Here is a 122,312-nt window from a genome sequence, read left to right as displayed (position 1 = left end):
GATTGCTTCTCTGCCCTATTGTTTATGTAAAAACAATGTACACATTCACTGACCCAGGCTAAATCATGTATTCACTGGAAAGCTGATTAAGGACTCAAAAGAATGCAACCTTTTCCTTTGATCTCTTATCTACTTCTAACCTGGAAGTGCCCACACAGAGTTGTCCTGTTGTATCTGACAGAACAAATGTATATCTTACATACACATATTAATTGATGTCTCATGTCTCCCTAAAATGTATAAAATCAAGGTGTGCTCTGACCACCTTGGACACATGTCGTCAGGACCTACTCAGGCTGTGTCCCAGTGAGTCTTTAACCTTGGTAAAATAAACTTTCTAAGTGGACTGAAACCTGTCTCAGATGTTCTAGGTTCACAGACTGCAACATACTCTTGTAACAAGCAGCCAGGTCTCAGCCAGTCACAGCAGCCATATTCCAACCACTCACACATGGCCAACTGTTCGAACCACCTTCAAATAAGGCAAATGCTGAGCTGTAACCAATCCAGCTGTTCTTGTACCTCGCATTTTGTGTAAGCCACTTTCCTTTTTCTGTCCTTAAATCCTCTCCAACCATCTGGCAGCACTGGAGTCTTTCTGGACCTATTCTGCTCTTGGTAGATACAGAATAGGTACATGGGTATTCCATTATTAAACAATAAAGTTACCCTTAAGGAAAAGGCTATATTGGAAAAACACATGGCTTTTGTCATACTCACCAAAGCCCAGGGAGGAACCCTCATCATCAAAACTGTATTGTATGTCTGTAACCCAGATAAATCAGATAACATCACTATATTAATGGACAATAATGAAACCTTTTGGATCCAACACCTCTTTAAATGATTGGCTAAGCAGCTAGTTTGGATCTTGAGGACTTGGTGGCAAAAGCTGTTGCTTATTCTTAATCATTTGTTGTTTCGCCTTGTTTTTGTCTGCACTGCTGTTATGCTGCCACTGCGCCTGGCTATTAATCACATTTTAAAATAAAGTTAAAACTTTTTTTCTTTACAAATGTACACATGAAAAGCAAGTACAGTGGTTCTTGAACATGATTGTGTGACAGACTGTAGCTTGCCAGAAATAGGTTCCTCTCATGAAAATTCACTGCCCTCCACACACAGCCACCCACTTTCTTCTTCAGTAGGGACTGACACCAGGGCTACTGTATTTTCCTAAATATCTTAGGAAGGTAGTTCAAAACCTAGATATATCTTGGTGAGAACAAAACTTGGCAAAGACTCATGATAAATCCTTAAACAGTTTTGTAATATAAGAATTTATATATAAATCCTTAAACATAGAGTTTTGTAATATAAGAGAATCCATCTTTGTCTGTGGAATTATTACTAATGAAATACGTTGTTAGAGACCCAAAGACTGAAGTTACACCACTTCTTCTTAATCTTTTAATTATTTATAGGCCAGGCATGGGGACACACCCTTATAGTCCCAGCTACTCAGGAGGCTAAGGCAGGAGCATCATTTTAGCCCGGGAGTGCAAGCTTGTAGTGTGCTGACAGCACTTGTGAATAACCACTGCACTCAGCCTGGGCAACACAGCGAGACCCCATCACCAGTAAAAAAAAAATGAGATCAACATTATTTATTCTGTTTCTCAGGCATAAAATAAATATTAAGCACTTATTACATGCCAGAGTTTATTATGTCTGCTGCAGATATTGGCTGTCATAGAGTTATAACTAACAGGAAACCAAATAATTATGTAGTATGATTTTAAGCGGTGGTAAGCACAATTGTTTCCCCCAAGCCACACCCTTAATTTATAACTCTTCAGACAATGTTTCTTTAAAAAAATTATTAATTTAAACAACTTTTGTTTTGAGGCAAGGTCTCCCTCTGTTGCCTACGCTGGAGTGCAGTGGTGAGGTCTCAGCTCACTGCAGCTTCCATCTCCTGGGTTCAAGCGATCCTCCCACCTCAGCCTCCCGAGTAGCTGGGACCATAGGTCAGCGCCACCACGCCGGGCTTTTGTTTCAAGAGCAAGCTGTAAGCCCCCAGATCTCCGGTCTCTCTGCAGGACTCTCATGCTAAGGTTCAAGGATCCATTAATTTCCTTTTCCTTGATTGCTTTCGTCTCTGCAGTTTTATTTCCTTCTCCATTTTTTTTCTTTTTTTAAACGGAATCTCACTCTGTCGTCCATGCTGGAGTGCAGTGGCGTGAACTTGGCTCACTGCGTCCTCTGCCTCTTGGGTTCAAGCGATCCTCCTGCCTCAGCCTCCCGAGCAGCAGGGACTACAGGCCCGTGCCCCCACACCCACCTAATTTTTGTATGTTTAGTAGAGGCAGTGTTTCACAAGAGATCGCTTGACCTCGTGATCCGCCGCCCTTGGCCTCCCAAAGTGCGGAATTACAGGGGTGAGCCACCGCGCGCGGCCTCCTCCCCTTTTAAAACAAAGGCAGGTCTTAAAAGGCAGGGAATAGGCCAGGCGCGGTGGCTCATGCCTGTAATCCCAGCCCTCTGGGAGGCCCAGGTAGACCAGCCTGGCCAACAGGGTGAAACCTCATCTTTTTTTTTTTTTTTTTTTTTTTTTGAGACGGAGTTTCGCTCTCTGTTACCCAGGCTGGAGTGCAATGGCGCCATCTCGGCTCACCGCAACCTCCGCCTCCTGGGTTCAGGCAATTCTCCTGCCTCGGCCTCCTGAGTAGCTGGGATTACAGGCACGCGCCACCATGCCCAGCTAATTTTTTGTATTTTTTAGTAGAGACGAGGTTTCACCATGTTGACCAGGATGGTCTCGATCTCTTGACCTCGTGATCCACCCGCCTCGGCCTCCCAAAGTGCTGGGATTACAGGCCACCGCGCCCGGCCTTTTTTTTTTTTTTTAATATAAAAAAAGAAAAAAGAAAAAAAAAAAAAAAAAAAGCAGGGAATCAACTCCCCCCACTGCCGGTTCAGGAACTGCTGCTTCGCTCCCGCGGCGGGCCACGCCTCTTGCAGGCCCGGAAGTTCGCCCCCTCCCACCGCAGGATTCCCGGGAAGCGCTTCCGGGAGGCAGAGCTCCGCGCCTGCCCAGTGTTGCTACGTCAGACGTGCGTAGAGGGGAGCCCGCAGTGCCTTCTGGGAAAGTCGCCGGGCCGGCGCTTTCCTTTCCAGCCTGAGCGCTGCGTTCGGTTCCCCGAGGGTCTTCTGTGTCAGCGCGGCTCCGGGGTTTGGGTTCCCAGGCCTCCACAGAAGGCCTCTTCCTACCTCTTTTTCTGCCTGGCGCGCGGGTCCTCCCACCGCTGGGCGACGCCGCCAGCATGTCCGGGGTGCGCGCGGTGCGGATCAGCATCGAGTCGGCCTGCGAGAAGCAGGTCCAGGAGGTGGGACTGGATGGCACCGAGACGTACCTGCAGCCGCTGTCCATGTCGCAGAATCTGGCGCGTCTGGCCCAGCGGATCGACTTCAGCCAGGGTTCGGGCTCCGAGGAGGAGGAGGCCGCGGGGGCCGAGGGCGACGCACAGGACTGGGCGGGCGCCGGATCGAGCGCAGACCAGGACGACGAGGAAGGTGAGGCCCGCGTCTATTGCCCGAGTCCGCCGGGCGGGGTCCCGGCACTCGCCGGGGTGGCGGCCCTTGGCCTGTCCCGCGAGGGGCGATCCCGTGCGTGCGAGAACTTCCAGTGTCCCTCAAGCGGAAGGGTCATGTTTTTGTTACTGCCAGACAAGTTAGGTCACAACTTGACGCAATACTCCCGCGAGTCCCCTTGAGTAGGAGCGTTTGCGACACTGTCACACGGTGAAACGTTTAAATGAATACTTCTCTGTAGAGCGCCTTTAATGTGGCACACAAGAGCCCTAGATCGGGAGCCTGCCCCTTGCCGGCGCTGTGACCTTGGGCGAGTTACTTTGCATCCTTGTGCAGTGTGGATGATGATAGTAGCACCTACCGAAAAGAGGCCTGTGTTGACTGGAATGTGTATCGAGGTTCCAGAGATAGGCGAGGCCAGATCCCGTAGAGCCCAGTAGGCCAGGATAAGCATTTGGCTTGTGTTAGGACAGCTGAAAGCTTTTGCAGGATAGATAGAGACATGATTTTGTTAAAGGTTTCTGTAGATGCTTTGCGGTAAATGAACTATAGGGAAAGCAAAACTGGAAGAGGAGGGGGAGGCTGGTTAGGAGGGAAGTGAAGAAACAATTAGTGGGTTCTCATTATTGTCAAGGATTTTTGAAAAATCACAATTCTTAGTTTAGTTACGCAGCAGACCCGGTGTAAATGGGAATTTAAAGATGTTATCTCAGGCCAGTGGTGTTAGGATAATTAGGAGTCCATTTGCGAAAAAAGGTAAATACTGCTTTATACCTCACACAAAAATTATTTCCACAATAATTTTTGAGGATTGAGATGCCAAATGAAGAAAGTAAAACAAAGTGTTAGAAGAAATAATGTAAGAATAGTTGTATTATTCTGGGAATAGATCTTCTTAATTTAGGAAATAACAGGACAGGCCTGGTGGCTCACACCTGTAGTCCCAACACTGGGAGACCAAGGTGGAAGCATCGCTTGAGCCCAGGAGTTCAAGACCAACCTGGGCAACATAGAGAGCTCCTGTCTCTACAAATTAAAAAAATTTAGCTGGGCGTGGTGCTGCACATTTGTGGTACTAGCTACTAGGGAGGCTGAGGGAGGAGGGTGGATTGAGCCGGTGAGATCGAGGCTCCAGTGAACTATATGATTATGATTGTGCCACTGCACTCCAGCCTGGGTAACAGAACAAGAGCCTAACACACAGACACCTGTACCTTACAAAGGATAGTTATATTAATTACATAAAAATTAAAAATAATGGGAAAAAATGCCATAAACAAAGTAAGAAGATAAATGACAGACTGGGAGAAGTTCTACACATAGAACACAAATTTAGTTGATCTCCTCCATATTCAAAAAGTTTCCTCATACTAAAAAAAAAATGATGATAGGTTGGAAAACTAGGCCAAAGTTATAAACAGCTTATAGAGGAGAAACTTCAGATACCAAGAAACAAAATATAGACTCCATCTCATTAGTAGGGACTGGGAAATTAAAACATTATTAAGATACTCTTTCCATGTACAAAATTGACAGAAATTGAAAAGATAATATATTAATATTCAGGGTTAGGAATGTGAACTGGTACTGTTTTTGAAAGACAATTTGGCAGTTTAGTATCTGCCAAAATTTAATTTTAACTTTTTGTTTGTTTGTTTTTTGAGACGGAGTCTCACTCTGTCACCCAGGCTGGAATGCAGTGGTGTGATCTCGGCTTCTGGATTCAAGCGATTCTTCCACCTCAGCGTCCCTAGTATCTGGGACTATAGGCGTTTACCACCATGACTGGCTAATTTTTGTATTTTTAGTAGAGATAGGATTTCGCCACATTGGCCAGGCTGGTCTTGAACACCTGATCTCAGGTGATGCACCTGGCATCAGCCTCCCAAAGTGCTGAGATTATGGTTCTGAGCCACTGTGCCCAGTGGAAACTTTTAAATGTATGTTTCCTTTGATTCACTATTACCCCAGCAAAAAATTTAACCTGCAGAAAAAGGTGCACATATATAGGGTATATGTTCAAGGTGTTTACCACTGCTGGCATTGTTAGAAGTAATCTACACATCCATTAAATACAGAGGGTTAATTGTATCGTATATCTTATGTTCCAGAATGTCATACAGTATTAAAAGAATTAAGTAGATATATAAGTGCTAACATGGAAGTGTCTCTAGGGCGTGTTAAGTGGAGGCGGGGGAAAAGCAAGTAATAGAAAATCAGAAATAGGTGTATGTAAGTGCACAGAAAAATCCTTTGAAAGGGCACACTCCATCCCTTAATAGTGATTACCTCTCAGGAGGGGAGAGAATAGTGGGGAATGAAAGAAAACTTTCACTTTTTACACTGTAATTTTTTTTTTTTTTTTTGAGACGTAGTTTCGCTCTTGTTACCCAGGCTAGAGTGCAATGGCGTGATCTCGGCTCACCACAACCTCCGCCTCCTGGGTTCAGGCAATTCTCCTGCCTCAGCCTCCCAAGTAGCTGGGATTACAGGCACGCGCCACCATGCCCAGCTAATTTTTTGTATTTTTAGTAGAGACCGGGTTTCACCATGTTGACCAGGATGGTCTCGATCTCTTGACCTCGTGATCCACCCGCCTTGGCCTCCCAAAGTGCTGGGATTACAGGCTTGAGCCACCGTGTCCGACCCTACACTGTAATTCTTTATCATGTGAACTCTTTATAATGAATGTTCATGTATTTAATAACAATACTTTTTTTTCAATGGTTAAAAGGAAGATATGCTAATAGTGGCTGGCATTACAGGTCATTTTTGTTTTGATTTTTCTGTATTTTGGAAATTGTGTACAATTGTAAATTCAAGTTCTAAAAACTGTAAGAAGAAAATTATTAAAAAGGTTTACATAAATTTAAAAAGAGATTTGAGCCGGGCGCAGTGGCTCAAGCCTGTAGTCCCACCACTTTGGGAGGCCAGGACGGGTGGATCACAAGGTCAAGAGATCGAGATCATCCTGGTCAACATGGTGAAACCCCGTCTCTACTAAAAATACAAAAAATTAGCTGGGCATGGTGGCGCGTGCCTGTAATCCCAGCTACTCGGGAGGCTGAGGCAGGAGAATTGCCTGAACCTAGGAGGCAGAGGTTGCAGTGAGCCGAGATTGCGCCACTGCACTCCAGCATGGGTAACAAGAGTGAAACTCCATCTCAAAAAAATAAATAAATAGGCCAGGCGCGGTGGCTCACGCCTGTAATCCCAGCACTTTGGGAGGCCGAGGCGGGTGGATCACAAGGTCAAGAGATCGAGACCATCCTGGTCATCCTGGTGAAACCCCGTCTCTACTAAAAATACAAAAAATTAGCTGGGCATGGTGGCGCGTGCCTGTAGTCCCAGCTACTCAGGAGGCTGAGGCAGGAGAATTGCCTGAACCCAGGAGGTGGAGGTTGCGTTGAGCCGAGATCGCGCCATTGCACTCCAGCCTGGGTAACAAGAGCGAAACTCCGTCTCAAAAAATAAATAAATAAATAAATAAATAAATAAATAAATTTTAAAAAAATTAAAATAAAAAGATATTTGAGTCTATAACCTTGTAATGATTAATTTAACCTGTGGAAATAGATGCCAGATTCTTTTTGTGATTGTAGGAATGCTAATGTGAAGGTTAACAGATTCAAGAAAGGGTGGACAGGATGGGATAAACAAGAGAACAATTTAAAATTTAAATTCATTATTTTTCCTTTTAGTACTTTTTAAACTTAAGTGAGCTGTCTTCCATTCAGTGTAATGAATACTTCTGGTTTTTTTGGTTTGTTTCTCTCTTTAGGATTGGTAAAATTTCAACCTTCTCTTTGGCCCTGGGACTCCGTGAGGAACAATTTGAGAAGCGCCCTGACAGAGATGTGTGTTCTCTATGACGTTCTCAGTATTGTTAGGGATAAAAAATTTATGACTCTTGATCCTGTCTCTCAGGATGCACTTCCTCCAAAACAGGTATTTGTGGACTTTAATTGAATAATAACATTTTACTTATTAAGTTCCACGACCCTTTTTAGGCTTTGTGCCTATTGTTCTGTTTTTCTTTCTTGCAAAATTAAGTCCAGATGAAGATTTAAAGACTAGCTGATCTAAAACAAAGCCATACAACTGCATCTCCTTTATTTTTTTTTAATTATGTATCTTTGGCCCTTGGAAGAGTTAAGTTTCATTAAGAATCTGATACTGCCGGGCGCGGTGGCTCAAGCCTGTAATCCCAGCACTTTGGGAGGCTGAGGCGGGTGGATCACGAGGTCAAGAGATCGAGACCATCCTGGTCAACATGGTGAAACCCCGTCTCTACTAAAAATACAAAAAATTAGCTGGGCATGGTGGTACGTGCCTGTAATCCCACCTACTTGGGAGGCTGAGGCAGGATTGCCTGAACCCAGGAGGCGGAGGCTGCGGTGAGCCGAGATGGCGCCATTGCACTCCAGCCTGGGTAACAGCGAAACTCCGTTTCAAATAAATAAATAAATAAAATAAAATAAAATAAAAAAAAGAATCTGATACTTTAAAGGTTGCCAAATCTTGGCTGGGTATGGTGGCTCACCCCTGTAATCCCAGCACTTTGGGAGGCCGAGGCGGTCAGATCACGAGGTCAGGAGATCAAGACCAGCCTGGCCAACACAGTGAAACCCCGTCTCTACTAAAAGATACAAAAAAATTAGCTGGACATGGTGGCATGTGCCTGTAGTCCCAGCTACACGGGAGGCTGAGGCAGGAGAATTGCTTCCACACGGGAGGTGGAGGTTGCAGTGAGCCGAGATTGCGCCATTGCTCTCCAGCTTGGGCAACAGAGTGAGACTTCATCTCAAAAAAAAAAAAAAAAAAAAAAATGGTTACCAAATCTTAACAAATTCTTACAGCCTGGGTCCTTGGTCTGTGATATATTACACAAAAATGTGATGATTTAATGGCTTTGGAATCAGATAGACCTGGATTCAAATCCTGCTTCTGCCTTCGTTATGTGAATCTTAACTGTGTGACCTTAAATTTAGCAAGCAAGTTATTTTCTGTAAGTTCTTGTTTTTTCATCTAATCCTTCCTTCCTTTTTTTTTTTTAAGGGGATGGATTAGAAAAATTAGGCCAAATTATGGAGAATATTGAGAGCTGGGAAAAATTGCTGATATTTCATAAACAATATATTCAGTTTTTGAATATTTGAAGATGAAAGAGAAGCTGCAGAAAGATGAGTTGGTGAATAAAGAGTCTGAAAACATTGAGGCTACTTGGGTCCTTAAGGAAAAAAGTAAGACCATGACCAAATTTGTCATGGAGAGGAAGTAATGACTGTTAGAATCCATTTGTAAATAAAATTAATTGAATAGAATTATATAGTAATAGTTTCAGAATCGAGAAAATTAAGGCCTAAAGAGGTTTGTAATATGTTCAGATAGCCGTCAAAGGAGTAGTTAGAGCCAAGACTAGAACTCCAGCACCTGACTTATGGTCTCAGTGCTTTTTCTACTGTTCTGTGCTTTTCCCAGAAAGGAGTCTCCAGGAATTTCTTAAGATCTCCAGGAACTCTTTGATTTATGTTCCCTAATACGATCAAAAGATTATTTTGATGTTTTTATGAAGCTTTGTGATTTTTGACTCATACAGCCAGAAAACTTTCATTTATTAAACTGGTTGGTAAAATACACAAATTATGGTGATGTGGGTATTTATGTGTGCATATATGATACATATATTTTGATTTCTGATCAGTTTTCTAAAGTAGGATTCAGTTAAATACATTTAATATTAATAATGGCATGGCGCAGTGGCTGACACCTGTAATTCCAACATTTTGGGGAGCTGAAGCAGGGGGCCAGGAGTTTGAGACTATCCTAGGCAACATAGCAAGACCCTGTCTCTACAAAAAAAAAAAAAAAAAAAAAAAAAAAAGCCAGGTTTGGTGGTGTGAATCTGGAGTCCCAGCTTCTCAGGAGGCTGAAGCCAGAGGATTGCTTGAGCCAGGAGATCAAGGATATGGTGAGCCAAGATGATTCTACCGCAGTCCAGCTTGGGCGACAAAACAAGATTGCATCTCAAAAGAAAAACAGTTAATGCTGGGTGATTTCATTCTTAATTCCAAAAGCACTTTAATAGCTATGGTAAGATACAAAATATGGTAAGCTACAAAATACAGGATAATTTTACAGTTGGACTCAGTGGAGTCATTCATTCATTAAGTCAAATTAAATCAATGTGCCAGACGTTGTTCTAGAGTTTGTCGATATAGTGGTTTCTGCCATCATGCAGATTACATTGCAGCAGAGATTATAGATGTTAATCAGAAGTATAATGAGTGCCAAAAAGGTGATTTATATATAAAACCGTATGTGTGTATGTACAGGATAGGGGGTGGCAATATATAAGGAGAGGAGTGGCAGTGCATCAAGAGGGGACCTTAACAGGCTGGACAGAGTTGATGCAATTGCAAGTTCTGACTAGAGGCCATTGTAGTGTTTTTGGTTTAACATAAGTTAAGCTTTGAGTGAGGTGAACAAAGAAATAGGCTAAGGTTATTATTTTATAAAAAAAATTTTATGTGTACTTTCCCCTCCTTTTTGCTTTTCTTTCACTTCTACATTTTATTATTGATAAAATGTGTAATTTTAGAGTCATTTGAAAATCATGCAGAACGGCATGTTTGGATTGTTTTTGATAGAATCCTCAGACGTTGCAGCTGATGTCCAAAAAGAAGTCACTTGCCGGAGCAGCACAAATCCTATTGAAGGGAGCAGAAAGACTGACTAAATCAGTTACTGAAAACCAAGAAAACAAGCTACAAAGAGACTTCAATTCTGAGCTTTTGCGATTACGGCAGCACTGGAAACTTCGAAAAGTTGGAGATAAAATTCTTGGAGATCTGAGCTACAGAAGTGCAGGTATAAATAATTATTAAAAACGATGCTTTGTGACCAGGTGTGGTGGCTCATGCCTATAATTCCAGCACTTTGGGAGGCTGAGGCAGGTGGATCACTTGAGGCCAGGAGTTCAAAACGAGCCTGGGCAACATGGTGAAACTGCATCTGTACCAGAAATACAAAAAATTGGCTAGACGTGGTAATGTGCACCTGTAATCCCAACTACTTGGGAGGCTGAGGCACGAGAATTGCTTGAACCCAGGAGGTGGAGGTTGCAGTAAGCCAAATTGCACCATTGCACTCCAGCCTGGGGAACAGAGCGAGCCTCCATCTCAAAAATAAACAAAAAACTATGCTTTCTCTATAAGTATAATGTTAAACATATCCTTCTGTAATATGTTATTTCTCAACTACATGTTAACGTTTGGAAATTTTAATTTCTGTTCATATAAGCCAAAACCATTTTTATCAGAGCCTTACAATAAATAGCCTGGTTTCTATTTCCAAACCTTTTTAGATACCCTTAACAGAAAGTTCAAAGATTCGGTTTATGTGCTGGCACACCTTGAAGCATAACTTGATTTTTTAGTTAGAAATGAGGTAGAGCTAGACTCCTCAATCAAGGCCTTACCTGTAACCCTTAAAAACTGAACATGGCTATGCGCAGTGGCTCACACCTGTAATCCTAGCACTTTGGGAGGCTGAGGTGGACAGATTGCTTGAACTCAGGAATTCGATAGCAGCCTGGGCAACATGGCAAAACCCCATCTCTACATAAAATACAAAAATTAGCTTGGCGTGGTGGTGCATGCCTGTTAGTACCAGCTACTCAGGAGGATTCCTTGAGTCCAGGAGGTTGAGGCTTCAGTGAGCCTAGATTGCACCATTGCACACCAGCCTGGGCAATAGAGCCAGACCTTGTCTCCAAAAAAAAAAAAGAAAAACCTGGACATGATGCAAGTGTTATTCTGAGAATTTAAACACTCTCTCTCTCTCTCTCTCTCTCTCTCTCTCTCTCTCTCTCTCTCTCTCTCTCTCTCTCTCTCTCCTCCCTGTCCACCTCTCCACCCCAACCACCCACCCCAAAGAAACAAACACAGAAAGCCTGGACATGAAAGAAGGAAAGAAACTTTTTATTCTTACTCTTTCTTTTGCCATTAATCTGCTAAGCTGTTTTTATGTCCTGAATGAAGAGAAAGGGTGGCAAAAAGGTTTGCTTTCCTTTTTCCCACTAAACCAGGGCTACAGCACTAACTTAGGGAATGCAACTTTTGGAGGCAGAGTAAGGTTTGATGCTGTTGACTTCATATTTTTTGGTATAAATTCTTAGTTGCAGGTTTTACAAGGTAATAATGGCAGTGTTTTATAAGCTGCTGAGGCAGTCAGAGGGACTGCCTATATGGAAAAACTTAGAAAGTTCATAGCTCCGTGGGGTAAAGGCTGTGAATATCAGGGGAGGAGGCAAAGAGTCTTGGTTTTGATCGTTGAGATAATGGTACAGTAATATTTGAAAGGTTCATTTGCCAGAGTAAGCTATCATTATCCTAAAATTTTAAAAAGGTAAGTTAAGGTGGTTCAGTCAAATACTGGAGGACCGACATGCTTCAGTATTAATATTAATTGGAATATTTTGATCCCTGAAGGTTCTATCTCATAACGATGAGTTAAAGCTGACAAGACCATTTAAAATTTTTAATAGGTAGTCTGTAGAAGCAGCACTTTCTGGTTTTGGATATTTTTTTTTCCACAAATAATTTGTGTACAGGAACTTTACCTAATTCTTTATTTGGCATAGTCACTTATGATTATGAAAGTATTTGATCACATTGTTTTTAATTGCATGAGGATCTTTAGCATCTTCCCTTGTTATAAAACCAGTTTCATTTATTTATTTATTTTATTTATTTATTTTTGGGACGAGGTTTCACCATATTGGTCAGGCTGATCTTGAACTCCTCGCCTCATTATCCACCCGCTTCAGCCTCCCAAAGTGCTGGGATTACAGGCATGAGCCACCGCGCCCAGTCCAAAACCAGTTACATTTAACCACCTATTCCTTACGTAATTCAGTGTCCCAAAACAACTTACCCATACTTCTGAACTACACAAAAAGACATTACATAAAAACTCAGAACTGGGCCGAGCGGCTCACGCCTGTAATCGCAGCAGTTTGGGAGGCCAAGGTGGGAGAATTGCCTGAGCCCAGGAGTTCAAGATAAGACTGGACAACATAGACCCTATTTTAAAAATAGAACATTACAAATTAACTGGGTGTGACGGCGTGTACCTGCAGTCCTAGTTACCTGGGAGTCTGAAGTGGGAGGACTGCTAAATCCTAGGAGTTTGAGGCTGCAGTGAGCTGTGATTGTACCACCATACTCCAGCCTGGGAGACAGAGGGAGACCATCTCCAAAAAGATAATAAAAAATGAAATAAAAAATCTAGGAACTGGGTGAAAAAAGAGTATTATATGCACTATCGTCTCTCTTCCTGTTGTTGAGTGTGGAGTGCTTACTTGAAAACTTAGTAGAGGGGCCGAGCTCCAGAAGAGTTTCATCCTCAAGGTCTCAGTCTGAGGAATTGTTTTCTAGGAGTACACCCATTTTTATCAATACTCAATTGGAATACAACAATTTGAATTTTCTGTGGAATTTCTTTCTTTCTTTTTTTTTTAAAGACGGGATTTCACCATGATGTTGGTCAGGCTGGTCTTGAACTCCTGACCTCAGGTGATCTACCCGCCTTGGCCTCCAAAGTGCTTGGATTACAGGCGTGAGCCACCACACGTGGCCTGAATTTTTATTATAATGATGTCATTAGATTAAGAAGTGTTTTTTTTTTTAAAGGTAAATAACTTCCCCTCCTCCATTTTCTTTCTTTCATTTGCTCACCACTCCTCACCCTTTCCCCGAAAACATACGGTTTTTAGTGGGAACTTACTTTATGATTCAGTGATGTGGATGTGAATTATTATATATTTAATAATGTGTGTCAGAATATTTTGTTAAAATTTTTTTTATTTTCCTATTTTTAATACCACATTAGGATCTCTCTTTCCTCATCATGGTACTTTTGAAGTAATAAAGAATACTGATCTTGATCTGGATAAAAAGATACCTGAAGATTACTGTCCCCTTGATGTCCAAATTCCTAGTGATTTAGAGGGGTCTGCATATATCAAGGTATTTGTCAAAATATTTTTCATGTAATTCTTATGAATAGCCCTGAAGCTAATTTGTTAACTTTTTTTTGTTTTGTTGTCATATAGGTTTCAATTCAAAAACAATCTCCAGATATAGGTGATCTTGGCACAGTTAACCTCTTCAAAAGACCTTTGCCCAAATCCAAACCAGGTGTGGTTATATTTTGTCCTCTAATTTCTGGTCTTATTTGAGCTGGCATTTTAAAATAAACTGAAGATAAATATAGCTTAGGAATAATAGATATTTTGAAATAAGAACAATTCAAAATATACTTCTAAAATTTGTCAATAAACCATTAGTGAATTGGTGTGCAACCTTTTTTTTGAGCTGGAGTTTGCCCAGGCTGGAGTTCAGTGGCTCTATCTCACCTCACTGTAACCTCCATCTCCCGGGTTCAAACAGTTCTTCTGCCTCAGCCTCCTAAGTGACTGGGGCTACAGGCATGCGCCACCATGCCCAGCTAATTTTATATTTGTAGTAAAAACATGGCTTCTCCATGTTGGTCAGGCTGGTCTCAAACTCCCTTCTTCAGGTGATTTGCCAGCCTTGGCCTCCCAAACTGCTGGGATTATAGGCGTGAGCCACTGACAATGTTTTTTTAAGACTAGACTGACTTCCTGGTTTTCTCTGTTAAAGAAGTGAGGTATTTATATTTTGGAAAGAATGTATCTTTACACAGTGACAGTATCATAGCCATTGAGGTTTATCTGTGGCATGATCATTGCTAACTGATACTTCCCTCTTTAGGAATTGAAACGTCCCTCTTTCAGAATGAAAGCTTGGGGGAATAAAAACAAAAACCTTCCCAATACCCTGCCGGGTTGATTTGTAACACAGTTGGCATTGGCAGTAGAAAATTTCTATTCACAAAAAAAGTGAATAGAAAAAAAGGAATATACTGTAATACAGTATTTTTCTGAACATTTGTCATATGTACTCAGATCGCCATGTAAGCTAATTAATGCATAATATTATTAGATAATTGATACATACATTTCTTGTCTTTCAGGTTCCCCACATTGGCAGACAAAATTAGAAGCAGCACAGAATGTTCTCTTGTGTAAAGAAATTTTTGCGCAGCTCTCTCGAGAAGCTGTTCAGATTAAATCACAGATCCCTCACATTGTGGTGAAAAACCAGATTATCTCTCAGCCTTTTCCGAGTAAGCGCAGCCCTGTTTTGACTCTATGAACAGGACTTCGTGTTTTGAGGAATAGGACAGAGAAGGTAGATGTTAGGGTGTGTTGGGAGAATAATAAGAGCAAAGAAATAGTGTGCTATCCAGCGTGACAGCCAGGAAAGCATGTAACACAAACTATACTCTGGATTCAGTTCTGTGTCCTATATAGTGTGACCTTTGGATTTTTAAGCTACGTATCAAAAATTTGCACTTATGTAGTCATTATTATTGTCAAGAGAAAAGATTTGCACTAGCATAGCTACATTTATTTAGCAACAGTTGCTTTGAAGGGAGATTGTCTAAATGAGAGGCCAGTTTAAAAATGTTGACTCTCACGCTTGTCATCCCAGCACTATGGGAAGCCAAGGTTGGAGTATCACTTCAGGTTGGGAGTTCGAAACGAACATGGCCAACATGGTGAAATTCATTCTTTACTAAAACAAACAAACAAAAATTTTTTTTGAAGTTTACTCATAATATTTTCAAATATGTAGAAACTGGATTTTAATTATATTGATCAAAAGCAGGTAGACTTGTCTGGGGATGAGTTTGTATTTAGCTTTGCACTTGTTTTTTATGTAAATTCTAAGGGCGGTCGTCTTAGGATGAAATAGGTTTTAGTGGTGAGAAATTCCATCCTACTTCTTATGGGAGCAGGGAAGATCGACTGTCTTCTACTCAGTAAGACTGGATACCAACTCTTATTTTAAAGGAAAAAGCAATATATAGCATTTTTCACCGGTCTTTAGCCACAGCTCAAGGGCAGCAGCCATATTACATGTCAACAGAATTTGAATTACTAAAATACATGGTAGTTTATTATATTCGTGAATAGTCATCTTGATATACAAATGTTTAATCATGAGGCCTGATCTTTAAGTTTAGAATATATCTTTTGAAAATGAACTATGATTATACTTTATGAAGACAGTTTGTACCTTCCCATGTTTTATTTATATCTGTCCTCCTCCTTTTTATAAATAGACTTGCAGTTATCTATTTCTTTGTGCCATTCCTCAAATGATAAGAAATCCCAAAAATTTGCTACTGAGAAGCAAAGTCCGGAGGACCACCTTTATGTCTTAGAGCATAATTTACACCTACTGATTAGAGAGGTAAGGAAATCAATGTTTTCTTGCATTGTGGTGAGCCCGTGCAGGGCAGTGAGTATGGGCAAACCCCCCCCTCCTCTGCTGAGTCTTGATTATTGACAGAGCCACAGCATCACTGTCTAATATGAAAGATCCTTGCTGTGTGCTAGGGGAATACAGAGATAATCAGAATACTGTCCCTGTTCCCAAGCATACCTTCTAGTGGTAGAGAGATGCAAGTTTTAAAGTAGAGGTGTAAGAAACCTGATGTTCAAGTTCAGAGGGAAGGGTGATTCTGACGGGGGGAGATAATGGAAAATGTCTTGCCAGAGTCTGTGAAGAGACTAGTTTTATTTTAGGACATCTTCTACTTATAGATTATCCACAACTGTTTCCAGGGTTCTGGTTCACAGGCCAGGGTAATTTTAAAGGAATATCCTGTGAAATTTCATAGAAGTATGTATTACAGCCTCGCCTGCTCCATCCAAAATCTGATCCAATTGATTGTGATGATGCAAGAATTGGTTTTAAAAAGCTCCTCAGGAGGTTCAGATAGGCAGCCAGGTTTGGGAACCTCTAATCTAGGGTATAGTGAAAGAAGTATTTACTGATTGCTTGTGTTCTATTTATGAGAGTCAATGAAGAGGATTGTTTTACATCGTAAAACTTTTAAAATAAAAATTAAAGCTTGAGATCCTTTTGCTGTTCAAAAGCATGATTGGGTTTTCGTGCTCATGTGTGAGTTGTGGCTCCCTCAAACCGTATTAGGATGTCAGCACATTACCCATTTGATGTGAGAAAAGGAAAAAAATTACAACTTGAGAAGGACCCTTCGCTTTACATACTTGCATTATGTGTGACCTATTAGATGCTTGCATTTTTCTCCATGTCAGGATTCTTTTCATATGTGGTTCAAATCCATTCCTTTCAGTGTTTCTAAGATGTGACCCATGTTTTGATTAAATATTATGTAGCTTTTACTATGTGGGTGTTGGTTATTTAAAATGGCTGTTTTTGTTAGTTTCATAAACAGACCTTGAGTTCCATCATGATGCCTCATCCAGCAAGTGCACCTTTTGGCCACAAGAGAATGAGACTTTCGGGTCCTCAAGCTTTTGATAAAAATGAAATTAATTCATTACAGTCCAGTGAAGGGCTTCTGGAAAAAATAATTAAACAAGCAAAGCATATTTTTCTAAGGAGTAGGTAAGGTTGAACAAAGTTACTGTTTTCTGTTTTTTCTTTGAAATTGCATTCTGTTTTCTTCTATTATTTCATATACTTTTTTGGAATGCTTTAACTTTTTTTTTTTTTTTTTTTTTTTAGGGAGAGGAAGTGTTTAAGAGTTTATTTCCTATCATAGACTGGGTCCTGTCAAGTCTGGGGAGGACTTAGATCCACGTCTGATCTAACAGTGTATTCTTTCTAACACTGTCACTTTTTTGCAAAGACAACTGACTAGGAGAAATGTGCTTTATAATAGCATATTTTCTTCAGTAACCCAGCCATGAGATACTTACTTCTGAACTGATTTAAATCTTTTTGTTGAGGGTTGCTGTATTTTTTATTTTTTGCACAATTTAGAGTTTGGAGGATACTCTCCTTTATGTTGACTTACTTAATCTTTGTTCTTTGGGATAGGCAGTATTAACCTTGTTTTTACTGATAAGATTGAGGCTTAAAGAACATATGCACCTTGTTCAAGGTTACACAGCTAAAAAGTTGCAGGACCAGGATTCATGCCCAGGTCTATGTAACTCCCAAAGCTGTTTTTTTTTTTTTTCTTTTATATACATTGCTTATAAAACAACATGGCATGAGTACATATAAATGTATCTTTTTCCATGCTAAAGGGTGCTTTTCTATTTTATTACTGGTACTTAGTGAAAAGGCCTGTTTTCACTTCATTTGTAATTATGCATTGGTAGTACTCCAGAAGTTCAGGCGTGGGCATTGTCGTTCAATAGACGATATTTTATTTTTGGTTTCCAGCATTTTTCTTATTAAAACAGTCTTTTTAGTATATTAGTTTGTAGTCTTAGAGTAGAAATTTAGGTCCTTCAGCTTTTAATAAAAGGAATTTTTACTAAAAAGGGAGACACTTTAGAGAAGACAACATGAGGCAGTGAAAAGAGTAGCGGACTTGGGTGAAAGGTGTGTAAGCCAAGGCTCAACCACTTGCTAGGTGACTAAGCAAAACATTTAGTGTCTATGGCCCCCCATTTATTCCCCTGTCAGTATTAGGTATAGGATTGGGGTCTTAGGATCATAGTAAACAATGTATGTAGACGTATCTTATAAGTAATAAGGTATCATATGATAGGTCACTGTTACCATTAATAACAGTTCAATTTAAAAAGCTGATAATTTGAGTAGATTGTTAATCTTGCAAATTTCTGATTGACCATAAATTTAAATAATCCCCAAAATAAATGATCACATGAAAATAGCTATCTTCAGAACCGTTATAAATTTCAGAGTAGTAAGTATAGCCTTGGAAGCAGCAAAGCTTTAAAACATTACTTCTTTCTGGTGTACAAAAAGCTTAGTGAAGAAAAAAAGACCATGACAGGGCATGGTGGCTCACGCCTATAGTCCCTACACTTTAGGAGGTCGAGATGGAAGGCTTGCTTGAACCCAAGAGTTTGAGACCAGCCTGGGCAACACAGTGAGACCTTGTCTCTACAAGAAGTTTTTTTGAGTTGAAGTCTTGCTGTATCACCCAGATTGGAGTGCAGTGGCATAGCTCACTGCATCCTCCACCTCCCGGGTTCAAGTGATCATCCCGCCTCAGCCTCCCACGTAGCTGGGATTATAAGCGTGCACCACCATGCCTGGCTAATTTTTGTATTTTTAGTAGAGACGAGGTTTCACCGTGTTGGCCAGGCTGGTCTCAAACTTCTGACCTCAAGTGATCCACCCACCTTGGCCTCCCAAAGTCCTGGGATTATAGGCATGAACCACTGCCTGGCCAGGAAATCTTTTAAAAATTAGCTGCTCTTGATGTGGTGCCTTATGCCTGTAATCTCAGCACTCTGGGAGGTCAGGCATATCCCTTGAGTCCAGGAATTTGAGACCAGCCTGGCCAACATGGCCCATCTCTACAAAAAAATTTTTAAAAGTAGCCAGGTGTGGTGGCATGCACCTGTAGTCACAGCTCTTTGGGAGGCCGAGTCTGGAAGATCGCATGAGCCTGGGATGTCGAGGCTGCAGTGAGCTGTGGTCACACCACTGCGCTCTAGTTGGGGTGACGGAGTGAAACCATGTCCAAAAAAAGAGAAAAGACGGATGTGTATGATACTATGCACAGTGAGATCTCTTGACATGCTAATATGTTTTTATGCATAATATATTTTTAGGTATTTATGCTTTGGTTCTAAGCTTTGGCTGTTGATTAGTTTGTGTAAGTTTACTGGCTTTGGAATTAATTCCCAGGTTTTTGGCTCTGGATTTAGACTGCTAGATTTTGTATCCCAATTTACAGCTATGTGGCCGTGGGCAAATTGCTGAACATTGCTAAACTTTTTTCTCTTCTAAAAATGGAAATAATAGTTCCTACCTAAGAAACAAAGTTGTTAGTAAGATTAAATAATACAATTAAAAAAAAAAATAATAATAATAATACAATTCATGAAAGCACTTATTATAATGCTGGCTGTATAACGAACACGTGATGAATCTTCTCATTTGTATTGATATTTTTCTTTTTTGGAGTATAAGGTTTTAATTTTGCAAAAAATCTCTAGCTTCTCTTCAATATGATTGTAATTTCAATACAGTAATGGGTCTACATGTGGGTATGCCACAAGTCATTTATTACCAGGGATCAAATACTGACATTTATGAATGATTTATATTACTGGGTTTGTACCCTAGAGTATCCTTCTCACTCTTTTCCTGATAAGCTTTCCTTAGTGGAAGAAAACGAATGAGTTAAAGGGAATAAACCCATCATGAATCGTGATAATCAGGAGTGTGCGATGAGTGTGTATCGTAGTGTGAAGCTGAGAACCCACACATTCAAGCAGTGTGAAAGGGTTCTTAGAACTGCCTCTACCTTTATTTAAAGTCTGCTTTACACTTAGTGTTAGTTCTAAAAAGTAGTTACCTAGTTTTAAAATTTTCATAAAACTGATGAGTCATTTATATTCCTATCATTTTGTGTGATAACTTAAAGTTTTTTAACCTCTTGTGTTTAAAAGAACTGCAGCAACCATTGACAGCTTAGCAAGCCGAATTGAGGATCCTCAGATACAGGCTCATTGGTCAAATATCAATGATGTTTACGAATCTAGTGTGAAAGTTTTAATCACATCACAAGGCTATGAGCAGATATGCAAGTAAGTGGCCAAAATAAAAGTTTTGTATTTAATATGTTAACTTGCTTTTAATGTATTGATGTTTGCTGACTAATTATATTAAGTATTTGGTTTTTATTTGCTAGGATGGCATAACATTTCTGTAAATCATATCAACTGTGGAGTTTTTTTTTAATAAGTGGAGTCTCACTCTTTTACCCAGGTTGTACAGTGGTGATCATAGCTGACTGCAGCCTCGAACTCCTGGGTTTAAGGAATTATTCTGCCTCAGTCTCCTGAGTAGCTGGGACTATAGGCGTGTACCTAAGAAACAGGTCTGTGTTGCCCATGCTGGTCTTGAACTTCTGGATTCAAGCAATCCTCCCGTTTTGGCCTCCCAAAATGCTGGGATTACAGGCATGAGCCACCACTCCCAGCCCATTTTTTTGATGGCAGTTAGTTCTTAGGAGAAAATCAAAAAGTCTGTTTTTAAACATTGTAAGAATTAGAGGTAAGAATGTCTAAAAAATAGTCTCTATTAGGTAAATGTCACGTATTTGAGCTGGGGTAAACAGTGAACCCCAGCACTGAGCAGAAAGCTGCCTTACCTCTTGAGACTCCAGGTCTGCTTCAGTTCTTGCCTAATGGCTATACGGTAAGTCTAGTATATTTGAAGTGAATAGGGTCATTTGTATTCTAGCCTATACTCTCCATGTTATGCCTAAAACAGCTGAAGTTTTACAGCTCTCATGACCTGGTGTCGATCCTGGGTCTAATCCACATCATGATTATGCCGTAAAAACTGGGTTGATAACTGTGTGTCTGTGAAAGAGATAAGATGGTTTTTGTCCCCAGCCTTCGTAGGGATGCAGTCTACTTGATATACATTCACAAATCACAAGTTAATACAATTGGCTAGTAAGCCATCGAAGAACTTTTTAGGCTACCTTTTGAGCGTCTGTGAAATTTAACACCTGACGTTTATCAAGGTCTGTGACGACTTTTAATTTTTAAAGTGTTCGTTGCTTTATTTCCTTTTTGTCTCAATTTTGTGTTTTTGAGATGGTGTCTCACAATGCTGTTGTCCAGGCTGGTCTCGAACTCCTGGGCTCAAGCAGTCCTCCCACCTTATCCTCCTGTGTAGCTGGGACTGCAGGTGTGCACTACCATACCCTTCTTAGTTGCTTTATTTCAGATAGACTTAACTAGCCACAGTAAAGCAAAACATACTGTGAAACACAAAATAGCCACTCTTGGCAGTAGGGGCAGAAAATACATTTCTAATCCTTTTTCTTTTTTAAGAGGCAAACTTGCTCTGTTGCCCGAGCTAGAGTACAATGGCACAGTCTTGGCCCACTGCAGCCTCCACCTCCTGGGTTCAAGCAATTCTCCCCCCTCAGCCTCCTGAGTAGTTGGGACTACAGGTGCATGCCACCACACCTGGCTAATTTCTGTATTTTTAATAGAAACGGGGCTTCACTGTATTGGCCAGGCTGGTCTTGAACTCCTGACCTCATGATCCACCCTCTTCAGCCTTCCAAAGTACTGGGATTACAGGCATGAACCACCGCACGCAGCCTTATAATGCTATTTTTTTCCTTTTTCTTTTTGATTTTTCCTGTGTACCGTCATTCCTAATATAATGCTGTTTTTTAATGCAGAGGTTTTAATTCACTTAAAAAATGAAAAATAGGTAAGTGTGAGTTTAGATGTAGAATATGAAAGAATACACAATGGAAAGGAAATTAATTAGCCTTGAAACTTTCAGTGAAAGATGATGGAGTAAAGCAGAATCATAGAGTTTCCTTCCCCTATATCTAAAGAAATAATAAAATAATTGGGGTGATTGGGGGTGGGGTGGGAGAAAGTAGGCATCAAACATAGATGAAAAAAGTTTGGATTGCATTTTTAACCATTAAGACTGGGTGATGGAATTATAGGCTTTCGTTATACTTCTGTTGGTGTTTATTTATTTGCCAATAAGCCTTTTGCACTCCTACTGTTGTGTTTAAAATTTTCATAATAGTAAGAGAGAGTGAGTGGAATGGAAAAGAAAAGAGAAAGTTATTATCATTGAATTGTTTCTACTAGAGCTAAGACTAGAACTGTGGGATTATGGTTACAGGCCCCAATGTAAACGTTCTAAACTTCCATGAAGAAAGATTCATGATAATGTAGCCTTGACAGAATCAGGAATGAAGGAGAAGTAGGAGGCAGTAGTATAATGCTCTTTTTCTCATCTTCTACAGCTGGTGTTTTAGGATTCTCTAGAGGGACAGAACTAATGGAATAGATACATATATGTAAAGGGGAGTTCATTAAGTATTAACTCACAGGATCACAAAGTCCCACAATAGGCAGTCTGCAGGCTGAGGAGCAAGGAGAGCCAGTCTGAGTTCCGAAACTGAGGAACTTAAAGTCCGATGTTCGAGAGCAGGAAGCATCTAGCACGGGAGAAGGATGTAGGCTGGAAGGCTAGGCCAGTCTCCCTTTTCACATTTTTCTGCCTGTTCATATTCTGGCTATGCTGGCAGCTGATTAGATTGTGACTACCCAGATTAAGTAAGGGCAAGTCTGCCTTTCTCAGCCCACTGACTCAAATCTTAATCTCCTTTGGCAACACCCTCACAGACAGCCCAGGATCAATAGTTTGTATTCTTTAATCCAATCAAGTTGACACTCTTAACTATCACAGCTGGGCTCAACTTAGCCTATTGAAAGTTGAAAATAATTCTCAGAACTTGTTTGGATGAATCATTTAAAACAATTTCTTATACATCTTTCTAGGAAAGTCTGTGTATTTACGAGCATACATATCCTATCTGTACCTGTACCCTACCTCTCTTTAAAAAAATTTTTTTTTACATATACATGTAGAAGACATGTAACCCTACCTCTCATGCAGTTTTGTTTGCTTCTTAAAAAACATAATACATATAACAAAATTCACCATTTTAAAGTGAACACAGTTCAGTGGTTTTTAGTATATTCCCTGTTTTGTAACTGTCATCATTATCTAATTATGGAACATTTCCATCTCCCCAAAAGGAAACTGTACGTATTAGCAATCATTTGGAATTTACCTGCCTTTTAAACTCAATAGTATTTTTTTTTTTAGTAGTTCAACTTATACAGGTAGGCTTAATGATCAGAAGAAAATGGGATCAATTAGGAAAAACTGTATATAGGAAATGCTTTACAGAGTAGGAGATTCTTTTTATGTGGACTATTTTAACAAGGTTTAAAATATGTGATTGTTCTGCATTCTTCTGAGTTAAAATTAGTCATGTGGCCATAAGGTCCAGAAATGCAGACAAGTACGTGTAATAAAAAATTTATTGCTCAGTAGTATTATATTAGTGAATAAACATTATTTTGTTAGCACATAGATCTACCTCATTTTTTCACAGCATTATTGTATTTCATTATATGTCCCAAACTTTTAATCAGTCTTCTGTTGTTGAACATTTTTGTTGAGCACGAGCAAAATAATTTGCACATGTACAGGTATATCTATCTATAGGGTAAAGTCCTACAAGTATAATTGCTGGGTTAAAAGAGAAGGACATTTGGCGGGCCTGGTGGCTCATGCCTGTAATCCCAACATTTTGGGAGGCTGAGCTGGGGACATCACTTGAGGCCAGGTGTTCAAGGCCAGTGTGGCCAACATGGGGAAACCCTGTCCCTACTAAAAATAGAAAGATGAGCTGGGCATGGTGGTACGTGCCTATAGTCCTAGCTACTTAGGAGGCTGAAGTGGAAGAATTATTTGAACCTGGGAGACAAGTTGCAGTGAGCTGAGGTTGTGCAACTGCACTACAGCCTGGGTGATAAAGTGCGATTCTGTCTCAAAAAAAGATAAGGGCATTTACATTTTAATTGGTAGTATCAAATTATTCCTCAAAGTGGTTGCCAAAAGTATGCAGTCACCAATGGTGAGTGATAAGAGTCGCTGTTCCTTCACACCTTGTTTTGAGAAAAGAATTTTAAAATGTGGGTTAGATTTATATGTCTTTAAGCCTTTTGAGTTTTGTGTTTTTCTTTGAGAAAACAATGTAAACTTTAGTACATCAAAATTACAAACTTAAGCCAGGCATTGTTGGAAACACCTGAAGTCCCAGCTTCTCTGGAGGTTGAAGATTTCAAGGATGCAATGTGCTGTGATTTCTTAAATTTTTAGCAGTTGTTTTGGGAGGATTACAGTGATCTACTTGTTATTTACTGGCTTTTATATGAGTTTTTTTTATTTGACTTAAGCCAAATTAATGGAGTATATGTATTCTGACTTGTTTGCTGGTTATTTCAGTAGGAAAAGGTAAAGAATTAACAAAACCATTTCTCTTTCTGTATGATAATTTGCTCTTTGGTTAACACTGGCTCTAATCCCTTGGAAACCTGATAAGGAAAGATGTCATCTGTATTAAGAGTAAATATGATCTCAGATTGGTAAAATGCATCTGGACTGGGAGAAATTTTAAATAACTGATGGGAATGCCTTTGGACTTCACTGGCTGGTGGTGACTTTTAAAGCTGATCTTGGCTTGTGGAAACCATGCCTTGGTTTGTGGAAACCAAGTTGTTACAAGAGCTTATGGCTCCTGTTAGGGCAGGTCCCACGTATACCCAGTGTGGATCTCATCTTGCAGCAGTGATATTTTGCTGCTATATAGACAGTTGCATGGCCTGCTGGCAAGCTGTGGTCTCTCCAAATCCTCTGGGTAGACTGGTACTCAGTGTGGTCTGTTGTATTCTGGAGTAAGTCTGCTTAGTTGAACCAAAGAAGACTCCTATATTTCCTTCATGGATGTTTGTGTGGGTTATTAAAACAGTTTTTTTTTTTTTGGCTGGGTGCGGCGGCTCACGTCTGTAATCTCAGCACTTTGGGAGACCGAGGCCGGTAGATCACTTGAGGTCAAGAGTTTGAGACCAGCCTGGCCAACATGGGGAAACCCCATCTTTACTAAAAATACAAAAATTAGCCGGGCGTGGTGGCGGGCGCCAGTCATCCCACCTACTTGGGAGGCTGAGGCAGGAAAATCCCTTGAACCCGGGAGGTGGAGGTTTCAGTGAGCTGAGATCATACCACTGCACTCCAGCCTGGGCAACAGACTGAGACTCTGTCTCAAAACAAACAAACAAATACTTTTTAATTTGATGTTGAGGTTTATTGTTTATAATACTGCATAATTTTGAACATCTCTGAATTTTAGTATATGTGTCTATAAAGGTCCATCCAGCTGCAATTGAATATTGGAGTCGAGCAGATTCGAGTTGTGCACAGAGATGGAAGAGTAATTACACTGTCTTACCAAGAGCAGGAGCTACAGGATTTCCTTCTGTCTCAGGTGCAGTTGCAGACTGTGTCTTACGCCTCCTTCTTTTCATAGCTACTTAAATAACAGATTGGTGAAGAAGTAGTTAAAATGTAATAAATTAAGAAGAAAATTTTTTTACAGTAGAAATTAAATTCTGTTTAATTTTGAATGCACATTTTACAACCTATTGGTTAATTGAAAGTGCTGATAAACTGCCCTAGGTTTTCACGTTGTTTATGTTAAGATGAAGGACCAGTTCTGAGACTAGCAAGTTTTTTCCCCGATGTCATATATGTGAAGATTTACAACATCTGTAGGGTTTACAACATCTCCAGAGTAGAGAATTACTAACTTGAAGAAAACTAGAGAAAGGGAGATCATATATAAAACTATAATGACCAGCTTTACGCAGTGGCAGTATCGTAGCCAATGAGGTTTATCCGAGGTGCGATTATTGCTAATTGAAAACTTTTCCCAATACCCCACCATGACGACTTGAAATATAGTCGGCATTGGCAATTTTTGGAGACTGAATTATATATTTAAAAACAAAACAAGGCCGGGCGCGGTGGCTCAAGCCTGTAATCCCAGCACTTTGGGAGGCCGAGGTGGGTGGATCACGAGGTCGAGAGATCGAGACCATCCCGGTCAACATAGTGAAACCCCGTCTCTACTAAAAATACAAAAAATTAGCTGGGCATGGTGGCACGTGCCTGTAATCCCAGCTACTCGGGAGGCTGAGGCAGGAGAATTGCCTGAACCCAGGAGGCGGAGGTTGCGGTGAGCCGAGATCGCGCCATTGCACTCCAGCCTGGGTAACAAGAGCGAAACTCTGTCTCAAAAAAAAAAAAACAAAAAAAACCTATAATGACCATTATCCTTAATAAATGAAGTGGTTTAATCATAAGTCCAAGGGGCAGTATAGAAAGTGATGGGTTTGAGGCGGGTTATGGTGATTTGCACCTGTAATCCCAGCACTTTGGGAGGGTGAAGCAAGAGGATTGCTTCAGGTCAGGAGTTCAAAACCAGCATGGGCAACATAGCAACATCCTTGTCTCTACAAAACTAGAAAATTGGGTGGGTGTGTTGGTATGTACCTATAGATATAGCTATTAAGGAGGCTGAGGCAGGAGAGTTGCCTGAGTCCAGGTATTCTAGGTTACAGTGAGCTGTGATTGGTCCCACTGTATTCAGCCCAGGGTGACAGCGAGATATCATTAAAAAAAAAATAAAAGTAATGGGTTCTAGTCCCAGATCTACCATAAACTTGCTTTGTGATGTCAGACAAATTTCTAGCCCATTCTTTTTATATCTAACAGCAATTTTCCTAATTTCTTCATGGATTTTTTTAATGACCCAGTGAAATACTAAATTGTGAGATAAAGCGTAGGTTTTTGAAATGCTGATGCAAGATACTTTCCACCCTAGAAGCAATCATCTTATATACTGATTTGCTGCTTTGGTGCCAAGTAAATAAAATTCATTTGTTAGGTGTGGCAGCTCTTGCTAACTACATCCAAATTGGCTTTGGTCACCTTAAGCACACACACAAAAATATATTAGAACACTACTGAATAGGTACCAGAATCAGTGGAAGGTCTAGAGAACAAGGCTTGCAAATGGGTAGGGATTATGTCTAGATACAAGAATCATGGCTAGGAGAATGGCACTAAGGCTGTCCCAGCACTACTGCCTTCAGCACGGGTGACGGAATGCATTCTAAATTGCCCTTAATGTATCAGTCAGAGTCTTAACAAGAAATAGGTGGCACACTCAAGAGGATAATTTTAGGAGGGCCCAGTTACTAAAGATCTATTTACAAAGGGTAAATAGGTATAGGAGAACCAACAGGGATAGCGTGGTAACCTGCTGCCAGTAGTAGTAACCAGGTAACCAGACCCCAGGGGCTTAGTGGTCACCATTCCTAGGCCAAAGTTAAGAGGAAGGACAGATTACAGGAACTGTAAGGGGGGCAGTCATGTAGAGCAATCCATCTTGAGAAGACCAGCAGCCAGTCAAGAGATACAGCCAGCCTAGACAACCTCACAGGGAGGGTGCCAGGAGGATAAATAGGCTGACTTCACTCTTCCTTGCCATCCTGCTGCCTCCCGGGTGGCTCCCATTATCTGAATCCAGCCCAAAGCCAGAGGACATAAGAAGCTATTAATGTAACCACGTGTTTCAGCTTCCCGGGGCAGAAAATAAGGTAGACTGGATTTGAAGGGGCAAGTGTTGTACCATATTCAGTGATCTAGACAGGAGTCTTCAGTTGGCCAAATTTATGTCATGTGTCTGTGCTTAAGTTGCCAGTGGGTAGAAGAAGCAAGTGTCAGGCAACTTCAGTGACAGGTGGGTTCCTATTCCCTCTCGCTAAGTTGTACACAGGAGGATACCTCAGACCTAAGATAGTGTTGCTGTACTAGTCAATGAGCACCCCAACAAAAGTTTACTTTATGGTCATGATGTCAAGTCACTGCAAATATCTCTGCTTATTGTCAGTCAAGTGTCCTTTTTCGTTCACAGATGTCACAGCATCAGGTACATGCAGTTCAGCAGCTCGCCAAGGTTATGGGCTGGCAGGTACTGAGCTTCAGTAATCATGTGGGACTTGGGCCCATAGAGAGCATTGGCAATGCGTCTGCCATCACGGTGGCCTCTCCGAATGGTGACTATGCTATTTCAGGTACTTTCTGCTGCTTTGAATGAGAAGGGACCATTGGGAGTTTGGCTTTAACGTTTAGCTTTAATAATTAAATATAGGTGAGAGTAGTTTATCTCTGTAATAAATTGGTTAATGTTGTATTTACACTGAGTATTTATTTGATCATGGCTATTATTCAGAGCAAGAGATTATTATTTCTCTTTCTAGAATTTGTAAAAAATGTTTAAATTGGCAGCGCATTTTTCTCAGATAGTCTGAAAAGTGTCATCAGCATTGTACCCCTGCAGTTCCAAACTTTAATGGATAAAAACTTTAAAAAAATGTACTGCTGCAAACACAGAAAGAAAAATGTCTGATCCTAAAAAGAGTAAAGGGATGGAGCAGAGAGAAGAAGTATTTTAATTAATTAATTAATTTGTTTTTGTTACGGAGTTTCACTCTTGCTCAGGCTGGAGTGCAGTGGTGTTATCTCTGCTCACTGCAACCTCCACCTCCCATGGTCAAGCAATTCTCCCACCCTGAGTAGCTGGGACTAGAGGCGCCCACCATCACACCTGACTAATTTTTGTATTTTATGTAGAGACGGAGTTTTGCCATGTTGGCCAGGCTGGTCTTGAACTCCTAACCTCAGGTGATCTGCCTGCCTTGGCCTCCCGAAGTGCTGGGATTACAAGCGTGAGCCAATGCGCCCAGCTGAGGAAAAGTATTTTATTAAGTACCTACTGTGAGAAGGTGCTTTATAGACCCACTTGCATGAATATTATTACATAACTTAAATTTATATTTGAAACACTTATGATTTTAGCATGATCTTCGTTTCTAATATCTGCTCTGACTACTTTAAAGATACAGTCATGTGTTGCATAACGACAGGGACAGGTTCTGAGCAATGTGGTGTTAGAGGATTTCATCGCGTGATAATAGAGTGCACTTACACAGCCCTAGGTGGTACAGCCTACTACATACACATCTGGGCTACATAGCATAGCCTGTTGCTCTTAGGCTACAAACTTGTACAGCATGTTGCTGTACTGAATGCTATAGACAGTTGTAACAAAATGGTGTTTGTGTATCTAAACATAGAAAAAGTACAGTAGGCTGGGCACAGTGGCTCACACCTGTAATCTCAGCACTTTGGGAGGCTAAGGTGGGTGGATCACAAGGTCAGGAGAATGAGACCAGCCTGACCAACATGGAGAAACCCCATCTATTCTAAAAATACAAAATTAGCCAGGCATGGTGACGCATGCCTGAATCCCAACTACTTGGGAGGCTGAGGCAGGAGAATCACTTGAATTCAGGAGGCGGAGGTTATAGTGAGCTGAGATAGTGCCATTGCACTCCAGCCTGGGCAACAAGAGCAAAACTCTGTCTCAAAGAAAGAGAGAGAGAGAGAGAGAGGAGAGAGACAAGAAAGAAAGAAAGGGAAGGAAAGAAAAGGTACAGTAAAAATATGATATAATTTATGGGACTACCATTATACATGCCATCTGTCATAGACTGAAATGTTGCTGCTTATGACTGTGTTTGAAAGAGTGGGTAGTTAGAAATATTTCCCCACAGGATCACAGCTTGTGAATCTGCAAGCTTGGTTATTACTGGATCTTTATTGCTAGGAATTTCAAAATACTCTTTCTTTTTCCCAAGTAATAGTTAAAAACCTCATTAAAACCTAAAGTTATTAATTCAAAATAATCTTTCCTTCATCCCTTTCAGTCCTGATTTTAAGTGGTTGAGATTTCATTACATATTAAGCATGTATTAACCAATTCATTGAATGACCTGTATTATCAAATGAATGTATTGAAAAAAATAGGTGGAAGTGCCAGGTGTGGTGGCTCATGCCTATAATCCCAGCCCTTTGGGAGGCTAAGGTGGAAGGATTGCTTGAGCCCAGGAGTTTGAGACCAGCCCTGGCAACACAGTGAGACCTTGTCTTTAACTGCCACCCCCAAAAAAGCTTTGTATGTTCTTCAGTGCTGCATGTGGAAACAAAAGAGATGATTTCCTGAAAATAGGACATTTGACATTCCTAGGTCAAAACTCATATTTGTGTACAAATAATAATTCATGAGTATTTATATCAGCCTCTTATATAGAAGTTAGAATTTTTTTTCTTGCATCTTGAAACTGAAAAAGCACTTTTTAACAAGAATGTTTTAAGTTGATAGACAAAGTTTTTGTATTTACAGTAGAATGAAGTTGTGGGATTTACCTTTGTTATTTCAAGTTTGGTAAACTAGAGTGTATTGCTATTTTTGTTTTTCTCCACAGTTCGTAATGGACCTGAAAGTGGCAGCAAAATTATGGTTCAGTTTCCCCGTAATCAGTGTAAAGACCTTCCAAAAAGTGATGTTTTACAAGACACTAAATGGAGTCATCTTCGTGGGCCATTCAAAGAAGTTCATTGGAATAAAATGGAAGGTCGAAACTTTGTTTATAAAATGGAGCTGCTTATGTCTGCACTTAGTCCTTGTCTACTGTGATTTTTTCCAGAAGTTTCCAGAAACTTTGACATGAAATGTCTGCAGATCAACTATAAGCACAAAGAATAAATAACTTCCAAAGGAGTATTGTTTTTAAAAATAATAATTAGGAAATGTGTATTTAGCACATTGAGTGCTTTCACTCTATAAATGACAAGAGCTTTGAAATGCAGAAGTTTATCTACGGTTGTGTATGCAGTAATGGCAAGATGTAAAATAATACATTTTTCATGCAGTTGAAAATATTACTAACTTAAGGGTTTGGATTTGCTTTTTTAAATATTCCTGCTTTGATGTTGACATCAAATAAAGTGTGTGTTTAAAAAAATCTTCAAATACTTTTTTTTCCCCAAAATACTTTTTTTTGAGATGACGTCTCACTCTGTAGTCCAGGCTGGAGTGCAGTGGTGTGGTAATGGCTCACTGCAGCCTCCACCTCCCGGGCTTAGGTGATCCTCCTGTCTCAGCCTTCTGAGTCTCCTACTCTCCAAACTCTTGATTACCTCTTTCTCCAGTTGTCCCCTTTAAGCTTGCCTGGGTCTAACCTACATAGGTAATTTAAGAACATCCTTAGAAAGGACAACTGAAGGCATAGGAGGTAGATTATCTCTTTAGGGCATCCTTCAGTCTTTTTGGTCTGTTCTCCCACTTGAATGACCTCACCAGTTGAGACACTTAGTGCATGACTCATGCCGAGCCTTCCATCTGGGATCCTTCAGCCTCCACCCAGCAGCCCTGGATTGCTTTCTCCAATTAAGGTGACTTTCCGTTAGCTCTCCGCTTTTTCAAAGAGAAAAAACTAATGGATTAATGGATTATTTTTTCCAAGGAACTTGTTTGCACTTCTTGGAAATAGTGCCTAAAGTGTGCCCATTAGTAAGAGATAGATTTAGCTTTATGAGCCCTTTGCTACCACTCAAAGAAGTACCATATAGGTGAGGTCTCCTTATAAGTAAGGCTTTCAATTTTTAAAACAGACATTCTGCTTTAACAATTTGTAAGATAACTGTGTGTGCAGTAATAAAAGTTCTTTGTATTTCTCCACCATTTTTTCATTAAAGAAAAATGAAGGCCAGGCACAGTGGCTAATGCCTTTAATCCCAGCACTTTGGGAGGCCGAGACAGGCAGATCACAAGGTCAGGAGATGGAGACCATCCTGGCCAACATGGTGAAACCCTGTCTCAACTAAAATACAAAAAATACTAGCTGGGCGTGGTGGCGCATGCATGTAGTCCCAGCTGCTTGGAAGGCTGAGGCAGGAGAATTGCTTGAACCTGGGAGGTAGAGGTTGCAGTGAGCCGAGATCACGCCACTGCACTCCAGCCTGGCTACAGAGCCAGACTTCATCTCAAAAAAAAAAAAAAAGTAGGAACTAAAGCAAATGTGTAGGAAAATGGTAGCTTAGTTGCTGTGGTAGCAATTCTTGTGCCTTGTGTTTGTTTATATTTTCTAGTTTAGTGTTTTAACCTGAATTTCCTGGAGTTTGAAGGATGTGCTATGGAAACCTGGGAGACAGTTTGAAGAAAACCAATTAGTCCCTCAACAAGTGAGGAGCTGTGTTTGAATCTTGGCTCTACTACTGGCTTGCTGTATGAACTTGGCAAGGCTTTCCTCTGAACCTGTTTCCTTATATATAAATGAGGATAGCGATGCCTCCTCTGCTAACCTCAGTGGTGGTTGAGAGGCTTCAATAAGGTTGGTAATGAATGTTAAATTCTAAAATGGTACATAAATATAAAGCATTATGTAAGTGTGCTTCTAAGAGTCAAGCCAATTAGAAAGAATGGTTAAGACACCAGCTGTATTTATTAGGAGAAAATATTTCAGAATGTCCTGCATTCATAGCTGTGTGATGTTTTATATACAGTGAAGATATAGAGTGCTTTTCATTGAATTTCTTTGCTGGAATACCATCAAATCAAAATGATACCCTGATTATCTCATGTTGATCAGGAGTTGTAATTGGCCCTTAAATGCTGGGATTACAGGTATGAGCCACTGCACCCGGGTTCCTTAGGTGTTGTTGAATAAAAACAGAGACAAGTGAACTATTTAGTAAGTTCACTTTGTTTAGTTGGGGAAAAAAAAATCTGATCAGAACATGAGGTACCTGAGGGAAAAATATTTTTAGGACAGAACTACCGGACAAGCACTCGCCGGTAACATCAAAGGAATTTAACCTACCTATGTGTGTGAGATAGAGCAGGTGTGTTATTATTAACAAAAATAATAGATATTTTTGTTAAGGCCTGTGGCCGCCCCGAGCATGAAAATAAAGGAAAAACCTTGAATTCCTTTGAGGGAATTCTGGGGTAGTCCTGAGAAGCAAGCAAGCAACTTGATAAGCAAGAAGATGATGGTAGCTTAAAACAACTGCCAAGGAAGTTAAGAGGTGAGATGCTTGGTTCCCTGTAGAAGCTGAAGATAACATCTTAAAATATGTCCCTGAGTTGTTTTCAGAAACTCAGATCCCCACCAAGTGTATTTGCTTGCACGTAGACTGATAAGCTGGGACTCAGGACAACTTGGGACTGCTGTTCTTTGTGCTAAATTTCTTCTTAAGGGGCCTGGAGGAGGTCATGCCCATGAGCTGGAGCTAACATTCTAACTCAGAGTTTTAGACAAAGCTCCTTCTTAGCCAGTTGCAAATCAGAAAATTTTTGAATGCACCGATGGCCTCTAGGTCCCTGCTTCAAGATGTCCCATCTTTGAGATCAAATCAATGTATAGCCACCATGTATTGATTTATGACTTTGGCTGTAACCTCTGCCTCTCCACCTTTGTGGTTTTTTTGGGGGGTTTTCTTGTTTTTGTTTTTTGAGACAGGGTCTTGTTACCCAAGCTGGAGTGCAGTAGTGCAATCAGCTGCTCATGGCAGCCTCAACCTCCTGGGTTCAAGTAATCTTTCTGCCTCATCTTCTCAAATAGCTGGGACTATAGGTATACCCCCTACATCTGTCTAATTTAAAAAATTTTTTTGTAGAGTCAGGGTTTCACTATGTTGGCCAGGCTGGTCTCAAACCAGCTCAAGGGATACTCTCACCTTGGCCTTCCAAAGTGCAAGAATTACAGGTGGGAACCACTGTACCTGGCCTTGCCTCCTCACCTTTAAAACCCTTACCTGTAAGCCACTGGGGAATTGGAGTTCTTGCTGGATGCCCTGCAGTGAATGCCTCACTTTCTCTTGGTACAATCCCAGTGTCAGTGCTTGGCCTTGCTGTGCGAGGTGAGGAGACCCCAGTTTGGTTTGATAGTGTGTACTTTGGAAGACCAAATATAACATTAGAACTTTAGATTTATTTTATGTTACCAATATTCTCTCTTCCACCAGTACTCAATCTCTGATAAATTTTATGTAAAACCCACCAAAATCGTGGAACATTGACTCTGAATTCCCTAAAAGACTAAGAGATTCACAGGAGATAGAGTTGAATGCATTACTTAACAGGAGGAAGCCATCTTGGTTAAAGAAACTAGTCTGATAAAATAGAAAGTTTGCCTAAGATGATTTTTGTATATATCATTTGAAATAAAAATTAATTTTTCAGTGAACAATTAAACAGTGTATTCAGACAAACCCGTCCGAGCACAGTGGCTTATGCCGGTAATTCCAACACTTTGAGAGCTTGAGGCAGGCGTATTACCTGAGGTCAGGAGTTCGAGACCAGCCTGGCCAACATGGTAAAATCCTGTCTCTACTAAAATACAAAAATTAGCCAGGTGTGGTGGCATACACCCATAACCCCAGCTTCTTGGGAGGCTGAGGCAGGAGAATTGCTTGAACCCGGGTGGCAGTGATTGCAGTGAGCTGAGATTGCGCCACTGCACTCCAGCCTGGATGAAAAGAGTAAAACTCTGTTAAAAAAAAAAAAAAATTATAGTGTATTCATACCATGGATTGCACTGTGCAGGCAAGAAGAATGAAGTTTTGGAATAGGTAGACCTGAAATAATGCCGAAGACACATTAAGGAAAGACTGGTGAGTTGTAGGGTAATTATGATAGAATCTCATTTGATTAAAAAGAAAATAGGTTACATATGTGTATTTGGCACATATATACACACAGATATGCTCATACATGCGTGAACAAGTCCAGAAGGATACACACCAAATTTGACTTTCTTTTGAATTGAGGGAAGGAGAGAACTTTTACTTTGTTTTTTATTAATTAACTGTAGCCAAAGATAACTTTTACTTTAATATATACACACTTTAGTGCCATTTGAATTTTAAAGAAAAATTTACCACCTCTGTAATTAAGCCAAACCAAAAATACCCACTTAATTTGAAAGGGTAGTGGAAATAGTGACCTCAGCAACCATGTTGTCCTTGAGAACTGGAAAAGCTGATAGCCAGGTTGGGCGGATTCAGGGGTGCAAAGAGGCACAAGAGCTGGCAACTCATGCTGTTCAATAGTGGGAATTAAGTTGGGGATCACAAGGATTTGAGGATTTGTTCTGCTTTTTGTAAACTATGGATGTGTCTCATGTTTCATGGAAACTGGGCGGAAGAAACCTATGTTGGGTATGTAAAAGCTGATGCCGGTGAGAGGGTTTCCACTTCCCCCAGTATCCTCTCCAGTGATGTCAAGGAGGCAGCATCTGAATCACATCCCTGGGGTTTCACCCTCTCATATTCGGCTCCTTGGTCCTGGTTACATCTCCAGCATTCTATTCTGCCATCTCTTCTCAATCCTTGTTGCACTCACCCAGCTCTTTGGAATTGTAGGGTTTGTCTTTGTCTTCTTGCCTGGGGCAAGATATCTCGATAACCTTCTCTCTCCCTGCTTTTGCTTCTCACCTTTGTAAGGTATTGCTTCAAATCAGAGTAAGCCCGAAGCCCTCTCAGGTATTTACCATCTTATGTGGGCTTCAGAGGACATGAGCTCTCCCTGACTACCTGGAACACCGTGAAACGAGAAAGTACAATAAATACGCTTTGGGATTCTAGGATCATAATCTTTGAGAGGACAGTCTGCTGAGAAAGCATGTGTGTTCTGTACAGTGTCTTACCCACTGCTGAATGAGTGGTACAGTTGTCAAATCCTACTTTCACCCCATTCCAGAAGCAGGAAGAATGTTACTGAATTACAGTTAATATTCTTGGTCTTCTGGCAACAATTGGGAATGGTGGTGCTGATAAGGTGTAGTTTTTCTGAATTGCTAAGTATTGTTTACTGTTAGAACCAGTGTACTTAGTTGCATTGTCACTTAAAATATGTGCCAGACCCGGCTGCTGGCGATTGAGGGTTTCGTTTATGCTCACCCTGACTGGACATAGCATCCAGAGCCTCCCGAGTTCTCAGCAGGACTGGGTGCACACACAGAGGACCACGGCTTTGTTTTCAGGTTTTATTTCATTCATTCTTTAAAATACTTTTTTTTTAAAGTTGGAACATAATTTATAGCTTAACATTTACACTGGCTAATCTCTATTTTTATTTTTTGAAAAATAAAAACCTCAGGCTCTGGATTACTATTATTTGAGACAGAGTCTTGCTCTGTCACCCAGGCTGGAGTGCAGTGGTGTGATCTCGGCTCACCATAACCTCTGCCTCCCAGGTTCAAAGGATTCTCCTGCCTCAGCCTCCTGAGTAACTGGGATTACAGTTGTGCACCACCACGCCCCACACCCAGCTAATTTTTGCATTTTTAGTAGAGACAGGTTTCACCATGTTGATCAGTCTGGTCTCAAAACTCCTGACCTCGTGATCTGCCCTCCTCAGCCTCCCAAAGTGCTGGGATTACAGGTGTGAGCTACCACGCCCGGCCGAGGCTCTGGATTTTAAAACTTTCCACGGGAATGTTCAGGATGGCAGAGCTTTAAAAATGCAAAAGAAGCCCTTTTTTCAAAGAAATGGAAAGCAAGGAAAGAGGCTTTTAAAAAAAATGTAACTTCTCAGACTACACTGACGTGAATAAACTGTCATGAGATTTGGGGGGAATTTAATTGACATCTGCCATGGAAGCCTCTCAGTGGGTATTCTTTTCCTTTGATTATGAAGATTGCCAGCCCTGACTTTGGACAAGCGGAAAGGCAGAGTTCTGAAAGGCAGGTAGTGTGGAAGACGACATGCTGGCTCCAGCAACTACCCAACTCCAGCTGCTTTCCTGCTGGCGGTCTTTCTGTGTGAAAGATGAGAAGGAGATCAGCAGATTATCCTTGAGACCCTTGGGTACTCCTCACCTCATTTCTTCACAGCACTGGAAACTGTCCTGCCCAGTACCTGGTTCCTCCAACTGCTGCATGAGGAAAGGGCACAGTGTGTGAGTTTATGTGTATGGCGACAGGAGGGGCCTTGAGGGTATATTGTACCCTTCAGGTGCTAGAGCTACACATCAGTTGGATAGACTAACTGCTCGCGCCTTTTGAATTCAGCAGTGCCTTGGGAGCCCTTCTTTAGATACTGACAGTTCTGTCTGAATATTTCGAGAGATCCTTTTCCATAACTCTGGATTCAATATTGAGGGAAAGTGCTGTCACTTATCCAAGCAACACCTTCTCTGCCACACAGGAAATAGAGAAGATATGGACATTGGAGAACCGAAAGGAGGGAGAAGAGAAAGGAATGTTGTCATCTTTGCATGGGTAAATTTGCAGCTGAGGACTGGGAACATCACCATCATCAGGTGGTACACTTTGGTCTGTAGCTATGAATATTGGAGAGAGAAGATAATGGAAAATAAACCCATGCCTGCTCTTAGAGCTTGTCAAATGGAAGTTGGGATGGAGAAACTTAAGGTGAACACAGTGACCAACAACCTGAAAGAATAATGGCCAAGGCTAGTGGTGGTCTCCAGTCCCCAGTCTCACGGGGAGCCCCAAGAGCTCAGGGGATTTTATCAACTTCTAATACTCAGAATAGCATTTTCCAGTATGGCTTTCCAGATCCTTGAATCCTCATGCTTTTCTTAAGTTGCTCAGAGAACTCTGTGCATACTGTGAGCTTCTCTTAATACCTGTGAGGTAGGTGAGGGCCAAGCATTCCTCAGCCCAGGTAGGAGAAGGCAAGGGCCTGACTTGGGATGTGAAGTGTTAGTGACTGAGGGGGGCAGATCCAAAACCTGAAATCATTGATTTTCCAGCTGCATGACCCACTGTGCAAGCTCAGCGTTCACACAGGTGGCACCTACCTCGTCAGGAGGCCAGGTGCTGACCATAGCACAGATGAGCTGTTGTTTTACACAATGGCCTAAGTTTGAGCCATAGGAGGGAAAATCCAATTAACATTGGAATGAGGGAGGAAGAGAAAGGTAATTTTCTCTCTCTTCCTTGTATTCCAAAGCTGGCCTCTGAGGAGAGTGTTGAACTCCTCTGCCGTAAAGCTCCCAGCCACAGGGCCTCACCTCCAAGCAACTCATTGCAGCACAACAGCACCAATCTCCACCTCATCTCTTTCCACCTCTGCTCTGAGGCAGCAGATAGTCTAAAATTCTCAGGTTTTCTCACAACAGCTCCCACAGTAGTGCTTGTGGGATACCAGATGGTGGCCTGGTGGGCACGGCCATTGCAGAGCAGACAGGAGCACAGAAAGCATGTTCTAATGCTGGCTGCACATCCATCTGGAGATGCTCTGGCCTGTGATACAGGAACTCTGACAACAGGCCATCCTGTCTGCCAGAGTGAGTGTTGTGAGGAAGTAGCCAACACGTGTACTCTGCCATTGGTTATGGGTAAGCATTGCCCTGATGCTGCAGCCAAGCAAAGCCCCTGGTTCAAAGCCTCATTCTTCTGCTTGACCTTAGCACGAGTCCTAAAACTGGCATTGTCCCATCCACAGTCCTCAACTCCATGCAGTCAATGTTAACTTCTTGCTGTCCTGTCAGAATGGGCTGCAACAGGACCACACAATGGGTATAGAGCTGTGCTTGCTCTTTTTGTTGAAGAATGGTTTCCTTTTGAGGTAGGAATGCAGTTGGGTCCAGCTTTGGCTAACTAACACTCAACATCTTGCAGCTCAATATCCTCAGTTGTGCTTTCTGTAAAGCAAAGACAAATCAGTGAGTTGGAAATCAAGCCACATAGTGCTGTCTTGATGAGAACAAGATAAAACATGCCACCTCTGGCCTCAAAACCACGCACGGATTATCACAAGACTCAGGAAGTTACCTTTGAGTTTGTGTCTTCTCTTCCTCTGAAATTTATACGCACACTTATTACAAACCCACATGAGGCTGATTAATACTGCGGCCACAGCAACGAGAAAAGCAAGGAAGACAGCGACAAAGTGCAGGTCTTCATAGAGGATCTCTACGGAGCGGGGGTGAGGGGAAGCGGAAGACAACGTCTCTTAATATGGTGAAATCGGCCTCCCATACACTCACAGTTCGGAGGGGTACCTGGGCCCTGGGGATGTCTTACCAGAGACATGCAGCACGATGGTGCCTAACTGGCTGCTCCCCAAGTGCTCGGTCACAGTGATGACATAGTAGCCGGAATCCCTCACTCCCACACTGAAGAGCTGGATGGAGCCGTTGTCAAAGGTGCAGACTCTGTCCTTGTGGCTTTGGGAGATGTTGGCCTGAGTCCCTGGTTTCCACTCCACGATCTTCTGTGTTCCCCAGTTGGACGAATATGTCCATTCGATGGTGGGCACCCCATGACAGGAGTAGTCAACTGAGAGCAGGATGTCTTCTTCGACAGTGGCATTGATGGTGGCCTGCGGAATGTACAGGGATACGCCCTGACCTGCAGGATAATATGCTAGATGTTGGGCACATATACATGGCTTTATACTGAAGAGAACTTAGGTAATTTGTTAATCTATTTCACAAATATTTATTGCACGCCTGTTATCTGACAGGCACTGTTCTAGGTTCTGGTGCTGAAGCGATAATGCTGAACAAGACACAAGGCTCCCTAGAGCTTGCATTTTATAAAGGAGAAATACAAGGGATAAATAAGCAAATAAGATAATTTTAGGTAATGTCAAGTGCTTTAAAGATAATAAAAGTGATTGGTGGGGTCGGAAGTGTTACACAACATCAGAAAGGATGGCCAGAGAAGACCTCGCAGAGGAAATGACATCTGAACTGTGATCTAAAATAGGAGGAGGGGGAGGAGGAGGATATCTGCTGAGACACAGGAGGACAGCATTTCAGGCAAAGGAAACAAATGCAAAGCCTGTGTGGGCAGAATGAGCGTGGAGGTGTCTGAGGAACAGAAAGGCGGCTAGCACGCTAGATGGCAGAGAACAACGGAGGTTGGACCAGGTTGGACAGCTGGCTGGGAGCCAAGTCATAATGACAGGTACTGAAGGGGGTTGGGAAGCCATGGGAGGGCTTAGACAGGAGGGTGGTGTTCCCCATTAATCTGACAGTGTCTGCTGGAGTAAGGGAGGTGCTATAGTTTAAATGTGCCTCCCAAAATTCACGTGTTGGAAACTTATTTATGTAGGTATGTATTATTACATTTTTTTGAGATGGAGTCTCACTCTGTCACCCAGGCTGGAGTGCAATGGTGCGATCTCGGCTTATTGCAACCTCCTCCTCCCGGGTTCAAGTGATTCTTCTGTCTCAGCCTCCCGAATAACTGGGATTACAGGTGCCTGCCACCACACCTGGCTAATTTTTGTATTTTTAGTAGAGACGAGATTTCACCATGTTGGTCAGGCTGGTCACGAACTGCTGACCTCAAGTGATCCACCCACCTCAGCCTCCCAAAGTGCTGGGATTATGGGCATGAGCAACCGTGCCGGCCATTTATTTATTTATTTTTATCACGCAGCTTCCCAAGCCAGAGCAGGCTCAGAGAACCCCTCCATGTGTTGGAAATTTCATCCCCAATGTAACAAACACTGTTGAGAGTGGGGACCTTTAAGAGGTGATTAGGGACTAGGTACAGTGGCTCACACCTGCAATCCCAGCACTTTGGAATGCTGAGGTGGGTGGATCACTTGAGGTCAGGAGTTTGAGACCAGCCTGGACAACATGGTGAAACTCTGTCTCTACTAAAATACAAAAATTAGCCGGGTGTGGTGTTGGGCACCTGTAATCCCAGCTACTTGGGAGGCTGAGGCAGGAGAATCACTTGAACCCAGGAGGTGGAGTTTGTAGTGAGCCCAGTTCACACCATTGCACTCCAGTGTGGGTGACAGAGTAACTCCATGTCAAAAAAAAAAAAAGGTGATTAGGTCATGAAGGCACTATCCTCCTGAATGGATTAATACAATTATCATGGGAGTAGGTTCTTGATAAAAGGATGAGTTCAGCCCCCTTCCCTCTCTCTCTCAAACATGCTCTCTTGCCCTTCCACCTTCTGCCATGGGATGATGCAGCAAGAAGGCCCTTGCCAGTTGCTGGCCCTTGATCTTGCACTTCCCAACCTCCAGAACCATGAGGCAAATAGACTTCTGTTCCTTTAGGTTACCCAGTGTCAAGTATTCTGTTGTAGCAATACAAAACAGACTAAGACAGAGGCAAGAGTGGAAGCAAGAGGCGCAGTCAGGTGGCTGCTGCAGGAGGCTAGATAAGAGACGGTCTGGCGGCCTTGGTGATTAATGTCAAGCAGTCTGATTTAGGGGACACATGTGGAAGTACAGAGGACAGAACATGCAGACCAACTGGACGTGGAGGTAGGTGAGGCAAAGCGGCATCACACAGGGATGTGTATCCTAAATCAGACAGCTCTGCAGTAATCCCTAGGCCTTTCTTCATGCAGTGATTTCTGCTGAGTACATGGATGAATAATAGTGACATTCACTGAGATTATATATGTATGTTGTTGTACATGTGCTGAGTAGGTCCCAGGCCTTGTGCTACCTGCTTTATCTTAATCATCTCATGAAAGCCTCACACAACCCATGGTTATTCTATCAAGGATTTACATATAAGAAACCTCAGGCTCAACAGGTATGAAAGGCTTGTCCAGGTTCACTCTGCAGGACTGAGATTCACACAAGGGCTGCTGATTCCAAAGCGCAGACATTTAAACTATATGCTCAAAGCAAAGGTCAGTGGCTGCCAGTGAAGGGCACAGGATGTCACAAATTCCCCCATACACTGAAAGGGGAGGTCAGGGCTGGCTGGAGACTAGGTAGCAAATAGGGCAGGATATGAGCTTGGAACCCATCCCTTGATTTCCACCTAAACTTCTGGTTTAGCTCTTTGGTTCTTTGGATGCCCAGTTTCCCTGGGTTCTCTGTTGGGTGGCTCCAGGTAGCCACACCAGTCATTTTTCCAGGCCTTTTTCACTGTCCTTTCCCATACCATTTGTGTTTCTTTTCTAAGGCCTGGCTAGGTGACAAGATAATCTAGGAAAAGAAAAGTTGAGAAGTCATAATGGTTTTCAAGAGTTATAGCTGCTAAGAAATATAGTTTTTTTCTCTGTAAACTTTGCATTTTTAAAAATGTTAAAGAAAAATTAAAAGTCAAGTACAATTAACATCTGTATACCTTTTCCTACATTCACCATTGTTTTTTTTTTTTTTTTTGAGACGGAGTTTCGCTCTTGTTACCCAGGCTGGAGTGCAATGGCGCGATCTTGGCTCACCGCAACCTCCGCCTCCTGGGTTCAGGCAATTCTCCTGCCTCAGCCTCCTGAGTAGCTGGGATTACAGGCACGCGCCACCACGCCCAGCTAATTTTTTGTATTTTTAGTAGGGACGGGGTCTCACCATGTTGACCAGGATGGTCTCGATCTCTTGACCTCGTGATCCACCCGCCTCGGCCTCCCAAAGTGCTGGGATTACAGGCGTGAGCCACCACGCCTGGCCCACATTCACCATTGTTAATGATTTCCCACATTTGCTTTCTTTCTCTCTCTCCCCCACCCTCTACACACAAGTACTTATTTAGCAAAATATTTTTAGGCTGGGTGCAGTGGCTCACTCCTGTAATCCCAGCACTTTGGGAGGTGGGAGAATTTCTTGAGTCCCAGAGTGAGCCAGGTATTGTGGCACGTGCCTGTAGTCCCAACTACTTGGGAGGCTGAGATGGGAGGATCACTTGATCCCAGGAGGGTGAATCTGCAGTAAGCCATGATCATGCCACTGCACTTGAGCCTGTGAGTGAGATCCTGTCTCAAAAAATAAAAACCTTTAAACTAAAAAAAATTTGTTTTCCTTCCTTCCTTCTCCTTCCTTCCCTTTTCTCCTCTCCTCTCCTCCTCTCTTCTCCTCCTCCTTCCCCTCCTTTTCCCTCCCCTTCCCTCCCCTTCCCTCCACTTCCCTCCCCTTCCCTCCACTTCCCTCCCCTTCCCTCCACTTCCCTCCCCTTCCCTGCACTTCCCTCCCCTTCCCTCCACTTCCCTCCCCTTCCCTCCACTTCCCTCCCCTTCCCTCCACTTCCCTCCCCTTCCCTCCACTTCCCTCCACTTCCCTCCCTTCCCCTCCCCCTCCTTCCCCTCCCCCACCTTTCTCTCCCCTCTCCTTTCCTCCTCTCCCCTCCTTCCGCTCTCCTCTCGCTTCTTTTTTTCTTTTCTTTTCTTCTTTGAGATGGGGATCTTACTATGTTACCTAGCTGGTCTCCAACTCCCAGCCTCAAGCAACCTTCCTGCCTCAGCCTCCTGAGAAGCTGAGATTACAGGCTTTGGCCACCACTCTTGGCTTAAAAATTTTTTCTTTTGGCAGGGTGCGGTAGCTCATGCCTGTATTCCTAGCACTTTGGCAGGCCAGGACAGGTGGATCACAAGGTCAGGAGTTCGAGACCAGCCTGGTCAACATGGTGAAACCCTGTCTATACTAAAAATACAAAAAAAAGTTAGCTGAGCGTGGTGGTACGTGCCTGTAATGCCAGCTACTCAGGAGGCTGAGGCAGGAGAATTGCTTGAACCTGGGAGGTGGGGATTGCAGCGAGCCGAGATTGTGCCACTGCACTCCAGCCTGGGCAACAGAGTGAGACTGCATCTCCAAAAAAAAAAAAATTTTTTTAATTTTACTCAACCATCTTTGTATGTTTGCTGCAAGATGTTGCAGACATCTTGATACTTCACCTAAGAACAAGCCATTCTCCTACATGACCACATTATCTACCCAAGAAATGTAACATTGAGATGCAAATATTTTCTGATATGTAGTATATATTCAAATTTCTCTATAATTTTTCACAAAATTACTTTTCTAACTGCTTTTCAATGTTATGCATAATCTAATCAAAAATTGCCCGCTGCATTTGGTTATGGTTATTAATCTCCTTCAGTTTAGTAAAATTTTTCCACTTTTTTTTTTTTTGGCTTTCATGACATTAACATTTTATAGAGTTCAGGTCAGTTGTCTTGGAGAATGCCCTGCAGTCCGATTTGTTCAGAATAAAGGTAAAAATACTGCAAAGGTGATATTTTAATATTGCATCACTCCAGAAGACAAGTATTGTGGGTTTGCCCCATTGTTCGGAAAGCTAAGTTTGATCACTGGAATGATGTCTGACAGGTCTCTCATTAGCAACAGCCTCTTTTCCCTTGTCATTGATAAGCCATCTGTGAGACTGTGTGACTAACGTGTCATCTAACAGCTGTGCACACACAGATCTTAGCATCCACTGAGGAGCTTCACCTATGTTAGTTATTTCATAGATAGCTTCAAAATAATTTTCAATTCCATCATTCCTCCAGAATTTATTGGCTAGCATTCCTCTGCAAAGAAAAGCTCTTTCTCTGGGCATCTCTCCCCTTCTTTTTTTTGAGATGGAGTCTTGCTCTGTTGCTCAGACTGGAGCGCAATTACAGGTGTCAGCCACCACGCTCAGCCTCCTCTTCTTTTTTCTTAGTGTCTCTATAGACTAGTGGATTCTTTTTAACATGATATACTCTATTATAATCATGATAATTTTTCCTGCTGCGTTATCCTACATTTTGACAATGGGAGCCTCTTCAGGTCATTTGTGTGTATTTGAAATGTCCTCAGTTGTCTGAGCAAGGTGGCTCATAAAGTGCTGTAATCCCAGCACTTTGGGAGGCCAAGGTGGGAGCATCACTTGAGGCCAGAAGTTCAAGACCAGACTGGCAACATAGTGAGACCTTGTCTCTTAAAAAATAAGAAAATTTCGCCAGCCATGGTAGCATGCACCTGTTATCCCAGGTTGAGGTAGGAGGGTTACTTGAGCCGAGGAGATCCAGGCTCTAGTGAGCTGTGGTTGCACCACTGCACTCCAGCCTGGGTGGTAGAGTGAGAGACCCTTTCTCCAAAAAAAAAGGAAGAAAAGAAAAAGTTCTTACTGGATTTTAAACGTTTCTTCGAACCAATTACATTTTTAAAAGGGTCTTCATGTCTTAAAGCCAAAGAATGAGAAATGGGAAATTATGGCACTGGGGACGATTGGTGAGAAGATCATTTTGAAAAGGTGGTGTTTTTGCATCCTATGCTTATATTATCGTATTACATGGGGTAGCTACTAGTTCCATTCATGGGCCACCTTTGGGGACAGAAGCCCAAGACAAAGAATCCTGGTCTGGCATTATGCACATGTAGGGGCTTGATATAAGAATCACAGACTCTTTAGGGCAGAGGGCAACTTACTGGTCAACCTCCCATCCCGTGTAGGAATTCAAAGAGCTCACCATTCAATCTCTGCTTGAACTCTTCCTTAAAGTGATAGGGAGCTCTTTACACACAGAGCAGCCTTTTTCCATTTTGAAGAAGCTCTATTTAGAAAGCTCCCTTTTATTTCAACCTGAAATCTGACACCTTAGTAGCAAGGTGGACTACAGAGGCTCTCTCCCAGTATACCCTTCTGTTATCCAAGGACTGTTTTCATGACTCTGGATCACTCCGTCTCACTCAAGCCTTCAGTGTGTGATATAGTTATTCTTTAACACACAACAAAGTGCAGAGTTTAAGACGACTGGAATAAAGAAGAAAACAGGTCAAATTCCAGGCCAGCCCTTAGAAGCCAGGAATCATGTTCCCTTTGTCCCTGTGTCCCCTGTACCCAGTACAATGCCTGGCACATGGCGGTTAGTCAGTAAACGTTTGCTGAGTAAATGAATAAGTGAATAACCAAATATTTACGGCAACAAGAAACATGAGCCTTTTCCTAATAGGAATGTTGACGTTTGGGTGGTTTGAAAAATTAGGTACCTCTGAAACCTAGCATGCATATAGGGAAGATAACTATAGGACCCTCTGTGCCGGTTACTATGTTATCTACTTTACAATTATTATCTCTTTTATTTTATTTTTATTTTTTATTTTTTTAGAGAGAGTCTCACTCTGTTGCCCGAACTGAAGTGCAATGGCTCGATCTTGGCTCACTGCAACCTCTGCTTCCTGGGTTCAAGTGATTCTCCTGCCTCAGCTTCCTGAGTAACTGGGATTACAGGCGCCCACCACCACATCCGGCTAAATTTTTGTATTTTTAGTAGAGGTGAGGTTTCACCGTGTTGGCCAGGCTGATCTCAAACTCCTGACCTCATGATCCACCTGCCTCGGCCTCCCAAAGTGCTGGGATTACAGATGTGAGCCACAGCGCTGGCCATCTCTTCTATTTTTTACATAGGTGCACCAACATGCCCACATAGGCAGTAAATGGAAGAGGAGGCACAGCTCTGATTCCAACCCTGGATCTCTACTTTGCTTTTTGTTATATTTTGTTTTTGAGACAGTCTTGGTCTGTTGCCCAGGCTGGAGTGGAGTGGCACAATCTCAGCTCACTGCAACCTCGGCCTCCTGTATTCAAGCTATTCTTGTGTCTCAGCTACCTGAGTAGCTGGGATTACAGGCATGTGCCACCATGCCAGGCTAAATATTTTTTGTATTAATATTTTTAGTAGAGATGGGGTTTGTCATGTTGACCAGGCTGGTCTTGAACCCTTGGCCTCAAGTGATCTGCCTGCCTTGACCTCCTAAAATACTGAGATTACAGGCTTGAGCCACCATGCCTAGCCTGTATCTCTACTTTGTGTCTCTGTGTGTCTGTCTATCTATCTATCTATCATGTATCTATGTTTCCTGATTTCTGTGGCCTCAAATATGAGCAGATGAAGTAGTGATCACTGCTGTAAGATTTAGAGAACTATACTGAGAACTAATGACACATCTGTATCATGACCTCTGTGTGTTTCATGTACATTCTTTTAACTGTGTTAACAGGTTAGTGTTCCTGGGAGACTACCAACCCTTTTCATACCCTCATGGAACTTCTCTTTGAGCATTTCAGTAACTTCGGCAAACTGAAAAATAAATAAAAATAACAACTCCAAGTTTCTCAGACGCTGTTTCAGCTGGAAACTGGCTGACTGGTTCTTGCTGGTTTTTGTATTTTCTCTTGACCAGAGAAACCTCTTTTTCGTCTTTTTCTTTTTTTTCTTTCTTTTTTTTTTTTTTTGGTAGAGATGAGGTCTCGCTGTGTTGCTAGGACTGGTCTTGGACTCCTGGTTTCAAGCTCCCAAAGTGCTGGGATTACAAGAGTGAGCCACTGTGTCCGGCCTAGAAAAGCTTCTTTAAAAAGATTTTTTTCGCTTGTAATCCCAGCACTTTGGAAGGCCAAGGCAGGTAGATCACGAGGTCAAGAGATCGAGTCCATCCTAGCCAACATGATGAAATCCCGTTTCTACTAAAAATACAAAAATTAGCCGGGCGTTTGGCACATGCCTGTAGTCCCAGCTACTCGGGAGGCTGAGACGGAAGAATCACTTGAACCCAGGAGGCGGAGGTTGCAGTGAGCTGATATTGCGCCACTGTGTTCCAGCCTGGGGACAGAGCAAGACTCCATCTCAAAAAAAAAAAAAAAAAAATTTTTTTTTAAATTTTATTGACAAAGATTGTATACATTGAAGATATACAGCCTGATGTTTTGATATATCTCTGTTGTGTAATGATGATCACAAATTAATTAACATATCCATCACCACTCACCCTGAACATTCAGTCCCCAGAATTTGTTCCTCATGTAACTCGAACTTCAGACCTTTTCATCTACATCTCCCTCTTCCCCACTACCCCAGCCTCTGGTAACAACAATTCTCATCTATTTCTATGAGTTCAATTTTTTAGATTCCATATATAAGTGAGATCGTACAGTATTTGTCTTCCTACGTCTGGCTTATTTCATTTAGCAACTTAGCATAATGTCTTTCAGGTTCATTCATGTCACAAATGGCAGGATTTCCTTATTCATATGACTGAATAATATTCATATATATATTTATTTATGTATTCATCTGCCAACGGACACTCAGGTAGTTTCCATGTCTTGACTATTGTGAATATGGTACAGTGAACAAGAGCATACAGATATCTCTCTGATACACTGATTTCAATTGTTTTTGATATAGATCCAGTAGGATTGGTGAATCGTGTGGCACCACCTTTTTTTTTTTTTTTGGGGACAGAGTCGCACACTGTCACCCAGGCTGGAATGCAGTGGCAAGATCTTGGTTCACTGCATCCTCCGCCTCCCACGTTCAAGTGATTCTTCTGCCTCAGCCTCCCAAGTAGCTGGGACAACAGGTGCCCACCACCACAATTGGATAATATTTGTCTTTTTAGTAGAGACAGGGTTTCATCATGTTGTTCAGTCTGGTCTTGAACTCCTGACCTCAGGTGATCCACCTGCCTTGGTCTCTCAAAGTGCTGGGGTTACAGGCATGAGCCACCATGCCCAGTGGTACTTCTATTTTTATTTTTTTGAGAACTCTCCATATTTCTTTTCATAATAGCTGCATCAATTTACATTCCCACCAACAGTGTGCAAAGTTTCCCTTTCTCCATAGCTTGATGAACATTTGTCATTTTGTCTCTTTGATAATAGCCAGCCTAACAGGAGTGAGGTGACATCTCCTTGTGTTTTTTTTTTTTTTTTTTTTTTTTTTTAGACGGAGTTCCACTCTTGTTACCCAGGCTGGAGTGCAATGGCGCGATCTCGGCTCACCGCAACCTCCGCCTCCTGGGTTCAGGCAATTCTCCTGCCTCAGCCTCCTGAGTAGCTGGGATTACAGGCACGTGCCACCATGCCCAGCTAATTTTTTTGTATTTTTTTTAGTAGAGACGGAGTTTCACCATGTTGACCAGGATGGTCTCGATCTCCTGACCTCGTGATCCACCCGCCTCGGCCTCCCAAAGTGCTGGGATTACAGGCTTGAGCCACCGTGCCCGGCCTCCTTGTGGTTTTGATTTGCACTTCCCTGATTATTTCAGCACCTATTTATGTACCTCTTGGCCATTTGTATTGTTTTCTTTGGAGAAATGACTGTTCAGATCCTTTGCCCATTTTTAAGTCATTCGTTTCTTTTTTTTGTTTTTTGCTATTGAGTTGTATGAGTTCCATGTATATTTTGGATATTAACCCCTTTCCAGGTTTGCAATTATTTTCCTGAATTCTATAGAGTGCCTTTTCATTCTGTTAATTGTTTCCTTTGCTGTACAGGTTTTTAGTTTGATGTTGACCCACTTACTCATTTTTGGTTTTGTTGCTTGTGTTTAGGGTGTCATCCAAAAAGTCATTGAGAAAACCCATGTCAAGGAGTTTTTTCCTATTTTTTCTCCTAGGAGTTTTATGTTTCAGGTTTTACACTTAAGTGTTTAATTCATTTCAAGTTAATTTTTGTGAATGATGTAAGATAAGGGGCCAATTTCACTCTTTTGCATGTGGATATTCAGTTTTATCAACACCCTTTCTTCATTGTGTATTCTTGGCACTTTGTCAAATATTAGTTGACTGTATATAAGTGCATTTGTTTCTGGGCTCTCTATTTTGTTCCATTTATCTATGTGCCTGTTTTTATACCAGTGTTACACCATTTCAATTTACTATAGCTTTGAAATTTACTTTGAAATCAGGAGGCATGATGCCTTCAGCTTTGTTCTTTCTCAAGATTGCTTCGGATATTCAGGATCTTTTGTGATTCTATATAAACTTGATTTTTTTTTTCTTTTCTTTTTTCTTTTTTTTTTTTTTTTTTGGAGACAGGATCTCCCTCTGTCACGTAGGCTGGAGTGCAGTGGTACAATCACAGCTGCCTGGAGCCTCGAACCCCTTGGGGTAAAGGTGATCCTCCCACTTCAGCCTTCTAAGTAGCTAGGATTATAGGTGTGCGCCACCACACCTGGGTAGATTTTGTATTTTTTGTAGATACAGGTTTTCACCATGTTGTGCAGGCTGGTCTCAAACTCCTGGGCTCAAGCGATCCATCTGCTTCAGCCTTCCAAAGTGCTAGAATTACAAGCATGAACCACTGTGTCTGGCCTGCTTTTTTGATTTCTGTGAAGAATGCCATTGAAATATTTATACAGATTGCATCGACTCTGCAGATCACTTTGGGTAAAAAGGACATTTTAACAACATTAATTCTTCCTATCCATGAACATAGGATATCTTTCCATTTATTTGTGTCTTCACTTTCCTTCTTCATTGTCTTGTTTTTCAGCATAAAGGTCTCTTGCCTTCTTTGTTAAATTTATTCCCAACTATTTTATCATTTTTGATTATATTATAAATGGGACAGTTTTCTTTTGATTTCTTTTTTTTTTTTTTTTTTTTTTTTTTTTTTTTGAGACAGAGTCTTGCTCTGTCACCAGGCTGGAGTGCAGTGGAGCAGTTTCAGCTCACTGCAACCTCTGCCTCCTGGGTTCAAGTGATTCTTCCACCTCAGCCTCCCGAGAAGCTGGGACCACAGGTGCATGCCATGATGCCAGGCTAATTTTTGTATTTTTAGTAGAGATGGGGTTTCACCATATTGGCGAGGATGATATCGATCTCTTGACTTCATGATCCACCCGCCTCGGCCTCCCAAAGTGCTGGGATGACAGGTGTGAGCCACCATGCCTGGCCCCTGCCCCCTTTTTTTTTAAGACATGGTCTCACTTTGTCACCCAGGCTGGAGTGCAGTGCTGCAATCTTGGCTCGCTGCAGCCTTGACCAGCCAGTCAAAGTCAGAAATAAGTGAAATAGAGACTAGAAAAATAATAGAAAAGATGAACAAAACTAAGAGTTGATTTTTTAAAAAAAGAAATAAGGGCCAGGCTCAGTGGCTCACGTCTATAATCCCAGCACTTCGAGAGGCCTGAGTGGGAGAGGATCATCTGAGGCCAGGAATTCAAGACCAGCCTGGGTATAATTTAGTGAAACCCCATCTCTATGAAAAGCAAAAATTAGCAAGGTGTGGTAGTGCACAACTGTGGTTCTAGCTACTTGGAGGGCTGAAATAGGTGGATCACCTGAGCCCAGGAGTTCGAGGCTTCCATGAGCTATGATCATGCCATTGCACTCCAGCCTGGGCAACAGAGCCAGAACTTGTCTCTAAAAAAAATTTAAAATAAATTAAAATTTTTAAATAAATAAAATTGACAAATCTTTAATTTTCTGACCTTATCTTTATTATTTCTTTTCTTCTGCTCTTCTTTTTCTATTAGTTTTCTAATACTTCCTTGAAGTGATTATTTGACATCTTTTTTCTTAATGTAAGCATTTATAGCTATAAACTTTCCACCTAAAATTGTTCTTGCTGCACCCTATAAATTATGGTATGCTATATTTCCATTTTTATTTGTTTTAAGGTTTTTTTCATTTTTGCCTTTGACACACTGGTCATTTAGGAGTGTGTTGTTTGATTTCTACAAATTTGAGAACTTTCCAATTTTATTCCTACTGTTGATTTCTAGTTTCATATTATTGTGGTCAGGAAAGACACCTGACATCATTTAAATCTTCTCGAATTTTTTAAGATTTGAGAAAAACCTCCTTTTACTTAGACAGACTAACTGGACTTAACTAGGTACTAGGAACAACACCTAACTGTCAATCTATCACATATAATTAGGAATAAATAATCTATAACAAAGATGAAAAATGAACAGTTTCATGGTTTTAAAGCAAACTGCTTGTCAATTATTTAAAAAGTTGAATTAATGAGTAACCACCTCTGCATCTCATGCTAAAATCAATCCATAATGAGTCCAGAGAAAATCAGTGGCTGGGCCAATATTCAGGCCTGGCTCAAATGTTCTATTCAAGGAGGTTTGTTCATTACATCACATTTCACTTATAAAATGGATGGGCTGGTCTGAAGGTAGTGAGTTATCTCAAATGATTGTTCACAGTCAGTTACAGATGAAACCCCTCATTCTACTCTTTCTTCCATTTTTGCTATTGCTCTTGACTAGTCTTTTTTTTTTTTTTTTTTTTTTGGAGCTGGAGCCTCACTTTGTCACCCAGGCTAGAGTGCAATGGCATGATCTTGGCTCACTGCAACCTCTGCCTCCCAGGTGCAAGTGATTCTCCTGTCTCAGCCTCCCGCGTAGCTAGGATTACAGGCATCTGCCACCATGCCTGGCTAATTTTTGTATTTTTAGTAGAGATGAGGTTTCATCAGGTTGGCCAGGCTGGTCTTGAACTCCTGACCTTAGATGATCCACCCACCTCAGCTTCCCAAAGTGCTGAGGTTACAGGTGTGAGCCACTGCACCTGGCCTGACTAGTCTTAAGAAAAAAAAAAGACAGCAGGCAGCCACTAACAAGAATGAGCTTTGTATGGGCAAGGAAAGATGTCTGTGATGTTACTAAGTTTAAAAAATAAATGTATAAAACAGCATACATAATGTGATCTCACTTATGTTTGTATAAATATGTGCTAGTATATACATATTATGTACAGAAAAATGGAAAAGTGTTGGAGTAATATATGCTAAACTGTTAAGAGGTATTGCCCCTCAGAGATTGAATGGCAGGAGAATAAGGTACTTTAAAAAGTCTTAAGTTCTCCTGATTAGACTACACAATCTTGGCCAGCAAAATTTAAAGTTTAAAAGTTTACTTTTGTATCTTCACTTGAATTATTTGTGAAAAGCGAAGAGGAACTCAATTTTTAGGCATTTCCAAGGTAGATGGGGATCCCTCTCTTGAAGAACAGTTCACAGAGTAGAAGATTTGAGCAGGACAGAAGTCACTGGAACCTGAACCAAAGGATTTCCCAATTTCCTGGAGATGGTGAGAGCCTCTGGTAACTAATCAAAAAGCTGTCAAGAGAAAATAGTAAAATTACCAGGAAGCTGAAACCACCTACCGAGCAATGGGCTGGAATATAACACTCAGAAGGGTTGCTTACTCCTTTTCTTACAAATAAATTACATAGGCTGTGCTTTTCAGTTTTTAAAAAAATGATTATTTAAGAAGGGGGATGTATTTCTTGAAATCACAACAAAGATCAATACTGTTGAGATGACAATTACATCTATTGAAATTATAAGAATATCAACTAATGAAAGGACAGATATCTTGCCAACATAGTCTTTGCATTTAAGGAGTTAGAGAGATACGTCTTAATTAGGATAACTCATTTTCGCCTCATTTATCTGGAAAACAACGTACTCAGCGAATGTGACTGTCAGATGCAGCTGAGAACTAGGAACTAAGCATCACTGTCATCCTTATCGAGCCATTAATTAAGCAGCTAGCATATAGGGCTCCTGAAGGTTCAGGAATCCTAATTCAGAAACCTGTTACAGTAGGGTGGGTGAGTGACGAGTGACATTACGAAAGGATCATTTCAAGTGGCAGGGGAGTGTAGTGGAGAAACCTAATGTGGGCGGGACGCACACAGGTTCTACCCTGGGACGTCCTCGCTGGGAGATCTGGAGAAAGTCCTTAACTATGAGAGCCTGAGCTTTCCCGTGAGGATGAGAGTTGATGACGCGTTTAAGGCTCAGCAAGAGGCCAGGCACTGAGAAAGGACATAGCACTTTGTGTTCATCCAGGAGCCAAAGCCCCCATCACTCGCCCTTCTCTGATCAGGTCTCTGTCACCTGCCTCAGGGTGACTGACCAATTGCCCCAGTTTGTCCAGGACTGAGGGATTTCCCAGGATGTGGCAGTTTCAGGGCTAAAATCAGGACAGTCATGGGCAAACCAACAGAGTTGATTACCCACGGTGGCTTATGCCTGTAATCCCAGCACTTTGGGAGGCTGAGGCGGGCGGATCACCTGAGGTCAGGAGTTTGAGACCAGCGTGGCCACCATGGTGAAACCCCGTCTCTACTAAAAATACAAAAAGTTAGCCGGGCATGGTGGCAAGCAGTTGTAATCCCAGTTACTTGGGAGGCTGAGGCGTGAGAATCTCTTGAACCCAGGGGGCGGAGGTTGCAGTGAGTAGAGATCACACCTTGCACTCTAGCCTGAGTGGCAGAGTGAGACTCCGTCTCAAAACAAACAAACAAAACAAAACAAAAAAGTGTGGGAAAGGGAGAAAGCCCAATCTCAGCTGAGAAGAGTAAGATAACTCGGGGAGGAAGGAGGGGTCTGAGACTCCTCAGGTTTGGGACTCAATTAAAAAAAAAGTTTAATCAAAGTTTGGGACCTGGCCATTAAGAAGTGCAGGGTGGCCATGGGGTAAGGAAGCTGACAGAGTGTGCAGCAGGGTGAGGGCGGGGCAGAGGCAGAACAGGACCCAGGAAGGTGTTCAAACAGAGCCATGACGTGATCTGAACTGGGACTCTGGAAGGACAGCCTGGCAGAACTCATGATCTTACTATTTACATACATCACATGCATGGCCCTAGGCTCCCAATAGGTGCTCGTTTTTTGGGAGAACCCAAGGCTGGAGCCTAAACATCCCCTGGCCACCCTGTGCCAGCCTCTGAGAGAAGGGGTATTAAGAAGTGGGCATGCACAGGGCAGGTCTGTCCAAGACCATGGGATCTTTGTGGACAGAATTCGTGTCCTATTCATCTCAGAACCCCCAGTGCCCAGGACAGGGCCTGACACTATAGATGCTCAAAATATACTTGCATGGATGAACAAATGGTGACACGCCTGCCCTGCCTGTCAAACTGTTGCCAACCGGGAGAGAGCAGGAAGGGAGTATGTGCGCTGACCTGAGGGTTACTGGATCTAGCTGGAGAAGGTGCTGGAGGGACCCCTTACCCAGCTCCCAGTCTGCCGAGAGTCAAACAGCTAGCAGGAGAAACAGCACAAGTTTGTTGTTTGGTTGGTTCTCTCTCTCTCTCTCTCTCTTTTTTTTTTTTTTTTTTGAGATAAGATCTCACTGCTGAGGCTGGAGTGTAATGGGTGTGATCTTGGCTCACTGCAACCTCTGCTTCCTGGGCTTAAGTTTTCTGCAGCCTCAGCTCCCGAGTAGCTGGGACCACAGGCAAGAACCACCACACCCGGCTATTAATTTTAATTTTAATTTTTTGTAGAGATGGGGTTTTGCCATGTTACCCAACCTGGTCTTGAAAGTGCTGATGGCTGCCCTGGGCATACAGTTCACAAGTACCCATACCTCCTGGGACCTCAGGTGGTAATTCCCCCTTTCAGTGCCTGATTGCTCAGAAACCAAAGCTCAGCTCATCTTGGAGGGGGCTCCTCATGATCTTGCTGTATAATGGCCTTGGAAAGTCACCCAGATGTCAGCCAAACTCAAACAACGTAAACAGATGCAGGTTTAGGTGGATCCCACCAGGCTGTTCCCTTTCATCAGGTTTCAGAATTTGTACCCAAATCAAGAAAATCACTCGAAAATAGCAACAGTCACCATTTTTGTTAGTTAATACCTGTTAGATATCAGATGTTATACACCATTATCACAGCCCAGTGAAGCCAAGGCTGGGCAAGTTGACTGACCTGGCTGTTATCAGACCGGCGAAGATGAAGAAGTTTGATAACATTATGTTGTCAGGGGTGCGTGGAAGTTACACTCGAACATGACTGTAGTGATTGTAAATGGGCGGAACCTGCTTGGAGGGCATATGCTGCAATCTGTAAAAATATTTAAATAGCACATACCTTTTGACCTAGAAATTCCACTTCTAATAATTTATCCTACAGATAAGATGGTCATATAGATGCAGAGATACATATGTCAGTGTTGTCATGAAGCAGAGTACAGTCAACTGTAGCGGCAAGAGTGGAGATGCACCTGTGTGTTTACTGATAAGGAACCAGTTAAATAAAATATCGGTATTCATGCTTTGGGATATTACAAAAATGTTCAAAAGAATGAGGCAAATCTATATGTGTTGACATTAGATCTCAAAAATAACGACAAAGGTACAGGGCAGAACAGTGTGTAGAGAATGATTCCACTTGAATAAAGTGATTGTATGGGTATATACACACACTCACACATACACAGATATACGGTTATCTATATAAATGCACAGAACATCTCTGTGTTACTCTAAAAATCAGGAGCTGTGGTTGTCTTTGGGGAGCAGAATGAATGCCTGCAATGGGAGAAGGTTTTGCATTTCACTCTATGCCCTTTTGAACAATACTAATAGTTTAGCAAGTTTGTGAATTACTTAAAAAATAAATACACTGTGACTGTAGTTTGAGACCAGCCTAGGCAACATGGTGAAACCCCATCTCTGCAAAAAATACAAAAATTCGCTGGGCATGGTGGTGTGCACCTGTGGTCCCAGCTACTTGGGCGGCTGAGGGTGGGAGGGTAGCTTCAGCCCAGAGGCAGAGGTTGGAGTGAGCCATGGTTGCACCACTGCATTCCGTTCTGGATGACACAGTGAGACCCTGCCTCAAAACTAAAATTACATACGTGGCTTGCTTGTGAGCCTTGCATTATATTTTTATTGGAAAATGTTGGTATGAACTATCATTTCTTCAACCTCTTGCCAGAAAAACAAAAGTTGTTCCCTTGAGGTTGTTCCATGCTCTTCCACCCCTCAGCAATGTGAGCTCTCTGTCCCCAGCCCTTTCTCTTTATTCTTTAAACATGATGGCTTCTTTTACTACAAGTTACAGCAGCATCCTGTGTACCTCCAGCACACCCATGGACAGCCCATCCAGTGATCTCAGCTACAGGAACATCCTCCCTCTGGTCGACCTCAGCCTCCAGTAAAGCCGCCTGCTTTGGCCACACCCTCTCTCCTTGTTTATGGTTCAATTCCTCTTCCCTCACCAGCCCTTACACTCCAGCTCCCTCTACTTTTCCCAATCCATCCTCCTCACGTCGCCCATCAGGATCTAACGACTCCTGTCAATCCTTTCAACCCCAGTACTTTCTGCCTTTTCGTCATACCTACCTGGCAGGGCCCTAGCCCGGGGACTAACAATGTTCTACTCTCTCTCCGCCCATACATGTGTAGCCAGCACTACAGGAGAATGTCCCCTGGCGGACACTCTTCAGCACAACAAAGCACGCTGTTTCCAAACTCAGCAGGGCCCCGTCATGCTAGACAATCTTACTTTTTTTTTTTTTTTAAACATAAATACACACTTCCTTTTTCCACAGTTACTATACAGGCTCCGTCCTCTTCCTGGGATGCTGCTGACACTCCCTCCTGCTTTGGTGGTTTGTAGCTCTGGCCCACCACACTCACTAGCTACTCTTCCTTCCTCTCTGGTTGCTGCTTCTCAGTGTCTTTTGAGGACTCATCCTCTTTGCTGTGGTTTGTATGTCTGTCCCCATAAAACTCATGTTGAAAGTGAATCCCCATGCTGGTATATACAATGGAGTGTATATTTAAAAAAAAAAAGAAAGAAAGAAAGAAACGGAATCCCCTGGCCATGTGTGGTGGCACATGCCTGTAATTCCAGCACTTTGGGAGGCTGGGGCAGATGGATTGCTTGAGGCCAGGAATTCTATACCAACTTGGCCAACATGGCAAAACGTCAGCTCTACAAAAAAAACCCACAAAAATTAGCCAGATGTGATGTGTACCTGTAGTCCCAGCTACTCGGAAGGCTGAGGCAGGAGAACTGCTTCAAGCCAGGAGGCGGAGAATGCAGTGAGCCAAGATCGCACCACTGGGTGACAGAGCAAGACTGTCTTAAAAATAAATTAAAAAATCAAAGTCAAATAAGAAATTTAATCCCCAATGTAACGGTATTAAGAGGTGGGGCCTTTAAGAGGTGAGTGGGTCATGAAGGCTCTTCCCTCATGAATGAATTAGCCCATTCATGGATTAATAGATTAGTGAGTTAATAGATTTGTGGATTATCATGAGAGTGGGTCTGTTATAAAAGCCAGTTTAGCTCACAGTGAGCCTCCTCACCACATGATGCCCTCTGTAGAGAGGTCTCACCAGCAAAAAGGACCTCACCAGATATAGCCCTCAATCTTGGATTTCCCATCCTCTAGAACTGTAAGAAATAAATTCTTATGGTCAGGTGCAGTGGCTCATGCTTGTAATCCTAGCATTTTTGAAGGCCAAGGCAGGAAGACTGCTTGAGGCCAGGAGTTCAAGACCAGCCTGGGCAGCAAACCAAGACCACGTCTGTTCAAAAAAATTAAAAAAAAAAAAAAAAAAAGCCAGGTTGGTGCTGTACACCTGTAGTCACAGCTACTCAGGAGGCTGAGGGGGGAAGGACACTGGAGTCCAAGAGTTTCAGGCTGCAGTGAATTATGGTTGCATCACTGCTCTGAGGTCTGCACAACAGAACAAGACCCTATCTCTAGAAAAATTTAAAAAGAAACTCTTTATAAACTATCCAGTATGTAGTAGTTAGTTACAGCAACCAAAAATAGACTAAGATACTTTGATCTGCCATTAAATCACGGAATTCCTTGAGCTTGGTCCTAGGCCCTCTCCGTTATTCTTTATTCTCTCCCTAGGTAATCTCAAATATGCACGCAGCTCTGAGTCCAGTTAACTTCCAAACTCACATCACCAACACACTGCACCTCTGAGTATCAGACTCATTAATCCAACTGTCTGCTTTACATCTGCACTTGGCAGTTGACAGGCACTGCAAAGTCTACATCTTCAAAGACAAATTAAATGCACACAGAACTGAGTCTACAGTCATGACTGTCTGGAAAGATACGGAAGAAGCTGGTAATACCTATCAGCCCCAGGAGCTAAGGAGGAGGAACCGGGTAGCTGGAGGACAAGATGGGGAGGCATTTATGGATACAAATTTTGAATTTTGGACTGTGTGCAAATACTACCTATTCAAACATAAGCAAAAGCAGAAAGAAGAAAATTAATTTAAAAATAAAACAATAAATGTATAATCTTATCTCCCAAATGTGGTGGTCTGGTATCCCCAGCCTCGGTGAAAGGCTCTCCTAGCCAGTCAGCTCCACGGGACACCATCCTGACACCTTCCTCACCCACTACATCCCATCTGTCACAGGGGCCTGTCAATTTTACCTCCAACATGTAACTTGAATCTGATTTGTGTGCTCTTTCTTCCACCATCACCCCAGTCCAAGCTACCAACTCATGAATGGTGACAATGGTCTCTCAATGTGCCTCACTATGCCTGCTTACTCTCTGCTAACTTACTGTCTACATAGCAAGTCCTGAGTGATACTTTCAAAACTTCATTGTATTTTGTCACCCTCCTGTTTAAAACTCTTGTCTGGCTGTCCATTGCTCTAGAAATGAAGTTAAACCGCTTCAAAGGCTTGACTGGCCAGGTGTCATTTGGCTGCTGCCCATCACCCAGACCTCAGCATCACAGCACGTCCACATACTCTGGGGTCCAGGCACGCTGCCCTTTCTTCAGCAACTTGCAGTCATCTCATTCTCTCCCATTGCAGGGACTTAGCAAATGCTGCTCCCCCTGCCTGCTCCCACCCTTGTTTTCCTGTTAACCTTTATTCATCCTTCAGATTTCAATCATCACCTCTTCCGGGAAGCCTGTCCAAACCCCAGGCTAGGTCAAGTCTCTTCTTGTATGTTTTCATGGCACCTTTCCATCATAGTAACTATCACAGTTTGTAAGTATACACTTGTATGGATATTTGACATCTGTTCTTCCTTTAGGCTGTAAGTTCCATGAGGGCAGGAGCTGCCAATTTGGTTCCCTGCTGCAGTCCCAGAATGCTGCTGAGTACCTGTAACATGGATGGGAATTTATGCGCAGTGACTCCCCTTATAGGGTTGTACATCTGATCTGGGGGTGTGGCCTACAGGACCCAGGGCTATGGCAAGCTGAGCACAGGATCAGGACTTTAGACCCCACAGCCAGTTCTTGTATGACCCTTGGGACCCAATTTGCTTCCTTCTTTCTGTCTGGAAAAAAAAGAAAAAAAAAAAATATATATATACACACATACATACACACACATATATATATATACACACACGCACACACATATATATGTGTATATATATGTATACGTATCTATCTATATATTTTTTGAGACTAAGTCTTGCTGTGTCACCCAGGCTGGAGTTCAGTGGCACGATCTCAGCTCGCTGCAACCTCTACCCGGGTTCAAGCGATTCCCCTACCTCAGCCTCTTGAGTAGCTAGGATTACAGGTGTGTGCTACCATGCCCGGTAATTTTTGTATTTTTAGTGGAGATGGGGTTTTGTCATGTTGGCCAGGCTAGTCTCAAACTGACCTTTGGTGATTTGCCCACCTTGGCCTCCCAAAGTGCTGGGATTACAGGTGTGAACCACCTTGCCGGGACTGCAATGTATTTTTGATTCTCCTGTCTAAACTTCCTTGTATTACACACATGCATGTATGTGCACCCGTGCGTCTACATATGCCCTCATGCACATAGAGCCCAGTTTCTGAGTTCCTGGCAAATGGGGCCATATAGGGAAGAAATCCCAAGAAAAGTACCAGGGAAGCAAGGGCGTCAGAGGAAATTGGCTAAGCAGAAGTGGGTTCCAATATTGATCTGCCCATTGTTTGTAACATGACTGGCCAAATTAGCTCAAAGTCACTGACTCTCTATTCCTCATGTGTAAAACGAGGATGACCATAGACATCTCACAGATCAGATATGTTAGAAAGAATGAAAGTGAATGCAATATGCCAAATGTCTAGCACAGTGCCCTCACCGTGCCAGTAAATGGTAGGCATGGGTATAACAGGGCTATATGCCAACCACACCAAGAAGAATCTCAGGACTAATCAGAAGATAATTCACGGTGGGCCTCAGGCTGTTGCAAACACCCCCATAAAAAAAGAAAGTTTTAAAACAAAAAAACAGGCAAATTGCTTCTCTGACCCTTAAGAGGAAACTTAGCCAAATGCGTGGCACAACTTATTCAGAGCAACGGGGCTGAGGGACCTGCCGGGGAGAGCAGAGGGTGGCCGAGGAGGGCAAGATACACGGGGTGTGGGCATGTACAGGGAAAGCCAGAAAAAGACTCCTCCCAACCCCTGCCCGGGAGAGCACACACTCTGGAGCCAAAAGACTCAGGTTCTGTCTGGGCTGCATACGCTATAACTGGGCGACTCTGCACAAACCACTTCTCCTTTCCTAGCCACTTCGTGGCATGCCTGTCAATTATTCAATTTAAAAAACAAAGCCGGGCACGGGGGCTCATGCATGTAATCCCAGAACTTTGGGAGGTCAAGGCGGGTGGATCACTTGAGGCCAGGAGTTCGAAATCAGCCTGGCGAATGTGGTGAAACTCTGTCTCTACTAAAAATACAAACAGCCAGGTGTGGTGGTGGGTGCCTGTAGGCCTAGATACTTGGGAGGCTGAGGCAGGAGAATCGCTTGAACTTGGGAGGTGGAGACTGCAGTGGGCCAAGATAGCACCGCTACACTCCAGCCTGGGTGACAGAGCCAGATTCCATCTTAAAAAACAAACAAACAAACAAACAAACAAAACACAAAAAAACAACCAGGCTGAGCGCGGTGGCTCACCTGTAATCCCAGAACTTTGGGAGGTAGGTGTATCACTTGAGCTCAGGGGTTTAAGACCAGTCTGGCCAACATGGTGAAAACCAGTCTTAAAAAAAAAAAAAAAAAAAAAAAAAAAAAAAGCCAGGTGTGGTGGTGCAGGCTGTGGTCCCAGCTACTAGGGAAGCTAAGACGGGAGGATAACTTGGGCTTGGGAGGTCAAGGCTACAGTGAGCTGAGATTGCACCACTGCACTCCAGCCTGGGCAACAGAGCGAGACCCTGTCTCAAAAAAAGAAAATCGATAAACAAAACCAAACAGGTAAGAAAGCTTGACAGCCAGAAGCAATTCCGGGGGCACAAGCCTTGATTCCAGGCCAGGAGAATTCAGTCTTCTTCCATTCAAGAAGCATTTTGGGAAGGGTGGAGTCGGGACCAGCATTTAAGGAGCTCCAGCTTTTGGGCCCATCCAGCTCCAGTCTGGAGTCCCTAAAGAGTGAATTCGGCTGCCCAGCCAGCGGTGCCAGGCTTTCTTACAGCCCCAGCCCCTGCAGAAAGGGCCTTGTAAACCCACCTGTGGTGATTGGCCCAAGGGTGATACCTGATGTGAACTGGGCCAATTAGATTCTCTGTCCCGAGACTGTGGACTTGGGATGTGGGGCCTCTTGGGCCCTATGGTAGCCCCAGGAGAGGGGCTGCTACCCCAAGGCCACAGTAAGTGGAGTAGAGAAAACTCGTCCTGGCAAGAGGCTGCGGGGCAGCAGGAGAGGCTGGGCTCCCATGGGCCAGGGACTGCTGGGGACAGCAGCTGCTGCCATGGACCCAGATGGCTTCTGGGGTCCTGGTTCCAGGTCTAGGACCAGGCCTGACACCTCTGCCCTTGGCAGATACCCCTACTTCCCTCTGAATACACTTTCCCTTGATTGTCTCCTGTTCCTTACAAGTTACTTGGCCTCCCAGAATCTGTTTCTTCTTGTGTCAAGTGAGAATAGCGGCGCCTGCTTTGCATGGCGGTGAAAACTCAGTGTGACATGCAGTAAGCACTCTCTATGAGGTTCATTAAAAATAAGCATTATCATAGTTCATCAGTGCCAGCTTGAGGAGGTGAGGCAGTGGCGTGGTCAGGCCTGCTAGGGCATGGGTGGGAGCCACAGGCTACAGGTCAGGATGGAATCTAGATGGCGCTTGGTTCCATCCAGACTTGCACTCTACCCAAAGCCCTCGCCCTTTTTGCCTGTTATGTTTTGAATTGTGTGTCCCCTAAAAGATATGTTGGCGTCCTAAGCAGAACTCAGAATGTGACCTTATTTGGAGATAAGGTTGTGACAGAGGTAATGGAGTTAAAACGAGGTCATTACGGTGAGCCCTAATCTAATGTGACCCTTCTGAAAAGGGGGCATTTGGATATAGAGATGTACATACACACGGAGAGAATGCCGTGTGAAGATGAAGGCAGAGATGGAAGGATGCATCTACAAGCCAGGAAATGCCAGATTGCCAGCAAACCATCCGAAGCTAGGGAGCGGCATGGAACAGCCCCCCCCGCGCCTTACCAGCCTCAGGACCAACCAGCCCTGCTGATACTTTGATTTCCAGACTAGCCTTTCGAACTTGGAGACAATGAATTTCTGTTGTTTAAATCACCCCAGCTGTGGTCATTTGTTATGGCACCCTGGCAAATGCCCTTCTGTGGCTTTTGTTTCTAGAAATAGTTGTCCTCAGTTTTCTGATTGGAAAGGACTAAATCAGCTAATCTGTTATTTTCAAAACCGGATTGAACATTAGATCATCTGGAGAAGGTTTTACAACATTCTTGCATGTCAATGAACTCAGCATCCGAGGGTGGGACCAAGGCCTCTGTGATTTTTTTAAAACTTCCCGTGTGTTTCCAGCATGCACCAAGATTGATAACCACTGAGCTGATCCACACTGAGGTGTTAGCAGCTGAAGACCATTTATTAGAATCCCTTCACAGCGGCCACTTTAGCAAAGCCTGAAGCCAAAGAACTATGTGAAAGAGGAATGTTTGAGATACTAGTGACAGCTCTTTCAGGAAGACAGCTGGGGGAAGTGGACTATTTCTGGCATCATTCAAATTTTACTGTATCTGGCTGGTCCTATTTCTAGGGATGCTTTGAGGGCTTAGGAGGAAGAACAGGCAGGTAAGTCATTCCATTTGCTCCCTCCACCCTCTTCAAAGCTGTAACACGTGAGTTCCCAGCATTTGGCTCCCTTAGAATCACCTGGAGGTGGTGACTGAACCAGATTGCAGGGCCCGGTCCCCAGTTTCTCATTCAGTAGGGTACGGTGAGTCCCAAAAGTGCATTTCTAACAAGTGTCTCTGCGGCTGGCTGGAGAACACCGTCTGCAGGTAGGGAACTCAGGCCCCGTTTGCTGATTTCCTGAAGCTGAATCAAGAGAAAACACCAGGTTTGGGGCAAGGAAGCTGGGGCCAATTCATGATAATTTCCTACGCTTAAATCAAAGGGAAAATACCTGGGTCTGGGGCCAGGGAACCTAAGGCCAATTAACGAAAACGTCTTAAAGCTAAACCAAAAGGAAAAACCCCGTCTTCCCAGGCCCAAAGGCTTCTCTCCCTACACTCTTCCCCCTCCCTCAGATCTCAGAGGGAAAGAGAAAGTGCTTTGGCCTGGCTGCCGGCCAAGCTCGGGCCATCTCTTTATCTGCATGTCTTTATCATCTCAGCCTTTAATTAGCCACAGGCCAAATCCTCTATTCAGATAGGGGTAACTGATAGAGACCTCCAAAGGAGTACTAAAAAGCCAGAAACATTGTAAACGCTGGCTCAGGCTGCCCACACCCTGCAGAGTGCTTTCTTGCTCTAACAAATCCCTGCTCTTGCAGCTTCATTGGTGTTTCATTCCTTTGTTACTTTGTGCGTTTTAATTCTTTGTTCAAAACAGCAGTGACCTGGACAACTCACTCAAGGCTTTCCTTCCGGTAACACCTAGGTGATGCTGCTGGTGGTCCGGAAACTGTACTTTTAGAACTTCGACAGGAAGGATTCTGTAAGACCTTATGGTGAAAAGGACACCAAGGATGCTCTCAGGGTCCCAGCAGGCAGGCCCTCCTCTCCTCCGACACTGCTAACACCGTTCCTGTCAGGCTGGAGCTAGTCTGATCATGGGCAAGGGAAGTTATGGGACTCCCAGTCATTACCAGAACCGGAGTCAATGGATCAAGAGTGAAAGGAGGCAGGTTCTGGTGAACAGAACTGAGGCAGTGTGTGTAGAACCGAAGCATTTGTGGACTCTAGAGTCAGACGAACTGGTGTTCAAAATTATCTGTGCCAATAACAACTGTGTAAACTGGGGTAAATGGCTGTTTTCAGCTTCTGTTATGGTACCTAGGAAATAAGGATAGTATAATAGTGCTGTGCCCGCCTCCTGTAGCAGAATAAAGTTTAAATGAGAAAATATATGTGAAGAGCTTATCAGTCTCTAACACTTGGTGATAGCTCAATAAATAGCAGCTTTTACTAATGAGAATTTTTAAAAGATGCACAGGCTTTCTTAGTGAGGTAATGATCTTCGCATCCTTGGGGGTGTATAAGCAGAAGCTGGAGTCGTATCAGGGATTAAAGCGGAAGATCTGAGACTGGGAGTGTTGGAGGAAGAGGCGGGTTCTTCTGCTCCAGATCACACCATAGAACTGGAATGAGCATCTGTAAACCCACGATTCTCTTCCGAAGTGTGGCAAGACTGGGTGATCTTAAATTCCTTCCTGTGGAATTCCTTCTACAGTCTGCCTCCTACACCTTTTCTAGGCACCAACAAGAGCCACCCTTGCTGGAAAGCTGGAGTTTTTCTGAAAGGCCACAGGGTATGTAAAAGACACTGCCATGATTCTAACCAGATGTCAGGGGAGCAAGGCATGACAGCAGCAACTGCCTCACCCTGTACCAGTGTGTGAGAGGTGGGGGAGCTGGCTGGGTCTGCCCTCTGCAAAACTGGGTGGCAAGACTGAGTCAGGCCTGGGCCAGTGGCCAGCCTGGGTGACTAGAAGGTTCGGTCTTGTTTAGTTCCCCAGTGGCCAGCCTGGAGACTAAATGTGCATTGAATAGGAAGACAAGGGAAGAAGTGAGGTGTTGCCATCTCCCAGCAATTCTTTTGAGGCAATTTTACAGGATGCCTGAAGGCACTTGTAGGAGAGGTATAGAGTGATCAAAAAATCATTCAGGGCCAGGTGCAGTGGCTCAATCCTGTAATCCCAGCACTTTGGGAGGCCGAGGCAGGTGGATCACTTGAGGTCAGGAGTTTGAGATCAGTCTGGCCAACATGGCAAAACCAAAAATACAAAAATTAGCCTGGTGTGGTGGCATACGCTTTTATTCTCAGCAACTCAGGAGGCTGAGACAGGAGAATCACTTGATCCTCAAAGGCAGAGTTTGCAATGAGCCAAGATCATGCTATTGCACTCCAGTGTGGGTGACAGAGTACGACTCTATCTCAGAAAAAAAAAAAAAAAAAAAGAAAAAAGGAATTCAGGCACATGCATAACTGGATACTACAGGTTAAGAGTAAATTCTCCTCCCAGAGAAACTAGTAGGCTAATTCCTCTTCAACCTTGAGGTTTCTGTTTAAACATCATTTTTCTAGGAAGCCTTTCCCCAATCCCTAACACCAGGCTAAGGGTCCCATTTCTGTGTTCCTATTGTTCCCTGTTTCTCTCTAGCAACACGGTTATCCCGCTCTTTTCTCGTTCCTCTTGATGAATGGCTCCTCCTCCTCGATCCACCGTCAGCTACGTGAACACAGGAGTTGGTCCGTCTTGGTGACCACTGAATCCTCAGGGCCTAGCACAGTGCCTGGCACTGAGGGCTTCTCATATGCACCTGAATGAATGAATGAATGTCTTTAGGCAAGTCCCTCAACTTCTCTGAGCCTCAGTTTCTGCACCTATAAGATAAGGATTAATGGCATCTCTTTGCAGGCTAACTCTGAAGACGAATCGAAAGCAGCTCTTACAGTGCCTGGCATGAAGTGCTCGGTAAGCAGTCACAGTTATTATTGTCTTGTAATTGCTGTTTATTAAGTTATAAAAAACAGAGGAGATAACTGGCTTTTCTTCTCTTCAGTTGGCTGGAGGCTGTTATCAGTGATCTTTCTAAACCACACATCTAGCTGCCTTCCCTGGCTCTGGAAGACCTCAGTCATCTAGTCCCAACTTTCTTTGCCATCTCCATCTCCCATGACTTCTCGCCCCCAATTCCAGTTGTATCAAACTACACACCATCCCCCACTGGGCCTTTATTCACTCAACCTCAGCTCAGCTCACCGCTTCCCCATCCTCAGGTTCCTGCTCATTCTTCAAGGCCCATCTTCAGTGTCATCTCCTCTGCCAGGCCCCACTAGGCTCCCACAGCACAGCTCACACCAGCCTTCCGCTCGCATTAGATGACTGACTGCACGTCTCCCCTTTTAGCGGGTGTGGCAGGTGTCACATTGTGCCTATGTCTGCATCACCAGCACACAGCAGTATGTGACATGAGGGATGACTCATTCAAGCACAGGCTGTCGAATTGAATTGACCTGATATAAAGGAGCAAGTTCTGGTTTAAGAACCCCTAAAATCCCATCCAGAAACGTGTGGAGGGGGAGAGGAAAGGAGTTCTGGGTGTTCTGCTTTGAGGCATTGCTTCCAGAAAGAATGTGATCTAGGCTCAGAGTGAGCCTGCGGCAGGAATACTGTGTTAGTACAGAAGGACAAACTGTCAGAGGAGCCTGATGTTAGGTCCCCTTACCTGTGCCTAATGCGGAGGGACCCACATCTCCCTCCTCCTCTGGCACCAGTGTAGGGGTCTGTTGGAGGAATTACTCCGCCACCTTCCCCCCAAAATGCAAGAGCTTCCCAGGTACCAGGATCTTTGCAAGCTCCATTCCCTTAACCATCAGACAACTAGTTAAGCTGAATACAAGGAAATTAACACGAGTTGAAAAGCGCAGTTAAAATAAAGAATGATCACCCCTTCTACTGGTCCACTAAAAGACAGTAGTCATCCTTAGCAATTGACCAGTGCTAAGAACTTTCTCACTCTCTCCTCACGTGACTACCTCCTACTTTGCCATCAAGGCCTCCTCTTCAAGAACCTCCTCCCATTCCAAACTGAGCTACCTGGCTTTCTCAGCACCCCCCAGGGCATCTGACAGCAACTCAGCTGCTTTTAATCCCTCAGTGCTGGGCCCCGCTGCTACTCCAGGTCTTGGCATGCTGTCCCAGGCACGGTGGGTGCTCAGAAACCATTTATTGAGCCTAACCAAACTTCCCAGCAAAGCAGCCTTGTCTCCTGCCCTCAGCCTGGTTGGAAAGTATTTTCGGGTTTGTCAAGATAAAACCACGAAGACACAGGTGAGACTGTGCGACACAGTGATGGGTGTTCTGAGAACAGCAGGTGGGAGATGTGCCGAACCAGCTGTTTCCATAGGATCAGGCTAATGGAGGGACCTGGAATGGCCTAGTCTAGTGCGGTAGTTCTCTGGCCACACAAAGCAAAACAAAGCAGTGGGTCCTGCCCTCAGAGATACTGATCTAATTGGGCATCTTACAAGGTCCGTGTACACGGAGAGAAGGGTGACCCCACCTGCGGGGCTTACACACTGACACTGGAATGGGTGCTGTCAGCTGAGGATTCTCTGCAGCAGGACTCCTCTGGGGCCAGCATGGGATGGGCCTGAGCTGCCCCCAGGGTGTGCCTCAGCAGGGAGAAAGGCTAGTACGCTCCCTTGACCAGCAGGACACATGGACAGAGAATGGACTGTCCCTTTTACGGTCCAGTGTGTGATTTTTCCTTTTCCTGTAGGGATGACAGGTGCCTTCCTAGCCCAGCCAACTAGTTACAGGAGCGGCAAGTCATTTCCAACTTTGAACTTGTCAATCCTCCTCCCTCCCACTCTCATTCCTGCTGGATAAGTAATTATTTTCCAACCCCAAGCCAATTTTCCAGGGAAAATTCAGGTGCAGAGAAGCCAGCATCTTGAGTGCATACCCTATGGGGCTCCAGCATCAGTGGGGTCTCTGAGAGGGGCAGTAGCTAAGTTCCTGTGGGTGAATGCTAGGGCAAATTCCACTCCCTCTTCCCTTGCCAGGCCCCCAGAGGTATTGTGCACCTATTTTTTTTTTTTTTTGAGCACCTGCTGTGTGCCTGCAATTCTGTTCTCCACCCTGTCCTGCTGAACACACTTACTCATCTTTCAAGACTCAACCTCACCTGCTCCATGAAGCGTTTCTGCCCCACCAGGCAGGATGCCTGCCATGACTGGCAGAAGCAACACATTCTTTTTGGAAGAACTCACCTTCAATCCAGGCTGACAAAAATTGCAGCAAAGCCTTTTTTGTGAGTTGGTTTTAGAGGCAGGGTCTCACTATGTTGCCCAGGCTGGTCTCAAACTCCTGAACTCAAGCGATCCTCCCACCTCAGCCTCCCAAATAGCTGGGACTGCCGATGTATGCCACTGTGCCCAGCTTCAAAGCTATTGATTTATAATATGAATCCTGGCTTTAGATATACTAAAATTTTTTTTTCAAAGAATCTTACATCAGATAAGGGATATAGCTGTCCTTAGGTCCTGGGGATAATGGAGAGTAGAGTCTCCTGGCCCTTGCCCTGCTCTCAAACCAGTAGGGAGCATACTCAGGAATGCCCTTGGAGATCAAGAAGTAAAACTTCTGCGGCACTTTCCGGTTGACTCCACACTCCCAACAGCTTCAATTTTGTCTTTCAGGCATTTTCTGAGATGGGGAGGAGGTGTGTGTGCAGGGGTGCTTGTCAGTCAGAAAACTGGCACCTCTTCCATACGATGTATGCCCCACTGGCACTCAGACATCACCCTGTAGGAGAAGTCTCTCTACCCTGAGTGAGGGCTAAAAGTTGAAAGCTTAATTGTCCATCAGGGGGCCTGGCTAAGTAAAAAGCAGCATATTTATATGATGACATATATAGAGTAGTTGAAAGGAATGCACTTCCTTATCAATGTGAATACAGCTAAAAAAAAAACTGGTGTAAAAACTAAGTTGTTGAATAACCAGTACAGAATGATGGCATTTTTTTAAAAGTACATTGAAAACTCACTTTTTTTTCCCAGTGGGTACATTCATATGTATGCAAAAATATTTTTTATAAATCTGAAAGGAAAGTGCAGAGTGAGACCACACCTCATTTGTCTCTGTTTGATCAGGGATCAGCACAGAGCCCAAGGCAGCATAGTAGGTGCTTCAAAGATGTTTCCCACATGGATGGCAGCACTGGGAAGCTGCTGAGGACTTACCGAGAGATGGACCCAGAGTTATGAGGGGCCTCGACGGGATTCCTCCTATACTGGCTCCCTCCCCATCCCATCCACCACCTTCCACTAAGCCCAGAACCCACAGCTTCATTCTGGCTGTGGCATCCCGGGGTCTGTCCACTCCCTCCTCAGCTTCAGATTCAGCCCTAGCCCTGTTCCTCTATTTTCCTGGGGACTGGCCCCACTGTGTGTCTGTGTGTGTGTGTTGGGGGAGCTGGCTGCTTCTTAGAAACTGGGACTGGAACAAAGAAAGCCGATTTTGGCCCAGGCCATTAACTAAACTATCCTATTCTAGTCTTGAATCACGTGCTTCCAAATGAGGGGGAGCAGTGGGTGGGAATTTGTGAGCCTGATGGCTAATGTACCGGGTAAGGAAATGAACAAATGTCCTAGAAAGGCACCTGGCCTGGTGGGGAGGCCTGCCAGCTTTCTGAGCCTGTAAATCCTTGTCCTTTCAGCTCAGGCTGCTGTAACAGATGATCATGGACTGATGTGGCTTAAATCAGTTCTTTCTCACAGTTCTGGAGAGGCTGGGAAGCTCAAGATCAAAGTGCCAGTTTGTGATGAGGGCCTTCTTTTCTTCATTTTCTTGCTGTGTTCTCTCACAGCTGGGAGGGAGAGCTCTGGTCTTTATTCCTTTTCTTATAAGGATGCTAATCCCATTATGGGGCCCCACTTCATGACCTCATCTAAACCAAATTACCTCCCTAAATCCCGTCCTCCAAATACCGTCACATTGGAGGTTAGGGCTTGAACATAGGAATCTTGGGAGGACCCATACGTTTAGTCAGGAACAGTGCCGTTTGTAAGGGAAAAGCTTCAAAAGCCGGGTGTTTGTCTTTGGCATGCTTTCAGTGAGACTTCAGGGCAAATAGTGAATATCAGAGGTTCTGGATGAAGCTTTTGACACAGGCAGAGGAGATAGAGAATGCAGGGAACTGGTAGGAGGGAGAAGGCCTACCCTACATTGTTATGGCTGGCTCCAAAGCACAGGCTTTATTCAGGCAGGCACACATGCATTTAACATCTTTTAAGGGGGCAGGCCCTGGCTAGCGCTGGACAAGTGCTAGGCACCCAGAGCTGAAACAGAGTGCTTGCCCTCCTGGAGCTTACTGTGCAGGAGATAGTTCTCCATGGAAAACTGCACACTTGTACCTGACTTCTAGGTTTTGCATGTGCTGTTTTGTCTGGGACACCCTGCATTCCTTTCGTCCTGTTCCTCCAACTGCTCCTACTCACCTGGCAGGTCTAAGTAGGTGGGGCTATTTTGGGGAAGTTTGTTCCAGTCTGGATTCTGAGACAGGAGGGCTCCCAGAACATGGCATCTCTTGTCTCTCAAGCCTTGCCATTCCAAGGCTGCCCCTCTTGTTGGTCTGTCTTCCCCATGATACCTAAGCTCCCTGAGAACAAAACTGTGAACCACCATAACCTAGGTACCCACTGTGGCCTGCATCCTGCGGGGAGAGGGTGCAGTCAATGAGTGAGTGAATGAATGAATTATACCCTGTAGCGAATGACTGGTCCTTGAACATGAGGGGTATCTAAGCAGATGTGTAAGTATTCTGATTGGAAACAAGTGCTAAGGGTTTGAGAAACAATAGAAAAAGCAACTGCAATGGCAAACATACCCACCCACCTGCTCCAGACTAACAGCCAACTATTTCTTAATCCATAACCATCAGAGGAACATGCCTCAGTGTTACTAGGTTTCTGAGATTTACAACCTCCAAAGCTGGGTTCTAGCCAGAGAGGTATAAAAGTCTAAAGTGTTAGATTGTTCAGTCACCTTGTATAAGTAACATAACATTTCTTTCTTTCTGTTTTCTTTTTCTTTCTTTTTGGAGAAGGTCTCATTCTGTTGCCTAGGCTGGAGTGCAGTGGCACAATCAGGGCTCACTGAAGCCTCAACCTCCTGGGCTCAAGCTATCCTCTCACCTGAGTTCTCCACCTCCTCCAACCCCCACCCCCCACCCCCCACCCCAACTGGCCCTGCACCCTGGTAGCTGGGCCTACAGGCACAGGCCACCACAGCCAGCTAATTTTTAAAAATATTTTTACTAGAGACAGTTTTGCCATGTGGCCCAGGCTGGTCTTGAACTTCTGGACTCTAAAGATCCACAGGCATTGGCCTCTCAAAATGCTGGGAATACAGGTGTGGACCACTGCGCTCAGCTCATACCATTTCTGTGCCTCAGTTTCCTCACTTGTGAAACAGGAGTAAGAGTAGTTGATGAGGGTTGCCCTAAGGATTAAATGAAAGGAGTCTTGTAAAGTCTGAGGGATGGTGAATGCATAAGTTTAATAATGTTGGCTTTTACTACAGGGCCTCTCGCCTCCAGCGGCTCTGCTCTGTCATTCCCTAAACCTCAGCTGGCCCATCTGTAAGATGGGAGTGCCAATGGTAATGAACCGGGAGGTAAAACTGCACTGGGATCTGTTGTTTGTGTCCAAGGGAGCCTGTGGCGCTATGCTTTGCATCCAGGCTCACCAGGCTGGGGATTCCGGGTCCTGGCCATCCAAAGTGATCTGCTCAGTGCCCTGGTGGCGAGGACCACCTCCAGCCTGGGGACTTCAGGCCACAACGCCCAACCCAAGCCCCAGAACGTTTTTTCTCATGGGAGCAGGCTGCTGTGGGTTCGTCTGAATGATCCGGGAAGCCTGATCATTCTCCCAGGAGGTGACCCGGGAAGGCCACGGAGGGGTCCCCATAGTAGGGGGCGGCGCACGGACTGCAATCTGGTTATTCCAGGAAAAAGAAATAGAAAATGTTGCAGAGGTGGCGGCCACTGGGCTGGGAACGGGTTATCTCTGGGCCACCTTCCGGCTCTGATAACTGCAGGCCGTGCTCGCTGGGTGGGGTGGGAGCCCCGAAGTGGCCTGGGACGACGGGCCGGTTGCCTCTGCTTTGCCCGGCCCCTCCCGCCACCGTCGGCGCCGAGGCTCCAGGCCGCGCCCAGCCCCACGAGGAAGCGGCTGGTGCCTGCCAGCCCGAGCTCGCCGCGCGCCCTCCGCCGGACAAGGTGGGCGAGGGCCGGTGTGGCCGCCGCTAGACCCCGAGACCCGCCCGCGCTCCCCCCCCGCGCCCCCCCTTCCCCCCCCTTCCCCCCCCGCGCCCCCCCTTCCCCCCTCCCCCGTACCCCCAGCGTGCACCGAGGCTTACTCTGCAGACAGCGCGCTGCGGCCAGGCAGAGGGCGAGGAGTCCTAGGGAGATGCCTCGGGTCTTCCTCCTCCCGCTCGGCAGAGGCCTCATGGGGGAGCCCGGGGCGGCGCGGGCCGGGCATGGGCCTCTCGGGCTGCGCGGTGCGGGCCGCGCGGGGTGTGTGCTCGCCGCGCCACCGCTGCAGCTCCCGTGCTGCCTTCTCTCTTCCTCCGCCTCTGGCGCTCGCAGGTTATTCTCTAGGGCCAGATGCAGATGAGCTGGTTGTACTCTGGTTGAACCAGTTCCCAAGGACAGAGAAGGGGAGGGGGGATTGCGGGGAGAGAATTAATACGGGAATGCACAGACTCAGAGGTAAATAATGGCAAATAATTAGCAGCCTCCTTCCGTTCACACCCATTTTACTGATATTGATTCAAGGTTCAGCTGGATGCTGGGTAGCAGGAAGGAGGGAACATTCTAGCTATTGCTTCAGGACACAGAGGGACAGTCTGTCATTAGCGTCATGGGCAAAGGGAAAGCTTTTAGGAAAGTGAAAGGACAGCCTGGAGTGAGAGGGATGAGAGGAGGGGGCAGGGAGACTCAGGCTGTCCTGAAGGGAACCACTGCGCAGTGATGATATCCATCCATCCAGGAAATGTTCACCAGTCGTCTGCTTATTTGCATAGGGCCTCACACATGGCAGTCACTCAAAGGAACCGATGGAATGAAGCTAGGTGCTGTGCTAAGTGCTGTGGATACAAGGATGTGGGCACCTCTTTAGAAATCCTAGCAAGAGGTGGGGGTAGCAAAAATGCATATGTCGCTAAGATCAGAGAGGACTAGTGTGCTCTGGGTGCTCAGAGCAAGTGTGATTAGCCTCTGGGAGAGGTTGATGGAGAGGCGGGGCAATCAGTTTTGGTCCAAACTAGTTATGAAATTCCATTTCACTTTGTCAAAACTAGAGTTCCTAGCCTCACTTGCCGCAAGGGGTAGCAGTGTGACGCAATGCTGGCCAGTAATACTTAAGGGGAAGTCTTTTTGAGGTGTTTCTGGAAAAATTTTTGCTTTCTTCATTAAAAAAACAGCTAAGGCTGGGACTGCCTCTCCCCTTTCTTTCTGCCTTGAAAACATTTATTCTGTTTAGAACTGTGGCATGTATCTTGCATCCATTGAGCTACGTAAATGAATGCAAAAACCATCAGGCTAAGTAAGGATGGTGGAGCAGGAAGATAAAAAGACCTAGAAAGACCGGGCGTGGTGGCTCACACCTGTGATCCCAGCACTTTGGGAGGCCGAGGCAGGTGGATTGCATGAGCCCAGGACTTTGAGGCTAGCCTGGACAACATAGTGAGACCTCATCTCTATAAGAAATATAAAAATTAGCCTTGGTGTGCTAGCCCATGTCTGTAGTCCTAGCTACTCGGGGGGCTGACATAGGAAGATCACTTGAGCCTGGGAGGCAGAGGTTGCAGTGAGCTGTGATTGTGGCACTGTACTCCAGCCTGGGTGACAGAATGAGACCCTGTTTAAAAAAAAGAAAGAGAAAGAAGAGAAGCAGAGACATAGAAGACTATCATAATCCACTGTACTTTTCCATCTCCTTCTGGTTTCTAAAGGTGACTTCTTTTTTTTTTTTTTTTTTTTTTTTTTTTTTTTTTTTTTTTTTGAGATGGAGTTTCGCTCTTGTTACCCAGGCTGGAGTGCAATGGCGCAATCTCGGCTCACCACAACCTCCGCCTCCTGGGTTCAGGCAATTCTCCTGCCTCAGCCTCCTGAGTAGCTGGGATTACAGGCACGCACCACCATGCCCAGCTAATTTTTTGTATTCTTAGTGGAGACGGGGTTTCACCATGTTGACCAGGATGGTCTCGATCTCTTGACCTCATGATCCACCCGCCTCAGCCTCCCAAAGTGCTGGGATTACAGGCTTGAGCCACCACGCCCGGCCTAAAGGTGACTTCTTACCAATTCCATGTGTTCCTGGTGAGGCTGATAATAGTGGTACCCTCGTGACTGGCTTGGGGTGGGCTTATCAACCATACTGACCATTTGAAGTATCCTCTCTGCCAAACAAATTACTCAGTTCAAGGATGGGCCATCCTTGGAAATGTGTGGCCACTGCTGGGATGCTAAAAATGGGATATAAACCTGAGGGTGCTGGTGAACCATCTCGCCTGTCGTGTGGAGAGGCCCTGGATTAAGAATGAAACCAAGATGAGACAAGCCAAGCTGGAACCTGAGGAAAGAGATGAAGGCCTAACCTTCACGGGCTGAGCTCTGGCATTCTGCAGTTGGGTTTACCATTTATCAGCAAATAAATCCCCTCTTTTGCCTCAGCGAATTTAAGTTGCAGTTTTATGATATAAAATTGAGAATGTCCTGGTAAAACAAGTGGTCTTCTTGCCATTTTTCTGTTTTCTTTATTAGCTATGAAGGGCTTCAGGAATGACTTGCATTCATTTGTTTATCCATCAAACATTTATCAAATCTGCCCTCCTATCAGGCAATGTGCTAGGCACTGCAGCTCCGTAGATGAACAATAACTCATGACTCCTAGTCTCAAAATACTCAGAAACTAGTGGAGACAAAATGATTCAAGTTGAGAACGGCTTCCAGACACAGAGGTTCCTCCTGCTGAGGCTAAGTTGGGAGGAAACTGGCTGTTCTACTTACTGTTGTGAACCCCAGAAATCTGAGACAGGTCTCAATTTAGAAAGTTTATTTTGCCAGGGTCGAGGATGTGTGCCTGTGACAGCCTCAGGAGGTGCTGACCACATGTGCCCAAGGTGGTCAGAGCACAGTTTGGTTTTAAATGTTTTAGGTAGACATGAGACATCAGTCAACATATACAAGATGAACATTGGTTCTGTCTGCTAAGGCACGACGACTTGAAGCAAAGGTGGCAAGACTCCATGCGGATAGGGGTCTTTCAGGTCATAGGTAGCTAAGAGACAAATGGTTGCATTCTTTTGAGTTTCTTTTAGCCTCTGCAAAGGAGGCAATCCTAGATGGATTTATCACAGGGAGCAGAGGGGTGGATTTGAATAGAATGGGAGGCAGGTTTGCCCTAAGCAGTTCCCAGTTTGACTTTTCCCTTTAGTTGAGTGATTTGGGGAGACCCGACTATTTCTTTGCCTTCACATTTACCCCCTATTCTTTTTAAACATCTTTTGGAGAAAGCATTTCAGAAGAAAATGAATCTCTGGGCTCAGGTTTTATTGGATCTCTCATGGCATTGGATGGTTTATTCCTAGACAGGTAGGTGCTGACTTATTAGGAGAGCTCATTATTATCAGATTGTGAAGTCTCATGTCCTCTGAACAGAAGATAGGGTCAGGAAGGGAAAAAACAGCAAACAAATGAACAATCTTGGAAAATGGATATAGGCCACATTACTCTGAAGTCCATACATCAGTAGGCAGGTATGAAAAGTGGCTTATTTATGTAAATTGGTTGCTATTATGGTCTTCTGAGGTTTAAATTGTCTAGCTTCAGTTCACAGGGTATTAAGAAAGCACAGCTTAGTTTTCAGTGACTCCAAATTAGGAAAAATGAAAAAAAAAAAAAAAGAAAAGGAAACAATTAAAAACATTATTTTGTAGGCTTATAGCCAAGAAAAATTAGAATTCAGTCCAAAGTGTAGAAAATAATAAAAATGGAAAAACATTAGGCAAGACTAGAATCTAACAACAGGTGTACTACAGTTTTTGAAACATATTTTTCCTCTCTTCAGTTTCTCATTTTTACTATAGAAAAATCATGGTAGGACTGCTTTGCTTTATTATACTTGGCCTTATTATTTTTATATAGTGTAGCAATAATAATGATGATGATGATGATGATTTTTCTACATGGGCCTTTAAATTGGCTTTAATGGAACTTTGTTCCATAGAATGAATCTCGGATAACATTTTTTTAAAGCTGAGCCCAGCCATGTATTTGTACCATCAAATACCAATGAATTGGGTGAAATCCTCTCCTCTTGAAGTTCCAAGATAAAACTTGGGGCTCCTGGGCCTGTCAGAAAGTGACATACTTTATTTGCCAAAGGTCAGAAACCCTGTATGGGAGTACTGTGTAGACAAGTATGAGGCCAGTTTTCCCAAGGGCTTTCATTGCCTCCATCAGTCAAGTTTAATTCCTTGAAGGAAAGCACACCATCTTAGTCAAAGCCTTGTTTCTCTAATTGTGTCCTGTTACCAATGAAAACAGATTCTTACTGCACTTATGCAAATAACTGTATTGTCATGAGATAATAATGCTCACAAGTAATTTCCAAATTCTGTAGAAATCAAGTAGAGAGAAAACAGATACAATCTAAATTTTGTTCATAGGAATATACTTTACTCAATTGTTAAAAGAGGTAAATAGCTTCAAAGTTTTCTTGGCCGGGCGCGGTGGCTCAAGCCTGTAATCCTAGCACTTTGGGAGGCCGAGGCGGGTGGATCACGAGGTCGAGAGATCGAGACCATCCTGGTCAACATGGTGAAACCCCGTCTCTACTAAAAATACAAAAAATTAGCTGGGCGGCCGGGCGCGGTGGCTCAAGCCTGTAATCCCAGCACTTTGGGAGGCTGAGGCAGGTGGATCACGAGGTCGAGAGATGGAGACCATCCTGGTTAACATGGTGAAACCCCGTCTCTGCTAAAAAAAAAAAAATACAAAAAATTAGCTGGGCATGGTGGCACATGCCTGTAATCCCAGCTATTCAGGAGGCTGAGGCAGGAGAATTGCCTGAACCCAGGAGGCAGAGGTTGCGGTGAGCCGAGATCGCGCCATTGCACTCCAGCCTGGGGAGCAAGAGCGAAACTCTGTTTCAAAAAAAAAAAAAAAAGTTTTCTTGACTCTGAAAAATAAAACAAAGGATCAGCAGTGTTTTAAGCAAAAAGTTAAAAAGATTACTTTAGGCTTTTATTAGTTTAGCCCATTTAGTTAATTCCTGTTCTGCTTGATATTCATGAACATTTCAGCTCTCCACGAGTCCTGAAAATTTTCCTCTATTCTTATGTTACAGTCTCCAAAGTTACCAGAAAACTGCATTCAAGATAACCTATTAGAGTTGTGTAGCAGAATATAAAACTACTTTCTAAAGAGCATCAACACAAGACAGCAATTGTCTGTGGATGACAAAAAGTTTTAGGGTAGTCATAGCCAAAGACACAATTGAAAAGTAAATTTGTTACCTGTGTGGCACACAATAACATAATTATTACTGATAATGTACACTAAGTCATATCAGAATTATAGGAGTTTTCCATAATCTTGGAACACATACCAATAACGTATTTAAACAAATACAGCCCAAAGAAAACTAGACACCATTTTAATTTTGACAATGCTTCCTGTATAACTTATATATCACATAAGCCAAGTATGTAATGTTTTAGACTTTAGAGGACCTATTGATAATATCTTAAAGGATTTATTAGGCCAGAAAAAGATACCGTTTACAATTTGATTTTGGAAAGTTTGTCAAATATGAAAGATTTAAAACACTTGATGGCACAAAATAGGATTACAGTTCGTTGTAAAGTAAGTTGTTCATTTAACCAAAGTGATAACTTGAGGATTTTTTTTTAAAAAAGGCAAAAACCTTTGCTCTATGAGAGATGAGACTTAATTTTGCTAACAATAAGCCCTAATGAAAACAGCATGAAGCCAATTAAATTTGTTTTTCAAAATTTTATAAGCAATCTATAAAATTTTAGCCTTGATCATAAAATATAACTTCCATAAGCCTTTTATAACTTTGTAACCTTTATTAAGCAGTTGGTTAATGCTTCAAGAAAACCTTGCTAGTCTGACACAGGGGCTTATATGTTAGTCTTGCAGCAGTGTGTCTTTGACATTAATGGTTAATTTATAGAGAAATTGAACTTATTTTAGCTCTTAAAATCAGCTCTTAGGCTGGGCGCGGTGGTTCATGCCTGTAATCCCAGCACTTTGGGAGGCCAAGGCAGGTGGATCACGAGGTCAAGAGATCGAGACCATCCGGTCAACATGGTGAAACCCTGTCTCTACGAAAAATAGAAAAAATTAGCTAGGCATGGTGGCGTGTGCCTGTAATCCCAGCTACTCAGGAGGCTGAGGCAGGAGAATTGTCTGAACCCAGGAGGCGGAGGTTGCGGTGAGCCGAGATCGTGCCATTGCACTCCAGCCTGGGTAACGAGCGAAACTCCGTCTCAAAAATAAAATAAATTTTAAAAAAAAATCAGCTTTTATAATTTCACACTGTCACTTCTTCTGCAATAGTCCCTGGGCTTTCAGGAGTTGAATGGCTTTAGTTTATGTCCCTGTGTGTCTCAGGAATGTAATTTATTTTTATTGCCATCTTTTGTTTTGTTTTAGATGGAGTCTTCCTCTTTCAACCAGGCTGGAGTGCAGTGATGCAATCTTGGCTCACTGTAACGTCCGCCTCCCAGGTACAAGTAATTTTCCTGCCTCAGTCTCCTGAGTAACTGAGATTACAGGTGCCTGTCACTATACCCAGCTAATTTTTGTATTTTTAGTAGAGATGGGGTTTTGCCATGTTGGACAGGCTGGTCTTGGACTCCTGAACTCAGGTGATCCACATGCCTTGGCCTCTCAAAGTGCTGGGATTACAGGCGTGAGCCAACACACCATTTACATCTTCTATGGAGTCTGAAGATAAGGTTTGAATTGCAGTTAGTGTTTAAGATTTAGCAGGAATTTGTGTCCTTTCTAGGCCCAGGAGTCAAAGCCCTGTAACTTAATGTCGCAAGTATCTTAAAAGCACATACAGAAAAGTACACAGATGTAATAACCTTGATTAAAAGTAATTTTTAAACTCTCAGTTTTCTTGTAAGCAAGCCAAACTCAATAATAATGGCATAGGAATTATTTTGATTTAAAAAAGCCATAAAATCTGTTGGGCCAGTTACTGAAGTGCAAAAGAAAAGAACTTCTGTAGTGTACAGAATATTACGGAAGAAGGAAACACTTCCTTTGGATCCTTAAGTAAATAAATGCACAACAAACAGAACTAGAGGAAAAAAGCTTATGTGAGTTGAAAATGAGTTGAAGGAGAACATTATTATTTTGAGCCTTTTCAAAGAAGAGAGAAGACTGAAAATGGAGTGATCCAATAAAAGCTGAGCTTTGGGTTAAAAAATTAAAATCTCTTATAGTTTATGAAGAGTAAATCAATTTCTTAAAGAAATTTTATTGTTCTAATCAATTTCTCAGTGTATAAGTGCTTTTTTTTTTTTTTTTACATCAACTCAATCTCTAGAAAGGTCATTATAATTTCCCAATTATATATGACTTGATCACATAAAAGTTTATTTGTTAAATAAATTCCCCGCCCTGCCTCAGTTTGCCATCCTTGGGCTATACCAACTGTCCAGCCAGTCTCATTATGATGAACCTGGTACCTCAGTTGGAAATGTGGAGTTCACTGGCCTTCTGTGTCACTTTTGCTGGGAACTGCACTCTGGAGCTGTTGCCTTTTGGCCTTCTTGGCAGAATATATCACTCTTTCTTAAACAACCAGTCATCTTGTTCTAGGTCTAAATTTATCATACAAGATTCTTTCTCATAAAAAATTATTTCCCTTTACACTTTCTTCCCAAGAAATACCTCTTTATTTCTATAACTTTCTTTACACCTCTCTTATTTCCCGGTTCCTTTTATCTTGTTTCATACATAACCTTTAAATAAGCTTTGAATTAGACAAAAATTATTCAGCTTTTTCAAAATGACACTTTTTTTGGGAAAGACTGTTTTGCTACAATATATTCCTATGGGAACATACCCCGATATTTTAATATCTATTATTTAATATAACTTTAGATCCTAAATTATGACAAGTTTGTCTGCAAGTATTTATCCCATTTACCTATTTTATTCATTTATCTAGATTATTTATAAAAACTGCAATAGTCACCATTTAAAGTTGTAAAAGTTGCCATCGCAAAATTTTAACTGAGACTGTGTCAAAGATCTGCCCTAACTGGCTCCATCTTGCTTCTAATCTCCAAGCTGTCCTTGTTCATTCCTGGACTTTGGGAGAAACTTAATTCATAGTTTCTCTTTGAAACAAAGATGATAACTGTTCTTTCCCAAAACAGACCTCCTTACTGCCTGTGGACTATACTGCCTAAGCCGGAAGATTAGAAGTTACGATAATTTTACTAAATAATTCAAGGTGTAGCTATTTTCATTAAACCAATATCAATGTCTTACTTATTAAAGATTACACAAGCAAAGCGCATTCTGTCTTGGGCTGAGTTTATAGTTCTTTTACCCCTTCACCAAATTTTGACACCTTATAGTATATGGCAGGAATAAGTATGAAATTGCTTGATTAATAAATGCAAAGAGGAATGTATGCTGGCAATTCCTAAGACCTTTCTAATAATACTTTACCAATAATTTTAAAGCTAGCTTGCTTATTAAAGATTTTAGTTAATTCTTGTAAACTTAAAAAGCATTTTGACTGGTCTTTCCTTTTTCTGATCAAGTATTTGATTTAAGTACTTTTTTCTTTAATCCAGTTAATTAGAACTATTTTATGTATTTTCAGTAGTGAAACATTGTGTACACAACAGATAAATACATATACAGACATTAGGCATGCCAAGAGAAGTACATCTTAGAGATGTATAAAGACCTTTTTTTCCCCCTATCTTTGACTTTCAGATTCTTGATAACCTGTTTCACAACCCTAGGCAGTTGTCAGCTAAGTAGCCTTAAATTTGCTTATTAAAAGAAACAATTCAGGTGAAAATCCATTTGCAAATTTGCACCATAAGGAACAGAGAGAAAAATTCTGTTACTGCCAGAGGGAGATTAAAGATGGATGCCAAATCAAACATAAAATTATAAACATCTTTCTGAGGATTGTATAAGGAGAGAAATTTTCTTTAGATAGAAATGACCTATCTTTTAACTGGATCTCTGAGCTCTGGGAAGAGCCCACACTGGGTTTCCAAAAAGGGAGAATTATTTTGAGGTTAGAATATGTGATGCTTTTGCAGTGCATTACTTTTTGTTTTTTTTTAAGAAAGACATTTCTAAGTGTCTAAAATACACTTTTTCTTAAAAACCCCACAGTAGCTATTGTTGGAATAGCTATTAATGAAGAAAACAGAATTTAGTCAACTGACAAGAAAAAAAAAACTTTTGCTCAAAAAAAGATAAGGTCTGAGGAGATTACCAGAAAAAAAAAAAAAAATAACGTAGTGATCTTTTCAGTGCAAACACGCACACATGCACACATTTACATACATCTTGGATGTTAGCTTTTAATTAAGCTGACTTTTAACTACTGAGCACCTTTAAAATATCTTTTAAAATCTCATTACTATATTTCAGCTAGAACAGTTTTCTGCCGTTTTAGAAGTAACAAGTATCAAACCAGAAAGGGCTTGATTTAGGCACCAAACCAAAGACTGTCATGATAGTTTAAAAAAAAAAAAAAAAAAAAAAAAAAGCTATCCAACTGCAGTGTGCGGTGGCAGCCACTGTGTTCAATCTGGCTTCATTAGAAAAAGGTGGCCTTATTATGGAAATAAAGTCCAAAAAAAAAAAAAAAATCTTTCCTTTTTTTTTTTTTTTTTTTTCTGTTTGCTGGCTGTATTTCTCCCCTACCACACCAACTCTACCAATTCTACACCTGTTTGTTCAGGCGTAGAATTTAGCCACTTTAGAGAGCTTCTTCCCCATAATTTGGAACTTTCCCTTCAGATTTGATCAAGGCAGATAGAGTTGATCAAACCCAGTGGGAAAAAGACCAAAACAACAATAAAAACAGAACAAACAGCAACAACAACAACAACAAAAGCAGTTAAACAAAACAAATGATGGTGCAACTTATATAATTATTGAGAACTCTAATCGGAGAAATTAAGACAAACTTGTTAATCTTAACTTTAACCAAGACAAACTCTAATTCAGTTACTGACCTAAGGCTAAGTCTCAGGGTGGAGGCTGCTCTCTACCATTTTAGGAGCAGGAAAAAATACTCATCTTTCCTGTTGGAAGCAAGCTCAAACTCCGTAAGGGAGTTACCTGCCTTCTATAATCATGGAAACAGGAAATCTTGTCTTCCTTATTGGAAGCAAATAAAGCTCCAAAAAAGAGGAGTTGTACACCAAAATAAACTTTAGATCTCTATCAAATTTGGGAAGATCAGAGATTCTCTGGATGGGGTGCTCTCAGACCTCAGGAAATTGTCCTCTCGGTTTGAGCCATCAAGTTAGCTCATGCTGGTACCACACACCAATAGGAGATTTGTCAAAGGTCGGGGGCATCTTCACACAGAATTCCTTCACAGTTACCAAAATATGAACCCTGGAAATCTGAGACAGGTCTCAGTTAATTTAGAAAGTTTATTTTGCCAAGGTTGAGGATGCATGCCTATGACACAGCCTCGGGAGGTCCTGATGACGTGTGCCCAAGGTGGTCAGAGTACAGTTTGGTTTTATACATTCTAGGGAGACATGAGACATCAATCAACATATGCAAGATGTACATGGATTTGGTCTAAGAGGTGGAACACCTTGAAGCAAAGGCAAGAAGACTGGAAATGGGGAGGAGGCCTCTAGGTCATAGGTAGATAAGAGACAAACTAAGCTCTCCAAAGGGGGCAATCAGATGTGCATTTATCTCAGTGAGCAGAGGGATGGCTTTGAATAGAGTGTGAGGTAGGTTTGCCCTAAGCACTTCCCAGCTGGACTCTTCCCTTTAGCTTAGTGATTTAAGGGCCCCCAAATTTATTGTTCTTTTATACTGCCGTATACCTGGCACCCAGCATCTGGCACATAGTAGATGCTTAATAACCATTTATTAAATGGATATATCAATGATAAAAATGGGAATCAGAAATGTGAGTTAGAAGCAAGAAGCTCATGAGAAAAAGAGCTGGCAAACTTTGGAGTGACTCGGTGATGCTGTGATTTTTGTTTCTTGCCTCTGCCTTCTCCGAGCTCTCTGGCTGTGGTGAAGTGACCTCAAGTCTCTGCACCTTTGAGGAGGTTGGACTGTACCAGAAATTGTCAGGCCTGGCTGCTCATTAGAAAAACAAAAACAAAACAACGCCATGGCCTGGGCCTCACTCCAGTTGAATTGAATCAGATTTTCTGAGGGTGGGGCTGAGGCATAAATGTTTTTAGAAAGCTCCCCGAATGATTTTGATAGGCAGCCAGGGTAGAAAACCACTGCCCTAGATTGGATGCTTCTCACAGTCGTGTGTGATGCCTTTTTAGGTCCAAGTTGATTATGTCTTTTCTATAGTATAAAATTTCATAGAGGTGAAGAAGGAGATATCATGGGTCCATTTAAGACATGATTATATTTACCATTTTATACATTCGACAAATATTAATTAAGTGCCTATAAGATCTCAGGCATGGCATTAGCTGGTGAAGTCAACTCGGGGGAAAGCAGGGAGAAGTGGTGAGAAAAGCAGATTGGGTCTGCGTGCTGCCTCCTCGTGATGTTTGATTTTGCTGAAAGGATTTAACTCAAGATTCACACTTAGTATGAAATGTTGGCTCTTCCTTTGCAATCTTTGGCACACATTGTAGCTGTCAGGTATTTCTAACTCTTCTCAATAGCCACTCTGGAAAAAAACAACACCCACCAGTGTTTGTTTTCTCAGAATCCTAGGATATGTTTCTCACTTCCAAGAGAAGTAAATGGCGTCTGTTTATAGTGACTAGCTTTATAACAGCTGCACATCCCCGTGCATTTCTCACTTTTGAGAACAGTCCTAATTAAAATATACTATTCTGTTGTTCTGGTAAGTACATTTGAATTTGTGAAAATATGCACAATTGATCACTATACTTAGATGGCTCTCAAGTTCCTACTGCTTTCATCTTTCTTGAAAATATACTTGTTTGTTACAGGTGTGTGTTATGGTGCTAATAGGTGGATGAACTACCAGGGGAACTGGTGTTAAATGCTACTGTATAGAAGACATACATGCAGGAAGGAAGTTTATACAAACCTTTGTTAAAGTTGGTTCCTTTGGGCATTTGTGGTGCCATGGAGTGTGCTAAGTCTCTAAACTGAGCTGATCTGTATTCCTGACATCACCCTGGAACCACACAGAGGCCAAGCCTAGTAAAGGGAAAATGTGTAATAGGTGGTCACGTCCTCCTTTGAACTCTGATGGTACAAACTGCCTGCACCATGCAGCAGCCCGTGTTTAGCTTCTATAACCAGAAGTTGTAGTGATAGATGCATGCAAAGCTTAGTTCCCCTATAATGCTGCGAAAAGAAAATATCTTGGAGCCTCCAGATCACCAAGCTAAAGGGAAAGGTCAAGCTAGAAACTGCTTAGGGCAAACCTGCCTCCCATTCTGTTCAAAGTCATCCCTCTGCTCATGGAAATAAATGCCTATCTGATTGCCTCCTTTGGAGAGGGTAATTAGAAACTAAAAAGAATGCAACAATTTGTCTCTTATCGACCTATGACCTGGAAACCCCCTTCACGCTTTAGATTGTCCCACCTTTCCAGACAGACCAGTGTTCATCTTACATATGTTGATTGATGTCTCATGTTTCCCTAGAATGTATAAAACCAAACTATGCTCTGACCACCTTGGGCACATGTCATCAGGACCTCCTGAGGCTGGGTCACAGGCACATGTCCTCAACCTTGGCAAAATAAACTTTCTAAATGTACAGAGACCTGTTTCAGATTTTGGGGGTTCACATTTTGGTAACCATGAAGGGATTCTGAGTGGCGGTGCCCCTGACCTTTGATCAATATATTGGTGTTTAATACTAGCTTGAGATATTTTTAGGACTCAAACCAATAGGACAATTTGCTGAGGCCTGGAAATACCCTCTCCAGAGAATCCATGATCTCCCAAAATTCGTTTAAGATCTAAAGTTATTTTGTGGTACAGTTCCCTTTGTGGGGGTAGTTTTACTTGCTTCCAGTACAGGGAAGGCAAGTTTTTCCTGCTTTCATGATGATGGAAGGTAGGTAACTTTATGGAGTTTGAGCTCACTTTCAACAGAGAAGATTAATTTTTATTTCCTGTTTCTAGGATGGTAAAGTGCAGTCTTTAGCATGAGATCCATCCCCAGGTAAGTAACTGAATTGAGGTTTGTCGTGGCTAAAGTTGAAATTAACAACCAACTGGTCTTAATTTTTTCTTACCATTAGAGCCTCAGTAATCATGTAAGTTCTGTGTTTGCTTGTTTGGCTTAATTATATTTTTGTTGTTGTTTTGGTCTTTTTCCCATTGACTTTCCCACTGACTATCTGACCTTACCAAATCTAAAGGAAAGTTCCAAATTAAGGGGAACAAAGCTTCTGAAGTGGCTCAATTCCATCCCTCCACACACACATAAAAAAGGTAGTATGGTCAGGGGAGGAAAAACCACCAGCAAAAAGAAAAAAGAGGAAAAGATTTTTGATTTTGACTACGTAAGAGGATTTACTTATATAACAAGGCCATTTTTTTTGCTAGCCAGGGCAAACAGAAGGCAATGGCTGTCACCCAATGCTGCAGTTAATTTCAGTAGCTAAGATTCTGCATTCCTTTTTCCATCACCACAGCCTTTATTTGGTTTCTAAATAAAGTCTTTTCTGGTTTGACACATGGTATTTAGGTAATTGTGGCAATTTGTTCTAGCTGAAATATAGTAATTAGATTAAAAAAAATTTTTTTTAAGGAGCTTAATGGTTAAAGCTAACATTCAAGATTGTGTGTGTGTGTGTGTGTGTGTGTGTGTGTGTGTGTTTGTATTTAAAAGGCCTTTGTGTGTGTGTGTGTGTGTGTGTGTGTGTATGTTTCTCTCCTAGGGCCTTGATCTTTTTCTTTAAGCAAAACTTTTTTTCTTTTCAGTTGACTGCATTCTGTTTTCTTCATTTACTTCTGCTGTCTCTCCTTTCTCTTGCACCCTCTGCTGCATAAGGGACCTAAACTAGATTATAATAGCCTGGGGGTTGTTAAAGAACATGGAGAAGGTGCCAGATTCCCTTATGGAAAGAAACTTGTTTTTCCTTATGGAACCTCAAGAGCATAAACAGACAAGTTTGTCTCAGCTTTTAAACTGCTTCCATTTGTTTTGTGTTTCCTGATTTGTTGACTAAAATACTTATTGCAACGGAGGCTAATCGTGGGTTCTTAAACATGAGTGTAGTTTAGACACTTAGAAATGTCTTTGTTTTAAAAAAGAATTTTTTCTAAGTACACTGTAAAAACACCACTTGGTCTAGCCTCATAGTAATTCTTCCTTTTTGGAAATCCAAGATTCAGTATGGGCTCTCCCCAGAGGTCAGAGATCCAGTTAAAAGGTTGGTAGTGCGCGGTGGCTCAAGCCTGTAATCCCAGCACTTTGGGAGGCTGAGGCGGGTGGATCATGAGGTCAAGAGATCGAGACCATCCTGGTCAACATGGTGAAACTCCGTCTCTACTAAAAATACAAAAAAAAAAAAAAAAAAAAAAAAAAAAAAAAAAAAAAAATTAGCTGGGCATGGTGGCGCGTGCCTATAATCCCAGCTACTCAGGAGGCTGAGGCAGGAGAATCGCCTGAACCCAGGAGGCGGAGGTTGCAGTGAGCTGAGATTGCGCCACTGCACTCCAGCCTGGGTAACAAGAGCGAAACTCCATCTCAAAAAAAAAAAAAAGGTTGGTAGTCCCTACCTAAATAAAATTGGTCTCCTTATACAATCCTCTGGTAGGTATTTATAATTTTATGTTTGATTTAGCATGCATCTTTAATCTCCCTCTAACACACAAGACTTTTTCTCTTCATACATTTTGATATAAATTTTGCTATCTGATTTTCACCAGAGTTGTTTTCTTTAATATTGAAATTGAAGGCTATTTGGCTGACACTTGCTGAGGGTTATGAAATGGGTTGTCAAGAATCTGAAAGTCTAAGACAAGAGAAAAAATGTTTTTTTATGGATCTATAAGATGTACTTCTATCAGCATACCTAATATGTCTATGTATTTACCTGTGGTACACACAATGTTTCACTACTAAAAGTACATAAAAGAACTCTAAATAATTGGCTTATAGAAAAATAAAAGTGCTTAATTCAAATACTTAATCAGAAAAATGAAAGACTAGTCAGATGCTTTGTCAAGTATACATGACTTAAGTAAAATCTTCAATAAATAAGCTAGCTTTAAAATGATTGGTAAAGTAATATTAGAACTGTCTTAAGAATTGCCAGCATACATTTCTGTTTGCATTTATTGATCAAGCAATTTCATACTTATCCTTGCCAAGGTGTCGAGATTAGGCATAAAGGTTGCAAAATCCAAGAGACATTAAAAAGAATAGTGGAGGGCCGGGCGCAGTGGCTCACGCCTGCAATCCCAGCACTTTGGGAGGCCGAGGTGGGTGGATCTCGAGGTCAAGAGATCGAGACCATCCTGGTCAACATGGTGAAACCCTGTCTCTACTAAAAATACAAAAAATTAGCTGGGCATGGTGGTGCATGCCTGTAATCCCAGCTACTCAGGAGCTGAGGCAGAAGAATTGCCTGAACCCAGGAGGCAGAGGTTGCGGTGAGCTGAGATCGAGCCATTGCACTCCAGCCTGGGTAATAAGAGTGAAACTCCATCTCAGAAAAAAAAAAAAAAAAAAAAAAAAAAGAGTAGTGGGAAAATGTGAAAGGAATTTATCTTGGGGGTCTCCAAATCACTAAGCTAAAGGGAAAAATCAAGCTGGGAACTTCTTAGGTCAGACCTGCCTCCCATTCTATTCAAAGTTACCCCTGTGCTCACTGAGATAAATACATATTTGATTGCCTCATTTAGAGAGGCTAATCTGAAACTCAAAAGAATGTAACCATTTGACTCTTTTGTACCTATGACCTGGAAGTTCCCTCTTCACTTCAAGTTATCCTGCCTTTTCCAGACAAAACAATGTTAATTTTACATATGTTGATTGATGTCGCATATGTTTGTTGGCTGCATAAATGTCTTCTTTTGAAAAGTGTCTGTTTATATCCTTCACCCACTTTTTGATGGGGTTGTTTATTTCTTGTAAATTTCTTTAAGTTCTCTGTAGATTCTGGATATTAGCCCTTTGTCAGATGGGTAGATTGAAAAAATTTTTTCACATTCTATTGGTTGCTGGTTCACTCTCTTGATAGTTTCTTTTGCTGTGCAGAAGCTCTTAAGTTTAATTAGATTCCATTTGTCTATTTTTGGCTTTTGTTTCCATTGCTTTGGTGTAAAAATAATTATTTTTTATGTAGGCTTTTAAATTGGTTTTGATAGAACTTTGTTCCATAGAAGGAATCTCAGGTAAGACTTTTTTAAAGCTTAGCTTAGCCATGACTTTGTACCATCAAATGCCTATGAGTTAGGTTAGCCCCTCCTCTTGAAGTTCCAAGATAGAATGTGGGGCTCCTAGGCCTGTCAGAAAGTGACATTCTTTATTTACCACAGGTCAGAACCCTGCACAGGGACTTTGTCATAAGTATGAGGCAAGTTTTCACAAGTCAAGTTTAATTCCTTAAAGAAAAGCACTCTATTCCACTCAAAACCTTGGTAAAATAACCAGTTTCTCCAACTCTATACTGTTGTAAATGAATACAGATTCTTATTGTACTTACACAAATAACTATTGTCATAAGTTAAGAATACTCACAAATAGTTTCTAAATTCTCTAGAAATCAGGTAGAGAGAAAACAATTATGCTCCAAATTTTGTTCATAGGAGTAAACTTTACTCAATTGTTAAAGACTGTAAATAGCTTAAAAAGAAAAGTTTTCTTGACTCTGAAAAACAAAACAAAGGATCAACAACGTTTTAAGCAAAAAGTTAAAAAGATTACTTCAGACTTCTATTAGTTTGGTCCATGTAATTAATTCCTGGTATGCTTGATATTCACAAACATTTCAGGTGTCCATGAGTCCTGAAAGTTTTCCTTTATTCTGATGTCACTATCTCCAAAGTTATCAGAAACTTGCATTCAAATGTACCTGTTAGAGTCTTGCAGCTGATTATAAAACCACCTTCGAAAGAGGTTGAAAATGAGAAAAATCATTTTTTCTTTGTTATCTGTGGATAACAAAGTTTTAAGGCAGCCATAGTCAAAGACACAATTGACAAGGAAATATGTTACCTATGTGGCATACAATAATTCAACGTAACAATTAAACACTAAGTCCTATCAGAATTATAGGAGTTTCCCATAATTTTGGAATACATTTATAATGTGTTTAAACACATTTGTCAATCAAAATAAACTGCATTCCTGAGACATGGGATTTAATAAAGCATTTAAACAATACCAATACCTATTTAACTAATAACATTAAACAATGCCAATAACATATTTAAACAAATATAGCCCAAAGAAATTTAAACACCATTTCATATTTGACAGTGTTTCCTGTATAATGCTTATATCAAATAAGCCAAACTATGTCATTTTTGGATTTTAGGAAGACTAATATCTTAAAAGATTAATTAGGTCAGAAAAAGACATAGTTTGTAATTTGATCTTGGGAAGTTCCAAATATCAAAGGTTTAAAACACTTGATATCACAAAATAGGATCATTTATTTAACCAAAGTGATAACTCAAGGATTTTCAAAAAATAGGCAAAAGCCTTCATTCTTTGAGAGATGAGACTTAATTTTCTAAGCAATAAGCCCTAATAAAAACAGCATGATGCCAATTCATTTTTCAAAATTTTATAAACAGTCTATAAAAGTTTCATCTTGGCCAGGTGCGGTGGCTCACGCCTGTAATCCCAGCACTTTGGGAGGCCGAGGTGGGTGGATCACGAGGTCAAGAGATCGAGACCATCCTGGTCAACAAGGTGAAACTCCGTCTCTACTAAAAGTACAAAAAATCAGCTGGGCATGGTGGTGTGTGCCTGTAATCCCAGCTACTCAGGAGGCTGAGGCAGGAGAATTGCCTGAACCCAGGAGGCGGAGGTTGCGGTGAGCCGAGATCGCGCCATTGCACTCCAGCCTGGGTAAAAAGAGCGAAACTCTGTCTCAAAAAAAAAAAAAAAAAAAAAAGGTTTGCTTGTTCCAGGTCTGAGTTCAGGTCCTGGATATCCTTGTTGATTTTCTGTCTGGTCGATCTGTCTAATATTGACAATGGGGTGTTAAAGTCTCCCACTATTATTGTGTGGGAGTCTAAGTCTCTTTGTAAGTCATTTAGAACTTGCCTTATGTATCTGGGTGCTCCTGTATTGGGTGCGTATATATTTAGGATCGTTAGCTCTTCTTGTTGCAGTGATCCTTTTACCATTATGTAGTGTCCTTCTTTGTCTCTCTTGATCTTTGTTGCTTTAAAGTCTGTTTTATCAGAGATGAGAATTGCAACTCCTGCTTTTTTTTGCTCTCCATTTGCTTGGTAGATCTTCCTCCATCCCTTTATTTTGAGCCTTTGTGTATCCTTGCATGTAAGATGGGTTTCCTGGATACAGCACACTGATGGGTTTTGGCTTTTTATCCAATTTGCCAGTCTATGTCTTTTGATTGAGGCATTTAGTCCATTGACATTTAGGGATAGTATTGTTATGTGTGAATTTGATACTGTCATTTTGGTGCTACCTGGCTGTTTTGTTGGTTAGTTGATGCAGCTTCTTGATTGTGTTGATGCTCTTTTACCATTTGGTGTGTTTTTGGAGTGGCTGGTACTGGTTGTTCCTTTATATGTGTAGAGCCTCTTTCAGGAGTTCTTGTAGGGCAGGTTTGGTGGTGATGAAATCTCTGAGTGCTTGCTTGTTCACAAAGGATTTTATTTTTCCTTCGCTTATGAAGCTTAGTTTGGCTGGATAGGAGATTCTGGGTTGAAAGTTCTTTTCTTTAAGGATGTTGAATATTGGCCCCCAATCTCTTCTGGCTTGTAGGGTTTCTGCTGAGAGATCTGCTGTGAGTCTAATGGGCTTCCCTTTGTGGGTAACCCGACCTTTCTCTCTGGCTGCCCTTAGCATTTTCTCTTTCATTTCAACCCTGGTGAATCTGACGATTATGTGCCTTGGGGTTGCTCTTCTTGAGGAATATCTTTGTGGTGTTCTCTGTATTTCCTGGATTTGAATATTGGTCTGCCTTGCTAGGTTGGGGATGTTTTCCTGGATAATATCCTGAAGAGTATTTTCCAGCTTGGATTCATTCTCTTCATCACATTCAGGTACACCTATCAGACGTAGATTGGGTCTTTTCACATGGTCCCACATTTCTTGAAGATTTTGTTCATTCCTTTTTGTGCTTTTTTCTCTGTTCTTGCCTTCTCTTTTTATTTCATTGAGTTGATCTTCGACCTCTGATATCCTTTCTTCTGCTTGGTCAATTCGGCTGTTGAAGCTTGTGCATGCTTCACGAAGTTCTCGTGTTGTGTTTTTCAGCTCCATCAATTCACTTATATTCCTCTCTATGCTGTCCATTCTCTTTAGCAATTTGTCCAATCTTTTTTCAAGGTTCCTATTTTCTTTGCGTTCGGTTAGAACGTGTTCTTTTAGCTCACTGTAGTTTCTTACTACCCACCTTCTGAAGTCTGATTCTGTCATTTCATCACCCTCCTTCTCCATCCGGTCTGGTTCCCTTGCTGGTGAGGAGTTGTGATCCCTTTTAGGAGGAGAGGTGTTCTGGTTTTGGGAGTTTTCTTCCTTTTTTGCTGGTTTCTTCCCATTTTTATGGGTTTATCCACCTGTTGTCTTTGTAATTACTGTCTTTCAGATTGGGTCTCTGAGTGAGCTTCTAGTTCGTGGATGCTGCAGTTACTTCTTTTTTTTTTTTTTTTTAAGCTTTCCTTCTAACAGTCTGGCCCCTCTGCTGTAGGACTGGTGAGGTCCTATCCAGGCCCTGCTTGCCTGGGGATCACCTGCAGCAGCTGCAGAACAGTAAGGGTTGCTGCCAGTTTCCTCTTCCGCTATCTTTGTCCCAGAAGGATTCTCACCTACTGTCAGTCCGTTCTCTCCTTTATGAGGTGAGTCTTTGGATCTATGGGGGTCAGGGAGCTACTTGAGGAGACAGTCTATCTTTTATTGGGGCTTAAGTCCTGAGTTGTGAGCGCCGTTGTTCGTTCAGAGCTGCTGGGCAGGTATGTTTAGGTCTGCTGCAGCGGAACTCATAAAGCACTTTTTGTTGCCAGGTGCTCTGTCCCAGGGAGTTGGAGCTTTATGAGTTTCCGTTGCACTACTGCCTTTTTTGATTTTTCTTTCAGGTCTGACCTGCCCAGCTAGCAGCACGCCTAGCCACTGCCTGCCCGCAGGGGCTTTGCTGAGCTGCTGTGGGCTCCGCCCAGCTGCCCTGAGCTCTTCCCTGCAGTCCTGTTTATATGGGCGTAGTTAGAACTGTCTCGGGCAATGGTGGCCCCGCCTCTGTTATGGGGGACTCTCTCTGTTGTGGCAGGTTGCCTCGGCAACGGCGGGTTGCCTCGGCAACAGCGGCCTGAGTCTCAGTAATGGCGGAAGCCCCTCCCCCACCGAGCCGGACCGTCCCGGTTCAGCTGTGCTTGGTTTGAAGGGCTCAACCCAGAGGGTTTCCAATTACTGTTTTTGTTTTCGTTGTTGTTGGGGGTGGAGGGGTGGGAGCAACAGAGCCTGATCACCTGGCTCCCTGATTCAGAGTCTTTTCTTTTAAGTTGAATGACCCCGCGTTCCGGTCGCTTGTTGAAAAGGCCCCGGGATCTCCCGTGCTGCGACTCACGGAGTCGGCTCGAACTGCGGCACCGGCTCCTGGCGGATTTTTTGCCTAGGAATCTCCTGGCCTGACTCGCTATTTCAGATGAATGGGCAACTCTGCCGTCTCAGGGCTCTGATCGCCAGCTAAGAGGGCTCCCAGACCAGTGGCTTTTGTACGGAGAACCGCAGCAACAGGGCGTGGTCACAGCAGCTGCGCGGGCGGAATCAGCTCCGCGGGTGCCAAAACAGCTGCACCGGCTGGGACTGCGACGCTGGCGACCCCTCTGCCTGGGTATCTCCTGGTCTGTGGGCAATAAGAGTTCGTCTGGAAATGCGGCGTCCACTCACCCTCTGCACTTTCACTGGGAGCCGAAGTCCTGAGCTGTTCTTAGGCGGCCATCTTCCCAGCATTCCCAATTTTTTCTTTTTTAAACAAAGACATTTCTAAGTGTCTGTGCTCTTCTTTAAAAGCCCAAGAATATTGACTGGGCTTGGTGGCTCACACCTGTAATCCCAGGACTTTGGGAGGGCAAGGCAGTCAGATCACTTGAGGTCAAGACTTTGAGACCACTCTGGTCAACGTGGTAAAACCCCATCTCTAGTAAAAATATAAAAATTAGCCAGGCATGTTGGTGCATGCCTGTAATCACAGCTACTCAGGAGGCTGAGGCAGGAGAATTGCCTGAACCCAGGAGGCAGAGATTGCAGTGAGCCAAGATCATGCCACTGCACTCTAGCCTGGGTGACAGATTGAGACTCTGTCAAAAAAGCAGAAAATAGCCCCCCGAAGCTCCCCAGAAAACCCCATGAATAGCTTCTGTTGCAATAACAATTTTAGTCAATAGATGAGGTCACCGCCCTCCAGCCTGGGTGACAGACTGAGACTGTCAAAAAACAAACAAACAAACAAACAAAAAAAAAACAAAAGAAGAGTAGCCTCTGTTGCAACAACAATTTGAGTCAATAAATCAGGTAATACAAATCAAAAAGAAGCAGTTTAAAAACTGAGATGAACTTGCCTGTTTATACTCTTGGGGTTCCATAAAGAAAAACAGGTTTCTCCCTTAAAGGGAGTCTGGCACCTTCTCCATTTTCTTTAAGAAACCCCAGGCTATTAAAACTAGTTTAGGTCCCTCATGCAGGAGAAGTTGCAAGAGAAAGGAGAGACAGCAGAAGTAAATGAAGAAAATAGAATTCGGTCAACTGAGAAGAAAAAAACTTTTGCTCAAAAAAAGAAGAGACAAGGTCCTAGGAGAGAAAAAAACAAAAAACGTGATCTTTTAATCACACACACATATCTTGGATGTTAGCTTTCTGTTAAGTTGACTTTAACCATTTGTTGTAGTGGAACGAGCATAGACAGTCAACACCAAGACGAAATTATGCCAAATTGCAGGGTCTTTATTGCTGGCAGCCACGGAGGACTCACGTCTCTCCAACCCGTGGCCCCAAAAGGAGGGTGTCAAGACCTTTTATACCAGTACAACCACCTCGGGAGTGAGGGTGAGGGGCGGGGGTGGGGGTGAGGGGCTCCGGACATTCCGAGGGCCAGGGGACTTTTGACATTCTGATTGTCCTTAAGTGGTTCACAAAAGTCAAGATAAGCATAGTTTACACCAGGCGTCCCCAAACTTTTTACACAGGGGGCCAGTTCACTGTCCCTCAGACCGTTGGAGGGCCGCCACATACTGTGCTCCTCTCACTGGCCACCAATGAGAGGTGCCCCTTCCTGAAGTGTGGTGGGGGCCCAGATAAATGGCCTCAGGGGGCCGCGTGTGGCCCGTGGGCCGTAGTTTGGGGATGCCTGGTTTACACTTTGTCTGGGTAGTGGTGGGAGTTACAGACCTTAGGTACTTATTACAAGTCACAGGAGCCAAGATGGCGTGGGTTTGGACTGCTTGCCTGTCACATTAGGGTCACAGAGCAGTTTCAGCAGAAAGCCGAGGTATGGTTGAGGTATGCAGTTTTACGGGACTTTTATCATGTAACACATTGAGCTTCTTAAAAAAAAAAATCTGTTAAAATGTCATTACTTTGTTTCAGCTAGGACAAATAGGTATTATTTCAGAAGTACCAAATATTAAACCAGAAAGGGCTTGATTTAGGATCCAAACCCAACATGTCGTAGTGGAACAAATAATGCAGAACCTTAGCTATTGAACTGAACTGCAGCATGGATCTTGAGCCATTGCTTTCATTTTAACCTGGCTCACAAAAAGTTGGCCTTATTGTGTATATAAAGCCCCTTTAGTAGTCAAAATAAAAATAATAAATCTTCCTTTTTTTTTTTTCTTTTTCTGATTTTTCTTTGCCACCACACCACTTTTTTTGGTATGTATGTGAGGGAATTTAACCATTTCAGAACCTCTGTTCCCCATAATTTCCTTTGGATTTGATTAAGTCAGATAGTGTTGGTAAAACCCAATGGGAAAGATACCAAATCAACAACAAAACAGAAACATAAAACAACAAAAAACAAGAAAAACAAGTAATTGCAAAACTTATGTGATTACTGAGTACTCTTATGATAAACAGAAATTAAAACCAGCTGGTTGTTAACTTTAGCCAAGACAAAACCCCAATTCAGCTACTTAACCTAGGAATGGGTCTCAGACGGCTCTCCACCATCCTAGAAGCAGGTAAAAAAACCCCCATCTTCCATGTTGGAAGCCAGCTCAGACTGCATAAAGGAGTTACCTGCCTCCCATCATCACGGAAGCAGAAAAACTTGCCTTCCTTGTTAGAAGCAAGTAAACCTCCCAAAAAAATGAAGTCGTACAGCAAAACAAACTTTAGATCTTGACCAAATTTTGGGAAATCAAGTCCTTTCTGGAGGGGGTGCTTCCCGACGTCAGCAAATTGTGCTATTATTTTGACCATAAAGTTAGCTTATGCTGGTACTAAGCACTGATAAGAAATTTGTCAAAGGTCAGGAGCATCTCCACTCAGACTTCCTCCATGGTTGCCAAATGTGAGCCCTGAACATCTGAGACAGGTCTCAGTTTATTTTGCCAAGGTTGAGGATGTATGCCTGTGACAGCCTCAGGAGGTCTTGATGACATGTGCCCAAGGTGGTCAGAGCACAGCTTGGTTTTATACATTTTAGGGAGGTATGAGTTATCGATCAACATATGTGAAATGAACATTGGTTTGGTTCAGAAAAGATGGACTGACTTGAAGTAAAAGCAGGACAACTCGAAGTCGGAGGGGACTTCCAGGTCACAGGTAGAGAAGAGACAAGTGGTTACATTCTTTTGAGTTTCTGATTAGCCTCTCCAAAGGAGGCAGTCGCATGTGCATTTATCTCAGTGAGCAGAGGGGTGATTTCGAACAGAATGGGAGTTAGGTCTACCTTAAGCAGTTCCCAGCTTGACTTTTGCCTTTTAACTTAGTGATTTGGGGGCCTGAAGATTTATTTTTCTTTCATTCGGAACATTTCCATCACTCCCAAAAGTTTCCTCTTGCAGTCTGTCCTTTCCTCTGCCGTCAAACCTAGGTTACATTGAATTGTTTTGTGTTAAGATAGATTCATTTGCATTTTCTGGACTGTAACATACATAGAATCATACAGCATTTAGCTTTTGTATCTGAGTTTCTCCTGCCAGCATGATTTTGAGATTCATCCACTTCGTTGTGTGTCTCAATATTTTATTCCTTGCTATTCAATTTTATGGATATATTAGAGTCAGTGTATTCATTCATCTTTAATGAACATTTGTGTTAATTCTAGTTTTTGCTCATTGACATCAGTCTGTTTTATATTGTTTTCAGTGCATTATTACTATCTGAAATTACTTTGATCATCTATTTGTTTATATTTGACTTTCTTCTTTTTCCCAACTAAGCCAACAGGATCTTATTTTCTTGTTCTTCACTTTATCTGCAGTGCCTGTGCATGACAGGAGCTCATGTATGAAGTAATTCCAGAAATTTCATTCTTGGGCTATACTTGAAGCATTCCTGAATTCGTATATTAGCTATGGCATTATTGGCTTTGTGACCTTGAGCAAATTGCTTTACCTCTCTGAACTTTAATATTTAAATTGAGTATTACCATACTATCTCACCAAGTTGTTGTAAAGATATAGGTGAATTTCTGACACTAGAAAGCCAGTGCTGTCCTAAGTGCCTTACCTGTAATGACTCATTTAGTCCTTTAATCAGTTAATCAACTGCATGAGGAAGGTACTATTCTTTCTTTCTTTCATTCATTTTTTTTTTTTTTTTTTTTTTTTTGAGACAGAGCCTTGCTCTGTTGCCCAAGCTGGAGTTCAGTGGAGTGATCTGGCTCACTGCAATCTCCATCTCCTGGGCCATGCAATTCTCTTGCCTCAGCCTCCTGAGTAGGTGGGATTACAGGCATGGGCCACCACACCCAGCTAATTTTTGTATTTTTAGTAGAGATGGAGTTTCACCATATTGCCAGGCTGGTCTTGAACTTCTGACCACAAGTGATTCACGTCTCCACCTCCCAAAGTGCTGGGATTACAGGTATGAGCTACCACACCTGGCCTTTTAAATTTTTTAACACAGGCTCTGACTGTGTTGCCCCAGCTGGAGTGCAGTGGCATGACCTCAGCCTGCTGCAATCTCTGCCTCCTGGGCTCAAGAGATTCTCATGCCTCAGCCTCCCAGGTAGCTGGGATTACAGGCACATCTCACCAGGCCTGGCTAATTTTTATAATTTCAGTTGAGACAGGTTTTGCCATGTTGGCCAGGCTAGTTTCCAACTCCTAGCCTTAAGTAATTTGCCCACCTCAGCCTCCCAAAATGCTGGGGTTATAGGCATGAGCCACTGCACCTGGCCAAAAAAGTACTATTATTTTCATTGCATCTGTTTTACAAATTGCAAAGCTGAGGCACAGAGTTAGTAGGTAGCAGAGCTTCACTTGAACTCTGGCTGTTTAGCTTCTAAAAAGCTTCTCCCCAAAATCTACAAGTATTGAAAGGCCCAGAATAAAGGCAGAGTCAGAATAAAGGTACTTTTAACCTTAAAAAACAAACAAACAAACAAACCCAAAACTCTTCTCCCCATCACTGCTATTCTGCTTCTCTATGCTATTAAATGAGATAGTATATGAAGTGCGTAGCACAGTATCCAACACATACTACCTTCACAATAAATACTGTTTTTTTTCTTATGTACAAAGTCACAGAGTGAGATGCCAAACATCTCACCACTTACCTACACTTTTGTGATCATATATGAAAGGTTGTAGCAAGTAAAATTCTGGAATTTTGTAGATGGTGTCATACAGTGTTATTTTCATGATCTTGACATTTTAGTTTCTTGAGTTTGAGACATGATTTAAGAAAGGAAATGAGTGGTATGCTTGTCAGATAAATCAGTTTGACCTTGTATTTTTTAGTACATTGGTTGTGAACAGTTGCTCATACTCATGTCCCAGAAAGGGTCTGCCCTTTTTAAGGCATTCTTGAATCCAGAGAGTGGTCAGGCTATCTTTGTAACTCACTGAGAACTACACGGGAGCAGTAAATGTCACAAATATCAGTGTGGAACAGGTGCCAAACCTAAGGGATGGGTCAGTTTTTTTTTTTAACCCACCATTGCAAAATTATAACTGAGACAGTGAAAGAGATCTAACCTACCCAACTCCATCTTGCTTCTAATCTCCAAGCTGTTCATTCTTGGGAGTAGGCTAAACAAAATTTGGGAGGAAATTAGTTTATAGTTTAAAACAAAGACCATAACAGCACTTTCCCAAAACAGATCTCCTTCTTACCTGGGGACTAGACTGCCTTTGCAGGATTAACAAATTAGTTGCAAAATTAGAAATTATGGTTTAGGAGTCATATTGCTGGAGGCTACAAGATTTTGACCCTCCCTAACTTCTCCTAAGATCAATGCTTGAGATATTTTGCAGACCCTGCACTTGATGGATCAGCTGGCACCACCTAGATCCGTAAACTGGCACATCTGATCTTGTGGCCCCCACCCAGAAACTAACTTGGTACAAGAAGATAGCTTCAACTTGCTATGATTTAATCTCTGACCCAGTCAATCAGCACTCTTGACTCACTGGCCTTTCTCCACCCCTCCAAATTATCCTTAAAAACTGTGATCGCCCAATGCTTGGGGAGACTGATTTGAGTAATAATAAAACTCTTGTCTCCCACACAGTCAGCTCTGGGTTAATTACTCTTTCTCTATTGCAGTTCCCCTGTTTTGATAAATTGGCTTTTTCTAGGCAGTGGGCAAGGCGAACTCATTGGGTAGTTACAATTTCAAGTTTGAACCATACAGCACTCTGCTAAAAATAACGATTTGAGAATATTCTTAGAGCTACAGGCTGTGAACTCTGTTTATAACCTGTTAGCTGGTAGCCAATTGGGGAGACGACCTTGGATCCAGGATGGGGCTAGAATGAAGGAAAATGGGCTGACTGTGCTCCCAGCAGTCTGACCTTAGGGGAGCTAGTCTAGGTTGTACTCTATCTTCAATGACACCAGTGGGGTAAAAAGCAAAACTAATTACTCTGTTGGCCCTCTGGCAGCTTCCAGTGTCACTGGTGAGGTATAGCAGCTAACCAGGCTAGACCTCAGTTATAGAATGTGAATTACATGAGTGTTAGGTGAGAGGGTCTGAGGCACACAGCATGGCATCTCCAGGGCAGAGGCGGGAGGTAGGGGGGAGAGGGGATGACAGGCACCAAAAATATTTTCCTAGAGTAGATAAGTCCTGGTTTTGACCGATCTATTCCAGGGCTGACTACATGGCAGTATGGCCTGAGCAATTGCACAAATTTCATGCTCAGAGGGCCTCACATGCTTGAACTAATGCTCTCTTGTTAGCATACTGATATTATCCATAATTTTTTAGCAAGGAGGACTGTGTTGTTATTTTTTAATGGGTATCATAATTTATGTCCTAATCATCCCTAATAGGTTACTTCCAGCATTTATTACTTTTCCTCTGAGCATTGTTTTTCTTCCCAAACAGACTTCTCTTTTAGTCCTCATCTCAGCTACCAATTCTTACTTCCTCCCTGTTCTTTGGACTTAAAACCTCAAGGCAGGTGTCACGCATGCTTCACCCTAGCCATTGACACCTAAATGATTCAAGACCTGAACTTTATTCTTTTAAATAATTTGCCAACTCCCGCATCTCACCATTTCCAGAGCCACACACCTAGTCCAGGCTTACCTTGTCTTTTGTCTAGTCTCTAGATTCTTGCTTTCTGGTGTACTTGAACATCAGCATAACTTGAGAGTTTGTTAGAAATGCAAAACCTTGGGCTCCATCATAGATCTGCATTTTGACAAAAACACTGGGTGGTTCTCATTCAGTGGAAGTTTCAGACATCTAGTAAATAACTCTGGACTTTGGATTTATATCAAGATCACCTAAAAACAAAAACAAAACCAAAAACAAACAAACAAAAAAGATTACCTGGGGAGATTTTAAAAATACAAATGATTAGGTCCCATCCTTAGAGATTCTGATTTAATTAGTTTGCATTAGTTTTTTTTTTTTTTTAAAAGCCCTTCCTTTTGTTTTAATCATCTATTGCTATGTAACAAATTACCCCAAAACATGTTTATGATCTCACATTTTCTGTGGTTTAGGAATCCAGACACAACTTACTGGGTCCTTTGCTTCAGGATTTCTCACAAAGTTGTAGTCAAGGTGTTGGCTGAGGGGCTCTCACATGGCTGCAGTCCGGGTTCCACAGAGCAGAATCTGCATCCAAGCTCACTCAGTGGCTGTTGGCAGGACACAGGTCCCCACAGGCTGATCACCTGAGGAGATATTCTCTTCCTTGTTGACTGTTGGCTGAGAAATCATCTCATTCCTTTCCAAGGGGCCTCTTCATCTTGGAAGCTTGCCTCATCAAGTCAGCAAAAGAGTCTGCTAGCAAGATGGAAACGATGATCTTTTATAACTCATTTGTGAAAATGATATTTATTACTTTTGCCATATTCTATTTATTAGAAACAAGCCACCAGTCCAGCCCATACTCTAAATAAAGGGGCTGGCTGGACATGGAGGATTATGTCTGTAATCTCAGCACTTTGGGAGACTGAGGCAGGAGGATCTCTTGAGCCCAGGAGTTAAGAGACCAGCCTGTGCAACACAGTGAGACCCTGTTTCTACCAAAAAAAAAAAAAAAGGAAGAAAAATAAATGGACAGGTTTGTGTAAGAGTGTGACTGCTAAGAGGCATGAATCCCCAGGAAACATAATGGGACTTTGTCTATCCCACCACCCAGGTGGTTCTGTTACCAGTTGAAGGTATCCAGATTCTTGGTTTCTTAAACAAATAAGTGGAAAAAATGTACAAACAAAACAAGAAAAGAACGAAGCAACAAAAGCTGAGATTTATTGGAAACAAAAGTACACCCTGTAGGTGTATAGGCCTGAGCATAGGGGCCCAAGGATTACATTATAGAATTTTCTGGGGTCTAAATACCCTCTAGCAGTTTCCATTGGTCTCTTGGTGTATGCCCTATGTAAATGAAGAGGAGGGAGTAAAGTTACAAAGTCATTTACGTGGTGTTTACCCTAAGTAAATGAGGAAGATATTTTCTATAATCACTGAAGTGCTTCTGTTTGATTTAGTTCTAGGAAAACTGATTGAATCAGCTTTATGTTCCCTGCCTCCAGACCCTGTTGTCTTGCTTTGGTTGCCCCCTGAGAGATGTGATCCCCATGAATTTTTATGGAGGTGGAGGGACTGATGGTCTCTCTTCTGTAACTGTTTCATGCTGGCTTGGGGCATAGTCCTTACCCATTGGGGGTCATGGAACTCTTGCCGTGCTCTGTCTAGTGGAGGCAGGGTAGCTCCTTGATGGCCAGGGTGGTGCCTTTACCTGGAACTGGCTGGAACCCTTGTCACATGAACATCTGAAGCTTGATGGTCTCTAGGCAAGAATAAGTGAATTTACTTAATAGATTTAATGGCGACTCCAGGGGGTGGATACCTATGCTGTCAGGAATGTTTGTTATAGAGGTTTGCTGAAGAAAACCAAAAATTTGTCTATATTCTCTTCTAGGATCTTTGTGTTTCGTCAAAATCTTAGCATGAGTGACTTCATATTGGTTTGGCGTAGTCTGATGGGGCCTAGTATATGAGCTGAGTTCAAAACAATGGCCTTCCATAATTTTGTCAAAAAGGATTCCCCATTTTTGGTCAGGTTCTCACTTAAGTGAGAGTGTGACCAAAACTTAGGTACTTAGCACACTCTGTTACCCTCATTTTGGTTTCTGGTTGCAGCACGTCATTCGTAGGTTTTGATGTCTTCATGGTCACACATTTCTTTCAGCTCTTATCATTCCGGCTGAAGAGAGACCATTTGGCATTCTAGAGATGACTGCATGCAAACATTTAAAACCTTTGAGAGAATACAGCACACCAGGGACACTATTATTATAACTATCAGGAGGATAATACCAAGAGTTTGGCGTATGCTCATTACCCAGGGTCCCCATAAATCAAACCTTCTAAAATCGAATAGATCATAATGAGACAGATAAAGAGTCTGCTAACTGAACTAAGCAGTCTCTTTGTTAATCTGCTACAAGTGAATCTCTATAATACCCAATGTTTACTCCATAGGCCGTAAGTGTCAGCAGCTGCACAGATACTACTCTGTTCAGCCAATTCCATCATAACCTTCACAAGAGAATTTAGTCTGTTGCATAACTGTAGCCTTTAAGTAGAATCTACTATAGAGCTTATCATAAGGGATGCATTTCTAATCATTATTTCTTTTACCCTAAACCATGGAAAAGAACCTAAGAAATGACACCCTTCTAGAAGAGTAAAGCCCTCCTGGCATTGTTCTGTTTAACCCATGATTTGGGTTAAGAGGGCTGAACCAGTGTTCTGTTTCTGACTGACCATGCGCCAATGTATGAACCATTAAAGTTTCTCACCTACACTGGGCCTTCGTTTTTTATCTGTCAAAGTATAAGGTAAACCATGTACAAAACTGACTGCAAACTCCTTCACAAATAAAAGCATACCTGATAAATGCACATAGTAGACCCCCTTTCCAGTTCCATTGTTTATAGATGCATACGCAAGGGAAAAAAATATTCAGAGTTTCATGATAGTAGAGAAGTCTTGGTCTGTGATCTTGGGTAAAGCTGTTCACATCAAAGATGCCATCTTCTTCTGGGGAGAAAATTTCCTGGTTTAGTTTTACCTTAAGGGTAAAACTTAAAAGTTCCAATGGTGTACAGTCCTAAGAATGTGGAGGGATCCTTCTCAGTTGTGAGATTATAAAGCCAAAGTTCAAGGTCCTGAAGTTCTGCTGTAGTGTGGATGGCAAAGACAGTCTTTCTCTGATGTTTTCAGAAAATCCAATATTCGGGTTCTAGATAGTGAAGGGGTTGATTGTCCTTAGTCAGTGAACCATGAAAAGCTTTCTTTACCTGATGAAAATACACTGTAGCATAATAGCCTACAGTTATAACATCATCATCTCTCTTGCTTTTTTTTTTTTTTTTTTTGAGATGGAGTTTCACTCTGTCACCAAGGCTAGAGTGCAGCGGTGCTATTTCTGCTCACTGCAGTCTCTGCTTTCTGACTTCATGGAATTCTCCTGCCTCAGCCTCATGAGTAGCTGGACTACAGGCATGTGCCACCATTTTTAGTAGAGAGCATCTGGTCCACAAAAGCTTTCATACAACCAGAAAATTTGCATTTAAAATAACAATGGAATGAAATCCCTTTATAAAATGTTTAAATGTTTAAATGGCCCATCACATAATCAAATGTACCTGAAACTTTGATTGTTTTCTCAGGAATATGGGACCAAACATTGGTTATAAGCGATTTTAGCAATTTATAATTCACCACACCTATACATTCAATTTGGATTATTTTATCTTTTCCATGACGAGTCATGGAATGCAGAACTTTTAATAAGAAAAGCTTTAAGAACTCAGGAAGGACTAGGTGGCCATTCTGGTTCTCCATGAGTCCATGCTTAATTATATCCTCTTGAATACCAGTTGTTTCTCCAAATGAGGTGCATAGTATTGATAATTTATGGGTTATCATAAGTAACCTGACTTAGACTGTGGAGTTCATTCAAATTGTAAATCTAAACAATTTCAATATCAGATGGTTTAATATAAAAATCTGACAAAGTATTTTCTTGGTATTCAATTAATTTTTTGTTCTACTTGAGTTAGAAGCTTAATACAAGGAAATTTGGTTATTTCTGTGGTTTATAATAACATAATAACCATAATTATGATTGATAGCATATACTCAAACATATTAGAATTATAGAAATCCCATACAATTTTTGAACGTCTTTTAATATTCACTAAAATATAACCTGAAGAAGATTAAACTTTTTTTCACTTTTCTTACACATCTTGTACGTAAAACTGTTTCTTTGGTAGTCTCAATTGCATGTAACAATGTTAATTCTCAGTGACTTTTACTTTTGGTGAAAACCTTGCTAAGTTTGGGATTTTAATTATGTACTAGATGTGGAGCCTAGGACCCAGACAGAAGTGCAGATTAGGTCTGACTCTTTTCAGCATCTAACTCCATATGTCTCAGGTTTTACCTAGTTGTAAACTAGGCAGGTTGTGCAGTTAAGAGCCATAGTAGCATTTTTTTTTTTTTTTTTTTTTTTTTGAGATGGAGTTTCACTCCTGCTGCCCAGGCTGGAGTGCAATGGCCTGATCTTGTCCCACTGCAACCTTTGCCTCCTGGATTCAAGTTATTCTCCTGCTTCAGCCTCCTGAGTAGCTGGAATTACAGGCATGTGCCACCACAGCTGGCTAATTTTGTATTTTTAGTACAGATGGGGTTTCTCTCTGTTGGTTAGGCTGGTCTCAAACTCCCGACCTCAGGTGATCAGCCTGCCTCGGCCTCCCAAAGTGCCGGGATTACAGGTGTGAGCTACAACACCCAGCCCATAGTGGCATTTTATGAAGCATTTAGTAGGCCTAATCACCTTTAAATTGTACATTTCTTGCATAAATTCTCTTTCACAAATTCTTTTATGTCTTACAGATACCATCTATGCCATGCGTGGACTTTCGGACTTGTTCTAAATATCCCTCTTTTAAACAACCAGTTATTTTACTTTAGGACAATAATTTAATATATAAGATATTTTCTTGTATAAAATCTTTTTTCTTTATAACCTTCTATGCATAGCTAGGGAACATGGCTAATTTCACGTTTCTAGACCTTATCTAGAGTCTAATACTCCAAGATAAATAGAACACCTTTTAAAAGTCAAAGAAGCTGTTTATGACCTTAAAGCACTTAGCCAACCTATTATCTGTCCTGTATAATTAGGCCAAATGTTTACATTTTAAAAGATATTTTTATTTTATCAATAATCTTTAAAACTGTTTTTATTTCCCAAAGATTACTTAAGTCACATGAAATAAACAAATGGCATTACACTTTTTACTTTTCTCACCAAATATTTGATTTAAGCTCTTACTATTAAACCAACTAATTAAAACTCTTTTATATTACACACACAACACATATAAATACACAGACAGACGGAAGATAATGAAGTCATTTCCTAAGCCAGGAATTGAACACTAACTCTGGGCTACTGTTGTGAAAAGAGAAAACATGGTTACAAGGTCAAGCTCCTAAGCATATGACTGACCAGTTTGCTGGGCCATCTTGAACAGCAGGCCTATGGGGCCCTAGGCATGCATTTTATCCTAAGATATCCCTCTTTACGGCAGAACAATACAGAAAAAACCACATAAAGCGTGAGATTCTCTACAGCTTAAGACCAGCCTCAGAATTCTTTTTTGTACTAGTCAAAACCTTACAAAGGAGATAAACAGTGACTTTTACCATTCATTTCACCGATTTGTGCAGAGAGAGAGAGGCCAGAGTCTGACTATTAATAAATTTTTACCTTTTTACTGTCATGTCAGGTTTTTGGGTTCCCTCTCTCTGAGCAGCTCTAGCGACACTGCTTGACTGTATGCAAACAAATAAATTGCCATGAATTAAACATATTCACAAAGAGTTTACAAATTGTAGAGAAGTTAGGCAGAGAGAAAAATACGACCCAAAATTTGTCTATGAAAGTATAGTTAACACACTTAAAGAATCAGGAAGACTAAAATCTAAAAAGTTAGTTTAAGGTTAAAAAGCTGGTGTGCTTCATTAGTTCCTGCATGCCTAACAAAGGTAGCCTAGGAATTCTAGGTAAATGGAACAAATAATAACTTGCTGGAAATGTGTAGGAAACAACACAAGTATGCATAGAACCAAATAAAAGCTTCCCACTAGAAACTTAAAAAAATTATGATTTTATTTACGCATACACAAGCAAAGTCAGAGGAGAATAAATAGCAAACAAGTGAAAACTAGAAGCAAAAACAAACAGGAAACCAACCTAATTTTTTTCTACCCAGTCTACCCTGGAGGGTACAGTATTACTCAGGGCCCCCCAAAACTGACATAATGAGTATGTTATTCCTGATATACAATTCAACATCCTTAAGTTTGTCAATATCATCATACATCCTGTGCAATCAAGAAATTCACTCTAGGCACATAACTAATAAGTTCTTGATATGGTTTGGATGTGTGTCCCCAATCAAGTCTCATCTTTCATTGTATTCCCATAATTCCCATATGTTGTGGTAGGGACCCACTGGGAGATAATTTAAATCATGGGGGCAGTTTTCCTCCAAATCATGGTAGTGAATAAGTCTCACAAGATCTGATGGGTTTATCAGGGGTTTTTGCTTTTGCATCTTCCTAATTTTTTCTTTTGCTCTTCCCATGTAAGAAGTGTTTTATGCCTCCTGCCATTTTGAGGCCTCCCCAGCCATGTGGGATTAAATCTCTTTTTCTTTCCAGTTTTGGGTATGTCTTTATCAGTAGCATGAAAATGAACTAATGGCTGGGAGGGGTGACTGATGCCTGTAATCCCAGCACTTTGGGAGGCTGAAGTGGGCAGATCAAAAAGTCAGGAGTGTGAGACCAGCCTGACCAACATGGTGAAACCTCGTCTCTACTAAAAATTCGAAAAGAAAAATTAGCCAGGCATGGTGGTGTGTGCCTGAAAAACCCAGCTACTCAGGAGGCTGAGACAGGAGAATTGCTTCAGTCTGGGAGACCGAGGTTGCAATGAGCTGAGACTGTGCCACTGCACAGCAGTTTGGGCAACAGAGTGAGACTCTTGTCTCAAAAACAACAACAAAAAAACAAAAAAAAAACCAAACCCCAAAATATAAAAATTAGCCAGGCATGGTGGCACATGCCTGTAATCCCAGCTACTCAGGAGGCTGAGGCAGGAGAATCACTTGAACCCAGGAGGTGGAAGTTTCAACGCTCCACTGCACTCCAGCCTGGGAGACAGAGTGAGATTCCGTCTCAAAGAAAAAAAAAAACAAAAAAACCAAAAAAAACCAAACCGAAAATGGACTAATACAGTACTCCAGTGCCAACACTATCCATACAAAACAGTAAACATAGTGTGAAGCAATGCAGGCATGTATGTGATATTTGGCTCACCACACTAAATCTGGCTTCATGTTTAACTGTATTAAAAAAGACTTGTCAAACTGCTGATGCATTTCTTTATAATACTTCTTATTTTATTTTAATGAAGACTAAGAGCTTTTGCTATGAAAATGTTGATTAGTCAAGTGTCTCTCATTCTCTATCAGGTTTTTAAAGAATATTTTATTATCTAAATATTTTTCACATCTTTCTCCCCTACTTACTGATTCCTTACTACATTTTTTATAAATAACCTTTTCAAATCTGTAGAACTTTTAGATAATTTCTGAATTAGACAAAATTATTCTTTTTCTCACTAATAACACAATGCTTTTGGCACATTTTGTGTACAGAATTATGTGTTAGCTAGAATTCTTATCCTTAGTAACCTAAAACTTTAATGAAACCCTAAAAAGCAAGAAATCCTGAACTATCAGATATGAATGTTTATAGATAACAATTCTACAATTTTTAGAAATATATTTCCCCATATCACAACCCTTTCTTAACTGGAAATAACTCAGATACTCAATGAGCACCAAAAATAATTTTAAGATTTTAATTTACATTAAAAGTTTGCCTAAAACATTTATTCCATTCACTGTACTCAATTCTTTCACTTTTAACAGTTTATCCGGATTACTTCTCTAAACTGAGATAGTAGACACTATCATTTAAAGTTAGTTATTTCCTTGTTAACCATGATTTTAACAGCAGCAAACATCAGGTACTTACTTAAACCTAAGAGCCTCAAAGTTAAATACATAGGTATTTTCCTCAGTAACTCAGAAGATTTAGCTAGCATTAAATCACTCTAATTTGTCAAAAAAAGGCACACAAACCAGGATTATTTTGTCTTGGCTGGGTTTATCATTTTATAACCTTCTCTGCCAGATACTAACACCTCAAAATATCTAGCAGAGCCAGATATAAAATTCAGACAAAACTGTATACTGACAGTTCTGAAGGTCTATTTTTGTTTTATTAGTAATTTTAAAGCCAGCTTATTTAGTAAAGTTATACTTAAGTCACGTGAACTTGAAAATTGCTTAGACTTATTTATGTAATTTATGAGCACTCTTTTACTTGTAAGCAGTTTGATAGACAATGCATATAACAATAAGTATAGATATGAATAAACACATCTAGACATGCATACACACACACAAATAAAGATCCAATAGCTTGGCACCCTAGCCATGAGATAGCAGTACAAGCTTGCTGTTTTTGGTTTGTTTGCCCCGATAGATAATCCAGTGAAGGCTGTGAACCAAAATTTTAGGTAAAGCAGTTTCCATGGAAGTTTAATTTTTAAAGACCAAAACTCCCCAGAGTCCAAAGAAAACTGGGGCCAAACAGCGTCAAAGGTGCACATCACACATTAACCAGCCCTTCTGCTTAGAACAGCAGAACAAAAGCCTGGATATGTGCCATACCATCCCACTTTCCCATTCACAGTAAACTCCAGATTTCAAACAATATTGGGGCCAAACTGTGAGGGAACATTCTAAGGAGAGTTTAGTATGAGACTTCAGAAACTCTGCCAAGGGTATCTCCTTTGGAGAGGTAGAGATCTGGAGGATCCCCCAGGGAATTCCCCTTTGGGGTCCAATTTTAGCATGTCAGATATCTTTGACCTTGGGTGGCTATTGGTGACACTTTGCATGTTTTCTCTTCATAGGCAATGGCCTACTATGAGCTTTGTAAGGCCATGCTTCACAATGCTTCCCTTTCCACTAGAGTGATAGCCATGAACTGTAATAATAGGAACTGGAGGCTGGGTGGACTTCTTTTGTCCTCAGCAAGTAGAGTAGGGGAAGGGAAGAATTTAGCATATGACAAGAAGGTTTAAGTTGCCTGAAACATGTGTGAGTTTATTCGCAGCTATGCCACATGAAGGAATAAGGGACTACAAGCAGCAAAGTCAGAAAAGAGTTCTTCCCCATTCCAGATAGGACAACTATTCTCATTCACTCCTTGGCCTCCAAGCAACAATGGGGAGTTGCCCAGCCAGTTGTCCTCAATTTCCAGGGAGCTGCTAGGAAACAGCTATGAAGGAATGAAAAGGAAAGAAAAGGAGAAAAAGGAAAAAGACCCAGGTCCCTTAAGTGAGCCAGGCAGTGGTGGTTAGGCACCTCCACATAGAAACCCCTTAGTTTCACCAGCCATAGCCAGAAACCTGTAGTTGGCTCCATGTTTATGTGCTGCCCACCAAGAGTCCTGAGTTGGAAAGAAAAAGAGAGGGGGTGAGATTTCCCTGTATGGAAGAGAAAGGAAAAGGTGAAAAATAAATCCTACATTTTAGGCTTACCTCCTGGCTGGCTCACCAAAATATGTTACCAGTGAAGGGTATTCAGGTTTTTGGCATGTTGAACAAAGAATTGGACAAAATGCACAAACAAAGCAAGGAAAGAATGAAGCAATAAAGGCTGAGATTTATTGAAAATGAAAATACAGCCCTCAGGGTGGGAGCAGGCCTGAGCATAGCAGCTCAAGAGCCCCGTTACAGAATTTTCTGAGGTTTAAATAACCTCTAGTGGTTTCCATTGGTTACTTGATGTATGCCCAATGTAAATGAAGAAGATGAAGTAAAATTACAAAGTCTTTTTTTTTTTTTTGAGATGAGTTTCACTCTTGTTGCCCAGGCTGGAGTGCAATGGCATAATCTTGGTTTACCACAACTGCTGCCTACGAGGTTCAAGCAATTCTTCTACCTTAGCCTCTTGAGTAGCTGGGATTACAGGCATGTGCCACCATGCTGGGCTAATTTTATATTTTTTGTAGAGATAGGATTGCTCCATGTTCATCAGGCTGGTCTCAAACTCCCAACCTCAGGTGATGTGCTCACCCTGAGCCTCCCAAAGTGCTGAGATTACAGATGTGACCCACCGCGCCCAGCCTACAAAGTCATTTACTTGGTGTGTGCCCAATGTAAACGGAGAGGATATTTTCTGTCATAGCTGAAGTGTTTCCATTTGATTTAGTTCTAAGAAGTGAGCGTGAATCAGCCTTATGTTACTTGCCTCTAGACTCTATTCTCCTGCCTCAGTTCTAACGTGTACCAGGGTTGAGAACCGGTGCTCTAGAACAAGGATGTGAAGAAGCCCATCCCTTACCTTAACTCAGACTAAATAGTAATGGAAGCTTGGAGTGATGAATGGGATTGTGAGGCTATATCTGGGCTCTATGGGAAAAGTGTGGTAATTGAATAGTTATCTCTGCCAAGGTCAAGGGATGTCTCAACAAACAAACCAAAAACTTGCTTGCAATGTCAATTGTTCTAAGCCTCATTTTATGTCCTGCCTTAAATAATATTACAAATAATAGCTAATACCTTTTGAGGGCTTACTAAATACCAGGCACTGTTCTGAGTGCTTTACATTTATTATAGCATATAACCTTATGAAATTCTTATGAGGTAAGTTACTATTAATATCTCCATTTCCATAAGCCAAGAACAGAAAAAGAAATGCTGCACTTTCTCACTCATATGTAGATGCTAAAAAAGTAGATTTCAGAAGTAGAGTAGAATAGTGGTTATGAGAGCTGGGGAAGAATAGGAGGATGGGTACAATACTCAGAGGTTGGTGAATGGATACAAATTTCCTGCTAGATATAAGGAATAAGTTCTAGCTTTCTATAGCACTGTAGGGTGACTATAATTAACAACAATTTGTCGTATGTTTTCAAATAGCAAGAAGAGCAGATTTTAAATGTTACCAGCACAAAGAAAGAATAAATGTTTGAGATGATGAATATGCTAATTATCCTAATTTGATCATTATACATTGTATACATGTATCAAAATATCACATTGTATCTCATAAATATGTACAATTGTTAAATGTCAATTAAAATAATAAAGCAATCCCCTCCCCCATTTACAATGAGGAAATTGAAGCCATGACAGTTTAATCATTTACCTGGATTACACAGCTAGTCAGTGGCAGAACTGAGATTCAAACATAGCTGATCTGGCTCCAGAGCCCATGCTCTTAAATCACGAACTCGGTGTAAAAAACCTTCCATTTCTACACATTTCCATTTATGTCTGTTATGGCGTTACCATCTCTAATAGGGAAAAAATGAGAAACACCATGCTTTACAAAGATAGGAAGATGGTTAGGTAAATTCCGATACAGCTTTATGGTGATATATAATACCCACTGAAAGAGATGCTTTTCAAAGTATTTTAAAGACAGGGAAAATGCACAAAATGATGCTAAGAAAAAGTGAAATTCCACGAAGATTAACAAAATAGAGAGCTAGTAGGGAAAGAAGGTGGGCACAGGATAAAAGAGTACAGGACCAATGAGAAAAAAAAAGGGGAAGATATAAAGAAATAGGGTAAGAATAGGTGTGTGTGTTGGGGGGACACAAAAAAGTAAAGTAGGGATAGAGAAGGGGAAGGATAGAGATGGAAGATGAGGACCGAAAGGAGCCAGGGAGAGGGAGAGATGCCAAATCCTTCCATGCCACCATCCATTAGGCAGCCTTTGAATGGCCCAGGACTGGAGCAAATGCATTTGCCAGTGGGATCTGTGTAGTTTCCTGATGGGCTGGTGCCTAGGAAGCAGAGCCAAGTTGTGCTGAGAGTGTTCCTCATCAATATTAGACACTCCAGCCAGCCCTAATGGCTCCTGAGCTGTGTGGGCTGCAAAAGCGACTGGAGAGCTAACATGTGGGTTGGGCAGACACTAGGCTGCTCCTTCTGGGGCCAACCTGGGGTCTGATGCCTGGCCAGGGCCTGGAGGCTGCTGAGTGATCTGGAAGACATGGAGGAGTTATTTTGGGGTGATTGATCAAAATATGGTCAGTCCAGGTCCTCCTCCCTGGCCTGACCAAGGTGACAAGCAGCCCCTGTTGGTATAGTTAATGGTCAGAGAAACGTAGCTTATGGCAGCTGTGTCATTTAAGAATTGGCTGGGTGCAGTGGCTTATGCCGGTAATCCTAGCACCTTCAGAGGTCAAGGTGGGTGGATCACTTGAACCAGGAGTTCAAGACCAGTGTGGGCAACATAGCAAAACCCCATCTCTAGAAAAAAATACAAAAATTAGCTGGGCAGGGTGGCTCATGCTTATAGTCTCAGCTACTTGGGAGGCTTGGGAGGGAGGATTGCTTGAGCCCAGGAGGTTAAGGCTGCAGCGAGCTGTGTTTGCATCACTGCTTTTGAACCTGAGGTGGGAAAGTGTTGATGCTGGTGGAGGTGAGAACTGTGTACCAGGACCAATGCAGTAGCTTTATATAAATTATTTCACCTAACAATCACATATCATCTGACCTATCACATAACTAACACCAAAGGAAGAAGAAGAAAAAGAAGGAAGAGGAAGAAAAAGTAGAAAAATGTAGGACGGGCCCTGTCAAATGTCAAGACTTGTTATAAAGGTATAATATTTTAAACAGAATGGATTAGTACATAGATCAACAGACCAATACAATAGAATCCAGAAAGAGAACTTTGCATTATATGAACGTTTGATACATGATAGAGGCAGCACTGAAGGGCAATGGGAAGAATGGTTTTTAAATAAGTGCTACTGGGACAATTAGTTATCCATGTGGGTTAAACAGAAATCAATTCCAAGTATATTCAAGTCCTTAACAGAAAAGGCAAAACGAGGCCAGCCACAGTGGCTCATACCTGTAGTCCCATGCCTGTTAGATAGTTTCACCTAAAGAACTATCACATATTACCTAACTGTTACAACCACCTCATGAGATGAGATGAGAATTATTATCCCATTTTAAAGTCGAAGAAATATACGATCAAAAAAAGGTCAGAGCCAGGATTCAAACCAGATCTGTGGCACTGCAAAGCCCACACTCTTTCTATTGCGTCATGGTAATATGTAATAATTTTGGAGAGAGAAAAGCAAAGTGATAGCATAGAAGTTTCTGAGACCCTTGCAGCAAGTCATGATTGCTCTGGGGTGGGGTGGGAGTACGAGAGTAGAGATTGTGCATCTCCAGGCCTCAGGGACGCTGGGGTTTCTTCCCTACAAAGCAAACTGGATTTTATCAGACTTTTCTTTTTTTTTCTCCCGGAGATAGGAAGAGTGAAAGGTCTTCGTTGGTTGGGGTAGCTGGGCTTCCAGGCAAATTCAGAGACAAACTAAGTTTACGTTGGACAGGAAAGTGGAGAGGTTCTAAGGGAAAAGAAAATCTTTGACCATAATTGTTGAGGCAGATTTCTACCTCATATCTGGAATAAATCTCTCTCTTTCCTCAAATATAAATATATTACATAATAATATATATATATTATATATCTCTTTCCTCAAATATAAATATATTACATATAAATACATATATGTAATATATTTATATAATATATAGATTATATATTATATAACATAATATATATTATATATAAATTTATATATATAAATTATATATTTTTTATAATATATATATTATATGTATTTATATTTGAGGAGAGAGAGAGGGAGAGAGATTGATTTATATACACACATACCAATAGCTATTGCATATATTTAATTGGTTCTATTTTTCTAGAGAACACTGGCTGACAAACCTAAGTCCCATTCCATCTTTACTAATTACTAATCTGTGAACTTGGACACATCTCTTAAGTTCCTTGATACTTAATATCTTGATCTGTAAGACAGAGACATAAACAATACCCTTTTTAAAACAATAAAGATGGGGTCTCACTATGTTGCCCAGGCTGGTCTTGAAGTCCTTGGCTCAAATGAACCTCCTCCTCCTCCTCCCAAAATGCTAGGATTACAGGCATGAGCTACCACACTCGGCCCAGCAATATCTATTTTTGTTTTTTTTTTCTGAGATGGAGTCTAGTCTCGCTCTGTCTTGCCCAGGCTGGAGTGAAATGGCACGATCTTGGCTCACTGAAATCTCTGTCTCTAGGGTTCAAGCGATTCTCCTGCCTCAGCCTTCCAAGTAGCTGGGATTACAGGCATGAACCACCATGCCTGGCTACTTTTGTATTTTTTTGTGTAGAGATGGGGTTTCACCATGTAAGTCAGGCTGGTCTCAAACTCTTGACCTCAAGGTGATCCACCCACCTCAGCCGCCTGAAGTGCTGGGATTACAGGTGTGAGCCAGCACACCCGACCAACAGTGTCTATTTTTAAAAAATCTCTTCTTCCCTTACCTTTGTACACAGCTCTGGTCTGCTTTCTTGTGCCTGCGAAAGGGTGTCTGAGGGGTGAGGCATCACTGAGGGTACAAACTCATTATGTCCCACCCTTTATACCTGTTCCATCCGGCGCTGTTCTTCCTCTGTGGATGGCCCTTCTAGCCCCTCCAGCGTCTGTGCCCAGTGGAACCCGTGGCAGCCCCAGCTCCCATGGGGACGAGAATTGGGCAGCCCTCTTTTCACTGAATGCTGCTGCTTCTAATCAGGCTTCCCTTCCTACTTTCAACAGCCCCCTCTGCCTTTGCTGTCCGTACCTTTGGTCATTACCAGTCTCCCACCGTTCTTGGGGTATTACCCTCTCTCATTCGGACACTCTCTCATGTTATTTGAGTATTATGTTACCTGCCCCGTGGTTTCTAACTCTTTTCTGTATTGATACAGGAGATAGAAGGAAATTATTTGCGTAGGTAATGAGGGCCAAAGAGTCTCTGGCAAAACTTTTCTTCTACCAAAAAGCAGCTTGAGGAATGACTTTTCTAACCACTTGGCAGTTCAGAGAAATCACTTCTCTTCAACAAAGACCAGGCTGGAATATTGGGCTATAAAACATAGATAAACAAGTCTGGCATAAAGGGAGAACTTCCTGGGTAATCACCAAACTTCACATACATATGATGGGTCCCAGTAAAAACAGTGCGCCTTAATGAGCACATTCCTTTCCCTCTTTGGGCACCCTAAGATAGGAAAGTTGGAAGCTTGCATGGTGGGGGGATGCCTACAGCTTTAAGGAGGTACCTGGAAGCAGGCACAGAAACTCCCCCTCCCCTTTTTGGCACATGCTCAGTGTGCTAATAAGGTGTGGGAAGGAGATAAGCAACATGGAGTAGCTCGAGGTAAGAGTGGAGTGGAGCTGCCAGAGATTTCACTTTATGCAGATAGCACACCTGGTCCTAACTGGTTTTTTTTCATGCCCTGTGTAAATTAGCTACCCCCTCCCTACTAGCTTACTTATAAAAACCCTTACATTTTACTGCAGTACAGCAATCTGTTTGAGACCCCTCTCTGTAGCAGAAAGCTGTTCTTTCCTTTCACCTGTTAAACTTCTGCTCTGACCTCACCTTTTGTGTGTCCCTGTCCTTGACCTCCATGGTTGTGGGACACGGAACCTTGGGTGTCATCCCAGACAGTGAGGCTGCATCTGTACCACTGTCTTTGTAAGTTTCAATTGATGACACATTCAAATATGACACACAAAGAAAAATGCATAAAATATAAACATACAATTTGAGAAATAATAAACAAATATGTAAGTTACATAATTATAAAGCAAACACCTATATTGCCGTTGTTCAGGTCAAGAAATAGAATGTCTCTAGTGCCCCAGAGGTCCCTTTTAGATTCCAATCCCTTCCCTGACCCAGTAGTATTCATAATTGCGATTTGTATGGTAACTGTTTTTTGCTTTTCTTCGTGGTTTTAAGGTCTATTTACGCATTCCTAAGCCCCATAGTTTCACTGCACTTGTTTTATATCAGTGGAATTATGTTTTCGTGATTTTTGTTTATGATGTTTTTGCATACGTGATTTTTTTTTGTATTTGTGTACCTTTATATCTTGCTTCTTTAGCTCAATATTCTGTTTGTAAGATTCTTCTATAGGGTTTTAAGTAGCTATAGTTCATTCATTTTCAATGATATATAGGTAGTCTGTCTTTATATCAGGGGTTGGTAAACTATGGCCCATGGGCCAAATCCAGCCAGTGGGTTATTTTTGTATGGCCTAAGAATTTTTTTTTTTTTTTTTTTTTTTTTTTGAGATGGAGTTTCGCTCTTGTTGCCCAGGCTGGACTGCAATGGCACGATCTTGGCTCACTGCAACCTCTGCCTCCTGGCTTCAAGTGATTCTCCTGCCTCACCCTCCTGAGTAGCTGGGATTACAGACGTTTGCCACCATGCCCGGCTAATTTTGTATTTTTAGTACAGATGGGGTTTCTCCATGTTGGTCAGGCTGGTCTCGAACTCCTGACCTCAGGCGATTCACCCATCTCAGCCTCCCAAAGTGCTGGGATTACAGGTGTGAGCCACTGCATCTGGCTCAGGAATGTTTTTTATAATTATAAAATTTTAAAACGAACAACTCTCCACCACTGCCAATAAAAAAACAAAAACAAAAACAAAAATATGAGACAGACTACATATGACCTGAAATCCTATAATATCTATGATCTGGCCCTACATAAGAAATGGTTTTCAACCCTCGTTCTGTATGCATACACAAACATTTACTGATTTGCTACATTCTTGATGAGAATTTGAATGGTCTGCAGTTTTTTGAGTACTGAAAAACGTTGGTGTGAACATTCTTTTTTTTAACAGAAGCTACTTCAGGCTGGAGGTGTGAACATTCTTATGAGTGCTTTCTAGCACACATGTACCTGTACTTCTGTAGGGCATATACTTAGAAATAAAAATTTTAGATCCTTAATATATACATATTCAACTTTAGTAGACAACCCTAAACAGTTTTCCAAAGCAGCTGTACAAACCATACTCTCAACAGCAGTGCGTGAGAGTTTCAGTTGCTCTATATCCTCACTAACATTTTTTCTTTGTTTTTTTTTTTTTTTTTTTTTTTTTGAGACAGTCTTGCTTTGTCACCCAGGCTGGAGTGCAGTGGCATGATCTCAGCTCACTGCCTCTGCATCCTTTGCCTCCCGGGTTCAAGTGATTCTCCCATCTCAGCCTTCTGAGTAGCTGGGATTACAGGTGCACATCACCATGCCTGGCTAATTTTTGTATCTTTAGTAGAGACGGGATTTCACCATGTTGGCCAGCCTGGTCTTGAACTCCTGACTTCAGGTGATCTGCCCCGCCTGGGGCTTCCAAAGTGCTGGGATCACAGGCATGAGCCACTGCACCCAGCCAAATATTTGCTTTTTATATAATGTTTTGTCATTGTTGTTCTAATTAGCATTTCCCTGCAACCAAGAAAGGTTATGGGACATTTGTATTTCTTTGTTCCTTTTTTTTTTTTTTTTGCAAAGTACTAGCTCAGTTCTAATATCTTTCTTATTTTTCTATTGGTATGTCTGTTTTTCTTACTGATTTGAAGAAGTTCCTTATATATTTTGGATATGAAGTTTTAATGTTATAAATATTATGACTATAAGTTTGCTTTTTCACTCTTTTAATGGTGAAAACTTAATGAGGCGAACTTTTAAATTTTAATGTAGTTAAAAACTTAATTGGTATTTTCTTGAGCAGTTAGTTCATTTGGTAATTGTTTAAGAAAACTGTCTTCTCTAAGGCCATGGAAATATTCTTCCATTTTATCTTCTGAAAGCTTTATAGTTTTCCTTTTCTTTCTTTTTCTTTTTTTTTGGGCCAGAGTCTTGCTTTGTTGCTCAGGCTGGAGTGCAGTGGTGCAATCTTCGCTCATTGCAACCTCTGCCTCCCGGGTTCAAGTGATTCTCCTGCCTCAGCTTGTCAAATAGCTAGAACTACAGGTGCACAGCACCACGCCCAGGGAATTTTTATATTTTTAGTAAGGACAGAGTTTCACCATGTTGGCCAGGCTGGTCTCAAGCTTCCGACTTCAAATGATCCATCTGCCTTGGCCTTTCCAAGTGCTGGGATTACAGGTGTGAGCCACTGCATCTGGCCTAGTTGTGCCTTTTTAGTTAAGAACTTGAATGTACCTGGAATTGATTTCTGTTTAATGCATATGGATAGCTAATTGTCCCAGTTGCACTTAGTTAAAACCCATTCTTTCCCATTGCCCTGCATTGCTGCCTCTCTCATGTATTGGGTGTTCATATAATAGCAAGTTCTCTTTCTGGACTCTATTGTATTGGTGGATTTGTTGATCTATGCTCCAGTACATTCTGTTTAAAATATTATAGCTTTATAACAAGTCTTGACATGTGACAGTGCCAATCCTACATTTTTCTTCTTTTCTTCCTCCTCCTTTTTTTTCCTCCTTCTTCTGAACATCTTGGCTTTTCCTTTCCCTTTGCATCTTCATATAAATTTGAGGATCAACTTCTCAAATACCACTAAAAACTCATTAGCATTTTGACTGGGATTGCCTTGACTTTTTAAATGATTTGGGAGAATCGACATCTTCACAATACTGAGTTTTCCAACTTATGAACATAGTGTATCTCTTAATTTAATTGAACTGTCTTTAATGTCTCGATATGTTTTAAAACTTTTCCCATTAAGATCTGCACAATTTTGTAGTATTTATTTGTAGGTACTTTATATATATATATTTTGAAGCTGCTAAAAAGGTAGAGTCTGTCTGCCACAGATACATAAAAATTTTCTGTGTAACTTTATTTGTGAAATAAAAAAGACTCTGATAAAAACTCTACATTTACCTTACCTTCCTCTCATTTACCTGGGTCACTAATCACTCACCAGTAAGAGAGAGACGTGTTTTTCCTTTATGGAGGGAACCCTTCTATGAACTAATTATAGCAATAACCAAAATTTGATCAATATTTTATTTTAAAAATATCTTTTCCATATTTCATTTCAATAGCATGATCAGCAGTTTAAAAAATGTTTCCCTTTCCTGTATATCATATGAGCAGAAAAAAAGCAAAAGTTTACTACCTTATTACCTTATTTAATTCTTATAACTATCTTGAAAGTAGACATTTTAATTTTCATCTTACTAGTGAGAAAACAGTTTCAGATAGCTCAAGGGGCTTGCTCATTCCGTCAATGGAAGAACAGATAAAGAAACTTTGACATATATACACAGTGAAATACTATTCTGCCTGCTTTAAAAAAGAAGAAAATTCTGGTATTTGAGACAACATGGATGGACCTGGAGGACATTATGCTAAGTGAAGTAAGACAGGCACAGAAATACAAATACTGCACATCTTATATGTGGAATCTAAAACAATCAAACACATAGAAGCAGAGAGTAGAATGGTGATTACCAGCAACTTGTGGGTAGGGAATGGGGAGATGTTGGTCAAAGAGTACAAAGTTTAGTTAGACAGAAGAAATAGTTTTTGGATATCTAGTGCACAGTGTAGTGCCCATAGTTAATAATAATGTATTCCATATTTCAAAATTGTTTTGAGAGTGAATTTCAAATGTTTTCACCACAAAACATGGTAAGTATTTGAGGTCATAGATATGTTAATTATCTTGATTTAATTATTCTGCACAGTATACATATATCCAAACATCACTTTGTACTCCATGAATATAAACAACTGTAATTTGTTGATTTACAGTTAAAAAAATTACTTGCTAAGTTTGCATGGCTTTATTTAGCTGAAGTTCAGAACTATTGACTTCAGTCTGTCCTCTTTCCCATGATCCACATTTGCCTCCCCTCCTGGCACTTTTGAAGGTGTGGGTTTTTGTAGTGCTTGGTGCAGTGTTTTGTAGCGCTTGATCAGATTAATATTTGGGGAGCTGAAACAGATGGGAATAGAGCTAGAAGAAAATCAGTTTAAAGGGCCTAGATTTTTTTTTTCTATTTTCTGCTTAACAGGATATTATGCTGTCTTGTCTATTTCGGGGAACCATAATTCAGTCAATAGATCTCAGTTCTCATCAAATTTGCTTTCAACACAAGCTTTCAATTTAGAAATGAGTGCCTGTCCTAATGAACAATGACATTTTTTTCTTACTAGACTGCAAGAAACTTGAGGGCATATATTTATAGTCAAAGTACCTGGAACAATGTTTTGGCAATAAGTATTTGCTGAATGGGTGCATTTTTCTCCTACTTTTACAATCAAGAAGCTTATTCCAAGAGCTAACTATTTAATACCTGGAAGACCCAACAGGGGGTGCTCCAAGACTGCCTAGTGTTCCTCACACTTGCTGAAAAGGAATGCTGTTCACCCACCAAGGAGCTGACATCTGTGCAGATTGGTTTAGAACAGGAACAAGAAGGAGAAGGGAGAGGGAGAAGAGAAAAATTTTGGTCTTGGCATTCTTTTCATTCGCAGTCGAGCCGTAGCATGAGACCCTTTGTGGTTTTACTTAGGCGTTTATGATGCCCTCATATTTGATGCATTTTCTAGCTCCTCTAGAGCAGAGCTCTCCTATTTTCCCTTGTACTCCATGCAAGCACACAGTAGGATCAATTCTGGTTAATCTGAGACAGCTAGCTCTAGCTGGAAGCCTGGCCCCGTAAGCTTCCCTGAATTAAGTTTCCTCCTCCTCCACTCCTTTTCTTGGTTGATGGTGTTTGCCAGCCCCAGCATCAGAGTTAAAACCTCAGAGCCACCCTGCTGCTCAGCAGTTTCCCCGTGAGTGCAGTTGGCGTGCAGTCCCATTCCCTGCAGTAGCTGTTTCAAACCTTCACTTCTCAATCCTCCCTCCTCCCTTTTTGCTCTTCCCACCCTGCTGTTTCAGCAGGCGACTGTCTACTCTCCGACCCCCAATCCCAGCTCATTTCCCTCAGCTTCCTAAGTGCACCTTTGGACCACTCTATACTTCCATTTGTCCTCTGTTTGCCCCAGTGATGCTGGAAGAGGCATTTTATATTGTAGTCCACATGAATCCTGCCCCTCCCTAGTCTGCCATTTATTTGTTCATTGATTCACCCGTTCTTCAAACATTTATTAGTTGCTGCTATGTGATAGGTTCTGGGAATACAATGGTGGGTACAACTGGTAAGGTCTACTAGAAGAGAGAGCTGTTAATTGATTAACCAACCTACTGGATAAAGTGGGGTCAGTGTTCTCATGCTGTGCTAAGGTGTGCTGAGATGACACAGCTTTCTTTTTCCCCCCAAAATGGAGTCCGGCTCTGTCACCCAGACTGGAGTGCAGTGACGTGATCTTGGCTGACAGCAACCTCTGTCTCCTGGGTTCAAGTGATTTTCTTGCCTCAGCCTCCCGAGTAGCTGGGATTACAGGCACACACCACTATGTCCTACTAATTTTTTTTGCAGTTTTGGTAGAGATGGGGTTTCAGCATGTTGGCCAGTCTGGTCTCGAACTGCTGACCTCAGGTGATCTGCCTGCCTCAGCCTCCCAAAGTGCTGGGATTACAGGCGTGAGCCACTGCGTCCAGTCAACATAGCTTTTCAGTTCCTATAACTGGTATCTCTTCCTCACAAGCCAGTCACTAGTATCTTAGGCTCACAGTAAGGAATCAGACCGAACACACCTGGGGAGACAATTCCTCTGATAGAACTACTTGTACCTGCTGAAAAGGGGCCCTGCTTGACCCTAAAGAATGGCTTTGCAGGGCACAGTGGCAGGAGGTATCGCCAACAGGCTAGCAGCTCTGATTTCTCATGTTACAATGTCCCTATGTCTGTGTGTCAGAGCCCTCCGTGACCTGTGTTGGGGGAGCAGCAGAGTGGACCTGGGTGGGTCGGGGTTGTGGATGTGCAGTACCCACACACATGGAGAGAAGGATTCTGGGAATGAGAGGAGGCAGGACCTGGTGGGTTTCTGGTCCAGGTTCATGCCCAGGGTTATTAAGTCCCAGGTTCTATGATACGAAAATGAGGTTTAGATGGAAGCTTCGTGGGTCAAGACTGAGAGGACTTGAGGTGCGAGGAGTTTCTGAGCAGATACTGGGAAGACAAGGCCCGGGTGAATGGTCTGAGCTGGAAGAATGAGAATCTGCTGGCCAGGTGAG

At 42.1% G+C, this 122,312-nt stretch overlaps 2 protein-coding genes and 2 non-coding genes across 6 annotated transcripts; 3 read left to right on the top strand and 1 right to left on the bottom strand.

The window, feature by feature from the left end:
- The first annotated feature begins 3,066 nt into the window (after window positions 1–3,066).
- Window positions 3,067–34,314, top strand: MED17 (mediator complex subunit 17). Of its 3 annotated transcripts, XM_074400326.1 has the most exons (13): window positions 3,068–3,516; window positions 7,316–7,482; window positions 10,185–10,404; window positions 13,429–13,565; window positions 13,652–13,736; window positions 14,596–14,748; window positions 15,751–15,881; window positions 16,879–17,063; window positions 20,060–20,197; window positions 25,383–25,500; window positions 27,994–28,153; window positions 30,407–30,556; window positions 32,073–34,314. In XM_074400326.1, the coding sequence occupies exons 1-13, from the start codon at window positions 3,267–3,269 to the stop codon at window positions 32,075–32,077; spliced, it is 1,899 nt and encodes a 632-aa protein (XP_074256427.1). In that variant the 5' UTR covers window positions 3,068–3,266; the 3' UTR covers window positions 32,078–34,314. The 3 variants fall into 3 exon arrangements, with proteins under 3 accessions (XP_039318195.1, XP_074256427.1, XP_039318194.1); XM_039462260.2 differs by lacking the exon at window positions 32,073–34,314 and having other exon boundaries at window positions 30,407–32,054; XM_039462261.2 differs by lacking the exons at window positions 13,429–13,565; window positions 13,652–13,736; window positions 32,073–34,314 and having other exon boundaries at window positions 3,067–3,516; window positions 30,407–32,057.
- On the top strand, window positions 16,551–16,651 carry LOC120361019 (small nucleolar RNA U13). The gene has a single exon (XR_005577382.1). It is a non-coding gene; the product is annotated as a small nucleolar RNA U13 (small nucleolar RNA).
- On the top strand, window positions 25,871–26,008 carry LOC120360989 (U4 spliceosomal RNA). Its single transcript, XR_005577354.2, has one exon. It is a non-coding gene; the product is annotated as a U4 spliceosomal RNA (small nuclear RNA).
- A 192-nt stretch (window positions 34,315–34,506) lies between the features above and the next one.
- VSTM5 (V-set and transmembrane domain containing 5) lies at window positions 34,507–73,317 on the bottom strand. The gene is made up of 4 exons (XM_003941500.4): window positions 72,504–73,317; window positions 38,982–39,308; window positions 38,730–38,870; window positions 34,507–38,599 (listed from the first exon to the last, which is right to left on the bottom strand). The coding sequence occupies exons 1-4, from the start codon at window positions 72,592–72,594 to the stop codon at window positions 38,556–38,558; spliced, it is 603 nt and encodes a 200-aa protein (XP_003941549.1). The 5' UTR covers window positions 72,595–73,317; the 3' UTR covers window positions 34,507–38,555.
- Between the last annotated feature and the right edge of the window lie 48,995 nt (window positions 73,318–122,312).

This window comes from Saimiri boliviensis, chromosome 6, assembly GCF_048565385.1.
Source record: "Saimiri boliviensis isolate mSaiBol1 chromosome 6, mSaiBol1.pri, whole genome shotgun sequence".
Lineage (NCBI taxonomy): Eukaryota > Metazoa > Chordata > Mammalia > Primates > Cebidae > Saimiri > Saimiri boliviensis.
The sequence above is the reverse complement of the archived record's forward strand: the minus strand, read 5'-3'. Positions and strand labels throughout refer to the sequence as shown.

Bases quoted from the DNA above. Each gene is read 5' to 3' on its own strand.
- MED17 (XM_039462260.2), top strand. From the start codon at position 3,267: ATGTCCGGGGTGCGCGCGGTGCGGATCAGCATCGAGTCGGCCTGCGAG. The intron at 13,566-13,651 runs GTATTTGTCAAA...GTTGTCATATAG, and splicing joins AGGGGTCTGCATATATCAAG to GTTTCAATTCAAAAACAATC. The intron at 20,198-25,382 runs GTAAGTGGCCAA...GTGTCTATAAAG, and splicing joins GGCTATGAGCAGATATGCAA to GTCCATCCAGCTGCAATTGA.
- VSTM5 (XM_003941500.4), bottom strand. From the start codon at position 72,594: ATGAGGCCTCTGCCGAGCGGGAGGAGGAAGACCCGAGGCATCTCCCTA. The intron at 39,309-72,503 runs GTAAGCCTCGGT...ATTATCCTGCAG, and splicing joins CGCAGCGCGCTGTCTGCAGA to GTCAGGGCGTATCCCTGTAC. The intron at 38,871-38,981 runs GTAAGACATCCC...CCCGCTCCGTAG, and splicing joins CATCGTGCTGCATGTCTCTG to AGATCCTCTATGAAGACCTG.